Genomic DNA, 101,347 nt, shown 5'->3' on the forward strand with positions numbered 1-101,347 from the left:
CCTAGAGTGTGGCCGGCCACCAAGTGGATAAGGGGAAGGGATTTTTTGTTCCAAATTCTAAAATTGGAGATAAGGATTTGATTCTATTTTGAAGTTTGACTTCTTCTCTTTAAATATGAGAAAGATAGAAAATTGTAGAGACAATTTTTTAATAGATATTCAGCCCTAAGTTTGTTGTGGCCGAATTTCTCATAGAGTGAAAAATAGAGAGTAAAATTTTTCTCCAAAAATTCCACATCGTGCATGCGTTGGTGTTTGTGGAAATTCGAGTGTTTCAGAAACCTATTTTGTCTCACGTGTGCCCACACACACGTTTACGTGGAATCAAGGAATTGACGTGGAAGACTTTGGTATTCTAAACACAAAGCTTGGAGCAAGGACTGTTCGTGGTCAAAGAAATTCAAGTTATCATCCGAGTCGGCTTCCTGGTATTTTTCGGTTGATCCTTGAATGATGTAAATTAATGTGATTAATTTATTCGTGCATAAATTAATATAATCTATAGAGTATCTCAAAAGTTTTATGAAAATTTTTGTTATACATGATCCGCTGTTTTCCCACGCTTCCGCACCCGAATTCGATTCGGGAACCAACATTGTATACATTGGTAAATTAGCCATTGAGTTTCATAAGTTTTAAATATAGGCATATTCATACAATTTTTTTTTAATTTTAATTCCTCTCAAATCTTGGCCTATTTTTCTCAATCTCTCTTCGATAAAGTAATAAACTTGATTAAATAATAAAATCTTCTTATCCCAATTTTAGCCAATGTACTAAATTAATAATCTCGCTAAATGCATAAGATAGTACTTTTTTCGAATCCTTTAGGACCCAATGAAAATATAAATTAGTAATTAATCAAATACAAAAAAATAATAATAAATGACATACAAAACTCATCATGTTAAGGAGTTTTTTTTTTCTTTCTTATAGGCATTAATTTTTTTTAAAAAAATACATATATCTATGTATGTAATTATTAACATTTTATTTATAATATACTTAAATTAATTTTTGAGATTCTATTAACATTTATAACATACATAATAATTTTTATAATCATATATGTAAACATATTAATTTTGAGTTTAACTTCATTAACTATTTTTATTTTTATTTTTAACTCATACATAAATCTTAGTCTAAAAATAATACATGTACCAAGATGACATAAGTTATTAAAATATAAAACTCTCCTCAAATTAATAAATATTCATTTTTTGATAAATTAATAACCCCATTAAAATAATACTTTTTCTTAGTCCCGATAATAATATTTTATGGAGGTTTTACTTTTTTTTTTTGAAAGAATTTGTAACATATCGGGTTAATGTAATTTTAATTAAAATGAAAATCTAGTGATAATGCCTAAGAAGAATCACTTTACAAGTTATACATGAATACAAAAAAAATTCAAACTATTGCTTAAACAAGAATAAAACTATATAATTTCATAAATAATTAGTAATAAGAAACAACATGATCTATTTACAACCAAAAAGATAGAGAAAGTAAAGTATTAGAAGGTAGTAATTCTAAGAAAATAGGAATCTCTCAAATTTTCATGTTCAGTACAGAAATTATAACTTTTTCATTTCTAGACAAGTCTAGATTCACTTATTCCATTTCGAGATAGTCTAAAACCTACACAACATAATTATTAAAGATTTATCGCATACCAAATGCCCTTTAAATATTGTGGCCAAGTAATAATCATAATCATGGCTGATGAATAATTGCTCTAGTACTATTCCCAAGAGGATCAATCTTCTGACAACTGACAATGTTAGTCACGAACGAGTGGCAACTCGTGACGAGGTGGAAGGCGAAGAGGGAGAAGAGAATGAAGAGAAGCAAGAGGGCGATGAAGGCATCCCAGTTCCTGGAAGTCGGATGCCTCTCGCCATGATGATGATCTGCGCCGCCGTAGCCATTGACATGCTTCATTTTCTTGACTGCCTCTACTATAAAATACAACAAACAAGAAACCACGCCTAAATCAATTATCCCCTTTGTCCCATATTTGCATGTGTTTTTCATGCGCTCGTCGTAAGTCCCAGGTTTGCCTTCGTTAGTATTTATGATATTCATAATCTGATATCAAATTGTTAGGGGTAATGGTAATCAAGGCCATTACTTGAGGCAACTATGTAAGGCTCCTTATTTTTAGGAAACGCATAACTGAACCCACATAAAAATCTTAAAATGTTGGAATTGATCAATACTTTTAATTAGTCCTCAATCTGTTTCGGTAACATTTCTATGACTACATTTATTATTATTTTTAAATTTAAATGTATAATTAATAGATTTATCTTGAGAAAAATATTATATATAAAATCCAAAGTTTGTTAAAGTTTGTTTTCTAATTATATTCCAAGTTGTCACATAAATATTTTTAAATCTTGTTCAATTAATTATCCAGTTGAAAAGGAAAAAAACTAAAGAAAAAAGAATATCCCCAGATAATTATTGAACGAGTGAACATGTTACATATGCGATATTAACTTTCTAATACTTACACCTAAAAATTCCTCTTTGGCTTTTCTTAAAAAAAAAAAATCCTCTATGAACTCCAATGTTGAATGTTGATCATATTTTTTTTTTCTAAAGAGTTTTTTCTTAAGAGTCTAAAAGTAAAAGAATATTAAATTAATTTTTAATTGTTTTACATTTTCTTTTTTTTTCGTTTTTTAATTTCTTAAGTATATGCGACTAGTTATACCTTTTACCTAAACTAGTCAAAAACGCGCATAGACTCATTTAAAACAACAATTATACAAATTGCCGAGAAAAAAAGGAAGAAAAAAGAAAGGATGAAAGAAATAGGAACAAAATATTATTTTAAATAACCATAAAAAAGTATTTACAGGGATATATTTGAAAATATATAAAAATTAAAAGTTAAAAAATGTAATAGAAAAAGATAAGGGAGGTAAAAAGAAGAAATTGAAAACAAAAATAAAAGAAAAAATTTTAAAGAAAAAAAGGAAAAAAATCTAAAAAAAAGAGAGAAAAAAAGAGGAGACTGGCAACGGGGGACAATGAAATGGCCTTCTTATCAAACGGGTTCTCTCTTTTAAAAAGAAAAAAAAAATTCGTTAAAGTTCTCGCATGTACCCATAATTCTCTAGAATTGGGGGCTTAAACAACTACAATCACAAATGTCATTTTTGTAATAACTGTATTGACTTCACATCTAAGTCCGACCACTCCATATTTCATTACAATAGTGAGATTCTACAGTTCAATAATATTAGTTTAATTTGTTAGATCTTTTGGTGTGTTTGTGGTTATTAGAGTTTGAGATGAACTAGAGTTACACTTATCAAATACTAGTCAAATGGACAATAACAAATAAATTACAAAAATGGAATGAAGAAAAATTTACAAAAAAAGTGATAAGAGATATAATATGAGAATGGAAGGATCATTCTTGTATAATTATTAGATAATTTTCAAGGAGTGTTAATTTGAAAGTTGTAAAATATGAAGAATATGTTCTTAATATAAAGATCATGGAGATAACAAAAGATTGGAAAAATTAGAAGTACCACTTATGGTAAAAAATATTATTTATGTCACTCTATTAAAAAAATAAATAATTATCATTTTATTAATAAAGAAAAAATAAGAGAAATTGTAGGAAATATGCCAAGTTTTGAAAAAATAACCCATTTATCAAAGATTAGAAAATAATAGGCCATACTTAGTTTTAAGTTTTCCAATTTTACCCTTCTATGTTATAGACTATTGAGAAACAAAGGGTGTGTTTGAAATTATTTTTTAGTTCTTTTTAAAAACGTTTCTGCACATCTTTTGAGGCACAAAAATAAAAATGGTATACAAATCACGTTTGTTTAATAAAAGTTTTGAAAACGGAAACGAAAACAAAAAACAATAAGAATAATTTTTGTGAAGAAGGTAGAAAACGATTGAAAATTATTTTTCCTTTTCCGTTTTCATTTTCTAGTACTTATCAATAATATTATATTAAATAATTAATTATTAATTACTAATTATATTATACATGAATTAATAATTAGTAAATAGATTTACTTAATAACTAATGAATAAATAATAATTACGTAATTATTAATTAAATATTAATTTATTACTATTAACTTTAAAATTTTATTAATAAAATAATAAATAATATAGTAATTAATTATTTAGTTAAAGATTAATTGCCAAAAATTAATTATGTAAGATGTACAATAAAACAAGTAATAATGGGTTATTAAATAAATAATAAATAATTAATATATCAATCATATATTTTGTTAATTATAATCTATTAATTGGTAAATAAAAAATAAATAGTAATTACTCAATTAATAATTAATATTAAATTATAATTGTCAATATGTAATATACTAATCAATAATAATTAATAATTGATAATTAGTAATTAATCATAATAAAAATAATAATTATCAAAAATTGATCACTGATATATTAAATAATAGATTATTAAATAAACATTAATAATTAATTATCTAACCATATAATTATGTAACTAAAAGTTAATAATTTAAGCTGTAAATGGAATATTAATAAATTTTATATATACTAATTTTTTTTAATACACTAATTAATTACTTATAATCTAAATAATGTGAGTATATTACTAACATAATAATTATTTATAATTAATTTATAATTGCTATTTTTTTAATTATTTAACATATTAATTTATAATATATATATTTTAATTACTTATGTACTTATCTACTATTATTAATATATTAATTTTTATTTATTAAATATTTATTAATTATTAATTACTTAATATATTAATTTAAAATTATTAATTATATATACTCAAAATAAATATAAATATAATCAAATACGATTTTACTTTTTATCATACTCAAATTAATATTCTAAAAAATTACTAAATATAATTTTTGAATCAATTCTAAAATAATTTTTAAAATAATCTTATTTTTATTTTTATTTCGAAAATGAAATTATTTTAAAAATAATTTCAAATGGCCCAAAACTATTTCCTTTTTGTTTCGATCAAGCTAATAGAGTAATAAGGAAAAGAAGGAAAAAGAAAGAAGCGAAGGATGATTTACAAATTGAAACAGAACGAAGAATGGTTGATAACTTGAAACACACAAACTTAAAACAAGGATTTACAAACTCAAAAAAGCTCAAGGATTGAAACAAAAATGGATTTAAATTCTCAAATTTTCAGCAAATTTTTCTAGAGGTGGTCGAAAACGTAAGTCATCGACGGCTTGAACTCGTTGTTGCCATCGTGTTTTTGATGCCGTCGCCAGAGAAGAATGGTGAATCTCTCGGCATCGCGAGGCCAGGCGGCGACACGAGATCGCTGGTCGGGACGCGCTTAGATCTAATCGCTGGGATCGACCTCGAAACGGAGATTTACTTGCGGCCATCTCTGTCGCGAAGATCTTGAGGCGGCCGTTCACGTCGTGAGGCCTCGCAACAATTGTCGCCATCGTCGTGGCTCTGCCTCGGGCCGATGACGGTGGATCACATTCGGCTTTCTCGTCGGAGAGAGTTGAAGAGAGAAGGAAAATTAGGGGATTTGAAGACAGAGAAACAGAGAGAGGCGAAGAGTAAAAAAAAAAAAGGCGCTATCCGAATTGGACGAGGTCCTACAGTGGTTAGTGGTTGGACCCTATTCTTAATAATAAAAAAAAGAAAAAAAACAGGAAAAAATTTTCCTTAAGCTTTCTCGGATCTCTCTTTCTAGTCTCTCGCACACACAGAGTAACAGACATGACTTCAGCAGTTCATCTCCTCCAATATCTCCCGCCAATATCTTCCACCATGACTCCGAAACAGAGGCTGAAGCCTTCAAAACCAGCTCATAATACAAAACTAGAATCGCGAAGAGCTTGTTCATCTCCTTGTTTAACAGCTTCCTCTTCAACAACAAGTGGAAGAAGAAAAGGCCCAGATGACTACCACGCCACTCTCAAAGCTCTCAACTCTAAAGGCCGCTTTCCACGAAAATCTCTCGGCCAGGTTAACCCCATACTCTCATTCTGTTTGTTTCCCGAGAAAAAAAGTTACAACCTCGGTAACTGAGTTTCTTTCTGCTCGTGCGTGTTTTGTCACTCCTGTGAGAACTCAAATTCCTGAAAATTGGCCCTTGTTATTGTTCCTGGAAGTGGGTTTGTTTGAATTTGGGTTATAAATTGCTAAAGTTGGTTGGGACATTTCGTCAAGCAGTTAGTGGACGTTATCTGAAGAAGGCTCTGTTTTTTTTTTTTTTCTCTTACCGTTTTCATGGGTTGCAGCACTACATGTTGAACTCTGAGATTAACGAGCAGCTATCAAGTGCGGCTGATGTTGGAGATGGTGATGTGGTGCTAGAAATTGGGCCAGGAACTGGCTCTTTGACTAACGTTCTTTTTAGTGCTGGTGCTTATGTTATCGCAATTGAAAAGGTTAGTCATATAGCTCATGAGTCTTAAATTATGAACTGCATATGTACATTGAAGTCTTATTCTGGTTTGCCTTTGTGGCGAGGCCAACAAGTCTTTCAGTGGGCGCACTATTGGAAAAAAAAAAGAGATAATTTTTTTATTTAATGTGAATGCACTTATATATTTAATTAAATTAGTGAGTGGAGGCAAAATTATAATCTTTCTTACTAAGTGGGGTGCAGCTGAAATTTTAGGACAATTTTATTGGTAAAAATCTAAATTTTAAAATCTGAGTAGGGCACTTGACCCCACTCATTAGTATTTGGTTCCGCAGACTAATTCACCTAGTAAATCATGTTGTCACCACCTGTTTCCTAACATTTGAAATACTCCCAATTGGAGATATTTTGATTTGCATTATCTGGATGAGATTGCAGACTTATTTGACGCATTTTGTGATCTTTAGGATCCGCACATGGCTGCACTTGTGAGTGAAAGATTTGCAGACACAGACCGTTTGAAGGTAAGTCATATTTTGATAATAAAACTCAGTTTAAGGGATAAATTTAGCACCTTTTTATCTAGATTCATTTCCAGTATTAACAAATTAATCTCTCTCGTTGAAGCTGCGAATATGGTTTTTCAAAATGACATAGATCGCACTTCAAGGACTAAATTATAACCTTGCCACCTAGCACAACTAAGGAATGAGCTCCAAATATTAACAGTCCACTTGGGCTTTTTTCATGGGACCTCACCCAACCTTTCGCGATTTACAATTTGGTCCTTAAATTTTTCTTTTCGCAATTGGCTCCTTAACGTTTGAAATCTTTTGCAATTTTGATCCAATTAAAAACGGCCCTTAAATATTGTATGGATTTAATCACGTGACTTTTTTTAAGGCATTAGATGGTCATTTCAAAAGAAACAAACCCTTTTCAGGAAAAAAAATCGCTGAATTTGATCCAGAAGAACGAGAAGATTGAGACCTAGGAACACAAGATTTGATTCGACTGAATTTGGGTTCCTCCATTGAAGAAAACAAAGCATGACTTTCAATATTGAGCATGACTGAATTTTCAATTTTAGGCTTTTTCAGATTTTGGTTTTGATTGAATCTGATATCTCTAATTCATGGTTTCTTATATCTGAATTCCAATTGGACCCGAATTGCAACGGATTTCAAATGTTAAGGAGCCGATTATAAAACAAAAAAAAAAGTTTAAGGACCAAATTGTAAATCGCGAAAAGTTGAGGGAGTCCCATGCAAAAAAGCCTAACACTTTTTTGCAATGCTGGTTAGCTTTGTTGTCATTAGGGGTGGCAATTCGTGTCACGTGTCGTGTTTTGATCGTTTTTTTAAAATTTGCAGTCAACCCGAACACGACCCGTGACAAAATTTTTTAAAAACCGCAACACGAACACGTGTCCACTTTACGAGTTGACACGACACGACCCGAAAATAACCCGTGACACGAAATTGACCCGTGAATCCGAAATTGACACGAAAATTGTATACTTTTATATTGTGTTTTATATATTAGAAATAACTTAAAATTCATAACACACTAAATTACAATAACATCCATTGAAATTAAGCAAATAATAGTATAAGATTTTGAGTATAACTATCATAATATCACAAGTTCATAATAAAATTTAAAATATGTAATGAAAATATATGCATTTTTTAGTTTTTTACGAGTTTCGTGTCGTGTTCGGGTTAGGCGGGTCCAATCCGAAATTGACCCGTATTTTTCGTGTCAATTTCAGGTCGACCCAATTCTGACCCGAACTTCTTTTTTCTCAACCCTAACCTGCAAAATTCGTGTTGTTTTCGAGTCGTATCGTCGTGTCATGACCCATATTGCCGGCCCTAGTTGTCATGTATTGATATACAACAACTAACTTTCATAAATCTCACTGAAGAAAATTCACTTAATTTTTGATATTTGTATATATTTTTTCTCTTTCGTATTGCCGTTTTACTTCAGCTTATTTTCGTTAATTATGCACTTTAATTTCCAATCATGTTCATGTAAGTTCTTTAATTTTAATCGGCATCTTATATCTTTTGGAAACTCCACATAAGGAAGATCAAAAGTTTGATGGTTTCGTGAAACTTGTAGGTCCTAAATGAAGACTTTCTCAAATGTCATATTCGCTCACATGTACTATCAGTATTGGAAAGTAATAAGTCATCCGATTTGAATTCAGGATATGCAAAGGTGAGAGAACTCTGCTCCATCTGAATATGCTGCAATTATTTATTCTCTACGTAAAATTTCTTTTGTATAACTATTATCATTTTGCTTTGGGCATAGTTTTCTAAGTTGGTTTTCTTTTTCCTCTCCTTTTCTAAAGGCATCACTGAGCAGTTTAGTTTATATGCTTCAATGCTTGTTATTGTATCATTAACTTTTGGATTATTTTCATTTATGCCTCTAAATTGTACAACCGTTCCCACTTTGCCCCCAAATCTTTGAAAGGTCATGCTTGACAACTCCACACTTTGAATTATTCTCACTTAACCTGTTTTGTTAGGATTTCAGTTAAAAACAAACGGAATATACCCAATTAGAGAGGCTAAGATGAGATTTCATAGTAATCCTACCATAAAGAACCCTTAATCCCTATTTAACAAGGAAAAAACTAGAAACTTTAACCAAAAAAATGAATGCTTTGTGCCCGATGTTCTGGAGCTTTAGAGTCGGATTCTATAAGTGTTAAAATTCTTCTACTCTAAAGAGATGAATATCAAAATTTCATAACCCTCTCTATAGCCTAGGTGGTTGGGTGTGCAACATCCTTCCCCTAGGTCAGAGGTTCAAGGGTTGTAGAGAGAGAGGAAAAGAAACAAATGAACTATTTCAAAATACCTTCTTTTTAAAAAAAATGAAATATCAAAATTTTCCCTTAAAAATCTTTTATTCGTACTATTTATTTTTAACAGAAATTCTAACAGAGGGGTTAAGTAAGAGTGGGAATGATGTAAAGTTTAGGGAGCACAAGTTAGAATAAAATTTGGCTTTTAATCTTGTTAGTAAACGTGACCTGTAAGAAACTTTGGCTGCCAAGTTACCTCATTGGCTATCCAAAATGTTCTTCTAGAGCATATTTAGAATCTGAAGTCTTTGAATTTGGGACGAAAGAGGCCTTTGAATTAAATAAATGCATATAGACAAAATGAGGAGGAATTGATCCCTTTACCCGTCTTTGAAAGTCTGGAGGTGAAGAGTTTTCTCACCTTGGAATCTTATAGTGTAGGTATATAATGGCCTCCTATAAAGATGCTATACTTTTCAATAAATTTGCTGATAGAGAAAAAAAAAATAGTAACAATAACATTGTGTTCTTTTAGTACTGCTTACGTGTGTTTCCATCTTGCAGGTGGTCGCAAATATACCATTTAACATAAGCACGGACATAGTTAAACAACTTCTTCCAATGGGTGACATTATTTCAGAAGTAGTTCTCTTACTTCAGGTTGGCAATTTTCCTCTAGCGTTCATATATAGGTGTTGGAATATTTGCTTATTTTGAATTTAAGGAAAAACGTGTACAACTGTACAATTGTAGATTATGGGAGATTTTGGGTAGTTTCCAGATTGATATAGGAATGCCTGATTTGTAGGGGTTTGATTAGGCAGCTTCTAGAATATTTTATTTTTAATTTTCTGATTTTGTGTACAGGGATAAATATACCCTAACATGTAACGTTTTTATTCAATCAATAGAATTCCTCTTTTGCCTTAATGGTATTAGAGCGACGACTCTAGGAATTCTAACTTTTTCCTGCCTTCATAGCCATTGGTGTTTCAATTTTCTGGTTCACTTATCAGGCCTTAATTGCCGTTTCATCTCTCACTGATCTTTCCGCTCTTGTTTCTTGGTCTCATAATTCTTGAACCAAAATCAACATGTCTGAAGAATCCGTGCAGAAAGAATGGTTCAAAAACTTCTTATTCATCACTGAAATTTATAGGCTATAAATAGCCGAATACATGCAGAAAGAAAACAGGAAAGAAAAATAAAAAACAGGAAAGAATAAAATACATCTAACTTTCCTAATTCTAACTTTCCTAACTCACAATCTTAGACTAATCTACACAAATGAAAGAAGGAAACAAATCTGCCTATTTACATCAAACATAAATTGGAAAGTTGACTAATCTTATGAGAATATTCTGTGTATTTCAACACTCCTCCTCAAGCTGGATGGAGAATATCTTCCATATACAGCTTGCTAATTAGTCTATCAAATTGTTTCTTGTGAAATCCCTTTGTGAGAACATCAGCAACTTGATCAGCCGTGGGAATGTATGTCATGCAAATCTGTCCACTGTCAAGTTTCTCTTTTATAAAAATGTCTATCCACTTCTACATGCTTTGTTCTATCATGTAGAATTGGATTGTGTGCAATAGAAATTGCAGCTTTATTGTCGCAATATACTTTCTTAGGTGAGACCTCTGCCAGTTTCAAATCCGCCAGTAGTCTTTTAATCCATATTACTTCACCAATTCCATGCGCAAGGGACCTAAACTCGACTTCAGCACTACTTCTCGTAACAACATTCTGTTTCTTACTTCGCCAAGTAACTAGGTTCCCACCAACAAAGGTACAGTAGCCCGATGTTGATCTTCTATCAGTTGAACTTCCAGCCCAGTCAGCATCTATGTAGACCTCAATTTGCAAGTGTCCCTGCCTTTTAAATAACAATCCTTTCCCAGGAGTTCCCTTTAAGTACCTTAGGATTCGATACACGGCATCAAAGTGTTCTTTCCCAGGTGAATGCATAAACTGGCTTACCAAACTTACTGCAAATGCAATATCTGGGCATGTATGAACCAAATATATCAATCTTCCAACGAGTCTCTGATATTGCTCCCTGTTCACCATATCTTCTTCTTTGGCCCGTTGTAACTTTAAGTTTGGTTCAAGGGGTGTCTCGGCTGCTTTGCAACCTAGCATGCATGTTTCACTAAGTCAAGTATATTTGCGTTGGTTGACGAATATACCTTCCTTAGACCTAGCAAACTCCATTACAAGGAAATACTTCACCGTCCCTAAGTCTTTGATTTCAAACTCAGCTGCAAGTTTCTTCTTCAAGGTTCCCAACTCTGCATCATCATTTCCTGTTAGGATTCATAAACAATTAGAATAGCAATCTTATTGCCAGCCGAGTGTTTATAGAACATAGTATGATCCGCTTGACTCTGGGAGTAGCCATAACTCCTTACAGCTTGTCCAAAACATTCAAACCACGCTCTAGGGGATTGTTTAAGTCCATACAAAGACTTCTTCAACTTACATACTTTATTATTCCCGAATTCTTCTTCAAAACTAGGCGGTAGGCTCATGAACACCTCTTCTTCTAAGTCTCCATTTAAGAATGCATTTTTAACATCCAACTGATATAATGGCCAGTAATTATTCATAGCTAGGGACTGTAAAACCCGGATAGAGTTTATCTTTGCAGCTGGAGCAAATGTCTCCTGATAATCTATTCTATATAGGTTTGTGTAAACCCCTTCGCCACTAGTCTTGCCTTATATCTTTCTACGCTGCCATTAGCCTTACATTTTACTGTAAATACCCACTTACACCCCACAGCCTTCTTATCACTTGTCAAATCAACAATCTCCCAAGTGTCATTCTTTTTGAGCGCATTCATTTCCTCCATGACGACTAATCTCCAATTATGATCATCTAATGCTTCCTGGATATTTCTAGGAACAAACAGGTAAGAGATTTTGGAAAGAAATGCTCTATGATTATAAGAAAGTCTGTGATAGGATAAATATTTTGCAATGGGGTGATTAGTACAAGTTCAGACTCCTTTCCTAATGGCAATAGGAATACTAAGATCTGACAACTCATTTGATGGTACAGAGGAATTTGAAGGAATAGGAGATGAATTTGAAGGAAGAGGAATAGAATTACCTGAAGAATCTCTTGGACCATCACTCAGGTCTGGTTGGTCTGATGCTGGAGCAGATTGGTCTTTATTACTTAAAGAGTTTTTCTCCTAGTATAAACCACAAGCTCAGGAGGATTTTGATTCTGTAGTATTTCTCCTTCTGCATGTTCATTGTTTATGCTTAGGGATGATAGAATAGGATTTTCTTTATTTCCAAGATCCTGAACAAGTTTTTCCTGACTAGTGGTTTCAGAGGGCAAAATGATTGATTCAGAAATTATATTCGGTAATGGAGTAAAAGTATTCCAAAAATCAGTTTCTTCTCTCTCTCTCTCCCCCTGAAGATAATTTCTACTAAAGTAGGGTCGATCTTCCACAAAAGAAACGTCCATACACATTTTTCAGCCCTTGGATCAAATTTTGACTGAGTTTTGTGGGGTATGTGAACATAAACTGTACAGCCAACGACCTTTATTGGTAAATCCGAATGTATCCTACATTCTGGAAAAATACGTTTAAAGCATTCTAAAGGTGTAATATATTTTAAGACTCGGGTAGGCATTCTATTTATTAGATATGATGCGGTTAGAACCGCCTCTCCTCACAAATATTTTGGGACATGCATAGTGAACATCATGGCATGGGCAACCTCAAGTAAATGTTTATTATTTCTTTCGGCAATCCCATTTTGTTTAGGAGTATCTACACACGTAGATTGATGGTGAATCCCTTTTTCCTTTAAAAAATTTTCCACATATTCATTGTAGTATTCAGTTCCATTATCAGTTCTTAGGATGCTTATTTTGGTTTGAAATTGATTTTCAATCATATTGTAAAATTCCTTAAACAATTTTCCTACCTCAAATTTTTCATTCATCAAATATATCCAGCATAATCGTGTATGATCATCTATAAATGTCACAAACTATTTTTTTCATGATAAAGTTTTTACCTTTGAAGGTCCCCATACATCACTATGCACAAGATAAAATGGTTTAAAAGGTTGATAAGGCTTAGTAACATAAGCGGACCTATGACTTTTAGACAAATAACAACTTTCACAATAGAGAGATGAACAATTCAATTTTTTGAATAATTGAGGAAATAAATGTTTAAGATATGGAAAACTAGGATGTCCTAGTCTATAATGCCAAAGCATAATTTGTTCATAAACAGAATTTGAACTAATAGTACTAAGACCTTGAGCCTTTTTTATTACTGGAGAATTCTTTGTTAGGAACCCGAAAATCTGAGCTTCATTAACAATACTAAAAATGGAAAATTACAGGATAAATGGGTGGTTTCGAGGCCCCCCGACCTCCAAAATAGTGCACAGCACTAGACACTTTACAAATCTGATCATTCCCCCTCATTAGCCACTAGACCCTTATTTATACTACTAAAAGACTACTAAAAAACAACTACTAACTATCAGGTTCCTAACATACCCCCGCACCAAAGAATCACCTTGTCCTCCAAGTGAAAATTAAGAAATAAAATTGAAAAATAAACCTAAATTATTAAGAACAAAAGGCTTTGTTAGTTCATTGATTTGAGTCCCCAAATTGATGTTGTCCTTGTAAGTCATGTCTTCAAATTAGAGCCAATCAGTTACTTTCTTCTCCATCTTCTTTGTATCTTGGAAAGCAACCACAAAGTCCACCAATTCAGTTGGAGCCCCCTGATCAAGCTTATCAATGACCATAAAAGCTTTTGACAAATCCGTCATTAACAAATAAGTTTCTTTCTCAGCTAACTAGGTCTTCATCCGTTCAGTCTCTCTGTCACCAATTTCTTCATACCCAGCCACAGACTTACTATACCCAGTCCTAAATGTGTTGGAATTTTGAGGCTCAACCACCATTGCACCAGAATTAGGCTAATTAACACTGTAATTACGAGGCCCAACCCCAAAATTACCTCTGCCCATACCGAAAACACTAGAGCCAGCCCACTTCCGAACATAATTTCGGGATTCAGCCCCAAAATCGCCGGATTTCGTGTCGGAATTCCACGTCCTGGCCATCATCTCGCCGGAGCTAGCCCTAATGGCGTCAAAATCACAAAACCCAGCCTTAAGGGCGTCAGAATTCATGGGTCCCACTCCAATTCTGCCAGAATCTGCCTCCGTAACACCGAAACTAGCCCATTTCACACCGGAATTGCGAGGCCCGGTCCAAACCGGTCTGGAATCAACCCCAACCGCGACCGAATCATATGGCTGGGTTCCTTGTTCTGAGGGTACCCATGCCGTCCCAGCCTCGGAGCAAGCCTCTCCTCCTCTAACTCCGGCTCCCACTCCACTCCCCGTCGCCGACCAAGCTCCGCCGTCCCTCCCAGTGAACCCTGGCCACCTTCCGCCCTCATTCTGCCGTTGACTGGCTCATCTCGCCACCGACCTAGGCCTCCCGCCCTCGGATCTCGCCGGCAGTCGCGCGCCTCTAAGAGATCTAAGTCTCTCCAGTGCCCGATCTCTCACTCGCGACCTCAGCCTTCGCGCATCGGCGCTTCCCGACGAAGATCGGCCTGAATTTGTACCTCTACTCCGCCTGGGTCATCGCGATCTGGGATCTCTTCACCCCGATGAGTGCGATCTCGCCACTCGACGTCGCGTCTCAGGTCGGCAACCCTGGGCACCGGCCGCGCCTCCAGCAGCGCCTCCATCCGCCGCAGCGCCGCCTGCAAGTCACCCATCTGGGTCCGAACCTTCCCCACATGGTCCCGGAGTTCCCCCATACTCCCTCCAAAAACCTTGAAATTAGTTCTTAGAGCATCCTTAAGTTTCTCTCTCAACTCAAAGAGCTCCATGGATCGTGGATGCTCTGATACCATTGTTAGAAACCCGAAAAAAGAGCTTCATTAACAATACTACAAATGGAAAATTACAGGATAAATGGGTGGTTTCGAGGACTCCCGACCTCCAAAATAGTGCACAACACTAGACACTTTCTACAAATCTAATCATCCCCCTTCATTAGCCACTAGACCCTTATTTATACTACTAAAAGACTACTAAAAAACAACTACTAACTATCAGGTTCCTAACATTCTTCATTGAAGTAATAAAGACCATATCTCATCCTAGCACTGCCAATCATCTTCTCCGAGTTCTGGTCCTGAAATTCTCAACGAGAGTCAAAGAATACAACACGACAGTTAGAATCTTTAGATATTTTACTGAGAGACAAAAGATTGCAGGCAAGTTTAGGAACATGAAGTACAGACTTAAGGTCTATATTTCTTGAGAGTTTAATAGAGCCTTTCCCTGCAATAGATGAGAAACTATCGTCTGCAATTCGAATTTTTTCATTACCAGAACAAGGAAAATATGTAGTAAATAAGTGTGAGACACTGGTCATGTGATCGGTAGCTCCTGAATCAATGATCCAAGGAGAAGAATGGAAAGTTGTGCAATAAGAAAAAACACTAAAATCACCTACCTGTTTGGGCCAAGGAGACATTAGGAGTACTAGAGGATGAATTAGATTTTAGCAGTTTCAAGAGGAAATCAATTTGCTCTTTGCTGAATGTCTTGGTTGCCTTGGTTGAGGAGGATGCATGGCTGGTTTTTTCCCCGGGTCTGCTGCCTTTCAAATTTGCTGGTTTTCCATGAAGCTTTCAGCAAGTTTTGGGTATGACGTGGTTTATTGCAATAATCACACCATGGTTGAGATTTTTCATTGAACCGCCGCTGGTTTTGGCTGTATGATGACTTGTTCACAGCTTGATTTCCGGCTGGGGTTTTGGGTTCTTCCGTAGCGAGAGCAGTTGATTCAGTTGGGTTCACAACCCCTTTTTTTCCCAGCATGACATGACGGCTGGTCTCCTCCCTTCTGACTTCCGAGAATACTTCTCCAATGGAGGGAAGAGGCTTTCTTCCAAGGAGTCTCCCCCTTCATCAAACTCGATGTTAAGACCTGCCAAAAACTTAAAAACTCTACCATTCTCTACAGTTTTCTTGTGATGGTTACAATCCTCTGGACATTTCCATTCATAATCATTAAAGAAGTCTAAGTCCTGCCAAAGACCCTTAAGGATATTAAAATACCTGGTCACACTCCCCTCTCCTTGCCGAGCCTCTTCAATCTTCTACTGGAGTTCAAACATTTGTGAATAATTTCCAAGGTCTGAATACATTTCAACCACACTGTCCCACAGTTCTTTTGCAGTGGAATAGCACATGTAATTTGCACTGATTTCCTCGACCATGGAGTTCACCAACCAGGCCATAATCATCGAGTTTTCTGCATCCTACGTTGCATATGCCGGATTAGTATTCTTAGGAGCTTGAGTTTCACCAGTCAAGTAACCTATCTTTCCTCTTTCCCGGATGTACATTCGAACGGATTGGGACCAACGCAAGAAATTTCCCTCATTAAGACGAATGGTGGTGATTTGCACCGAATGGGAATCATGGTGCAACAGTCAGGTTTGATTGGTTTTCGGGGAAGAAGTTGAAGAAGATTCAGAGGTTGTTTCGGAGATGGTGAATAACAAGGAAAGGAAAAAAAATAGCAGTGATCACGAAAAAAAAAAATTTAGTGGAGGCTGAAACGAAGAAGGCCAAATATTGGCTTTGATACCATGCAGAAAGAATGGTTCAAAAACTTCTTATTCATCACTGAAATTTACAGGCTATAAATAGCCGAATACATGCAGAAAGAAAACAGGAAAGAAAAATAAAAAACAGGAAGGAATAAAATATAGCTAACTTTCCTAATTCTAACTTTCCTAATTCACAATCTTTGACTAATCTACGCAAATGAAAGAAGGAAACTGTTAGAGAAAAAGGATTCTATTTTCTATTATTGATAAAGAAACGTATTACATGGTGTTGTATAGCTAATTACTAAAGAGAGAATAGGAAATCAAATCATTCCTAAATCAGGAAACCAAATAATCTTGCCTAACCCGAATCCCTGAAATCAAGGGATTTCTAACTAATTCTCCCAATCTATTTACAACTCATTTACACGTCACCACTCCCCCTCAAGCTGAGGAATATATATCTTTCATTCCTAGCTTGAATACAAGATCATGGAAACTCGAACTGTTCAGTCCCTTTGTTAGAACATCAGCTAATTGTTGTCCTGAGGGAACTTAGGACATACACACTAATCCTTCCTCCAATTTCTCTTTGATAAAATGTCAATCGATTTCAATATGCTTTGTCCTATCATGTTGTATAGGATTATGAGCAATATTGATGGCAGACTTATTATCACAATAGAGCTTCATAGGACCTTCCCATTTGACTCTCAGATCATCTAGAATAATCTTTAGCCAAAGCAGTTCACACAATCCTTGAGCAATGGCCCTGAATTCTGCTTCTGCAAATGACCTTGCCACCACGTTCTGCTTCTTGCTTCGCCATGTTACCAGATTGCCTCCAAGAAGAGTACAATACCCTGTAGTTGATCTTCTATCCACCAGGGAACCTGCATAGTCACCATCAGTGTAGGCTTCTAGTGTAAGGTTATTGTTCCTCTTGAACAAAATTCCTTTCCCTGGATTGCCTTTCAAGTAATGTAGTACCCTGTAAGCAACTTGAAGATGAGGTTCTCTTGGGTCATGCATGAATTGACTGATTATGCTCACAGAGTATGCTATGTCTGGCCCAGTGTGAGCAAGGTATATGAGTCTACCAACCAACCTCTGGTACATTCTTTTAATATCGACAACTGGTTCTTCTTTAGCTTCTCCCAACTTATGGTTCGGATCCATTGGAGTAGTGACTGGCTTACACCCAATCTTTCCTGTTTCTGCTAATAGGTCAGTCACATACTTTTGCTGAGATATGAAAATCCCTTGTGTAGAATATGCCACCTCAATACCGAGGAAGTACTTCAGTTTCCCTAGCTCTTTTATCTCGAACTCTCTTACTAATCTTTGCTTCAGTTCATGCTTCTCTCTTTCATCATATCCAGTCACTATGATGTCGTCCACATAGACTAGAAGAGCAGTCACTCCCCCTGCAGCCGAGATGAAGAGAGTGTGGTCACCTTGACTTTGTTCATAACCGGACTCCTTCATTACCCTTGTAAATCTCCCAAACCATGCTCTAGGAGATTGCTTTAATCCATAAAGAGCCTTTCTCAGCTTGCACTCTTTGTTACTTGTGTCCCCCTCAAATCCCGGTGGAATATTCATGTAGATTTCTTCATCTAAGTCACCATGGAGAAATGCATTCTTGACATCATACTGTAGTAGTTGCCAATTGAAATGAGCTGCCAGTGATAGCAAAATTCTCACAGTATTCATTTTTGCGACTGGAGCAAAAGTCTCCTGATAATCCACTCCATAAGTTTGAGTGTATCCCTTGGCCACCAATCTTGCTTTATATCTCTCCAGAGATCCATCAGCCTTGTATTTCAATGTGAAAATCCACTTGCAATCAACAACATTTTTTCCCTTTGGTTTATCAACAATCTCTCATGTTCTATTCTTTTCTAATGCACTCATCTCCTCTCTCATAGCCTCCCTCCATTCCCCTTTTGTCAATGCCTCAGAAACAGTATTAGGGATAGCAATGGTGTTTAAACTCACAATGAACTTTTTGTGGGCTGATGACAGGCGCTTAAGGGAGACATAGTAAGATAGTAGATAGATTGGATGTTTAGTACACTCTCGGGGACCTTTTTTGACAGCAATAGGAAGGTCGAGGTCATCTGTTGGATCAGTGAATGTTTCAACCTGCTGTGTGTGCAAGGGTGGATTAGATCTTACCGTGATCTCATTCCCAGAGCCTGAGTTGGATTCTTGGACTTGTGGCGGTTCTGGAGCAGCCTTTCTCCTTGAATACACTTGAGAGAACCTTGAAAAATTATGAGTGACATTGGTTGGGACAGGAGATGACACGGGTTCAGAGGCAGAATGGGGTGACTCAGAAGTGGTTGGCTCAGAGGACTATGGTTCAACAACACGAATTGGAACACGAGGAAGATCAAGAGTGTTTAGGGGTTCAAATGACTCACAAGGACTATCTTCCATTGTTAGAATCTCCCCCTGAAGAGAGGACTTGGAGAAGAAAGGTTTGTTTTCTGTGAAAGTGACATCGGCAGAGATGTGAAATTTTCTGGATGAAGGGTTGTAACACTTGTACCCCTTTTGAGTGGATGAGTAACCGAGAAAGACACATTTGGTGGCTCGGGGATCTAGCTTGCCTCTATGTTGGCTGTGGACATGGACAAAGGCAATACATCCAAAGACTCGTGGTGTGAGACCATTTGAGGTTCTAAAGTGAGGATAGAAAGTATTGAGGATTTCTATGGGGCTCTTGTTTTCTAACACACGTGAGGGAAGTCTATTAATCATGTATGTGGCTGTAAGAACTGCCTCTCCCCAATAGGACTTAGGAACATTCCCTTGAAAGAGTAAGGCTCGGGTGGTGTTTAGTAAATGCCCATTTTTCCTCTCGGCTACCCCATTTTGTTGGGGTGTGTTAACACATGATGAATCATGGATAATGCCTTGTGACTGAAAGTAGGGTGATAAGATTTGATTGAAGTAGTCTCTAGCATTGTCTGTCCTAAAACTTTTTATTTTAACCCCAAACTGGTTTTGAACCATTGAGTGGAAATTTGGTATAACAATACTCACATCAGATTTTTGTTTTAGAAGAAAGAGGCATGTCACCCGCGTATAATCATCAATCAAAGATACAAACCAACAAATCCCGGAAATATTAGGTATAGTTGAGGGACCCCATATGTCACTATGAATCAAATGAAAAGGATGAGAACTTCTTTTATTGCTAATAGGAAAAGATACACGAGTATGTTTTGCCAGTTCACAAACATCACAATAAAATTCAGAAATATCTAATCCTTGGAATAAATGAGGAAACATGACTTTTAAAACTCTAAAAGATGGATGACCTAGGCGTAGGTGATAGAGCCAAATGGCATCCTTAGTTGAGGAATTGAGAAAAGACAGACATATTGCTCCTAATTTTCTGAGATGATTTAAGATGATAAAGGCCGCTCCTTTCCTTAGCAAGTCCAATCCTCCTCCTCAAGCCCTGTTCTTGAAAAACACAATAAGAAGGGAAAAAAGTAGCATAGCATTTAAGATCATTGGTAAGTTTTCTAATGGACACAAGGCTGGCCGACAGTTTTGGTACATGGAGGACATTTTTAAGGATAATGGTAGGTGTGATATGGATATCTCTGATCCCTGCAACAGTGGCTAAAGAACCATTGGCCACTATAATTTTTCTGTTACTCGGGCATGGGGTATAGGTGTGGAAAAGTTGAGATGTGGGAGTCATATGATCTGTGGCACCTGAGTCTATTATCCAAGGGTTATCATAGACTGTTTTTGAGGCATTCATGCAAAATGGAATGGAATTTTTACCTGAAAGAGCTAAGGAACAGGTTCCTGAAGGCTTATCGAGTTATCCCAACAAGCTCCTCAATCTCTCAATTTCTTCCTTGTTGAACCCCCCGGTTGTTGAACTGTCCTCAGTTTTGGATTGCTCGGCTATGTGTGCTTGAGGCCTATGCTGACCCCCGCAGTTGCCCCATTCTCGGCTTGGTGGCTTACCATTCAGCTTCCAACACGTCTCCTTTGTGTGCCTTGATTTCTTACAATAGGTGCACCACAGATTGTCCTTGTTCTCCTTCCACTGATTTTCTCTACCAGGATGTTTAGGCGGATCACCCTTTCCTTTCTCCTGGTGATCTGTTTTAGCTACTAAGGCTGACTGGTCAATGGTTGGTTGTTCAAGCATAATACTCCTTCGGCTTTCTTCCGCTCGGATCAGTGAGATTGTCTCTTCTAGAGATAGTGTGTTCCCTTGCCAATGATTTGAACTCTCACTTGATCGAATTCTGGATTTAATCCAGCTAAGAAATCGTATGTCCGATCTCTTTCAATGAAGTTCTTCAAGATGGTAGCATCCTCCGGGCTCTTCATCTCTATTACTCGGTAATGGTCCAGTTCTTGCCACAGATTTTGCAACAGGTTTGCATATTCTGTGACAAATTTGTCTCCTTGTTTAGTGGCTCCAGTTTTGATCTTAATCTCGTACACTTAAGCATCATCACGAGCCTTCGAATATTTGCGGTGAATATAATCCTAAATTTGTTTTGCATTAGTAAAAAACATACATGTGTCACTGATTGTTGGATCCATGGAGTCCCATAGCCAGGACATAATCATGGAGGCCTCGTCCCATGCTTCAAAGGCTGGATCCGTCGTTTCTGGCCCCTTTCCAAGCAGGTGATCAAGTCTCCCCTTGCCCTTTAGGTATGTGCGAACAACGTGGGTCCATTTGAGATAGTTCTTCCCATTTAGCCTATTGGAGGCTCAGATATTCTGCAAGTCTCCAGTTTTCTGAACAGAATTGACTTCTTCGGAGGGGTTGCTAGAGATGGTGGTTTCTGAGGTCGACATGATGAAGGCAGAATAATGGCAGTGATGAAGGCTAAATCGCAGCAATTAAGGCTGATTAAACAGGGATTATTGACGAGAAAAATAAGAAGGAATGACAGCGATGAAGGCTGGAATATGCAGCAACAAAATAAGAGCAATGAAGGCTGCTCAAGAAAAGAAATCCCAGAAAAGAAAAGGCCCTAGGCTCTGATACCATGTTACAGAAAAAGGATTCTATTTTCTGTTATTGATAAAGAAACGTATTACATGGTGTTATATAGCTAATTACTGGAGAGAGAATAGGAAATCAAATCATTCCTAAATCAGGAAACCAAATAATCCTGCTTAACCCGAATCCCTGAAATCAAGGGATTTATAACTGATTCTCCTAATCTATTTACAACTCATTTACACGTCAACAGAAACAAATCTGCCTATTTACATCAAACATAAACCGGAAAGTTGACTAATCTTGTGATTATATTCTGTATATTTCAACAATCCGGAACAGCTATGTCGAGGGCAACTAAACAAAGAACGGAGACTGTTGTTCACAAGGCCATTGGAGAGCTTCAAACAGTTCAGGCTACATACAAACTCAACGGGAAGAATTATCTCCACTGGTCTCAATTTGTGAGAACCTCTCTAAAAGGGCGCGGAAAATTGAGCCACCTTCTTGGAACCGGACCCGATGCAAGTGATCCGAAATTCACGGCATGGGATGAAGAAGACTCACTGATTATGTCTTGGCTTTGGGACTCAATGATCCCTGAAATCAGTGGGACTTGTATGTGTTTATCTACTGCCAAGGAGATTTGGGAGGCAGTGAGACAGACGTACTCCAAGGTACGTGATGCTGCACAAATTTATGGAATCAAGATGAAGATGACTGCCACCAAACAAGGAACTCGGACTGTCACCGAGTATGCGAACATTCTCAAAAGCCTTTGGCAGGAGATTGACCACTACCAGAACTTGAGAATGAAGTGTAGTGACGATACTACAATACTCAAAAAGTTTATTGAAAGAGAGAATCTTCAATTTTCTCGCTGGTCTCGATGTCGAATTTGATCCTGTTCGGGTTCAAGTCTTAGGAAAAGAGAAATTGCTTTCACTAAATGAGACCATCTCTATTATTATTGCTGAAGAAAACAAGAGGAGTCATGCTTGAGCCCCAATCAGTTGAAGGATCGGCTTTATTAACAAGTCGTATAATGGAGGATAAATCGAAGAACAATGGAGAGAAGACTTCGGTTGCAAGCACTGCAAATTTTGAAACCAGTAGAATTGATTCCATGCTTGCAAACAAGGACAATCTATGGTGCACATATTGCAAAAAACCCCAACACACCAAAGAAAACTGCTGGAAATTACATGGAAAATCCCACAGTTCAAACTGGAATAGAGGATCAAGAAACGGGCAGCAGCGAGGGCAAGCACATATTTCTCAATCTAATGAGAATGCAGCCAATGATGGATCAAGTTCTAGTGGCATTGGAAGGTTGGATCACTTCTCGATTCACTTGAAAAAGCTCCAAGTATCTGTTCCTTGGCACACTCAGGTAAACTTCTCCTCTCACATGCTCTAAGTGTCTCAGATTGTAACCTTTCCAGCTTTTGGGTCGTTCACTCGGGAGCGACCGACCATATGACACACCAAGCACACAAATTCCTCACATAGCCCATGTCCCAGTAGTAGGAAAATGACGATTGATGATGGATCCATGGCCACTGTGGCCGGCAAAGGAGATATCAAACTAAGCCCATCATTAACTTTGAGAAATGTCCTACATGTCCCAAAGCTCTACACCAATCTATTGTCTATTCACCAACTCACAAAGGAATTAAATTGCAGGATCTTATTTTCCTCTGATTCGTGTATATTTTTGGACCAGGGTATGAGGAGGATGATTAAACTTGCTAAGGAAAGGCATGGACTTTTCCACCTTGAGTTGCCAGGTGACAAAGGGATTCCACAACCTCTATCATTTATGTCAAATCAGTCCTCTCACAATAAAGACCAAATTTGGCTTTACAACCTTCGACTTGGTCATCCGTCTCTTACTGTTCTTAGCGTTATGTTTCCATCTTTGTTTAGGGGTGTCAATGTAAAAGATTTCCACTGTGATGTGTGTGAGTTTGCTAAACATTGACGTGTCTCCTTTCCTTTAAGCAATAAAAGAACTTCATTTCCCTTTTATTTAATCCATAGTGATATTTGGGGTCCATCCCGAGTTCCTAACATTTTAGGAGCTCGGTGGTTTCTCTTTTATTGATGATTGTAGTCGGGTGACATGGCGTTTTCTACTTGAGCAAAAATCTGATGTGAGCACAGTTTTTCCTATTTTCCATAATATGGTGAAAAATCAATTTGGCACGAGTATCAAAAGAATACGAATAGATAATGCCAGGGACTATTTTAATCAAACACTCTCTCCTTACTTTCAAAAGGAGGGAATCATTCATGAGTCCTCATGTACTGACACACCCAAACAAAATGGGATCGCCGAAAGGAAAAATGGCCACCTTTTGGCAACAACCCGTGCCCTTCTATTTCAAAGAAATGTTCCAAAAACCTTTTGGGGGGAAGCCGTGCTCACCACGGCTCACTTGATAAATCACATTCCATCCTGAGTTCTTGACTTCAAAAGTCCAATGGAAGTTTTTTTCCAAGCTCTACCCAGATTTCAACACGTCAACTAAACTGGTTCCTAAGGTCTTTGGATGTGTTTCATTTGTCCATGTACATGCTCATAGTTGGGGTAAACTGGATCCTAGGGCAGTTAAGTGTGTCTTCATAGGTTATTCATCCACCAAAAAGGGGTACATCCTATGACTCAAAAAACCTATGTCTCTGCCGATGTCACATTTGTTGAACAAGAAAGCTATTTCTCTCGTCCTTATCTTCAGGGGGAAATAACATCTATGGAAGATAAGGATTTGTTCTTGCGTGAACAACCGGTCAGTCCTCCTAAGTCTACTATACAATCTGAGTCTTCTGTGGAACCCACCATTGAGCCTATTTCTGAGCCATATGCCTTTAATTCCGAGCCAGATAACCCCGTCCAAAACAATCTTGAAGTTCCGTCTCTGACAGTGAATCCAATAAGCACAAAACCGCTGCAAGTATACTCAAGGTGGCAAGCTCCCATAGTCCATCCTGTGCAAGTCCGAGAGTCCAACGCCACACTTGGTAATGAGGTAAATTCTTCCTCTATTGGTGCTTCACCCACAATTCATGATCTTGAGCTACCAATAACTGTAAGGAAAGGAGTTAGACAATGCACACAACACCCATTATCCCACTTTGTATCCTTTGAAAAATTGTCGCCCACACACTATAACTTTCTCACACATCTAAACACCATAGCCATACCCCAAACTATATCTGAGGCACTTAGCAATGATGAGTGGAAGCAAGCCATGAGAGTGGAGATGGAAGCTCTGGGAAAAAACAGAACATGGGAATTGTTGGAATTACAACGTGGAAAGAAACCAGTGGGTTGCAAATGGGTTTTCTCAGTAAAATATAAAGCGGATGGATCCCTTGAGAGATATAAGGCAAGGTTAGTAGCTAAAGGATACACCCAAACTTATGGGGTGGATTATCAAGAGACTTTTGCACCGGTGGCGAAAATGAATACAGTGAGATTATTACTGTCAATAGCGGCTAATTTAGACTGGAGTTTGCAACAGTACGATGTGAAAAATGCTTTCTTGCATGGTGACCTTGACGAGGAGATCTACATGGAAATTCCACCAGGATTTGGAGTGAATGTTGGGACAAACAAAGTATGCAAACGGAGCAAAGCGTTGTATGGACTCAAACAATCACCTAGAGCTTGGTTTGGGAGATTTGCAAAGGTGATGTTGAAGATGAAGTATCAGCAGAGTCAAGGGGATCATACATTATTTATCAAACATTCGACTTCAGGGGGAGTTATAGTGTTGCTAATTTATGTGGATGACATAATAGTAACTAGGAATGATCATGAAGAAAAGGAAGCTCTTCGTAGGTGCTTAGCCAAGGAATTCGAGATAAAAGACCTCGGAAAATTGAAGTACTTTTTGGGAATAGAGGTGGCACGGTCCAACGAAGGGATCCTCATTTCACAGCAAAAATACATTCTAGACTTGATAAAGGAAACATGCAGACTTGGTTGTAGACCATCAGACACTCCCATAGAGCCTAACCACAAATTAGGAGAAGCTTCAAACTCAAAATCTTTGGACAGAGGCATGTTTCAAAGACTAGTTGGAAGATTAATCTATCTTTCACACACACAACCAGACAGCATATGCCGTAAGTGTGGTGAGTCAGTTTATGCACAATCTGAAGGAAGTGCACCTCCAAGTAGTGTATCGAATATTGCAATACTTGAAGGCTACTCCAGGAAAGGGAATTCTCTTTAAAAAAGGGAATAGTTTGACATTAGAAGCTTATACCGATGCAGATTATGCTGGCTAAGTCACTGACAGGAGATCGACCTCTGGATATTGCACCTTCTTTGGCGGGAACTTAGTGACTTGGAGGAGTAAGAAGCAACCAGTTATGGCTAGATCCAGTGTAGAGGCAGAGTTTTGATCGATGGCACGAGGCATCTGTGAATTGCTATGGTTCAAGATAATCTTGGAAGACTTGAGAATCAAATGGGAAACGCCTATGAAACTTTATTGTGACAATAAATCTGCTATCAACATTGCACATAATCCAGTGCAACATGATTGAACGAAACACGTGGAGGTTGATAGGCATTTCATAAAGGAGAAACTTGAAAGTGGCTTGATTTGTACTCTTTACGTATCTTCTGATGGACAGTTGGTTGATATCCTTACTAAGGGATTGGCTAATCCAGTGTTTCAGAAAATTGTGAGCAAGCTGGGAATGGAGAACATCTACACCCCAGCTTGAGTGGGAGCGTTGGAATATTTGCTTATTTTGAATTTAAGGAAAAACGTGTACACTTGTACAATTGTAGATTATGAGAGATTTTGGGTAGTTTCCTTATTGATATAGGAATGCCTGATTTGTAGGGGTTTGACTAGGAAGATTCTAGAATATTTTATTTTTAATTTTTGATTTTGTGTACAGGGATAAATATACCCTAACATGTAGTGTTTTTATTCAATCAATAGAATTCCTCTTTCGCCTTCAATAGGATTAACTATAAATGGTATCGGTTGCTTAAGTTTAGTTTCCTGTTGAAGTCTCATCTTTTTCTCATGTTAAGATCATATTCTGTGTAACTTTTTTTCCTAAGCAAGTTAGTTAAATTTTATTTTTTATGAGAAACAAAAACTTCATTGGATCAAAAACAATACAAATGAAGTTATAAGATGGATGAGAAATCCATTTATAAGATGGATGAGAAATCCATTAGAAAGAGAAAGAAAATACAAACAAAAGAAAGAAAAAGCAGAAGGCCAGAACAGTAAAAACAGTAAACTCCAAAAACTACACTTAACAACCATAACGATTACATAATTACTTAAACTAGATTTTCTTCCCAACTTAGTATTATTAAGGACATAGGAAAGTGTTTGAAAGAGGAGTCTGTCGAAGCCCACAAAGAGGTTAAAAATTTTGCCTTCTCAAACAAATCTTCAAAAGGCACTTATCCTCCACCAAAATCGAATTACTTTGATCTGGGAAGGACCATTTAAGATCAGCTGCCTCCAACACATTCCCCCATAGTCTCCAAGCCACTTCGGAGTGCATAAATAAATGGTTCACAGTTTTTGCATCAGCCTTACACATAACACACCAGACAATACTGATTGAGTGTGTTTTCTCTACACTAAGTCTCAGATGTTCAATATTTTTGACAAAATAACCAGGCAAAGACTAAGTTTAGTAGGAGCACAAGATTTCTGTATAAACTTGAAAGGTTGAAAGAAAGGAACATCCGGAATTTTGATCAAAGATTGAAATAAGGAATTTCAAGAAAACCCATTTGTATCCCAAACACAAATCCGCTTGTCAACCTGAAGAGGTCTTGGAGAAAAAAGTACCCAAGACTTGAAAAGATCCCTAAGCAAGTCTGTAATTAGAAACCAACTCATTTGTTGGTTGGCACTTGAAATCAAGCCCTATGTCACAATAAGGTCATAAGGAGAAACTAGATGAGAAATTAGTTGGCTAGTGGATTTGTATCCTTTACTTTTGTTATATGCTTAAAATATTTCCAGGAGGAGACAGCTTCGCGCTTGGTGGAATCATCTTTGTGGACACCTGAATACCGACCGATCAATATCTTTGTCAATTTCTATTCAGGTATCTCTTTAGTTCCTTTGTTTCTCTCTTGCGGTTGTATTCAAACTTATAACTTCTCATAATGTTACATTGATCAGAAAATGAAGATACTTTTAACTACTTTTGTATAACAAGCGAAAAATTGTGTTGACTATCTCAGAAATTGTTATGCCATGTGTGCTTATCTTAAGATCCCATAATGGCTACTAATATTAGTTGAAGGAGATACAAGATAACAGAAATAAGTTTTCAAGATTGGCGCTGGATGATTCACTCCTCTCTTCCAATAGAATTTCCAACACATTTTATATTGTTTTATTGACTTTAGGTTTATGTTGTGAATTCCCATAACAGATTCGGAAATCAAACTTAAGGTGTCAAGGACAAATTTCTTCCCTCAGCCTAATGTAGGTGATTTGCTTTCAATCTCTCTTCTTTTTAAACGAATATAGGATATGTGGTAGCAATTTTATTAGATACACAAGTCAAATGCGAATAAATAACTGCATTAACTAGATGCTATATAATCTATAATCAGCCCAGTGTGTTGAGAAATAATACGTTAAATAATTGTATCTATACATTATACTTCAATAGCTAACATTATACTTCGATAGCTAGATATGTGATATCTCATGTGTGTACTTGAAAGGAGACCCGTTGCTAAGTTTTTGGTAGCAGAAATTTTTATTTCAAAATCTAGACTTGAATCAACCTGATTTTAGGGCCTGTTTAGTTCACTAATTCGAGTTTTTAATTCAAGTTGAGATGTGACTTTATGTGAGAGCTTTTTACTGTAGCAAAAAAGTTAGATGTGATTGTTTCTGAAAGCCTTTTACTGTAGAAAAACTCGAATCAGCGAAATGAACGGGGCCTTAGAGTATCTCCTATCAATGCCATATTTGGCACAAAAGTGTAAAATGACAATGCATAATGTTGTTTTAAATGCCATATCTATTTTTAGTCATAAATAATCTTTAGAACTTATAAAAGGTAATTTTTAATTCATAAATTATTTGAAAATGATAATCGGTTAATACATAAACCGATAAGCAACCCAATGCCAAAATTTGAGATATGCTATATTTGGTGCTAAATTTGGCAGCAAGTATATATATGTCAAATTTGACATAAGTGTAGAAATTTAGGAAGTAATCCTCTGAATTTTATTCATTGACTAACGGATATATATATATATATATACACATAAGAAGGATTAACTATAACCCACAAAATCGGAACTAACAGATCCTATCTCAGGAAATTTAAACTAGGATTACAACAGTTGTGAATACTCCTAATTTCCTGGATATAACAAAATTCCTAACGTCTAGCTTGATTTTCTACACTCCCCCTCAAGTTGGACGGTATATACTTGACATGCCTAGCTTAGAACTCAACTCATGAAAGTTAGGACGATGAAGAGTTTTAGTCAAAATGTCAGCTGCCTGGTGCTGTGAAGGAACATGTCTTAAAGAGATCACTCTGCTTTCAATCTTCTCGCTGATGAAATGCCTGTCTATCTCAACATGTTTTGTTCTGTCATAGTGTACCGGATTCTTTGCGATGGCTATAGCTGATTGATTGTCACACAACATTTCTGTAGGTCCATCTATCCTTACTCTAAGTTCTTCCAGTAGTCGCTTTAGCCAAATGCCTTCACAGATTCCATGAGCTAAGGCTCGAAACTCAGCTTCGGCGCTGCTGCGTGCAACTACTGCATGCTTCTTGCTACGCCATGTTACCAGATTTCCCCACACATATGAACAGTAGCTTGAGGTTGATCTTCGATCTATAGGGGATCCGGCCCAGTCTGCATCTGTGTAGACTTCAAGAGTCCTAGTGGAAGTCAATCTGAACATTAATCCCTTCCCAGGATCATTCTTGAGATATCTCAGTATCCTGTACACAGCCTCCATATGCACCTCAGAGGGATTATTCAAAAACTGACTGACTTCGCTGACTGCAAAACTTATGTCAGGACGAGTATGAGCTAGGTAGATTAGTTTTCCCACCAATCGCGGGTATCTTCCTTTGTCGACTGCTACTCCATCTGCTTGAGCTCCTAACTTGGTATTCAGATCCATAGGTGTTTCAGCTGATTTACACCCGATCATGCCAGTTTCCCTTAGAAGGTCTAGAACATACTTTCGTTGTGAGACTGATATTCCTTTGCTTGACCTAGCCACTTCCATCCCGAGAAAAAACCTTAGGTGTCCGAGATCCTTAATTTCGAACTCTTTGGAGAGCAAGAGTTTGAGGTGATTCATTTCTTCTTCATCGTTTCCTGTGAGCACTATGTCATCGACGTATACAATGAGCACTATGAGTCTTCCATCAGTTGAGTGTTTCACAAATAATGTGTGATCCGCTTGGCATTAAGAGTATCCATCTAGTCTTAGAACCCTTGTAAATCTGTCAAACCAGGCTCGGGGTGATTGTTTGAGGCCATACAGTGACTTCTGGAGTTTGCAGACTTTGTTCTTTGTGGAGTTCTCAAATCCCGGAGGTATATCCATGTATACTTCTTCTACAAGATCTCCATTCAGAAATGCGTTCTTCACATCGAGTTGAAATAATGGCCAATCTCGGTTCACTGCAATAGACAAGAGAACCCGGATAGTGTTTAGCTTAGCAACCGGTGCAAATGTCTCCTGGTAATCGATTCCATAAGACTGTGTAAAACCCTTGGCCACCAAACGGGCCTTGAATCGTTCCACACTACCATCTGCCTTGTGCTTTACCGAGGAGCCATTTGCACCCTACAGTGCGTTTTCCTGGTGGAAGAATGGTGAGGATCCAGGTTCCATTTTTCTCAAGTGCTCGGATCTCTTCCAAGGTTGTTGCTTTCCATTCAGGCACTCGTAAGGCTTCATGAACGGAATTGGGAATCTGAACTTGATCCAAAGATGACACAAATGCCCTATAACCAGGGGACAGGTTTGAATATGTCATGTAGTTGTGAAGAGGATGTTGTGTGCATGAGCGGACCCCTTTTCTTTCAACAATCGGCCTATGTAGATCCGAGCTATGATCTATAAATTTCTCAGCCAAAGGAACAGGGGTAAGTTTTTATTTACCTTGCGGTTTTTCAAGGGCAATTGGAGCCGGATCCTGGTTCTGCTGAGTTTGTACAGGCTCTCCTTGACGACGCCTTCTTCTTGAGTAGACACTGCTCTCTTTATTTACTATAGTGTGACTTGGGAGATGAGTAGGACTCAATAGGTTTGACTCTGGATTTACAGGTTGAGTCTCGGTTGGTAGAGGCTTTGCCAATGTGGGAGGAGTTGGAGGTGTCTCGGCTGAGGACGGGTCTGGTGGATTGGTAGGGACTGGTAGAATGGTGAGAGTATCAGTGGTGGCATTGGTTGGTTCGGAGATTGTATCAATAATAGAGATCCATTTCTGTGATTCTTGCACGTTGCTCTCCCCCTGAATTGTAGAATTGGGGTAGAAAGGTTTGTCTTCGAAGAAAGTCACTCCATGGAGTGGAAAATTTTTTTGGTGTTGGGGTAGTAGCATTTGTATCCTTTCTTGTTGGGTGAGTAGCCCAAAAAGATACACTTTGTAGCTCTAGCATCAAGCTTTCCTCGATGTTGTGAGTGGATGTGAACAAACACTGTGCAACCAAAAATCTTAAGTGGGATTTGAGAAATGAGATGAGAATGAGGATAGGTGTCAAGGAGAGTTTGGCTTGGTGTTTTGTAGTTTAAGATTCGGGAAGGCATTCTATTAATGAGATAAGTTGCGGTGAGAACAGCTTCGCCCCAGAATCTTTTGGGAACGTTGGAAGTGAACAACAAGGAACGAGCACCCTCAAGTAAGTGGCGATTCTTACGCTCGGCCACTCCATTTTGTTGAGGTGTGTCGACGCAGGAACTTTGATGGACAATTCCATGAGACTGCAAGTAAGGGTCAAGAACAGTGTTAAAGAAATCTCGTGCATTGTCAGTTTTGAGGACCTGAATATTAGCATGGAATTGATTTTGGATCATAGTATGAAAATTTTGGAAGATTTGGCTAGTTTCATATTTATCTTTCATGAGAAATACCCAGCTTAGCTATGTATGATCATCAACCAACAATAAGAACCATCGAGCCCCTGTAATGTTTTGAATTTTTGAAGGCCCCCAGATATCACCATGAATGAGGGAAAATGGATGAGAAGGTTTTTATGGTCACAGAGAATATGTACTTCGAGTATGTTTGGATAATTGGCAGACATCACAGTGAAAAAATTTAGAAGTTTTATTAATGAATAATGATGGAAAAAGACGTTCAAGATACATAAAATTTAGATGACCTAAGCGATAGTGCCACATCATAATAACACTATCTTTATTAGAATGACTCATTGACTCATGACTGCTATCGGACTGACTCTGTGGACTGGCACTAAGTGCATTACATCTCGGGCATGTTGGAGGATTGTCAAATTTGAGAAGGTATAGGCCTGCACAAAGCTCAGCATTGCCAATCGTCTTCCCCGAATCCAAGTCCTGAAGTACACAAGATTTAGCAAAAAACTTAGTCTCACAGTTCAGATCTTTATTGAGTCTGCTAATAGATAGTAAATTGCAATCAAGATTAGGCACAAAAAGAACTAAATGGAGGGTAAGAGTTTGAGAAAGCTGGACAGTGCCAGTTCCAGCAACTGTAGAGCATGAGCCGTCTGCTATACGAACAGTGAGAGCACTCGGACATGGACAGTAGGAGGATAACAGGGACCTATCACCTGTCATGTGATTAGATGCGCTAGAATCTACAATCTAATAGGTTGAGGGTGACTTTGCGGCATGAAAAGCCAGAGTGTCATTACCTCGCTGAGCTACTCCCCCTGTGCCAATCACTGAAGAGTTGGTGGATTGATGAGCCTGACTAATCAAGTGTTGCAGCATCTCGAGTTGATTCTTGGTGAATGGGGCTTGACTTGGGCTTTTGGTTTCTTCAGTAGAGGCGACATTCCCACGACTCTCATGATCACCACATGTGTGGCTGGGCTTCCAATCTGCAGGTTTTCTGTGCAGCTTCCAACATGTTTCCTTAACATGGCCTGGTTTGCGACAGTGGTCGCACCAGGGTCTTCCTTTGCGTGGCCTATTATCACTGCGATTCTGAGGAGGTCCACGTACATCATGCGCAGAAGAGTCTTGGGCTGTGGAACTGTCCTTGTGGGTTACTAAGGCTAGCCCCTCTACATTCCCAGGCACCCCTGGTTGCCCCATCATAACTCTTTTACGGCTTTCTTCTCTGCGGACCTCAGAGAAAGCCTCTTGAATACTTGGTAAAGGCTTGGTACCTAAGATCCGGCCACGAACTTCATCGAGAGATTTATTGAGGCCCATAAGAAATTTAAAAAACATGCTTGGTTTCCACGATTTTCCTGAAGCGAGCACTGTCATCAGGGCACTTCCACTCAAATGATTCAAAAAGATCCAGTTGTTGCCAATAATGGGTGAGTCTTGTGAAGTAGGCAGCAACTGAGAACTCGCCTTGCCTGAGATCGTGCAAAATACTCTCGATATGGAAGAGTTCAGCAGTGTTTTCACTGCTGGAGAAAGTGTCACGGGCTGCATCCCAGATTTCCTTTGCAGTGGAATAAAGGAGGAAATTCTCGCCAATTTCTGTGGTCATGGAGTTGATCAGCCACGACATCACTAGGTTGTTCTCGGCTCTCCACACTCTGAATTGGGGATCATCTGGTTTTGGCTGTGCAGTGGCTCCAGTAAGGTAGTCATCACAGCCTCGGCCACAAATAAACATCATGACGGACTGAGACCATTGAAGGTAGTTATGACCAGTGAGTTTATGATTGGTCACAGGGATAAGGCTGCCTTCGGATGGGACTAGATTATTCAAGGATGGAAGAGGGGTGGATGAGGTACCACTAGTTCTGGAGGTTTGTTCAGATTCCACCATTTAGGATTAAGAAAAATTGAGGGGACGATCGCCGGAGATGGTCAACAAGCGGAGAACTGCTTAGTGACAAGAAGATGAACGGTGATAGAGTTAGGGCTCAGAGTTGCTATGATACCATGTAGAAATTTAGGAAGTAATCCTCTAAATTTTATTCATTGACTGACGGATATATATATACATAAGAAGGATTAACTATAACCCACAAAATCAGGAACTAACAAATCCTATCTCAAGAAATTTAAACTAGGATTACAACAGCTGTGAATACTCCTAATTTCCAAGATATAACAAAATTCCTAACGTCTAGCTTGATTTTCTACAATAAGTATAGCATTGGATTTGTGTATTGGTTTTCTTACCTAAAATGCCAAATTTTGGCATTCCATAGGGGATGCTCTTCATCTTAGGCATAAAGCTTATTGAAAATAAAGCTTATTTTTCCCCCATTTTCCTTAGCATTGCATTGAAAAAAAACAAAGCAAAAGCAAAAGTAAAAGCAAAAACAAAAGAACAAAAACAAGACAAATTTTTGAATGGTTCTTCTGCCAGGGACTGGATGAGTTAGTTTTGGATTTTAATTCTTTTTACTCGTATATAAAGATACTAATTAACCAACCTTCCACCTTTTCCGGTGTTCTCTTCTCTATATGATTTGAGACTGACCTGATCCTTTTCTTATGCTACAACAGGTTGATGCTGCTATTGTAAAATTTAGGCTGAAGCGAGCTGAAGACTACCCCTCAGTTTCCTCCACCAAAAGCTTCTTCTCAATGGTAGTTCAGCTTTTGAAATAATCCCAAGATTTTACTTTCACTACTGCGTCGTTGTTCAAGATATTGGATCCCTATGCTCACTCAAATGCTAGAGCTTTATTCAACATACGTGCTATGTATTTTGAATCCTAAATATTACATCAACACACATGTATGTATGCACAAGCACAACCTAAGACCACCTTAAGCACTTGTACTATCTTTTGTTGAATAAATTAAACATTTTTTCTGCTAACATGCTCTCCTTGTTTACTGATGTAGATCAACTCTGCTTTCAACGGGAAACGAAAGATGTTGCGAAGATCGCTACAACATATCTGCTCATCCTCTGAGATTGAGAATGCTCTCAGGAACATTGGCCTTCGACCGACAGTATAAATCATCTGATATTATTTATTGTGCTTGATGAATTATTTGATTATAGCCTTCAAATTCTTGTTCATTCATTTATGATTATCCTATTTATTTTGCAGTCAAGACCGGGAGAGCTGGCCTTAGATGATTTTGTGAAGCTTCATAATTTGATCATGGAAACCTAATAATTCCACTGGTTTTACCAAAGTGCGCCTCCATAGAACAATGTTGGGTCATAGAAGGCAAACATGTGGATATCTAATATCAAGGGCGTTGTAAGGCTTCATAATGTGCATCATATAACTAATGAACAGTGAGAGAAGAGCCTAACAATGAAAGCAAAGCTGGAGAAGTTTCCATTATTATTATTATTATTATTATTATTATTACTATTATGGGCAATCCAGAAAGTTCGAGACGCATCGAGGGCTTGGCAGCAAATTTTCACATTGGTTACTTAAGTTTAGGCCCCAAAGTAGATATTCACAAAACAAAAAACAAAAAAAAAAAAAAAAGAAAAAGAGAGAGGCTCAATAAGTTAGACCACTAATTGTTGTATGAGCTGTTTTTTTTATTACATGATGCTATATGGTGACACTATTCATTACAAATCAGTTTAGAAGAGATTGAAGTCAAAAATTTTTGTGCAGTGTTGAATTATTGTTATATTCTTAAGTCCGTTTATTTTTTCAATTTGAATTTAAAATTCATGTATTATTATAGTAAAAAAATTTTAAAAACAGTTACATTTTAATTAATTTTTTATTATAGTAAAAAATTTTCACCTAAAATTATATCTCAATTCCAATTAAAAACTCGAATAATCAGCCTTTAATCTCTTACAGTAAACACAAAATATTTGTAAATTTCATTCACATAACATGAACAAAATTTTCCCCAAAAAGTGAGGTTGGTTTCAGAATATGAAAAACTGAAGTTTCTGATCATGTCATGCATGTGCTACATTGTTGTGCTGTAATTTTACTTTTTCACTTGGTTATTTTAACCAAATTCTGCTTGAGCTAAATTGTTAGTTTCTCAATCATGAAACTGATAAACAAGCTCCAAAGCTCTTAACCTGGTGGCATAAGGATCAAAACCCTCACCGACAGCTCCGAACCCGTCGTCGATGAACCTCGTTCTCTCCTCCGGCGCTGACGCAGAGAGCCGCCGCTTCCGCCGCTTGTTCTTAATAAAGCAATTCCTCATTTTCTCCTCCACTCCATCCACGATCCCTCTCGAATTGACCTGCTCGACGTCGTCGTTGTCGTTGTCGTTTTCGTCCAGTGGCGGCGGCGGAGGAGAGGGCATTCTCTAGGGGAAGGGGGAATTGGGGACGAGAGAGGAAGGCGGAGAGGTGGTTGTGGGCGTGTTGGAGGGAGGGGTGGATTTGGAGGAGGTGGGAAGGGTCGGCCGTGGAAGGGAGCTGTTTGGCCGCCATGATCGCTTGCTCGAAGGAGACTATGAGCTCCGCTACTGATGATGGTGACGGTGATGCCTGTTGTTGAGGTGGTGGTGGTGCTTCCGCCATGGATTTTCCCAAACAAACAGTCGGAATCTCTCTGAATCTGTATTCTGAGTTCTCAGACGGAATTGTGATGAATTGACGGGCTTTTCAAAATGATTTTATTTTTGATATAAAAATAAAAATTAAATTATTTTGAAAATTATTTTGAAACCGGAAATTATATTTAGTAGTCTAAAGATTAGTTTAAACGTGCGTTTAATTCGCTGATTCGAGTTGAGAAGTAATTTTATATGAGAATTTTTTACTGTAATAAAAAAGTTATATGTGATTGTTTTTGAGTACTTTTACTGTATCAAAATTTGAATTGGTAAAATAAACAGAATTTAATAAAAAAATAAAATCATATTTAGTTATATTTATATTTATTTTAAATACGTATAATTAATAATTTTAAATTAATATATTAAGTAATTATTAATTATTAATTATTTAACAAATAAAAATTAATATATTAATAATATAATAATAATGGATAAATTATCATCAATGAGTACATTAGTAATTAAACTATATATATAATAAATTAATATGCTTAATAATTAAAAATAGTAATTAGTAATTAATCATAAGTAATTACTAAGTTAGTAATGGACTCATATTTATTAGATTATAAGTAATTAATTAGTGTATTAAGAAAAGTAATTAGTATATATATATAATTTATTAATATTCTGTTACTACTTAAATAATTAATTTTTAGTTATATAATTAAATAATTAGTTAATTAATTACTAGTGTTCATTTAATAATCTATTATTTGATATATCACGTGATCATTTTTTGGTAATTATTCTTTTTATAATGATTAATTACTAATTATTAATTATTAATTATTATAATTAATAATTAATTATTTAATATAACTTTATTGATATGTACTAAAAAAAAAAATAACTTTCAATCGTTTTTTATTTTTTTTTATAAAAATTATTTTTATACAAATTTTTGTTTTCATTTCTATTTTTAAAATTTTTATTAAACAAACGTAATTTATAAGTCATTTTTATTTTCGTACCTTAAAATACATATTTAAAAATAATTACAAACGCACAGTATGTTATTTTTTACTTGGTCTGTACTAAAAAAAAAAATAACTTTCAATCGTTTTTTATTTTTTTTTATAAAAATTATTTTTATACAAATTTTTGTTTTCATTTCTATTTTTAAAATTTTTATTAAACAAACGTAATTTATAAGTCATTTTTATTTTCGTACCTTAAAATACATATTTAAAAATAATTACAAACGCACAGTATGTTATTTTTTACTTGGTCGGTCGTTTATACAAGAAAAAAGGGCCCAAACCTATCGCTAACGCTATCACATATATATTGAATGTTTAAAAATTAAAAAAAAAAAAAAAAAAAAAAAGAGAAGAGAGATATGGGTTTGCATTTAAAAGATTTGCATTTATTGTGAGAACTAGAGAGCTTGCTTCAGCGCCTTCGTCCTTCTTCTTCTCCTTCTTCCCTTGTTGAATAAGACTCTCTCTTTAAGTTATATTTTCCTTGTAGATTATTCTCTTTCTTTTCTTATTTTTTTCAGTCTTTTTTGGTATTTGTTAAAATGCTTTAAAAAATGTCCATTTGTTCTAAACAAGATAGGAAGAAGAGCAGGGGTGACGTTTTGAGGGAAGCCCCTATTTTGCTCACTCCAATAAACAACTTGGTAATGCATTTTTTTCATTTCCCATTAGTTTTAATTGTCTTATTGTGTTTGCTTTGTGTAATTTGGCTGTACGTGCAATTTCTACTATGCATGTAGATGTGATTGAGGTGGTTTGAGAAGAAAGGGAAGAAAATTGAGATGGATGTGTTTGGGAAAAGAGAGATGATGGAAAAATTGGTTGGAGAAACCTCTCTGCTTTTTTTTTACTTTTAATAATATCATTCTCAATTTGACTCTACAGAGCTGTATGGTTTAGTGTCTCTCATGTTTTTGTAGATAGGGCTTCCAAACCTTCTTATTATTTGCTTAATTGGTCTTTCAATTGTAATTCTAAATTCACACCACCACTGATATTAATGGTTTAAAAAGAACCAAAAGGTCCCTATTTTCTTTTCTTTCCTTTCCTTTCTCCCTTTTTCTTGTTTTCATTACTAAGTTTTAGAAAAGGGCATATTTTTCTTTCACAATAGTTATGCATTTTAATTGCTAAAAAACATAGTTATAAAATTTCCTTTTTTGAAAGCTACATCATTATTGTGTGATAGATTGATGTTTTGAGGGAAGCCCCTATTTTGCTCACTCCAATAAACAACTTGGTAATGCATTTTTTTCATTTCCCATTAGTTTTCATTGTCTTATTGTGTTTGCTTTGTGTAATTTGGCTGTACGTGCAATTTCTACTATGCATGTAGATGTGATTGAGGTGGTTTGAGAAGAAAGGGAAGAAAATTGAGATGGATGTGTTTGGGAAAAGAGAGATGATGGAAAAATTGGTTGGAGAAACCTCTCTGCTTTTTTTTTACTTTTAATAATATCATTCTCAATTTGACTCTACAGAGCTGTATGGTTTAGTGTCTCTCATGTTTTTGTAGATAGGGCTTCCAAACCTTCTTATTATTTGCTTAATTGGTCTTTCAATTGTAATTCTAAATTCACACCACCACTGATATTAATGGTTTAAAAAGAACCAAAAGGTCCCTATTTTCTTTTCTTTCCTTTCCTTTCTCCCTTTTTCTTGTTTTCATTACTAAGTTTTAGAAAAGGGCATATTTTTCTTTCACAATAGTTATGCATTTTAATTGCTAAAAAACATAGTTATAAAATTTCCTTTTTTGAAAGCTACATCATTATTGTGTGATAGATTGATGTTTTCATTTGTTTTTACTGCAAAAAAAAAAAAAAAAAAAAAACTCTAAAACGAACCAAGTCTACAAATCTAAGCTCCTCCATAAAGCTTTTCTCTTAGGCCTGTTGAAGGCATGGCAATGCTGTTGCAAGGTTTATACAGAATGACGGTGCTTTCTTTAAGTATTGTCTGACAGGTCAATTCAAAATCTTTATTATGGTCTATGATAAATTCTCTTTAATTTCTGTCTTTTGTCACCTAGATGTACTTTTCATTTTTTCTCGTGAGATTTATAATTCTTAGTTGTCATTGTGGTGAAAAAATGTAGATGTTGCTACAGGGAACCATATCTTCAAATAATTATCTGAGGACTCATTTTCTTGGTAGGAAGAGTCTTGAGCCATCTCGGAAGAGAAGGGGCTTTTCTTTTTTCCTTTTAACATAACTTCTCAATATTCGTGAAACTGTACACGTTTATATGAGGCTTGATTATTTAAAATGTCTTTAATTCATCTTTTTGTGAATTGGTTCTTTCTTTGGGTTTTGGTTTTTCGTTGTTGTTCCGCAATGGTGAGTTGGCCTTCTACAACCGTGGCGATGTCAAAGAACTCCGGTTGCAAAATGGCGTGAGAGAGAATTAACACAGTAAGATTTCATTTGATTCGTGAAAAACTACTCATAAGCTCGTTAATTAAATTCCATGGACGTTTTGACCAATTTGCTGATTTTTTGACATAGGGTTCTTCATTATTCTCTGCAGAATACACTTGTTTTCCAAAAAAAAAAAGGAAAAAAGAAAAGTGTTAGCTGAACCCAAGGCGGCAGCAAAAGGGTCGCCATCTCTTTTTATTTGGAAAATGAAGCTGCTGACACCGGTTTTGTTAGTAAGTATCGTGGTTTTCCTTTGAGGTTTCCTTTCTAGGTTTTAGTTTTTGGCTGTTGTAGTACGAAAGTTTAAAAAAATCAGAATTTATGTAAGAAAGGGAATTAGATTAGAAAATTTAAGCATTTTGTATTTTGTGATTATTTTTTGAGGAGAGTCAACCGAGTTGAAGCACACAAACTGAAACCAGTTGCATTAAGGTTCTTCATCATTTTATCTTTTTTCTTGTATCGCTTTTTTTGGCTTAAAATCCTTTTTTGCTTATGTATATATCTTCTTTCTTTCTTTCTTTCTTTTAATAGATCACACCCATATTTTAGTTTAATTCGATACTAACTTTTGTCTAAGATATATGAACTTCTGTTTGTGGGTTTTTAGATAAATAATGGGTATTTCTAAAAGCAAACACTTATTACATATTTGGAACTTTTGAAGAATTCTACATAAAGTTTGCAATTAGCTATTCTATAGCTATCCGTCCTTGCATTTTCAGTTCTTTTAGGTTAACTGTACATAAGTTAAGCGGACTTAAAACTTTGTTACTTTTATTGTTTTGTCAACTTCTTTATCCTCACTTTTTGTGGTGAAAGGAAATTTATGCTATTTAACAAAGTGTCTACTCTGGCTAGTACTAGTTCTCAAAAGGTATTGACCATCTCACTCTTTTTTAATTCTAGGAGGTTTGTAGAAACTGTTCTTTTAACAAGCCATTTATTGTTCTTTTTTTTTTTTTTTTTTTTTTTTTTTTTTTTGGCCTGTATTTTTGTTCAACGTTAAGGGTGTTCAAAAAAGTAATGGATGAGCAAAGGAACGGTAGTTGCGTTAAGGCCTGGACAATGCTTGCGTTGCAAACTTAATCTACTTTTTGTTTTCCTTTTTTTTTTTTGGCAGTTTCTTTCATGACATCACATTCTCCTTTTTCTAGGAAAAGCATTGACTGATGTCAACAATGTTCAAAGCAATGTGGAGGAATTTACCACGTACTAGCTTAAAACCATTGTAAGCGTCATTCTCTTTTTTGACTCTCTAGTAAATACATATGCATATACATTTAGTAGTGTACAATATAGGTGTGACATGCTATGTGTTCATATTTATTATTCCATATACACGTATGCATCATGGGAGAAGCTCTCTTTTTGGAGCAAATAGGTCTTATAAATGGTTTATTGCATTGTGGGAAAAAGTAGAGTGAAATTATATATTTGTGCTACATGATACACTTTAAAATGATGTCCTTTTTTATTATATTTTTCTTTGGATTGAATTAACTTTGCTAACGAAAAGGGTCTTTAGAATCAGGTTAGTTTTTTGCTTGTTTGAGTTGATCCATCGAGGCAGAGTCTTTACACTGCTGTGAGCATTCATATCTGGTTAAGAGCTCGGGAGCTTTCTTTTTGTTGTAAATGCAAATTAGCAATTTCATGGTCATAGTTTATCCCTTTACTAATCTCTGGCTGCAAGATACCGTGTTATGTCTTGTTGTTTCTATCACTACATGCTTGTTAGCTACAGAGAAAGTAAGTTCTTGAACTAAATGAATAAGTCTCAAGAAGCAAGATGGTCTATTTAAATTCACAAGATGGAACCAATTTAATCTATTTATTTTGCCTCTGGCTCTCCTTATAAACCGATCAAATTTCAGCTATTTAGGCTTTTTGCTTTCAATTTTTCTTTTTTCTTTTATCATGAAAGAATAACATCTTTGCTGGTGGTTGCCCCTTCATTTTCTCTGTACTGTCAGTGTGTGACGAGTCTGGTCAATAAAACTATCAATGTCTTGTGAAGGAAATCGATTTAGGTATGAGCATATACTTTAACCATACATATCATTTACTCTGACATTACGTATTTACCCTTGAAGTGTTTATTTATTTATTCTTGGCTAAAGATCCTTAAGGCGTAAGTTGGTCATTACTCGAGAATAGAAATTAGTTTGGACCTCCTGCTTCAGATGTCTTATACTCATTTTAATTATTCCACCTCCAGCTTAAAAAAGATTCATAATTTTACATTCAGTTTTCAAATCAATTTCTTTGTATGACAACATTATGTTATTTGATTACTTTATCTCTAGCGAAGTTAAGTAAACTTGTTGTCGATGAGGTGTTTGTTGTAAATACTATGAGAATTAGTGTTTGTTTCTAGTTCTATTAGATTAACTGCTTTAGTATTTGTAGATTATGAATAGTATGATTATTCTTATTCTTTGTTTAGTTATTTTGAATCCAAATGTTTTCTTTTTTTTTTTTTTTTGTAATTCTTATGTTTCCTCACATTTATGATACTTTAATCTTCTATGCTTATTTATTCATTATGGTTTGATTACTATGATATTTCCTTTAAAGAATATTTGTATGTTATAATAATAGTTTACTGTAATTAGATGAATGCTTATCTTGTGTCTGGCTATCATTCAGTAATATATATATATATATATATATATATATGTATAACGTGTATATTTTTCTCCGGTTCCTCTCCTTGCCTCTACTATAACTAACTAACTATTTGACTCGGCAACTTTCTTTTTCTTAGTAATGTTGTTTTTGATGATGATGATATGCAGGGCATTTGTATAATGGTAATATTATGAATTTGTCGAGTTTTCAATTCTAGGCTTCTATAGTTAAAAGTTCTAAGAAAATGTCACATCTTACTTTTTTTGCTACAGTTAAAAGCTCTCAGAAAATGTCACATCTCAGTTTGAATCCGCAAAGCGAATGAGGCCCAAATGTCTGTTATTCAAATTGTTTCATTTTGTTGTTATGCCATAAGTTTTGTTCTGGTTCCTTTGTTATGCAATTGATAACATACATTGTAACATCAGGTGCTTGAGAAATTACATGTTTTAGGACTCCATGTATTAGGTTAAGTGTAGAGTATTTTATTTATCTTCTCTTATTTCGATGTTCTTGTATGGTTATTTCCTTAATTTTTCTTTCATTTTCTATTTTGTAACTTATCATTGTTATTTTTTTGGAAACTATCCCTTTGTTCCTTATTTATTGCTATGGAATTTCTGATGAGTTTCTTCTTTCCATTCAGTTTTAAATCTACACTTTTGTTTACGTATTAATTCCTAAAAATGTAAATTCCGAATCTATCAAAAAAGATCCATATTTAGCGCTTCCATCACAAAATCATTCAAACTAGACAAAATCAGTGACTTGGCCTTTCAATGTTTAGTTAACGAAAGGATTTCTAGACAAATCACGTTGGTGAAATAAATTAGGGTATCTAATACGTTCGTGTAGAGATTGTATTTGTTTTCTTTTTTCTTTTTTTTTTTGTTTTTTCTCTTTTTTAAAAAAAAAATTATTAAGCGAATCGTGCTTAATTTGTGAGATTCTCACGTAAAAAGTCTATGGGCTTGCAAAATATTTGGGTTGAAATAAGTAAGACTAGACTTATCTAGAGCTTTACAAATAACCATAGCAAAAAATGGAGAAATTAATGGCGCGTTTGGAACTCGTTTTAAAATGATTTTATTTTTTATATGAAAATAAAAATGAAAACATTTTCAATATCAGATAGAAATCATTTTTAAAAATGTGTTTGATAATTTTATTAAGAGATTATTTTCAGTATAAAAAACTCATTAATGCCTCCCTCTGTTCGAGAGATGAGAAAACGAAAACAAAAAATATAAAACGACTATAAATCGTTTTTCATTTCTCTCTTATTTTATACTAAACTGAAAAATCATTTTTATTTATGTTTTTTGTCTTTATTGCGTCAAACACCGTTTTAAAAATATTTTCATTTTTCTTTCTCGAAAAACGTGAAAAACAAAAAGGGGATCAATTCCGAACATGACCTTACTTTTCTTAATTTCTCTTTTTAGTTTTTTTAAACAGAGATAACTAGCCATAGACTCGCGCATTGCAGTAGAAAATAATTTTGTTTTTTAGAAGAAGTTATTAATTTGTATACAATATAAATAGATTATTTGTCTGTATTTATACATGAATATATACATAGGACATTGTTCTATGAAGTTATTTACAATAAATATATATATATATACAAAATATATATGTATAATATTTTACAATATATATATATATATATAACATATTGTCATATAAAGTTATTTACAATATATATATAACTCTTTCTTCTTCTTTGCTGTTGTGGTTCCTTTGTTTTTTTTCAACTGTAAAATATAAATTTTAAAAGATATTAGTATTAGTTATTGAAAAAATTGAAAATAGTAGGATTTAGAAGTAGTTACGTTACCTGGTTCGTGGACGTTTTCTTGGCTGTTTTATTTCTTTGCCCTTGAAACTATAATAATAAAAGGCGATTAAATTTCCGTTTTAATTAATGATTTTTTTTTTGCCCAAGTTTGATCCTTTTCATTTCCTAGCAATTTTCTCGGCAACCAATTTTTTTGGCCCAAGTTTGATCCTTTTCATCCTGATTAAACAGGTTTTGGGCTTGTCTTTTCTATTTCTGATTAAACTTAAGTTTTAATTAGCGATTTTTTTTTGCCCAATTTGATCCTCTTCATTTCCTTCTAATTTTCTCGGCAACCAATTTTTTGGCCCAAGTTTGATCCTTTTCATTCTAAATAAAGAGGTTTTTTCTTTCTCAAATTTTTACCTTGAATTACGGAATAAATGACGAAACCAGAAGACCAATTGCCCTTTTCAATGCTTTCAGTCTGTTGGGTTTCTGTTTTATTCTTCATTTTATGTAGATGAGGACCTTGTAGTGTAGAGACAGTCCACAAGTAGATTAAATAGTTGGGATTTTTTTTTCTCTGGTGAAATCTTTGCTTTCTGAACCACAAAAAATGCCATCTGAAATAATGGAACAAAGAGGCGTACCCGCCTCCTCCCACTTCTTTAAAAAAATTTGTTTTCCTTCTAAGGTACTTGTTATTTTATGAAGTTCTCTTTTTTTGAATCCATATATATATATATATATATATTATGAAGATCCTCTTCACGAAAGCCTTGGAATAAGTAAAGGTGACAACACACAAAGGAGTAAAAAATCTAGACCAAAAATAAAAGACTATCAGGTGAATTGAAAGAGAGGAGGAGAACAATACCAATAGAGCAATAAAAACTGTAATTTATGGTAAAAGTAAAGGAAGAAACAGAGCAATAAGAAAATGATGAAGAATGTTATGAGAGGACAAAAGTAAGACAACAGAATATTTGTCTTTTTTCTAATAGTTTTTTTTTCCCTTATATGAAACAGCAAAAACAGGATGGTGGAGCTAAAGCTCAGCGTAAAAAAAGAAGCTCAAGACACCTATAAAGAGGTTTTCAATAAAACAGTCAATACGGAAAAAAAATAATAATTCACCAAGCATCATGCACTAACTTAGGTTACAAAATTATATACGCATTGGGAGGAAATTGATAATCATGTGCAATTCTAGTGTGTCGTTCTATGGTGTCAGAATCTAATTCACAACATCAGTGACAGTTCACAATTATGTCATTTTATATCATAATTTCATTGTGCAAGGCTTCTCTCTCATAATTCACACACACATGGGATAAGTAAAAATAAGAATATATATACACACACATGTAAGTAAGAGATAAATAAGCAAGTCAGCATTTAAATATCATATACTGAGCAAATACAGAGAAAAACCAAGACAGTTAATAAAGCAGTAAGTGAACACGTAAATATGATATACCTAGCAAATACAGAGGAAAAAAAGGACAGGTAATAAAAGACAAACAACAGACATTAATAGCCCCACAACAAACCAGTGCATTCAATATCAACAACATAAATGAGTAAACTATGGATAGGAAGCCTCAGGAGTACCTCGAACGCTACAAATGCTGTATTGAGTCTGAAATATCAGCCAACCAAACGTCACCATGATAAAAGGATCAGAAAATAAATGGTAGAGAATGAAGTGGAGCAGTAAATGATTGAAGGTAAAATAAGGAAGCAAAAACAGGAGATGCAAGGGAAAGAAATAGGGACATGCATGATAAATCCACAGGCAGGCACATTTTTAAATACAGAAACAGAAAACTAATAAGCAGCCTATAACAAAATCCCACGTAGAAACCCAAAGTCGGTGAGAAAAAACCAGAAGTTAAAATTTCCAAATTAGATAATAAAAAGTAAAATAATAACAATATGGAAAAGGAGAAAGATACCTATTTTTTAAACATTAATATAACAATTACCAACATTTTTTGGCCAAATTCTTTAAACGTTTCAGAAAATAGAAAAAAAATCAATGATTCATTAAATACCTCTACAGCAAAGTGAGCATAAGCCATCAACGTGGCAAGACAAATCAGTACCATAGACTTTACAGATCATCACCTCAATAAATACAGGCAAACAAAATCAAGATTAATCGGAAACAACACGGAACTATGCAGATAAGAATTCTTTTGTGAACAAAAGGACCAATCAAGAACAATAATAAACAGGTGTAAAGGAATTTCTCACGGACAGTACATACCAGTCAATTAGAAATTGGTTTCAGTCTTAAGAAACACAAAACAAATCCAAACAGATGAAGCACAAAAGCAAATAACGAAGAGAATAATGTAAGTAAACATTAAAACCAGGCAAAAAGAAAAAAAAAGAAAAAAGAGACCAAGCATCCAATCACTCAAAAACAGATAAAAACCCAAACCAAAACCGTGAATGAAGTGAGCCTAGAAGCAATCCAGGAAAACGAAAGAGATCTGCACCAAAACCCAAATCAAACTTTAGTGAGCATTAAAAAAATATCAGAACAAAGGAGATACAAAAGCAAGCCACAAATAAAAATGGTAGAACAATGTCGAAAAACACAAAACAAATCCAAACAGATGAAGCACAAAAGCAAATAACGAAGAGAATAATGTAAGTAAACATTAAAACCAGGCAAAAAGAAAAAAAAAGAAAAAAGAGACCAAGCATCCAATCACTCAAAAACAGATAAAAACCCAAACCAAGACATGAGATGAATCGAGCCTAGAAGCAATCCAAGAAAACCAAAGAGCCCTACACCAAAACCCAAATCAAACTTCAGTGAGCATTAAAAAAATCAGAACAAATGAGACAAAAAAAAAAGCCACAAATAAAAATGACAGAACAATGTCGAAGAAAAAAGGGATAAAATCCCAAAATTTCCCCCAAAATCAAAGGAGAAAGACAAAGACAAAAAATGACTGAACATGCAATGCCCTAAAGTTGGACAAAAATCGAACCCAAAACCATAAATCAAGCGAGCACAGAACCAACCGAGGAAAACTCGACAGGCCTGCAACACCCACATGAATCAAAGACCGATCCAACAAAATCACACCAAAACTGCAAACAAAAATGCCCAAGCAGGATAGAGAAATCAAAATCACTAATCAAACCAGTATAGAGGCAAACAAAGAAAATGCCGTAAGCCTCCGCCAAAGTCCAAATGAATCAGAGCACCGTAGACCAAAACCACGGGGGAAAATGAAAGCAAAGCCATTGATAAAACTGCCGAAGAAGCCAAAACACAAATCGCACAAAGTAACACCATTTTTTACAAAATCAAATCCGCCAAAACGGGGCGACAAAAGCGGAGAAAATGAGGACATCGAAGAGGCAAGAAAGGCAAGGGCAAGGGAAACGAAACAAATGGCGAGGCAAAAAATTCTAAACCAAAAAACCCAGAGAAAAGAAGAGAAAAAAAGTAAAAAAAAAAAGAGAAGAAATGAAAGAGGCAGAGGAAATGAGAGAGAGGCAGAGGAAAAATTAGGGCTCTATCGAAGAACTGAAGAGGGAATCGAGGACAAAAAAAAAATTAGGCCTCCACCGGATGCAAAATCACCAAAAAACCAAAGCCCAAAAATCCAGAAAGGAGAAACAACGGGAGCAAAAGCGGAAAAGCAACCCATCACAAACGGGTTAAAAGACCAAACCACCCCTGCGCCAGACAAAGGAAGGAGCAGTAAATCGAGGGCAAAATGGTCACTTCACTGTAGAAGAAACAGTAAACTGAGGTCCCGTTCTTTTCGCTGATTCGAGTTTAGAATTCGAGTTTCGTTATAGTAAAAAGCTCTCAGAAACAGTTACATCTAACTTTTTTACTACAGTAAAAAGCTCTCACACAACATCACATCTCAACTCAAATTAAAAATTCGAATTAGCAAACCGAACGGGCCCTGAGTCTGCGTGAACATGAAACCCCAACTCTCGTTTAGTATATTTATAATTTCGTATTTGTATCTAAAAATTGAGAGAAAATAAATAAAAAAGAAACTTTTTATAAAGGAGTTATTACTTGGAACGTGTTTAATAGGAGGCCACTGAAAAAGTCCCATTATAACACCGACAGACACAATCAACAACAAGAATAAAGCCCTACGCATGTGCCTTTTCCCCAAAATCAAATTCTCATATCTCCCAAGTCTTCCTCCAACGGCTACATTTCCCCTCTCTCGCTCCTTTGTCTTCTGCTCCATTTCCGATCCACAGCCCTCTCAATCAAATCAATCTCTCACCCTCTCTCTCTCCTCTCCTTCTTATATCTTTCTCTCTCTAGATTTCGCAGTCATGAAGCACTTCATGCAGCCAAGAAACGGGATCTTGAGGGAGACGAAGATGGAGTCTCCGCTGTCGTCGAAGCCTAGCGTAGCCAAGCCCTGGCCGTCGCGGAAGCATAGGGGCTCCAAGGAGAACGCTCTGCCGTCGGATCCGAACTCTTTGCGTCCGTCCCGAAGCACTCACCGGAATCTCCGCCGCCAAGTTGAAGAGCCCGCTCCCGCCGCGACCGCCGCCGTCGAACACTCTCAATAGGAAGCTGAACGTGGAGACGGTTCCCGAGAACTTCATCATTGGAACCTGCGAATCTTGTGTCCAGGTATAGATGGGTTTGGTTTCTGGTTGTGGAGTTACTTCTTTTGTTAAGCTGCGGAAGGAAAAAGTGAAGTGCATTTTTGAATCTGGAGGGTAAAATTAGGGTTTGATTTGGATTTCGTTGAGTCTATAAGAGGGGATTTATTTTTCTATTTATTCAAATTGTACGTATAATTTGACTCTTTGAGGTTTCTAATTGTACGTGATTTATGCTTTTATCCCATTTGACATTTCTTTCTTATCCAAAAAGAAAAATGTGTTGAGTGTTGAATTTTGTGTTGCTAAGGAAAATGAGAATTCTAAACTGACTGAAGTTTCACATTTGTGACTTTTCTTTTCCTTGCTTGTTTAGTCTCAGAATCTTCATTATTACTAAAAATGTGTTGAGTGTGAATGAGTCCATTACGCAAAGACAAGAATGAAGAAGAACTGATAGTTCAGAAAATGTCCAATTTCTTTGACAATCAATGGGCAAACTCTCACATTCGATTCACTTGCAGACACAGAAGTAACACAGGAAATGTCTAAATGGGGATGTGAGTTTATCTGGATTCTTAAACGAAAAGTATTCATTAAATGACTGCGTTTGTTCAACTTTCTGTTGCAGCTTGATATTTTCCACTTTGTGGGAGTACCTCTTGTTGAAAATTGTATGGCAGGTTTTAACAGTTCCGTTTTTGCACATGGACAGGTATTTTGAGTTTGCCTTTGGTTTGCTCTGTGTTTGCGGCATAGAATATATAATCTATTATTAATGTAGATGTCTAAAAGCTTCCCCCATTTTCGATGGTCGTTTTGGTTGAAAATTTTAGACCAAAATGCAGTCGTTTTGGTTGAAAAAAGGCCCAGACTTTTTTTCTCTAATCTATAGCTAATATATAAATTTCAAAACTTGCTACTGTTTTCGACCAAAACGACAATGTTTTCGTTGAGAATTTTTGACCAACATTTTGCCGTTTTGGATGAAAAAAGGGCTTCTTTCTTCTTGGTTCCCTTCCTGCTCTCTTTCCCATCAACTTCTGTTCTCTCTCTTTATTCCCTACTCTCTTATTAGCATCCATACTCTGCCTCTCTCCTTCTTTGTAATCTCCGATATTTCTCCACAATAGTTTCTTGGCTGCATTCCATGCTTAGCCCCAGGTTTGGTTTCATTTCAGATTTATTTGATCTTTCCTGTTCTCTCCTTATCTTATGATTTCTTTTTTAATTTGGGGTTTTGTTTATTTTGGTTGAAAAAATGAATACCCTCTTCTTACCTTCCCGACCAAAGAGTCGTCCACTTTCTTGCTTGCTTCATTTTTTTATTTCGTTCTCTGATAGCCTTCTTTCTTGCTTCTCGTTTTCTCTCTGTTTCCTTTTTCCTCCCATTTCTCTATTTTGGTAATTCATTTGCAGTTCTGTCGTATGGAACTTCTTGAGTTGCCTACTAATTCACCTGAAGGGGGACATTTTGTTCTTGCACATGGGTAAATATCCTATTCGTCTTATGGATGTCTGCTTATTGTGTATTTAGTTTTGTTTAATATATCTTCTTATTATTTGATTGCGCTTATTATATATTTAGTTTTGTTTAATATATATTCTTATTTGATTGCTCAGTCCAATCTTTGCTTCTAATATTTAATTGATGTTTCGCCGTATCATACATATTGTGCTCTTTGATTGAAATGTTGTAATGTGTTTCTTTTACTGGAGTGAGAAATAGAAAATAAGAGAAATATAGAGAGCTCATACTAACATTATAATTTGACGTTACTTTAGGTCTCTGTATATCAAATTATCAATCATCAAAAAGTGTGGATACAATTACTATGTCTATTTGTAGTTAACTATTTCTTTCATTCAAGAATAATTGATCGATATATCATGGTGACTCATACATTGTGGGGCATGTGATAGATCAATCTTTAATTGTTAGTGGCCTAATCTATTAATTGTTCGTGCATAGAACTTATAGATTTGTTGTTGTCTTTAGATTTACCCCTATAATCAAGTAATTTTGTTCTTTGGAGGTCATTTTGCACTTTGCAGGTGGTTTTGCAATTTACTGTTGTTTTATTCTGTTCCATGCTTATGTATGCAACTAATATAGTTGTCATTGTTGTTGTTCTTCTTGGGTTTCCCCATGAATCGAGTTTTCTTCTTTTGAGGTCATCTTGTAGGTTGTTTTCTGCTTTAATTTGGTTTTTGGAATGAAGAAAACAAACTGGAATTGAATAACTAAGAATTCATGACACTGTTTTTTTGTTTTATTTTTAAGTGTGCTATCTTATTGGTGTTTTTTCCATAGATTTTCATGTGTCCATGTTTGAGAAAAAAGCTTCATTAGAGTGTGTATTTGGTGTCTAATTGGTCTGTTTGCATGTAATTAGACATGAGGTAGTTTCATTAGAGTGTGTATATGGTGTCTGATTGGTCCGTTTGCATATAATTAGACATGAGGTAGTTCAATTTTAGTTTTACAAGTAATTATAACTTTCTCTCACCAAAATAAAAAAAGTTATAGCTTCTAATCTTTTAAATTGTTTTCCTTAAGTTAAAAACCACAAAATAGGTAACAATTGTAGGCTTTGGTTTGCTTCCGTAAGTTCTGGGGTTCGAACCACCTCATGGGCACGTACATGACAAAATTTATAGAATCCTGCCTTCCAAAGATTGTAGGTTTTGGCGGAGGGTTCTAGTTGCGAACTCGAGTTCATAAAATGGGTTCGGGGGTATTTCTGGGTATCCAAAAGAAAAAAAAAGCTAACAACTGTTCAAAAATTGGCCTCCAAGGAGAGTCTTATGTCTAGAGGTTTACTTAGAATATGACGTTGAATCTTTGGCCCCGTTCATTTTACCGATTCGAGTTTAGAATTCGAGTTTTACTACAGTAAAAAGCTCTCAGAAACAGTCACATCTAACTTTTTTGCTACAGTAGAAAGCTCACATAAAGTCATATCTTAACTTGAATCAGCGAACTAAACGGGTCCTTTGATTTAGATAGCTAATATAGAGAGTGAATTATGCTTAAACTAGCAAGAGCAAAAGCAAGCGCAAAATCCTCCCAAGAATACCAGCTTAGCTTCAACTTTACAGATTTGGTCGACATATTAACTACTGCATAACATTTTGTCACCGCAGTTAAACTTGGGCACACAGGATTTGGTTATGTCTATAAGGTAATTTTCATGTTCTTTTTTCCTTTTTTTCCTTTTAAATTTCTTTCTTAGAGAAATCTGATGACTAATTAAAATGGAGGTTCTCTTTTAATGTTAAAGCTGCAATATAGTTTTTCTTTGTTTATTTAGGATGCCTCTGATTCCTTGCTTTGGTTGGAGAAAATTTAGTCTGATGGAGGTATTGGTTGTGAAATTAATTAAAAAAAGGAAGTGCAAAAGGAAAAAGGAACTACAGCTCTCATATTATTGGTTCCTTCTTGCTTATCTTAGCTTCAACATTTTAGATTTGGATTAGCTACTACAAAACATTTTGCCATCAAAGATAAACTTGGGCAAGGAGATTTTCGTTCTACCTATGAGATTTTATTTTGTGTGTATAGTTCACCAAATAAATATATGTGTTTTGTACAGGCCTTGCCTCAGAGGTGCATGGGCATTTAAAACGAGATGGAGATATGAAATATTATTGTGGTCACAACAGTGAAACTGCAATTGCTTTTTAAAATTTTATGGGAGAATGCATGCTTTTTTTTTTTTTTTTTTTAAAAGAAAAAACAAATAATGAAAATGATCAATGACAAGGGTAGTATGAGTATTATTTGTGGGTGACGGTGTATTGGGTATTATAAAATTTAATATTCTTCTATTAATTCTCTATTTGATTTCTCTTTTGGTTTCAAATTTAAGGAAATCATAATCTCCTATCGATTGTGGAGGTAGGCAGAATGAGGATGGAGCATTAATTCTCTATGTTTTCTCGTATTTCAGTTCCTATTGATCATATGACTGCAAAAATATGACTGGAGCAGGTTCAAGCTTTATGGAAGGTCAAATATGAGAATATTTTAAATTTATAAAGAGGGGAAGAAACGACCGTCTTGAGGGTGGGTACAGTTTATTCTTTATACGTTTTATGCTCTATATCACTCATTTGTAGCTTTGTGTAACAAATTTTATCATAATAACATTTCTCTCCTCCATATTTCTTAAGCGTATAAACTTACTTCACACTTGTTCGATCATGAAGGAAATCTCACTACTGTTTTATTTTCTCAAGATTGATCAAAATGGAACTCTGAATAAATCTTGGCCTATTACATGAGCTAGTGCTTCTGACCTTCGGTAAAATTTTCTTGTGTATGTTCTGTAGAACCTAAACAAGGAAGCAGATCTCAAGCAAACTAGGCGGTCAACCTTGCTGGTGTGTCTTTTGAACTAAATTTACCTTTAAGGCGCAACCCTTTTTTTTCTCATATATATGTGTGTATATATATATATAAAATGTTAAGCAATTATTCTAATTTGATCAATTCATTAATGTAAATTCGACGTGTGATGAAATCCTAGAGGTATATAAAACATGGTACAGTTTATTCTTTATACGTTTTATGCTCTATATCACTCGTTTGTAGCTTTGTGTAACAAATTTTATCATAATAACATTTCTCTCCTACTCCATATTTCTTAAGCGTATAAGCTTACTTCACACTTGTTCGATCATGAAGGAAATCTCACTACTGTTTTATTTTCTCAAGATTGATTAAAATGGAACTCTGAATAAAATCTTGGCCTATTGCATGAGCTAGTGCTTCTGATCTTCAGTAAAATTTTCTTGTGTATGTTCTGTAGAACCTAAACAAGGAAGCAAATCTCAAGCAAACTAGGTGGTCAACCTTGCTGGTGTGTCTTTTGGACTAAATTTGCCTTTAAGGCGCAGCCATTTTTTTCTCATATATATGTATATATATAAAAAATGTTAAGCAATTATTCTAATTTGATCAATTCATTAATGTAAATTCGACGTGCTTAAATGCTACAGATGATGAAATCCTAGAGGTATATAAAACATAATCCAGATAGAAACTTTCATTCAGTCTTGCGGAAGACGCTTTAAAGACTTGTTTACCAGTAGTATCATGTATCGAGAAGATTTGTAATGTTTTTCTTTCTCTCTATTCGCTTATTATCTTATGCTTTTTCTTTTTTATTTTTGAGCTTTATTTTATTTATTTTTTTGGGTTTTTAAATGTTTGGTATCTGAGAATAATATGCATAAAAGGTGTTAATAAATCTGCATACTTTCTCTTGTTTCACAACATTCGTTTGATGCAGATGTTCTCTATAATATAAAGTTATTTTTGCTTGTTATAAATGGACTTAAATGGATGTTTTCATTACGGGCTTTCAAATTCTAAATTTTTTGTGAATTTCTAATAAGTTAGTTTTTAATATTACAATACACCATAGCCAGTTCAAAAGTTGCTCTGTTGGGTTCTATTGATGTAGTGTCCTATTTTGCTCCTTTATAATCCTCCGTATATTAGTAGCAAGAATTGCGCTATGTGACGAAATAGTAAGGTATAGTGATAGAAACATATGTATTTGTGGTGTGTAGTCAATCATACATACAAGTAAAAGTTTTCTAATAACTATTGCATGTGAAATTAGCACTATTTTTGTTATTCCAAGAATAAAGGGTGGAAATTACTATTAGTTCATGCAGATTGTTATTGTTAACGAGTGCACTTTCTTTGTAGATTTACATACAAATTTTCTCCACACAGTCACATGTGCAAAGCACGTTATTCAACCAGTATATGTATCATAAGCGGACATGATTGTTAGACGGGAAATGGAAAGACATACGATGTGGGGTCCAACCAAGCCAACACATTGTGTTAGCACTCCAGCCCTCAAGTTTGTGTATGCGAGAAGGAGTAAGAAGGAGCAGGGGCAGGAGGGGAAATTGGCTATCACTGGATCAAGGCAAGGGTAAAGGGCGTCGTTAGAATATGGTTATGGGTTATGGGGATGTGTGCAAGGGTCAGATATGGGGAAGGGGAGTTAGTTAGAGGATTGTGAAATAAATAGCCTACGGCTAGAGAATGTAGGGTATCGAGAATTAAGAGAAGACTTGAGTTTGTGGAGGTTAGGAGGGGTCCTCGAATTCACCTGCATCTTTAATTTCCAGTATTGTATTTTGTTTTCCCTGTTCGTATTTGATTATCATTCAATCAAAGGAACCAGGCCATTCTGGTTATTTCTTCGGATTCCTATTGTTTTCCTTAGCTCAACGTATAATTTTTGTCTAGAACAGAGGGAGTCCTAACAGATTGTTGGATGAAAACATCTAGCGATCAACACGGTTTAACTCCTCGAGCTTTTGAGGGTCTCTTTGCTCAGATAAATGAGGTAACTTTGGTTTGTCTTTCTTTTGTTATACGCACTGTATCCTTTGCAGCTACATGCAAGCCCTCTATGGAACTTCTCTTTGCAGGAGCAAATCACGAATGCTGATAGACAACTCAAGTGTCAGTGTCACTGCTCTTTTCTTGAGGTAGATTGCTTGTTGCTATCTGTTTTGGTCTGATTGGCCTATTTAACTTTGTAATCTTCCATTAACTCATTAACTGACTTTTGTAGATTTATAAACTAGCAAATTACAGATTTATTGGATCCTAATCAATGAAATCTCTAGGTAAGGACTGTTTTACTTCTCCTTTTTAAGCTCTTCTTTCAGTACGACTGACATGGTCTTCTATAATTTTTTTTCCCCAAATAAGAGAAGATGTTAAATCAGGGATCTTTTGTTGCAAATCTGACAGAGGAGTGTGGACGTATGATGTCAGATGTAAAACAGCTTTTAGTGAAGGTTTGCTCTATAATACTCCATAGTTCAAATGCGTTTTTTTTGTCAAGCTTTGAAACTTTACATTGAGAGAACCCTTAAAGAAAACTCGTCTTGCGTTAACCTCCAATAGTTTACTCTCAGACTTTTTCAAACACCCTTGTTGGCTCTCTCAAGCATCCACATAGTTGATGATTGATTTTTGCCTATTTCTAATTCCATAAATATATATGTGGTTACTATTGATTATAATCTTTGCATTCAGGTGCTAAAACTGAAATTATGCATTTATTCAGTTGCATCTAAGTTTCTTCCGTTACATTGAGAACATCTTATAGGGGTACCTACATTTAACTCAAGTAATATATGAGTGCATTTTACAACAATAAACATTTTTTTTTACCTCAGTTGCATTTGAGTTTCTTCCATTACATTGGGAACAATTTTTTTTGATTTAGTGCATTTCCTTATTTATGTTTTATTAATAGCTTGGTTTATGCATCCTCTCTTTCTTGGCACAGATTTTACTAAGTTTCCTTATGCTATCAGAAATGCATTCCCTGTTGGCGATTATGAGATGAAGTTTGTGTGCTCCAATGTATTGTATTTATTTCCTTCGTTCTCTTCTTTTTTCTTTTTCCCTTTCAATGTATTGATATGTACTGATATGCATTGTTTTATTTTGTTTTCTGGTTTTTTTCCCTCAACTTGAAACTGGAAGTTTAACACTTTCATATTCTTCTTCTATTGTAGAAAATTTCCTAGTTCTTGAAGGCGCAACAAAAGCAAAGAAAAAAGGAAACAAAAATATAGAAAAGGTAGAAAAGAAAAAAAAAGAGTGGAGAGGAGGAAAAGAAATAGGGAAAGGAGAATAATCATTTGGCTTTGGTCACGCACATTGGATATTGACCGTGCTACCACGTTTGGATAATGTTTTTTGTGGATACCGGACTAAAAAATCTCTTAAAAAGGGTGTTGCTAAATTCTGCACACTGCGTTTCTTTGTTGTTTTGCACTGATTAATGCTTATAAAGGATGTGGTATATGGTTTAGGTTGAAAAATGGATTCAAAAAGTGGAACGTGAAATGTAGCAACAAGAAGGTTTGGAATCGTAAAAGAAAATTTGATTGCAGCGATGTTAAAAGGAAGGCAGAGACAGAGAGAGAAGTTGCCCGTCCAGCGTTGTACAAGGTACACTTGACAGATTTGGTGAAAATCAAACTATGTGGCTTTAGACTTGTATTTCTCTGCTACTGTATGTATATCAACTGTATGGTTTAAGTGTTATTACTTTTTTTTAGCTATCAAATTAAACTTGTTGGATTTAGTCTTCTCTCTATCTCTCACTCAAATTTTGCTTTCTCTTCTTCGTTACAGATTTTGATAAGCTTCCTTTATGCGGTGACAAATGCATGTCCTGTAGTTGGTGGTAACAAGATAGAATTTATGATGACTGTTGGTAGTGGAAAAAGTCAGCTAAACAAGGTTTGCTCTTGTTCCTTATTGCATCTCATACGAGTTTGAATCAATTGTGTATACCAAGAAAAGAAAAAAAATGGAGCAACAAGAAAAATAAGAGACAACAAAAAGAAAAGAAAAAGAAAGAGAAAAAGTAAAGGAAAAGAGAAAAAAAAAGAAAAAAGAAAAAAAAGGAACAAATAAAAACTGATAAGAATGAAAGGGGATAAAAAGAGAGATAGAGAAATACGTAAAAGAAAAATTTTAAAAATAGAAGAGAGAGAGAGAGAGAGAGAGAGAGAGAGAGAGAGGCAGGGATGGAGGGAAGAGTAAAAATGGGTAAGAAGGACAAATGTTGGTCTAGGCTCTAGCTGTAGCTTCCGAAGTTGCTAAGATCTTAGAATTAGATTGGCAGTTGTCTTCTTTGTTTTTTTTTTTTTTTTTTTTTTTTTTAAAAAGGGGGTGCGGCAAAGAAAAGAAAGCTAAGGAAAAAAAAGGAGAGAAATTGGTAGATAACTATTTTAGAAAGCACTCTTTGTTTACTTTAGCTTCTCTCGCGTTTTACTATTCAAACTCTTTGTGGAAAATCAGTGTGATTCCATGGGAATATCCGAATGATTCCCATGGATTTTGTGTCCAATTCAGTTTACTGATTTTATGTTTGTTTCCTTATTGCTTTGTAGTATTTTTGGTAGGTTTTTTAGGAGAATAAACAGTAATAAAGAATTACCATATTTGTACCTTTTCTCTCTCTATTTAAGGAGAGCCTTGTCTGTAATCTACATTAAGGAAATAAGAATTATTTTCCTCAGAAAACTTTACTCTTCATTTACTTATTTTGTCTTTCTTTCTTCTGTACCTATCTACGAACTGCGGTTCCGGTTCTAAGGATGAAAGAAACGAAAAGTTTTGCGTGTAAGTAGGAATTTGCGAAACATATCGTTGGCGTTACCCGCCTTTTCTCTCCCTCTCTATCCACCTCTCCCTCGTTGAATTTGGAGAAAAACCTTGATGTGGGTTTGTTTGTGACCAGAGGCCATTAATGAACGAAAATTGCTGTGGATGTGAGTTCTTTGGTCATCTGTGACTTTTTATTTTTCTAATTTTTAGTCAGATCATAATCTCTCTGTCGTTTTTTTTTTTTTTTCTTTTTTCTGGCTAATAGCAAGTCATAATCTCTTGTTTCACGTGTATACGGATGAGAGCTTCTAAGAGGAGGCCATTAACTTGGGAAATTGTTGCGAGTCCTTGCCTCCCATAAAAGCGCTCTTCGTCTCTTTATAGGATTTTCTATCATTTCATGCATTTTCATTTCCTCTTTGATGTAGGTAAAATAAAGAAAAAAAATTGCCCCTTTTTTGGGTTTCGATTACTTCTGGTTTTTTTTTTTTTTTTTTTGCATGTTATTAGTCGCTCTTCGTTTGGGTGAGTCTCTTTGCTGGACAATCTTTTGATAAATTGTATGTCATGTTTTCGATCTTTTTTGGGTTTCGATTACTTTCTGTTTTTTTTTTTTTTGCCTTTGATGCTTGTTATTAGTCGTTCTTCGTTTGGGTGAGTCTCTCTGCTGGACGATCTTTTGATGTTTTTGTTAAAGGTTTTTCCTTTGGAAGTTTGTACGAGGGATTCATCTTCTTGGCTAGAAGCTTATGATAATCTTACCACTTGTTCACTTTTCCAGGAAGAGGTTTTCTTTTCATCTCTTTACTCTTACAAAACCCTGCTTTTTTATTTTATATGCCTGTGAGGTTTTTCCTTTGGAAGTTTGTACGAGGGATTCATCTTCTTGGCTAGAAGCTTATGATAATCTTACCACTTGTTCACTTTTCCAGGAAGAGGTTTTCTTTTCATCTCTTTGCTCTTACAAAACCCTGCTTTTATTTTATATGCCTGTGACAAATTCTAACTTTCAAAGTAAGTTAACTTTTGTTTTTGTATTTTAATTATGTGAAATTCTGAGGTTACATCACAACTAGCTCTTGGTATTTAATTTTGCTTTGAAAAATCTTTGAGTCGCTTGTTCAACTATTATGGCAGTTGACTAGTTGAAAATGCCTGTCACATTCTTCATTTGTGATATCAAGGTAATTGGTGATCTTTTTGTGATGGAATTCCATGAGTTTTTCAAATACATTAATTCTAACAAGATTTTTATAAGAATATACATCTTGGTCAGTTATCTAATAACCCTTAATCTATATTTTCTTGAAAAAATGGCCATTACATGACAACAGATTATTTATGATGGAGTAGGTGACTTTTGAGTTGCTACAAAGTTGGCGTTAGATTATCTTAGTTTTTCAGCTAGTGGTTTCATTTACAAGTTTCTTAGCCTTTTAAAAGTTTTTTTGTTTCATCTTTCATGTGGTGGGACACAATCTATATGTATCTTGAGCTTCTTCATAACACACGTTATGGTTCAAAGACTTGATTTTTGGGTGGCTCTCTATGTTTCTCATCCCCAACGAACCTTCTTTGGCAGCCAATTTACAGAACCAACATTAAGATTGTAGTGTTGTGTGTTAATTGTCCGCTTATTGTTCAGTTAGTATTTTTCATTCTTTTTGATAAAATTTTGCTTCTGACTCTTTTTTTTATTTTTGCTCTCTCCCCACTAAGCTCTCCATTCCTCTCATTCTAGGAATAATGCTCGATCGAGGTAAATTTACTTTTCTTCTTTTCATCATCTACGAAGTTATTTCCATTTGTTGGATTTCGGGATTCCATGCTATTATTTGTATGTTTCTAAATTTTATGTAGTCATGCATTTTAGTTTCCATGATGTACTTTCCTACTTAGGGATTCTTACATTAGACGTTAAATGGCCTCTGCTTATATTATTGTTGTGTGAGAATGTATTGGTGGGTTTCTCTTTCAACAATTCTCAAATGTTTCAAACCAATGGTTGAGTTGAGACCCTTTAGTTTTGTTCTATAAGTAACTTTGTATAACAGTCCATTCATGCATGTTTTGGTGTTGTTTGATCCATTGTTAATTTCAAGATAGCACATGTACCACCAATTATTATTGATCTAATTAGAACATATGTACACCTATCAGAAATATAAAAAACTTTCTAAGAATCAATTTTGGGTATATTGATTGGTCTGCGTAAACAACAAATCAATGAAGTGAGGCTTGATCCTGAACATTCTCATTGTGATGGGAGTGTGTATGTTGTGCTTCTTTATATGCTCCTACTCGTTGTGGATTTCTCCATGTTACTTTATGGTTATGATACAGTGGTTTTATTTTCTTATTGTTATTTTTTTCCTAATTTTTCTATTTTTGGGAGACTCAATTTAGTTAAGCTTCTTATGAATGAGGATTATCACAACAATAGCCCTCATAGATATGGTTTCCCTAGTTCTCCTACTTAAGTAATTTAGAGGTGTTTGTTTCACAACTCAAGTTAAGAACTTGAATTGTGTTTATGAGAGAAAAACACTGTAGCAAAAAAGTGGAATTTAAATTTTTGTTAGAGAAAACACTGTAATAATAGAAATTGAGTTGTGAAAAGAACAAGGCCTTAATCTAAAATGTGTCTATGCCTAATCATTTTTTCCTGTAATCTCCCAAATATTTGTTTCATATGAATGATGTTGGAAACCTCAACATATTGACAGAGTACGAGACAGAGGAATGAGAATTTTATTCAAATGCAAGAAATCAATTCACTCTAACAATGGTGATATTCGAGAGATCACCGACTCTCCTCTCTAAACTCTATACAACCCAAAAGCTAACTCACCTCCCGAGCCCTTCCTCTTATTTATAGGCCCATACTAACAAACTAACTAAATTCAGTTATCACTAGAAATGCTTCCTCAACAAGATTCCTCAACCATCCATGTCAGCAACTAATCACTAACGTTTCTTGGTTCTTATCAAATGATAAATCATTTTTTTGTCTATTTACATATTTTTTCTTGAATTAACTTCTAAGAAAATAATAGATCAAAAAAAATTACACTTTAAAAGAAATTTTAGATCATATAATAAACTATCATAAAATATGATCTTACTGGTTTTTTCATTTGGAGAAAGCAAAGAGTTCTTTGTCCCAAATGAAAAAACAAAGAGTTCTTTGTCCCCTTTTCTATTACAGAACGAAAACCTAGGTAGGTTTTGTATGTACTCTAGCTGACATTTCACTCTTAGGTTCTCAGATTATACCTCAATTTCTCACTATCTCCCTCTTGCTAATTGAGGAACAAAAAAGAGCATTTGATCTCTCACTATCTCCCTCTTGGGTTTTCATTTTCTTGATTATGGATTTGTTATTCTCTTCATCTGTTATTTTTGACGGTGTCTTTGCTTCACTTCTCTTAGATTTTATTGGTAATATGTTTAAATTGTTTTTATTGTTCTTGTTACAGGTTGTATTTTGGATTTATTCTTATTAGTTTATATTCTTTAAAAGTAATTTAAGCACCTTAGAACTATTTTGGATAGTTCTTTTCGCAGGTTATATATGGATGATGAATGTGGACAACTTCAGATTTGTTATTTTCTCTCCATCTTTTATTTTTAGTGGTCTTTTTACTTCGTTCCTCTAATTAGATTTCTTGGGCAACACGTTTGAAATATTTTTATTGTTATCGATTGCGGTGTAGCTTTGTCTTTCTGATTTTTGAATGGCGAGGTATTGTAGTTAGGTTAGCAGAACACAATCTTATTTCATATTTGTTCTTATATGCTTATATTCTTTAAAAGTATTTTAAGCACCTTAAAATTATTTTGGATCGTCCTTTTCACAGCTTATGTATGGATGCTGAATATGGACAATTATTGTTTTAATTTTCTTGATTCTAGATTTGTTATTTTCTCTCCGTCTTTTATTTTTAACGGTGCCTTTACGTCATTTCTCTTGGATTTCATAGCTAAAATATTTGAATTATTTTTATGTTCTTGTTACAGGTTATATTTGGATTTAGGGTTTGATTGTAGTGTTGTTATGTTTTTTTTTTTTTAGTTTTGAATGGCAAAGTACTATAATTAGGATCATAGAACACAATCTTATTTAGGATTTGTTTTTATGTTCTTATATTTTTTAAACTTATCTTCGTCACCTTATAATTTTTCTGGATCGTCCTTTTGGTAGGCTATGTATGGATGCTAAAAGCGCACGAATATGGTTTTGATTTTCTTGATTTTGAATTTGTTATTCACTCTTCATTTTTTATTATCAGCTATTTTTTTACTCCTTTTCTCTTGAATTTCGATGGAAACACACTTGAATTATTTTTATTGTTCTTATTGCAAGTTATATTTGGATTTTGCGTTTGCTCGTAGTGTTACTTAATTTTCTGATTTTTAAATGCAATTTTGATCACTGAACACAATCTTATATCGGATTGTATCTACTTTTACTTTTGCTACTTGTGTCTAAGTGCTGTTATATACCAAGGTATTTGGATTTGTTGTGTTCTTATATTGTTTAAAAGTATATTCAGTACCCCATAATTATTATGGATCGTCTTTTTCGCAGGTTATAAATGGACGCTGAGAGCGGACAACTATAGTGTTGATTTTCTTTATTTCGAATTTGTTATTTTATCTCCATCCTTTATTTTTAACGGTGTATTTGTACTTCATTCCTCTTGGATTTTATCAGCTACAGCGCAGGTTTAATTTGAATTTAGGGCCCGATTGTAGTGTAGCTTTGTTTTTCTTATTTTTTGAATGGTAAGGTATTGTAGTTAGGTTAAGAGAACACAATCTATTTTGGATTTGTTCTTATATGCTTATATTCTTTAATAGTATTTTAAGCCCCTTAGAATTATTCTGGATCGTCCTTTTTGCGGGTTATGCATGGATGCTGAATGTGGACGCTTTTAATTTTCTTAATCTAGATTTGTTATTTTCTCTCTGACTTTTTTTTTCCTGGTATCTTTAATTCATCTCTCTTGGATTTCATTCTTAACACTTTTGAATTATTTTTATCGTTCTTTTTACTAGTTGTATTTGGATTTAAGGTATGATTGTAGTGTTATGTTTTCTAATTTTTGATTGGTGAGGTACTATAATTAGGATCACATAACACAATCTTATTTAGGATTTGTTTTTATGTGCTTATATTTTTTAAACTTATTTTTGGCACGTTATAATTTTTTTGGATCATCCTTTTGGTGGGCTATGTATGGATGCTAAAAGCGGACAAATACGGTTTTGATTTTCTTGATTTCGGATTTGTTATTCGCTCTCCATTTTTTATTATCAGCGATTTCTTTACTACTTTTCTCTTGGATTTCATGGAGAACACATTTGAATTATTTGTATTGTTCTTATTGCAGGATATATTTGGATTTTGCATCTGATTGCAGTGTTACTTTCTTTTTCTGATTTTTGAATGGTGAGGTACTACAATTTGAATCACCGAATACCATTGTTATATTCTAAGGTGTTTGGATTTGTTATATTATTATATTATTTAAAAGTGTATTTAACACCCTATATATACTTATTTGAATCACAGAACTCAACCTTAATTTTGAGTTATTCCTGTATACTTATATTATATAAAAGTATTTTAAGCACCTTAGAACTATTCTGGATTATCCTTTTCGCAAAAAATGTATAGACGTTGAATGTGGACAATTACGGTTTTTATTTTCTTGATTCTAAATTTGTTATTTTCTCTCTGTCTGTTATTTCTAGCGGTATTTTTAATTCGTTTCTCTTGGATTTCATTGCCAATAAGTTTAATTTTTTATTGTTCTTGTTACAGGTCGTATATGGATTTAAGGTCTGATTGTAGTGTTATGTTTTTCTGACTTTTGCATGGGGAGTTACTATAATTAGGATCACTGAACACAATCTTATTACGGATTTGTTCTTACGTTCTTACATTTTTTAGACTTATGTTCGACACATTATAATTATACATGATCGTCCTTTTCGCAGGTTATGTATGGATGTTAAAAGCGGACAACTGCGGTTTTGATTTTCTTGATTTCAGATTTGCTATTCTCTCTCCAGTTTTTTTTATCAGTGGTTTCTTTCCTTTTTTTCTCTTGGATTTTATCGAGAGCACATTTTTATTATTTTTATTATTCTTGTTGTTGGTTATATTTTGATTTAGGGTTTGATTGTAGTGTTGTTATGTTTTTCTGATGTTTGAATGGCGAGGTATTGTAATTCGGATCGCTGAACACAATCTTTGTTTTTATGTTCTTATATTTTTTAAACTTATCTTCGGCACCTTATAATTATATTGGATCATTATTTTCACAAGTTATGTATGGATGTTAAATGCGGACAACTACGGGGTTGTTCTTTTAGAGTATAACTTGAGTGTAGTTTTTGAGTTGAATTTGAGTTATAACTTGAGTTGAAGTTAGAACTTGAATAAAGTTGAGTAAAATTGAATAAAGTTGAAACTTAAAAGAACGTGAACTTAAATAAAGTTGAACCTTGAGTTGTCTTTTTTTGAGTTTTTTGGACAAAAGAACATACCCACGGTTTTGATTTTCTTGATTTAGAATTTGTTATACACTCTCTACTTTTTATTTTCAGCAGTTTCTTTACTTCTTTTCTCTTAAACTTCATCGACTACATGTTTGAATTATTTTTATTGTTTTTATTGCAGTTTATATTTGGATTTTGGTCTGATTGTAGTGTTACTTTGTTTTTCTAATTTTTGAATGGCAAGGTATTGTAATTTGGTTGTCTTTTTTTGAGTTTTTTGGACAAAAGAACATACCCTACGGTTTTGATTTTCTTGATTTAGAATTTGTTATACACTCTCTACTTTTTATTTTCAGCAGTTTCTTTACTTCTTTTCTCTTAAACTTCATCGACTACATGTTTGAATTATTTTTATTGTTTTTATTGCAGTTTATATTTGGATTTTGGTCTGATTGTAGTGTTACTTTGTTTTTCTAATTTTTGAATGGCAAGGTATTGTAATTTGGTTCACCGAACATAATCATAGATTAGATTATATCGACTTTTCATTTTGCAGTTAGTGTCTAAGTGCTGTTATATTCCAAGGTGTTTGGATTTGTTATGTTCTTATTTTGTTTAAAAGTATATTCAACACCCTATAATTCCGGATCTTCTTTTTCGCAGGTTATATACGGACAAATTATAATCTTGATTTTCTTTACTATCTCTCCATCTTTTATTTTTAGCGGTGTCTTTTTACTTCATTTCTCTTGGATTTCATAGGCAACACGTTTGAAGTATTTTTATCATTCTTGTTGCAGGTTTATTTTTGATTTTGGGTCTGACTGTAGTGTACCTTTGTTTTTCTGATTTTTGAATTGTGAGGTATTGTTGTTAGGATTACAGAACACAATCTTATTACCGATTTGTTCTTATATGCTTATATTCTTTAAAGGTATTTTAAGTAGTTTAGAACTACTCTGGATTGTCCTTTTCCCAAGTTATGTATGGATGCTGAATGTGGACACCTACGGTTTGATTTTCTTAATTCTGGATTTGTTATTTTCTAGCCATCTATTATTTGTACGGGTGTCTTTACTTCATTTCTCTTGGATTTCATTTTTAACACGTTTGAACTAGTTTTATTGTTCTTGTTAATGATTGTATTTGGATTTAGGGTCTGATTGTATTTTTGTTATATTTTTCTAATTATTGAATGGCGAGGTACTGTAATTAGGATCAGAGAACAAAATCCTATTTCAGATTTGTTCTCATGTTCTAATATTTTTTTAAACTTATCTTCGGTAGCTTATAATTTTTCTACAACTACGGTTTTGATTTTCTTGTTTTCTTATTTGTTATTCGCTCTCTATTTTTTATTATCAATCTTTTCTTTACTTCTTTTATCTTGAATTTTAATGAAAACACGTTTGAATTATTTTTATTGTGCTTATTACAGGTTATTTTTAGATTTTGCACCTAATTGTTGTGTTACTTTCTTTTTTTTTTATTTTTAAATGACAAGATATTGCAATTTGGATCACCAAACACAATCTTATATTAGATTATATCGACTTTTCATTTTGCCACTAGTGTCCAAGTGCTGTTATATATATTACAAGGTGTTTGGAATTGTTATGTTCTTATATTCTCTAAAAGTATATTCAGTACCCTATAATTATTCTAGATCGTCTTTTTTACCCGTTATACATGGACGCTGAAACAGACAACTATAGTGTTGATTTTCTTTATTTCAATGAATTATTTTCTCTCAATCCTTTATTTTTAGCGGTGTTTTTTTTACTTCATTCCTCTTGGATTTCATCGGCAACACCTAGCAGTATTTTTATTGTTCTTGTTGCTGGTTTATTTTGGATTTAGGGTCCGACTGTAGTGTAGCTTTATTTTTTCTGATTTTTGAATGGCAAAGTATTACACTTAGGATCACTGAACAAATTCTTATTTCATATTTGTTTTTGTATGCTTATATTTTTAAATAGTTTTTTATGCACCTTAGAATTATTTTGAATTGTCCTTTTTACAGGATATGTATGGATGCTGAATGTGGACAACTACGGTTTTGATTTTCTTGATTCTAATTTTATTATTTTCTCTTCATCTGTTATTTTTAACGGTATCTTTACTTCATTCCTCTTTAATTTCACTGCTAACACATTTGAACTATATTTTATTGTTCTTGTTATAGGTTGTATTTAGATTTAGGGTTTGATTGTAGTGTTATTATGATTTTATGACTTTGGAATGGCAACATCTGTAATTAGGATCACTGATCAACACGATTATATTTCAGATTTGTTTTTATGTTCTTATATTTTCTAAACTTATTTTCGACACCTTATAATTCAAAATTTATTGTTCTTATTGCAGGTTATATTTGGATTTTGCATATGATTGTAGTGTTACTTTGTTTTTACGATTTTTGAATGGCAAGGTACTACAATTTGAATACCCGAATCAATCTTATATTGGATTATATTGACTTTTCATTTGCAATTAGTGTTTAAATGCTATTATATTCCAAGGTGTTTGGATTTGTTATATTATTATACTTTATTAAAGTGTATTTAACATCCTATAATTATTTCGGATCATCTTTTTCGCAAGTTATATATGAAAGCGGACAACTATAGTGTTGATTTTATTTATTTCGGATTTTTTATTTTATCTCGATCTTATTAGAGGTGTCTTTTTACTTAAATCCTCTTGGATTTCATCGGCAACATGTTTAAGTATTTTTATTGTTCTTATTGCAGGTTTATTTTGGATTTAGAGTCCGACCGCAGTGTAGCTTTGTTTTTCTGATTTTTGAATGGCGATGTATTGTAGTTAGAATCACAGAACTCAACCTTATTTCTAATTTATTCCTGTATATTTATATTATATAAAAGTATTGTAAGCACCTTAGAACTATTCTAGATTATCCTTTTCGCAGGAAATGTATGGACGTTGAATGTGGACAACTACGGCTTTGATTCTGGATTTGTTATTTTCTCTACGTGTGTTAGTTCTAGCGGTATGACTTTTGCATGGCGAGGTACTGTAATTAGGATCACTTAACACAATCTTATTACAAATTTGTTCTTACGTTCTTACATTTTTTAGACTTATATTAGACACCTTATAATTATACTGGATCGTCCTTTTTGCAGAATATGTATTGATGTTAAGAGCGAACAACTGGGGTTTTTATTTTCTTGATTTCAAATTTGCTCCTCTCTTTTTAGTTTTTATTATTAGCGGTTTCTTAACTTTTTTTTCTTGGATTTTATCGAGAACACGTAAGATTTGACTAAGTCCAAACTGTTGTGGTCGATTTCCAACAGTAGAATTTGTATTAGGGGGTAATGACCAAATCGCAGAGTGGTAGATGTTTGATACATTTGCTTAGAATGATCTAGTGTATGAGCGATAAAGTAAAGTGCGAAAAATAAAGAGATTGAAGTTTATAGTGGTTCCCCTAATAATTCAGGCTACGTCCACTGTAGTGTTTGTTGTTTGCACTATGCATGTAGGGAATAGTACAATGAAGCTTGATAAAGCTTGAGACAGACAATAATGGAGGGGGGAGAAAGGTTCTAGGGTGAATTGCAGAGGTAGTGCACGAGTTTGTGTGTCTTGGAGGAGAGAGAGAGAGAGAGGTTCTAGGGTGAATTGCAGAGGTAGTGCACGAGTTTGTGTGTCTTGGAAGGGAGAGAGAGGGAGAGAGAGAGAGGTTATAGGGTGAATTGCAGAGGTAGTGCACGAGTTTGTGTGTCTTGGAGGAGAGAGAGAGAGAGAGGTCCTAGGGTGAATTGCAGAGGTAGTGCACGAGTTTGTGTCTTGGAGAGAGAGAGAGAGGGAGAGAGAGAGAGAGAGAGAAAGGTTCTAGGGTGAATTGCAGAGGTAGTGCACGAGTTTGTGTGTCTTGGAGGGGAGAGAGAGAGAGAGGTTCTTGTTGGAAAAATTCAAAATTGGGAGGATGAAAAGAATAGAGAATGCAGAAAGAGGGTTTGAGGCGTATATGAATATTTTCCTTTAAGGTTTTATTTGCCCTCACTTCTCAAAGTTTGCTAATGAGTTTTAAATGGCAAATTACCCCAAGATACAACAAACCCTTGAACACAATATCCAGCAAAAATATTAAGTTTCAGAACAATAATAATATCTGTATTTTCTGAAGTCCATCAAATAAAGACAGGGATGCATCCATCCTCTTTAAGTGTTACAACCTTTCACATAAAGATACCTTTTCAATTTCATGGTTATTTTTTATATGCTGATGCACTTATATCAATAGTTATTTCTATTGTTAATAAGTGCTCAAATATGTGAGAAAACATATCACAAATAGATGCAATAGTTCGAGACCTTTTCATATCACTAAAACGCACGAAAACACATTTTTTGTTAATAATTTGCGCTGCAGCCCCCAAGAGGCGAGCTGCAGCGCGTCCGTGCGCTGCAGCACACTCTGCTGTGCGCTGCAGCACACGGGCTTAGCAAAACAGACCTGAGAGGAGAGGTCTATTTTGCGCAGGCTACAGCGCCCAGACGCACGCTGCTGTGCGCTGCAGCGCGCGGGCCTAGCAAAACAAACCCGAGAGGTCTGTTTTGCGCAGGCTGCAGCGCCCAAGCGCACTGCAGCGCGTCCGTGCGCTGCAGCGCGCACTCCTGCGCGCTGCAGCGCGCGCTTGTGTCAGCCCACTCTTCCCGAATGTGTTTTAATCCAATTTGTGATATCAAAATTGAGAGATATATTACAATTTCTCTAACAATCCCCCACTAGATTGTAATATTTTTTCAGAGTTAACAATGATAAACACATGCATACCTGAAGGTATCTTTCGATTTCAACCTTTACTTAGTGACTATACTTCAAAGTATTCACAAGACAATAGTGTGCTTTGCATTAAACTTTGTCTCTTAAGCAAATACCGGAAATATATCACATGTGTTATCCCAGATTTAAAAACTGTTCCAATCGTTTAGCACTATTCCGGCCTTGTGCTCTATCTTGGATTCATGAACATTTACAAGACTAAAACCAAGGTCTTGTTAGGAACGACACCATTCCTTATGTTCACTTAGGCGAAGTTCGAATTATATCACTAGTTACTAAGAGACTCAAACTTCATTAAGAGTATAAACTCAACCTCAAACACGTAGCTATTTTTGCACCAATATCCTGGAAGGGTCTAATTAAAGTTCGGTGCTAACCCGTCATATAACAATAATTTGTTCTTACCCATTTAACTATGGAATAGCGGTACAACTATTACATAGTTGGGTTACCATCATTGGTGACTCTTTCAAAGAAAGGTTTCAATCCCATTCCACTAGATGTTTCTTTGACTAAGTATCTTGAAAGACCTTTCATCAAAGGATCCGCTAGGTTCTTATTTGTCCTAACATAAACAATAGTAATAACACCATCGGTTATTAATTGTTTAACATATTCATGTCTCAAGCTAATATGTCTAGATTTTCCATTATAAACCTTGTTATAAGCTCTAGACAAAGTAGCTTCACTATCACAGTACAAAGAAATAGATGGCATCGGTTGTGGCCATAACTCAATATCAAGCAATAGATTTCTTAGACATTCCGCTTCTTTGCCTGCAGTGGCAAGTGCTATAAACTCACTCTCCATCGTGGAGTGAGTTATGCATGTTTGTTTCTTTGAAGCCCAAGAGACGGCTCCTCCTGTAATTGTGAAAATCCACCCGGATGTAGATTTATTATCACTTGCACTTGTTATCCAACTTGCATCCGAGTACCCTTCAAGTACGGTCGGATAGTTATTATATGACAACCCCAAGTTGATGGTTCTTTTAAGATAACCAAGTACTCTTCCAATTGCATTTCAATGTTCGATACCCGGGTTACTCGTAAACCTTGACATTTTGCATACCGCAAATGCTATGTCGGGTCTTGTACAATGCATAGCATACATTAAGCTACCGATCGCACTAGCATATTCAAGTTGTGCCACCGCTCTGCCTGCATTATCTAGTAATTTAATACTAGAATCATATGGGGTATTTGCTTCTTTAAACTTCAAATGATTGAATTTAAGAAGCACCTTCTCAATATAATGAGATTGACAGAACGAGTAACCCCCATTATGCTTCCTCACTCTTACACCTAAGATAGTATCTACTTCACCAAGATCTTTCATCTTAAATTGTGAAGTTAGATATTTCTTGGTATTATTTACCCCTTGAATGTTTGTTCTAAAAATGAGCAAGTCATCAACATCTAAGCATATTATCACACCAAAACAATTTGTAAATTTAGAATATATGCATTTATCCGCATTATTATGCTTAAAACCATGAGATAAAATGACATTATCAAATTGCTCATGCCATTGTTTTGGTGCTTAGTTTAAACCATAAAGAGACTTGACTAACTTGCAAACCTTCTTTTCATTTCCAAGTAGTACAAAACCTTCGGGTTGTTCCATATAGATTTTCTCATCAAGATCACCATTTAGAAAAGCCGTCTTAACATCCATTTGATGCACATGCAAATTGCATATTGATGCAATTACAAATAGCACTCTTATAGATGTCAATCTAGCTACCGGAGCATATATATCAAAATAGTCTATACCACGCTTTTGTTTAAAGCCTTTAGCTACTAATCTAGCTTTGAATGTTAGTATAGACCCATCGGTATTGTACTTTCTCCTAAACACCCATTTGTTGCTTATTGGTTTTGATCCCGAAGGAAGATCGACCAAGATCCAAGTTTGATTCGAGATAATCGAATCTATTTCATCATTCACAGCCTTTCTCCAAAAGGAGGCATCCTTTGAAGTCATAGCTTCATTAAATGTCTTTAGATCTTCCTCTATATTAAGCAACACTGATATTTTATTAAGTACACCATTTCTATCTCCTTCAACCAAAAAGGTTAAAACTTGAGATGAAATAAAATCCGGTGCTAGGTTCTTTTCTTTTCTTTTACGTTGACTTCTTCTCGGTTCGAAAGATGTCATAGACTCTTTCCTTTTATTAGTGGAGGTACTGGGAATGTCAACATATGGTCGATTAAGATTAGATTCTAATTCAATGGAAGAATCAAGGCTAAACTTGTTCTCAACAAATTCAACATCTCTTGATTCTACAATAACATTAGAATCTAGATTCAATAATTTATAAGCCTTGGAATTTTCAGCATAACCTACGAAAACACTTCTAATACCTCTAGCTCCTAACTTTGATGATTTAAGGTCAATTATTTTATAAAAGGCTAGACAGCCCCACACCCTTAAATACATCAAGTTTGGTTTTCTTCATTTTCATACTTCATATGGAGAGACATGTGTTTTCATAGATGTAATCCTATTGTGAACATGACATGCTGTAAGTAAAGCTTCCCCCCATAAATTATTAGGCAATTTAGCATTAAGAAGCATAGAGTTAATCATATCGGTAAAGATTCTATTCTTTCTTTCAGTCAATCCATTTTGTTGAGGAGTAAAGGGGGCTGACTTTTGGTGAATAATACCATGCTCTTCACAGAAAGCATCAAATTCATTTGAGAAATCCCACCTCTATCACTTCGAACCATTTTGATCTTCTTATCTTTTTTGTTCTCAATTTCAGCCTTATAAATTTTAAATTTGTCAAAGGCTTCATCTTTTGTTCTAAGTAAATACACATAAGTGTATCTAGAACAATCATCAATGAAAGTGATAAAGTATCTCTTTCCTCCTCTAGTCAAAATACTATTATACTCACAAATATCGGTATGAATCATATCTAATATTTGAGTATTACGTTCGGCTCTAGGAAAAGGTTTCTTAGTCATCTTTGCTTGTATACAAATTTCACACTTATCATTTTTAATATCTTTGCAAGTAATCAAACCATGTTTAGACATGTATTTCAAAAGATCTAAAATTTAAATTGCTAAACGTGCATGCCAAACATCAAAAGAATCAACAATATAAAGAGAATTCACATCATCTTTATTATTAACACTTAGTTTGTACATGTCATCACAAGAATACCCCTTTCCCACAAAGATCTCATTCTTAGATACAATACAATTATTGCCTTCAAGTACAATCTTAAGCCCATTCTTACACATAAGACTAGCGATACAAAATTTTTCCTAATATCAGGAACATGAAGTACATTGTTCAATGTAAGCTTCTTTCCAGAGGTAAAGTTAATCTCCACCACTCCTCTCCCGGCAACCATAGCTGCATCATTGTTCCCCATGAGAACCGTTTGTCCTTCCTTTTCCACTTTGTAAGATAAGAACATAGTCTTGTCATTACAAACGTGGATTGTGGCACTAGAATCAAGCCACCAATCGGAGGATTTAAATGCAGCCATGTTAGTTTCGGTAATCATGCCAATTTGTAATTCCGAGACCATAGCACATATGTCTTCGGATTTCTCTTCAACGGCATTGGCATTGTTGGTGTTCACTTCTTCCTTTTTCTTCTTGTATCTGCAGTCATTTTGGTGATGGCCTTTCTTTCCACAAAAGAAATAATTTCTAGAAAATTACTTTTAGCCATTACCGGGCTTTTTAAACTTCTTGTCATTATTGACTTTGAAGTTCTTTGAAAACTTACTAGCTTCGGCAACATTAACTTTAGAGGAATCTACATTTTTGTTCTTGGAATCACGAGACTTGGTCTCTTTTTCGATTCTCAAGTGTTTTTGTAATTCCTCCAAAGTTATCTCATCTCTCCTATGAAGGAGTTTCTTTCTATAACCATTCCAACTTTGAGGCAATTTAGCAATAATTGCCCCCACTTGGAATGATTCAGAAATCTCAACATTCAATTCACGAAGCTTAGTAATAATGACTTGCAATTCATGTATTTGATCTAGAACGGACTTGGTATCAACCATGACAAATTCTAAAAATTTCAAGATGAGAAATTTGTTCGTACCTTCCTTCTCAGTTTTGTATTTGTATTCGAGAGCGTTCCAAATCTTCACCGGAGACTCCATCGAGTTGTAAAGATCGTAGAGCCTATCGGAGAGAGTGTTGAGAATATGACCCCGGCACATGATTTCATCATCTCCTCGCTTCTTCCTTGCGGTCTTCAATTCCTCAGAATCACCCTCCTTTGGTTCAGGAAGAGGCTCCAATTTCGGATCAAGTACGTAGGCGATCTTAAGCACGGTGAGAAGGAAGAACAACTCTCCCTTCTAGCGGGTGAAGTTGGTACCATCAAAACGATCAAGTTGAACATTTAGATTAAGGAAAGACCTCATGTTCTTTTCAACCTCCATTACAGCAAGAGTAAAACCTTAAAGATTGTTGGAAAATTTCATAATTGGGAGGATGAAAAGAATAGAGAATGCAGAAAGAGGGTTTGAGGAGTATAGGAATACTTTCCTTTAAGGTTTTATTTGCCCTCACTTTTCAAAGTTTGCTAATGAGTTTTAAATGGCAAATTACCCCCAAGATACAACAAACCCTTGACCACAATATCCAGCAAAAATATTGAGTTCCAGAACAATAATAATATCTGTATTTGCTGAAGTCCATCAAATAAAGACAGGGATGCATCCATCCTCTTTAAGTGTTACAACCTTTCACATAAAGATACCTTTTCAATTTGATGGTTATCTTTTATATGCTGATGCACTTATATCAATAGTTATTTCTATTGTTAATAAGTGCTCAGATATGTGAGAAAACATATCACAAATAGATGCAATGGTTCGAGACCTTTTCAGATCACTAAAACGCACGAAAAACACATTTTTCGTTAATAATTTGCGCTGCAGCGCCCAAGAGGCGCGCTGCAGCGCGTCCATGCGCTGCAGCGCGCGGGCTTAGCAAAACAGACCCGAGAAGTCTGTTTTGCGCAGGCTGCAGCGCCCAGGCACGCGCTGCAGTACGCCTGTGCGCTGCAGCGTGCGGGCCTAGCAAAACAGACCCGAGAGGTCTGTTTTGCGCAGGCTGCAGCACCCAAGCGTGCTGCAGCGCGCACTCCTGCGCGCTGCAGCGTGCGCTTGTGTCAGCCCACTCTTCCCGAATGTGTTTTAATCCAATTTGTGATATCAAAATTAAGAGATATATTACAATCTCTCTAACAGTTCTATGGTGAATTGCAGAGCTAGTGCACGAGTTTGTGTGTCTTGGAGAGAGAGAGGGGGGGAGAGAGAGAGAGGGAGAGAGAGAGAGGGGGGGAGAGAGAGAGAGGGAGAGAGAGGGGGAGAGAGAGAGAGGGGGAGAGAGGGAGAGAGAGAGAGAGAGAGAGAGAGAGGTTCTAAGGTGAATTGCAGAGGTAGTGCACGAGTTTGTGTGTCTTGGAATTACCTTGGACGTTGAGGGAAGACTTCCTTTTATAGCTGCAGACTCTAATTATACTGGATCGTCCTTTTTGCAGATTATGTATTGATGTTAAGAGCGAACAACCGGGGTTTTTATTTTCTTGATTTCAGATTTGCTCTTCTCTTTTTAGTTTTTATTATCAGCGGTTTCTTAACTTTTTTTTCTTGGATTTTATCGAGAACACGTAAGATTTGACTAAGTCCAAACTGTTGTGGTCGATTTCCAACAGTCGAATTTGTATTAGGGGTTAATGACCAAATCGTAGAGTGGTAGATGTTTGATCCATTTGCTTAGAATGATCTAGTGTATGAGCGATAAAGTAAAGTGCGAAAAATAAAGAGATTGAAGTTTATAGTGGTTCCCCCAATAATTCAGGCTACGTCCACTGTAGTGTTTGTTGTTTGCACTATGCATGTAGGGAATAGTACAAAGAAGCTTGATAAAGCTTGAGACAGACAATAATGGAGGGGAGAGAGAGAGGTTCTAGGGTGAATTGCAGAGGTAGTGCACGAGTTTGTGTGTCTTGGAGGAGAGAGAGAGAGAGGTTCTAGGGTGAATTGCAGAGGTAGTGCACGAGTTTGTGTGTCTTGGAGGAGAGAGAGAGAGAGGTTCTAGGGTGAATTGCAGAGGTAGCGCACGAGTTTGTGTGTCTTGGAATTACCTTGGACGTTGAGGGAAGACTTCCTTTTATAGTTGCAAACTCTAGTTACTTGTTTCCCAATTAAGGCTAGTTTTCCTTTCTCGAATAGAGTTGACTTTCCCGATTGAATTTTTGATCTTATTTTCTTATTCCCTTCATATCTTCTGTGATTTAGGCTAGCTTAGGTACGATCTGGAGCTTTCTCAAAATCCCAGAATGAAAAATTCTTCAGAAAATTCTCATCATATTCTTTGGAGCAGTCAACTCCTCTGCCTTACTAAGCAGTCGTAGTCGACTCTGGATGTTAATGTCGATTCCAGCTGATCTTGAATCTAGGTCGTCATCTAAATGTTATTACCTGCTCTGTATGCTTGGATGGTCTTCTTGGCTGTTGAACCTTTGACTTAGCCGATTCGAGTTGACACGTGTAAGGTGAAGATTGAGTGATAAAATCTGACCCCAACTTATACATATATGAACGATATATACATCGATAACCATTTATGACGTAACTAGTATAAACTCATTCATATATATTGAATATTACAGTTGTATTATTCAAATCCATAGCGCACTCTTTTCAACGGAAAAAGAAAAGAGAAAAAAGTAAGAAAGAAAAAACCACACCGCAGTCTTTCTTATTTATTAACTTCATTATGTCTTAGGAGTCTAGCTAGTTTCAGCTAACCCTGCAGAACCATTTTTCTTGCCAATTTCTTTGCGTTTGAGCAAGACAAATAGGTTAACTGCTTTCAATGATTCAAGGATGGATGACGCTTCTTCAAGATTTTTGAGGTATAAATCAAATAGCTGATCAACAATCTCTTCTCCAAAAAGCTCTTTTATGAATCTCCCCATGCCAGCTCTAATAGTGGATGCCATAACTTTGGGCGGCGCCTTTTCTTGAGGTAAGTTCTCCATTATTTCTATGGTGAAACAATCATTTCTTTTGACAGCCGACTCCACATCTTCGAGAGATGCCATATATGATGCAGACATCTTATTATCAGAAAGTACTTTTGTATTACTAATCAAACCCTGTCTCAAGGAAGAAGAAAAACGAGCAAAAATGGAGCTGTAAGTATCAGCCTTGACAAATATATTGTGCATTTTTTGTGCTTTTTTTTTTTTTTTTTTTTTTTTTTCGTATATGGCGCATGGTGGAATGCTTGTGGAATTACAATGACAAACAAAAACTTTTTATTAGCTAAAAAGCAGTTTTGTGACTCTTGAATTAATTTTGTAGCTAGAAGTACTTTCTATAGCTTCATCCGTTTTGCTGATTTGAGAGTTGAAAAGTAAATTTATGTAAGAGAAAATACTGCAGAATAAAAAGATGAATTTAAATTTTTATGAGAGAAAAAATTATAATAAAATATATGTTGTGATTCGAATTAATGAAACAAACGAGACCTATTTCTCTTTTTTTTTGTTTTTGTTTTTTTTTCCTTTTTTGTACCTCGGGTAGTAGCACTATGGCCACACATGTTTCCATCATGTGAGGCTAATATATCGGCCCGTAAATATAGGTATTTACCCACTACATTGTTTCCAAGAGGAACGTACATATGACTTATATATAAATAGAATAAATAATTTGAGTTCTAACATATATATAATGGGCTATAATACTCCTAACTGTTAGATCCTAGATTATATGAGCATTAGCTTTTAATTATACACTTCTCAAAAGAAAATTAAATAACAAAAGAATTATCCTTCAAAAAATTAAAATTTACTTTGCTTAAAGAATGGTCTATATAATAATCCTAATTACCTTCTTGGCCATGTCAATGATGCAAGACTCTACAAGTTGAAGTATTTTGTTGGAATAAACTTGAGAATGAGGAGTTCCATTGGGACGACCAGGAAAAACAAGAGCCATAAGTCCGCCATCCACGATTTCTTCTGCTCTAGCTCTAAGAAAGTTGTCCATGTCATCTGCGAATTGCGCTTCATAAGACTTCACAACTTCGTCCCTAGAATTCGAGTAGTAGATCCTCCCTTCGATGTTCGGTGCTTTGGAAAGGCAATGGAGGGCGTATGAAGAGTGAACAAAATGCAGGGAGGCGCTGGGAAATAATCGACTATGGAAAGAACCCGGCACACCCGCCACAAAATATTTCTTGTCCCCAGTAAGGGACGTGAAGAGCTGGTTGAAATCATTTACAACCACGTCGTTGAAGAAGACTTGGTACTCTGGAGAAGTAGTTTTACTAGTTTCCTGGTTTTTACATTTGTTATCAACAGCATTAATTATGTTTTCCACTGCTAGGAATGTGTTAGGCCCGGTGGCACAGCCTAAATCAGCAACTCTAAAGGTGTTTGAAGAAGAGGAAATCTTCACTTCAAGTTTCTCGGCAATTGCATTATTGATCAGTTCTTTGACAGCAACTATAGCTTTTCTCTACAAAACAAAAACAAAAAAATCGGTTCTTTTTCTTGAATCTTCCTAAATGCTATCGCTAATGCGTATTTCTAAAGTTAAATCGGATCAAAATCACGTTAAATAAATTTAAAAAAAAAAAAAAAAAAAAAAAAAAATTGCAAGCATGAGAGAACCTGTTAAGATTTGAGTACCAAATTAAATATCCTAAAAACAATTCACATATGCGACTCAAACAATATTGAAACGTGCAGCGCCACTAGGTAATTTTGTTGATGATTAGTGTTTGACTGAAGCATGGAAACATCTATTTCTATAACTGACTAGTGTTTGACCACATGAGCATTGCGACCCTCTTAAGAAATTAGGCAGTTAAGAACTCAACGTTATTTGTGTTGTTATGTTGTGAAGCCTAATTAATTGCCCTGATCAGTTGTTGTCTTACGCAGAGGATTATGCAAATCGATTTTTTGAAATGGGCATTTCACACTTCTAACATTTTGTTGCCCTAGTTTTCATTATAAAAAGGGGACGCTTTCTTGGGGTTAAATAGAGAAGTAGAGAAAAAAACAAAGAGTTAGAGAGTTATGCTATTTTCTCTTGTTACTTCTTCTCTATAGTAAAAATACAGCAGTTATAAGAGGATGTAGTTTCAAATTGAGGTGAGCCTCTATTTTACTCGGCTTATTTTTCTGTACGAGCAAATTATTTTTAGCCAACTGAAAATAGAAAGACATAAAAATAAATGATCTATGTTATAGGAAAAGAAAAATCAAACTCAACCTGATATTTCGTGAGAGAACCCCGTTCAACCCCATCTTACTCGTGAGAAAAAAAAAAATATATATATATATAGAGAAAAGAAAATAACCAAACAACTAAACGAGGCTTAAGAGCGCGTTTGGTTGGTGGATTCGTGCTTTAATTCAAATCATAGTTCGTGATTAGTTACAGTATTTTTTTTCACAAAAAATACACGTAAATTGAGAATGATTCTGAATCATGATTCTAAATTCATGAACCAAACGTGACTTAATAAATGTACTTTTTTTTTTTCTTCCTAGCTACCAAACAACTATAAATATTAAAATCCTTTTACCGTTACTCTGCTCCCTCTGAAGTTTTGCTCTTACAATACAAATTCGAAAGTGCTGGTACTTTCACGTGAGAATAACTGAAAGTGGTAGTACTAGATGGGGAGAGTTACCTGAAAGACTGAGTTTTGGCTATAGCTATACTCGCCGTTTCCACCGTTCATTGGAGATGCTATCCCTTCTTCTATTCTCTCCCAGTTTTTCTTTCTTCGCTTTCACCACTCGTTGATCCTTTTTTTCTATATTTATTGACGATTATGTGTCACGCGTTTAGCAAAAAAATAAAAAATAAAAGTGTCACGCATTTCATATAAAATATCCTTTTTTATGTAGACTTACCAGAGGCGCAAAGCTAACGTCCATTCCCATCCGCTGTCTTACGCTGATTTTAGTGGGAGATGACTAAAGGGCTGACAGCAGCAGAGCTGAATGAGTCATTCCCTAATCAATTTCTATTTTGTTTACAATTTTCATTTGAAAATAGTAAAGTGTTACTTCAAAAAAAAAAAAAAATTATAGTATTGTTTTTGCTAATAAAAAATTATAGTATTGTTAAAGTATTGTTTTGTTTTTTCCCTTCCGCGTTGATGCATGATAACTTGTCCCTTCAAATTGTCGCTTGCTATATGATTGGATTAAAGATTGTAAAAATTTCACGCTGTCGCTTCCATCTACTTATTTTATTCACGGTGTATGATTTTGGTTGTTGATTCACCAAATCCGCCAACTTATTTTATTCAGGTTTTGCTTTAAAGGAATTAATTAAGTGTTTCTAGATGAGGCTTGGATCTGATCTGATCTGACCGAGTACGAGATCTTTTAGGATGATTTTTACACTCCATTTGGCAAGAATGAAAGAAAAATTATAAAGGATGCAAAATTAAAAGGAAAGAAACAATTATTCCCTACATTCACTAGTACAAATTGCAGATTTAACAACTGTTAAAAACCGTTGTTAAAAGATTAGACGACAGTTTTATAAATCGTCGTATAATCATTGGTCGTTACATGTGTCTGTAATTTAATGACAGTTTTTAACTGTCATTATATATAAATTTTTTAGGACGGTTTTTAGAAAAACCTTCGTCTAAAATGGTCCGGGAATGTTAATATATGCGTTTATGGACTACGTTAGACGACAATTTTGGTGGAAATTGTCGTCAAAGATTTACATATAACTACGATTTTCTTGAAAACTGTCGTTAAATATGCAAAAAAAAATGGTGTTGTTTTATAGTTTTTCCCATGAGTTGGTCTATTAATCCCGTGTGTTATCAGTATTTCGGCCACAATTAACTCAAGTAATAACAAACATAAACAAATATTAAATTTTTAATTCAAAATATATACAATAAATTATGTATATTCTTTTACAAAATGTGTCCATTCATGTATGACTTTTACCGAATGGGCATTAGTATATCTTTCTATGTTTTCTAGTTCTTTAACACCGACTTCTATTATATCATGCATATACCGTAAGATGAAGAATCATTATTCTTTGATCCCCTCTTGTGTCAGAAATTTTTAAAAATTAATAAAATATTTTAATATTTCATTTAGGTATTCCTTAAGTTTGAGTAATTTAGGTAACAAAATTATGAATACTTACCTTTAGACAGAGAAATTTTTTGTTAACCCACCCTTATGTCGTTCAAACTCACAACTTGTGTTGGCCTTCCAACCATGTAATGCACTAATAAATGATGAAACTATATTAATTAAAAGAAAGAAATAATTTAAATTAGTTGTTCCTAATGTCGTAAAGAATGCTAAACTTACAGAGCAATCATTTTTCTGAAGTCCTGGTGTACTTTAGCCCTTAGCTAATCCAATCACACAACCTTATCTTGTTGGGGAGAAATCAAGGATAATATCTAATGTCCGCCTCCGTTATATGGCACGAAAAAATTACGTTGGGGTTCTGATGTTGACAAAAATGTACAAATAGCGCTTGCTCGTTCCTATATTGCAATCTTTGCTTGGCCTAAAACGTAGGACGTGAGCATCGAGGACATGAAACCCTAATGTCCTAGGACATCCATCTAATTGCACAAATGCCACAAGTAACTACATGATAAATGACAAAGTTAGTTATACATTAATAATAAATAATAATTGATTGCGAAAAAGTAATTAGGATAGTTACATTACCACATGTAATCCATAATACACCCAATACTAAGTTCTTGATAGGTGGCCATCCATTCGATATCCTCGGTGGTAATGAAGATTTGTGTATTCTACATATGAGTCATATCAAATGGCAGGAGAATCTGAATTGTTCCACCAGTGCCCATATTTCGGTGCGCATGAATCATTAAGTCTTGCATTTTAGTGGGTAACCCTTGCAACTATTCAGAAGCAATTGTGTTACTTGCCCAAGCCCAATGGTTGCTTGTGTCTTTTTCAACTTCTTTTGTTTCCCAGGTTTTTTCCTCGCCGGCTCGAATCCACAGGTTCTTTTTGTTGGGAATACTGTCCTAGAAGCATGAGATGTAATAAGATATTTATTATTTAATTAATAAAAGAGTTTATTCATCATTTTTTGTGCATATATTTATGAATATTTTATGAATATCAAATGAAAATTCCGTGATTGTTTATGTAACCTTAAACATAGTATATAAGTGTTATATATGAGAGGATAGTGTTTAAGGATAATAATAAAAAACATTGTTCATGGTGAATTTAATTAAAGTTCAGAATCTTTAATTAAAACATTATTAATACATGTCATTCCCATTTAGAATGGAACGGTGTTATCCGCACTGTTAATATGGCGAGATATTGAATGAGTGTATTTCGTATAATAAGATTATGTGGAACAAGGACAGAGACACAATATGAATTTCTAATAATTTTCGTTAAGCATAGAAATTCTAATTGAGTCTACCTATGGTCATATATAGGATGATCTTAATCCTGAGTTCTTAACAAACTCCTATTTATGGATTTATGTCTTTTGATTTACTCGATACGGATTCTGAGACCCTGAATCCTATTCCTTGTATTTTGGAGACATAATGAAATAGGTAGCTGGGAATGTTATTATACGAGATGGAATCCATTCCTTTTTGAGAAAGAAGTAGATAAATAATTCTCTTGAGTGTCGATTCGGTACTTGAATTAGTTAGAGCGCTGTGGTTCATGAATGTGTTTTATGAATCACTATCCATTAGAGAATCAATGGTACTCAAGCATGCAAATATAATTAGAGAGGTTAACGGATTCTACCTGACTCTAATTATGAATTATTTATGGAGGATTGATCTATATGTAATGACTATATCAAATGGACACTTCGCAGTTTAGAAGTAATTAATATCTATAATTTCGAGAGTTCAATTCCAAGTTTATAGTGGAGTAACTATTGGAATTAATAAAATTAATTAATTAATTAAAGTGTTTAATTAATTATTAATTGTATTGGAGCTCGGGATTATAGGTCCATTAGTCCCCGCGTCGTCCTTATAATTCTACCAGACACAAAGGGCAAAATGGGAATTTTAGAATTACGAAATTCTAAAATTAAATACTCGAAAAATAATTAATTGAGAATTAATTATTATTTAAATAATGTGATTATTTAAATTTGAATTTGAATTGTGAACATAATTTAAATTTATCATTTTGAACTTATTTGATAAGTTGTTCAATTTAGAATTCAAATTAATTTGTTTGACTTAAATTCGAATTTGAATTTGAATTAAAATTGGACTACAGGATAAAGAATGATTTCTTTGCCTTCCCTATCTGTGTTTGGCACCACACACAGGGTGAAACCCTAACAGTGTGGCCGGCCACGTTATGGATAAGGGGAAGGGATTTTTTGTTCAAAATTCAAATTGGAGATAGGGATTTGATTCTATTTTGAAGTTTGACTTCTACTCTTTAAATATGAGAATGATAGAAAATTGTGGACACAATTTTTGAAACATTTTTCAGCCCTAAAATTAGTGGTGGCCGAATTTACTCATAGGAAAAAAGAGAGCAAAATATTTTCTCCAAAAAATTCCACATCGTGCATGCGTTGGTGTTTGTGGAAATTCGAGTGTTTAAGAAATCTGTTTTATCTCACGTGTGCCCACACACACGTCTACGTGGAATTAAGGAATTGACGTGGAAGACTTTGGTATTCTAAACACAAAACTTGGAGCAAGGACTGTTCGTGGTCAAAGAACTCAAGTTATCATCCGAGTCGGCTTCCAGGTATTTTTCCGGATTGAGTTGTTGATATATAAATTGATGAGATTAATTTATTCGTGCATAAATTAATATAATCTATAGAGTATCTCAAAAGTTTTTCTGAAATTTTTATTATACACGATCCGCTTCTCCCCACGCTTCCGCAGCCGAATTCGATTCGGCAACCAACACTTTTCTGGGCGGAGCTCTACTAACTTTACTAAACGACCTGAGTTCAACCAAAGACCTAGGCCATGCAACAAATCCTTCGATCGTGTTACCCACAGTCATGCTATCTAGGATAGGCAGAGGCGCGTCCTCACATAAGGTACTTGAATAGAGACGCGTATATTTTCATCCTCAAGTGCGACACCATAGACAACATCGATTGAGTGACTATCCATCCACACCCTCCTCGTCGCAACAATTAAGAAATTGTTAAGGCCCTCTATTAGTGATAGAAGCATATAATTAGTATCATCACCAAGGCCTAATGAGGGGCTCTGCCGATGGCATAATATTATTGTTGTTGAAGGTCAAAATTTGTCTCAAAATATATACGATCACCTCACCATTGATTAACTCACACGCTTTGTTAGTGAATAATGAAAAAGAAAATAAAAGAAGAATAGAGAATACATATAATTATAGCGATTCAACTTAATCGGAGTCTAAGTCCACTTTAAGTTTTCTCGAGTGGAGAAAAGATTTCACTATGGAAAAGAATAGTTACAAGAGAACTTTAAGAGCTAATGCGAATAGAATGGACTTGGAATTTCCATTAGGTCAGCCCTCTATTTATAGTTTCATAAACAACTAAGCCTACCTTGTCTCTACTTAAATCACTTCTAACAAAGAGTAGACTAGACGACGCCTAATTAACGACATTTTGTAGAAAATTATCGTCTAATATGTTTAAAAAACGTAAAACGGAGATTTACATAAATATAACAGTTTTTTAAAAATAATCGTCAATGTGGCACATTAGGCGACGAGTTTTTAAAAACCATCGTCTAATGTCAAAAATTTTCAACAAAAAAGAAAAGGCAGATCTTTTCCGATCATTCTTTTTCCAAATTTTTTTAAAGTTTTATTATCTATGAATAACTTCGAGCACCCTGTTCAATCTTCCTCTCTCTAATATACAAACACTAAGTCTTTTCTCTCAAGTTCCCTCTCTCTCTCTCTTCCTCACACCATAACTCTCTCTTTATCTTTCGAATTCTCCCTGCCACCTACTCTTCTCTTCTCACTCCTCACTCCCTCAAAGTTATACTTCTCTTCTCTTATCTTTTCTTCCACACTCCTTACTCCCTCTAATATATTTCCTTCACGCCCTCAACCCGCCACCTCCATGATCATTGCAACTGCCACCATATACATCGTCGGTTGTTGTTACCTTGCAAGCATGTCTGAAACCACGTCTTGAACAATGAAATTAGAGTACTTCTCTTTGAAATTATTATTTTTTTTTTTTTTGAATTTAGGTTTTTTTGTTGCTCTATTTTGTTGAAAATCTTTGCCTATGTATGTATGAGAAGGAGAATTTGTAACATCTTGCTTTAAAAAATGTTCAGTGTGTTTAATGAAATATTGTTCTAGTTTTTATAATTTGTGCATAATATTTGAAGAAATTGTTGTTTGAACAAAGAACTATATTTTTTGCTAATTTTGTTTAATTTTTTTGAAGACTTTCAACCACGATTTTGGAGGAAAATCGTTGTTAAAACTGACACATTAGACGACAATTTTTTAAAAAAACCGTCGTCTAATATGCCTTTTCTAAAACTCTCACTGTTTCACGCGCGTATTAGACAACGGTTAAAAACTGTCGATGTATCTATTGGCTATTAAATGAATCTTAATACGACGAAAATTTTTGAATCGTCGTTGTATCTTTTTGACGATAGTTTTTAATCACCGTCTTTGTCTCCCTTTTGTTCTAGTGAATCGTAACCTTAGGTAATTATATCTAGGGCCCGTTTAGTTCGCTGATTTGAGTTTTTAATTCGATTTAAGATGTGACTTTATGTGAGAGCTTTTTACTGTAGCAAAAAAGTTAGATGTGATTATTTATGAGAGCTTTTTACTATAAAAAAACTCAAATTCTAAACTCGAATCAGCAAAATGAACGGGCCATAATCTCTAACTTCCTCTAGAAGGCTATCACATCAAAGGATAAGAGAGATTGGATCTCGACACTATTTTGACTTTTTAATTTATCTTGGGCCTCATCGCCTTGCTTGGCCCATGTGCGTCAACTTATGTAGTCTGACCTGATTATAACCAAGCATGTGTCTCACTCATGTTTCAGCAAAAATATTCTACCCAATTATAACAAAAATATGGTGAGACTGATTCTCTAATATTCTACCCAATTTTCCTTTACATCCAAAGTTCTTTCTTACCAAACATCTAATTAGTTACTAATTTCCATCACAAAATCTCTCCAATATTTTCCTTCCTTCCACTTAAAAACTGAGGCTAAAGTTCTTCTTCAGTTGGTTAAGATCTAAAGCCAATATTGTATATTAATTTTATGTGTTTTAACTTTTGTCCTTCAAAATCTCTCCCTTAATGTAGCGAATAAATATGATGGACCCACTTTTAATATTTTCACTCTTATTACTCTTCTTTTTTCTTTTTCTTTCTTACCAAACAATAAACTCTTCCATTTTCTCTCCCAAAATATGGTTATCTTCCCACTACAACAAAAAGCACTTTCAGAGGCGAAATTTTGTCTCTGAAAATGTCTACATTTGTCTCTAAAAGTTTCAGAGACAAAATTTATTTCGTCATAAATCGTCTATAAAAGGCGGACTCTGAAAGCATTTGAGACGAATTTGAAATTCGTGTCAAAATGTCTACTTTTAGAGGCTAAAATATTTGTCTCTATAGTCATGAATTTTCGCCTCAAAAAGAGATATTTTAGCCGAGAATTTAGTCATTTAGAGACTTAATTAGACCAAAGTATCATGCTTCAGAGACAAAAGATTTTGTCTCTAAAGTATATACATTCAGAGACAAAATCTATTTGTATCTAAAAAGTGTTTTTAGGGACAAAAAAAAATGTCATAAAATAAGTACTTTTTTTGTCCCTAATTTGTTGTTTCAGAGACAAATTATTTCGTCTCTGCACATAATATTAGAAATAATATAAAATTATTTAATTGTAGAGACAACTTTTTTGTCTCTAAAATATTTTTCAATTTAGTTTTTAAAATTTTTATAGTTTATTTTAGAGATGAATATTTTGTCTCAAAATGAACTTTTTATATGATATTATTCATTTAATTTATTTATTAAGATTATTAGTATATTGTTAATTTATCTACCTTTTGTAAAATTAATAGAAAGAATCGAAATATCACATAAAAATATAATTTTAACATTACCATTAAGTTAAACATAAAATGCAATATCCCATAAAAAATACTACCATGTCAGCCAACAAATTAAAAAGAAGACAACCTAAAGACAACAGCACAACTTGCTGTTAAGTTCAACTAGCAAACGTCAAAAGCATAAAAACAACATAACTTGGCATAAAATAATATTGTCTTCAATATTAATACTAAATTACTCATAAAATACGCTAATCAAATGGAGGTGGCTGACTTTGCTGGGTGTATTCAGCAGCAATCTATTCTATCATCTCTCTTTGTTTGGCCTTAATTCAAGCTAGAGCTTTTGATGTTCATTGCTGCCATTTGTTGTTTTGTCTCCGCTAAAAGTTACCGCTGGGCTTCTACCACCTATTTAAGTTTCTCAATTTCTGGATCGGCCTGAATAGTTGATGTTAAAAGTATTAAATTATTGTTAGCTCACCTCTTAATAGTTTAAACTTTTAAGATGGATTTAATAAATTAACATGTTATCAGAGATTGAGGTCCTGAGTTCAAATTCTTATAATTACACTCTTTATCCCCATTTAAATTATCATCACGTGTTGAGTCTTTAATATATCTCGGACTTAAATATTCACGTGTTGGGCTTTCTAATTAAACGATTGCCCATTGTCCAGCCCACATATGAGAGAGAGTATTAAAAGTATTAAACTATTGTTAACCCACCTCCTAATAGCTTAAGCTTTTGGGGGTCCACCAAGCTTAATAGACCCAATTTTTTCACCAAGAACAAGCGCACATATTTTAGCCTCATCTACATGGATTGAAGATGGGTCTACTCCTTCCTCCAATTGTTGTTGTTCATGTTGTTGTTTCATCTCAAACATCTTTTTCTTAAAAAAGTAATATAAGTAAAACACCATTATCAACATAATCAATTTAGCATACAACATAAAGACAAGACTTGATTTAGAAGACATGAAAATTCGGAAGGAGTTGCACCTGCAACATCATGGTGGTTGTGTTTTGAAACCTTCACCGTGCTTCAACCTTTCACGAAATGAAAGAATTAAGTTTTGTAAATTTTTAAAATCTGTGGAGTTTTAAGATGGTTATGCTGCAAATATCTCAAAAAATGTCAATGTGAATGAAGGAAAGATATCAGGTCTCAAAAGTCATGATTTTGATATTTTACAACAACGCCTCTTGCCAGCTGATATCGCGTTGTATTTGAAGAAAGATATGGTCAGAATTATTACTAGATTATCTAATTTCTTCCAACAAATACGTGCGAAAAAATTGCTCATTAAAGTCTTGGATGCATTGGAAGAAGAAATCGTTGGCATACTGTGTAAGTTAAAAACAACTTTTTCCCCAGTCTTTTTGAGGTAAAAATGGCAGGTTCAGCCCACACAAGATGGATGTATCCTTTTAAAACGTAATTATTTAATCTACTTCTTAAGCATTGAACTTTATAATATAATTATAGTTAACTCTATTCTTTTAATGTTTTCTTTTAGGGTTTTACCAACATACAAAAAGTACATGAAAAATAAATCACGACCAGAAGGTTCCATTGCAGAGGCGTACGTCGTAAATGAGGCTTTGACTTATTGTTCAATGTATCTCCGTGATATTGACACAAAATTCAACCAACCAAATCGCAACCGTGACCGAGATCATGGTAAAAAGAATGCTCTTTCAGTGTTCAATAATACCATCAGGCCATTTGGTGCAAGAAAGATGACATTAATAGAAGTATGAGCAATTACGTAAAATTCATTGGTATGTCCTTAACAATTGCAGTGAGTTGCAGCCATATATAGAGTAAGTCATACTAACTCAATTATTTTTCTTACAGGTAAAATTTTATTATGATGTAATTAATTTTTGTACCTTTTATATAGAGAGCATAGTGACATTTTAAGGCGTTCTGGTATCAATAATGTACCGTAAAAGCAGAAGCTTGAATTTCTTCTTGGTTTAATGAATAAGTAAAATTTAATTTGCTATTATACTTTGTATTTAATTTTCATGTTATTGACATATTATTTGAACATACAGATTTGGGGCTATGCGTGAACTAGGGACTCTTGAAGTAACCAATGAATTATTTGAAATTTCTCCTGACTATCGTGTTTCATCATATTTTGGTTGTATTGCAAAGGGAGTTCGATATCTTTTAAAATCTCTTGGAAGATGTTTGTTTCATGTATTCGTCATTGATTCTAAATCATGATTCATGATTTTCTACAGTGTTTTTTTCTCATAAAAAAATATACGTAAAACGAGAATAATTGAGAATGGTTCTGATTCATAATTCTGAATACATGAATCTCTCAAAATTTTGGTATATAGATTGAGGGTGAGCACATCGGTAAGTCATGTGACGTTTATGGGGAAATTATTGACATACTTGAGGTTGACTTCCTTCTAAAATATAAAGTTATTTTATTTAAGTGTAAATGGTTTGATACAAGTCCAAGAAATCAGAAAATAAACAAAGTTTTGAACATGACGAGCATCAACATTAGTTCGGAGTGTATATTATCTAAAAGATAAACAAGTATATTATCTAAAAGATAATACTTCAAGGAATAATTGGCGCTTTGTTCAAAAGATACATCATCGTCACTTGTGGGATATCCGAAGAATTCAGAAAATGACATAGAAGATGCGTTCAATTTGCTGACGATGCTTACCAAGAGAATAACTCCTAAAACGTTTGTGCTATTTTTGAAGAGATTGATGTGAAAATGGAACAGTCTTATACAAAAATTCAATCAGATGAAATCAATTCTGACATTGTTGATAGAAAACTTGCTGATACGGATATTATTGATGATATTGAATATTGATGAAGGAATATATGCCCTTTCTAGTGACAGTTCTGAATCTGAATCAGAACTTGGTAATAGTGATGGTGATAGCGATGATGAGCACCCTTAAGTGTAAATTAATGCACTAATTATCTTGTCATTTTTATTTATTTAAAATTTTATTTTGTTTTTCAATCACAATATATATATCAATAGTATGATCATTTAAACACTTATTTGAATTATATTTCATTGAATTAAGGTGGACTTCTATAATGAATCTTTATTTTTGTGTTTTTTTTTTTTTCCTGTCTTTTTTGGGAAATTTTTCCTCCAAATCTATTAGAGACTAAATTACTATTTTGTCTCTAAATTAAGTTTAACTACTTTAAGAGACCAATATTGTTTTGTCTCCAAATAAAAAAAAAATAAATAACACATTGACAAAAGATGACTTTGTCTCTGAAAATGTCTTTTAGAGACGATAATGTTTTGTCTCTAAATAATTATAAGCTTCCTGCCAAATTATTTTCTGCGGGAACTTTCCCTCCAAGTCCAACAGAGACTAGATTAATATATTGTCTCTGAATCTCATATTTAGAGACAGAATGTTACGATCTTCTAAAAAAAATGAACAAAAAAAAATTCAAAAGAGACAAAACGTTTAGAGACAAGCCTTATTTAGTCACTAAAGCATGTTTTTAGAGACGGAATTAGATTTGTCTCTAAACATGTCATCTTTAAAAGTGCTTTTATTTGTAGTGTCTTTCTTCGTGCCAAACATACTAGTGTCATTCCAAAGCCTTATCTATCATAAATGGACAATGAGAAGTTGTCTGGGCTCCTAATTGGTCACATTTTTTAATATCATCATTGATTTGCCATGATAAGTAAAAATGGGCATTCTCTTGCCATGGAAATGGAGAAAATATTCTCATTCATGTAGTAGCCTTACAAAGGGTATAAATTTTGTATTTGTTTGGTAGGGGCTCCAACTTCATGTTATATTGTACTATTTTGCAACTTCTCACCTACATTTATACCACTGATATTGACTACCCATTTTAAGGTCTCTCAAGAAGTGATTCCCAGGCTCATTTTGTTTTGATTTAGCATGACCTTACCATGCACTATCGGTTTATGAGGTCTAGTCCTTGTTTTTTTTTTTTTTTTGGACTAATAAACAATAGAACTGCCAATTTGAGGTTATGAAGTCAAATGAACACAAGACAACATCTATTAGAATATTCTTAAGTGGATTTCCAAGATCATAATAATTCATTCTAATTTGAATTAGAGCATTTTATGAATAATTATGTTAACATAAATATATTTATACATGTATATCAAATATTAATTTATAATGAGATAGACATACGATTTATTAACTAATTTTAAGTCTATAGACTCATCTCGTAGTACTTTGGTCTTAAGACAAAAAAAAAAAAAAAAAAAAAAAAACCTCTCTAACACAATTTATTAATAGGCCCACTAAATTTGAGCCCACATGGTTTAAAGGGCGAATCATGTCTATGACTATATATAAGTGTGGGTGCTAAGGGCCATTAGTGTGCGTGTGGTGTGTGTTAGATGTGCGGAGAAAGGCTATTGAAGTGGAGTTTATCACTCTCAAGCTCTACCATTTCGGTAGCTTGATGGCCTCATAATGCCTCCAACAAGTAACCTATGAATTCTTGATTTATGTGATATATCTTAGACACTAAATAGGTATGGTTTAATTTTAAAAATTGATATTTGATCCTCCTATATTAGTCCTAAGATTGTCGATTTTGGTGTTATTCATGGGTTTCATGTATTCCTTTTGAATCTTTCGATTTTATTTTATATTAAACTCATACTGGGATGTTCAAAACAAGTTACTGGTGTTTATTTGATGAGCTATTATCATGATGTGGCTCATATTTTGCTCTGTTTTATTTGATTTTTTTTATTAAAAAAAAAAAAGAAGGTTCTTCATGGGTTTATAATCCCAAATTTGCAAAAACTGATTTACTCTTAAGTTGAAATGGTGTAACATTAAGCCTGTATCTCTAAAATATGTGCTGCGGGTGAATATTGTCTTGAGCTTTGAGCGTCGATTTGGGTTATACTTTGGCTGTTTTGAAGCTTTGTAAAATGGCTAAATATGAGTTTGATTTTCGTGAATTTTTTGAGATTTTCTTAGCCATTTGATGTGATAGATCAAAAAAGTATGAAATTTGAAGAAAAACGGCTTTTAAATCGTTGAAAATGGAGTTCCAGAGGCACCGGATCACGTGTTGGAGGAAAGGTCAGGGATAATAAAAACAACAAGTCGTTTCTCTTATTATTGTTGATAAAAATGACATGCCATTTCATTCAGAAGAGCAGCGATCATTTTTGTAAAAAAAAACGCGTCATTTTCTCCTTTACGAAAAAAAAAAAACTTACATGTTGTTTTTCAAGGCTGAAATTGCAACCAAAAAAAAAAAAAAAAAAACATTTTGACCAAAATTTTGACAAGCCCGTACGAGCGCATCCGAATTCTGTTTATTCGCCGTTTCGCTATTATGCTCCATTTTTCATCTTCTACCCATTAAAATAATTTATTTTGAGTTTAGACCACCATAAAATTTTATTATATATTTTTTCATATTATTAATTATATATTTTATGAGTGACCAATTCTCATAATTATTTAAACAAATTTTTTTCTGCGCATTTTTATGCATACTTTGTTTAATGGATGATTATTGAGTGCCATAAAATTTGAATATGTTGTTTGATTTTATATGGCATATTTTTTTTAAACACTTATATGGCAAATTTTTTTGTGATCGAATTTAACAATATGTACTCACATGTCGTGAGTCTAAACATGTCAAATAGTTTGGGTTATTGCTATGGAGCTCTCGCATAAATTTTTATATTATCTTTAGAGAAAGGCTTTTGGATGCATATGTTGTTGGTTTCCGAAACGATTTCATATGCGAAAACGTGTATTTAGTTGATCGTGTATAACAAAACTTTTCGTAAGACTTTGAGATACTCTATAAATTACATTAATTTATGTATGAATAAATTAATCAAATTAATTTATTTACTTAGCGAATGATTAGGTCGATAACTTGAGTTATTTGATCACGAACATTCCTTGCTCCAAGCTAGTTTAGAACACCCGAATCTTTCTCGTCAATTCCTTAAATCTACGAAAACGTGTGTGTTGACACATTTGAAACAAAACGGAATTAGTAAATAAACACTCAAGTTCTGCACGAAGTTGACATGCACGACGTGGAATTTGAGAGAAAATTTTTCCTTTCCTCACTCTATAATATTCGGCCACATATGCTAGGGAAGCAAAAATTGTGTTCTCTAATTTTCTGTAATCTCATATTTATAGAGTAATAGTTAGATTTTCAAAAGAAGACTAATCTTTATCTTTAATATAAAACTTAACAATTATCTCTCATATTTAATTTAATTTTAAAATAAAATCCATTCTCTTTTATCCACATGGATAAACGTGAGCAATCTGAAAATTTTTTATTTGATTATTGGTTTAATTTAATGTTTTATTCATGTATTTTCTTGATAACTTAGAGCATCTCCAAAGAAACTCTCTAAATTTTAGTTACATTTTAATTAAAATAGCTAAAAAGTTATTTTAGTTAACAATTTTTAGGTAATTCACTTTAATTATGTTTTCTATTTTAAGTAAATATAGATTATTTTAATATTTATTGAATTTAAATATTTTAGCAATTTTCGAGCTTGAATCATGCGAACTTTTATTATTGGAGTCCGAATCTTTCAATTGGAGATGGGTTTTTGAGTGGACGTCGCTGAGTAAAGGCGGTGAGAATGTCAATGAACAGATAAGGACTAGCTAGTGGCGGATTGCAGAGGGATGGTGGCGGACGAACAAACAAACGGCGAGCAAAAAGCAGGTAGAAAAACAACGGTGGCGAACTTCAAACGGAGTGATAATTACATTTCATGGCAAAAATTTATACCTTAAATCAAATTTAGAAAATTTTTTAGAATATTACTAAATTGACAAAAATAACATAATAGTTACCATAATGATGTAATCATTTCGTTTTATATATAATCGTTATTTTAGAAAAAATTTTGAACTTTAAGTTTGTGCTAAACTCGATTCAAGTTTTTCATTTAACACGAGTTCATAAATTTAAATTCAAGTTAATCAATAATATTTTTTTATTCTTAAAAATGACATAATTTTTTCGTTTTAATTCTGATTGAGATGATTTTTTTTTCTATGCATTCACAACGAAAAGACGAATAAAACTTCACTCATATACCCTATTAAAATTTTTCATCACTATTGAGTTTTTATTAAAATACTATCTAAATATAAATTTAAGTTTTGATTCACTCAAACACAAATTCAAAAAGATTTTTAATTCAAATCATAACTCAAATATGCACATCTAAATACAAACTCAAATTAAAACTTCAATTCAAATTATAATTCAAACTCAACTCAAAATTATTATTCAAATAATTATATCTCAAAAAATATAAAAGAACAACCCAGCACGTGGTTTCGCGTTGTCTGACGGACGTCTGACAAATAAGACACGATTCACGTTTCTGAACCTAACGTGTCTATCAAACAAACTTTTTGAATATAATAATTTTTTTTAATATAATAAATTTGATTTTTTTAAAGTATCCAAATTCTTTTCTTTAAAGTTTTAGAAGGTTGTCCGGTAATCCGTCTGTCTCACAGGTAGTTTTAATTTTTAATTATTAAATTTAATTAAAATTATATTAAATTAAAAATATATATATATATAATAAACAAATTTTAATATATATTTAACGACTCAAAAATAAAAAATCACTCATAATTTATTTTTATAATAAGAATTATCCGGGAAAGTTTTTAAGATTATGTTTGCAATTGATCATATTTTTATTTTTTACATTTTTTAAAAAAAAAATAAAAATATTTTTAAAACAGTATTTAGCTTAATAAATACAAAAAACAGAAATAAAAATGATTTTTTAATTTAATGTAAAATGATAAAAAAATGAAAAACGATTTTTAGTTGTTTTTTATTTTTTATTTTCGTTTTCTTCTCTTTCGAGTAAAGAGAGATATTAATATGTTTTTTTACACTGAAAATAATCTCTTAATAAAACTATCAACGCATTTTCAAAAATAATTTCTGTCTGAGATTGAAAACGTTTTCATTTTTATTTTCATACAAAAAATAAAATGATTTTAGAACGAGTTTTAAATGCGCACTCATTTTTTATTTCTCTCATATTTTACACTAAATTAAAAACTCATTTTTATTTTTAATTGTGTCAAACGTCGTTTCTCTAATTTTTATTTTTTCTTGCTCGAAAAATATGAAAAATAAAAACAAAACTAACTTCAAACATGGCCAAGTTTTAGCCACCGGAGAAAATAACTTGCTGCCGTAATAACTCCCCTCTTCCTTTTTGATGTTTCAAAATCTTCATTTTTACAGGCCGATGAGTTCAACTTTGAACTTACCGTCAAAATCTGTACGATAGCCAAAGCTTCAGACTACCAAAATTCGTCTCTTCTTGTCTGATGGCGGGATTATTGAGAATCCCGATGGATTAGTTACTTTAGATCTGGAATTTCTGCAATCTGCAAAAGCAAAGATTGGTATATTTCTTCTTTCTTTCTATTCTTTTTTATTTTTTAATTTAATTTATAAGAATCCGTTTGATTTATAGATTAAAATTATTTTTGATTTATGTGTGTTTTTATGAGAAAAAATACTGTAGCGAATCATGAATCATAATTTGAATCAAAGAACAAATCCTCTAACCAAACAGACTCTTATACTTCTATATTGAAATAAAAAATATAAAAATGATATATATGAAGGGCCCACTTAGCCACGTCTCAATGTAATAATATTTAAAAAAGAATTAGTGAACTCACCTTAATGCATTATTTTAAGGGCTTATTCTTTTAAGTGAAAAATTCAAAAAAATGCAACTCAAGTTACAACTTTATTTGAGTTCATGTTCTTTTAAGTTTAAACTCGAGTTTAAACTCGAGTTCAAACTCAAGTTTATAACTAAAACTCGAGTTCAAGTTTTCTCTTCAACTCGAGTTCAGAAACTGGAACATAAATTAATTAACAATATTTTTTCTATTCTTAAAAATGTTATAACTTTTTCGTTTTAATTATGATTGAGATGATTTTTTTTTCTATGCGTTGACAGCGAAAAGACGAATAAAACTCGACCCATATACCCTATTAAAATTTTTCATCAGCATTGAATTTTTATTAAAATATTATACAAATACAAATTCAAGTTTTGACTCACTCAAACACAAACTCAAAAAGATTCTTATCTCAAACCATAACTCAAATGTACACAACCAAACACAAATTCAAGTTACAAGCTCAACTCAAGTTATAACTCAAATTCAACTTAAGAATTATACTCAAGTTAAACTCCAAAAGAACAAGCCCTAATATTTTACGTTTAATCTTAATTAATATCTCTTTAATAATTATAATTTTTTGACTAAAAAATATTAGTTAAAGGTAATAAGTAAAAATTTAAGATCAATTCATTCTAAGAGTATTTGTCTATTATTTTGATAATTTATGACGTATTCGCTTGCATTTTTGAGTTATTGTGACTTAAGTGTAGATTTTGAGTTGAATTTGAGTTAAAATTGTAACTTGAGTTTGTGTTTAGATGTACACATTTGAATTATGATTTGAATTGAGAATTTATTTGAGTTTGTGTTTGAGTGGGTCAAAACTTAAATTTGTATTTAGATAGTATTTTAATAAAAACTCAATGGTGATGAAAAATTTTAATGAGGTATATAGGTGTAGTTTTATTCGTCTATTCGTTGTGAATGCATAGAAAAAAATCATCTCAATCAGAATTAAAACAAAAAAGTTATAACGTTTTTAAGAATAGAAAAAAAAAATTTTCATTAACTTGAGTTTGAGTTTAAGAACCGTTCACTTCGTAGATCACACTCGAGTAAGCCCAACTCAGTGTGAAATTGAGCCGAGTTATGCGTTCACTAAACGCAACTTGAATTTCAAACTCGAGTAATAACTCGAGTTGGTGAGTTTCACTCACTCCTTGTTTTCTCATTACTCAAGTTTGGTTCTACAGTGTGAATTGCCTCTGTAAAAAATGACACTTCTTTGTAATTGGTGTTTGACTTTAGTATAAGTGAACACAAGACTCAAGTTTTAAATATCAAATTAATCTCTTCCTAAACACTTAACTCAAAGTCCAAACTAAACTCAAATTTTTTTTTAACTTAAATCCATGTTTTTTAACTCGAATCAACAAATTTGAGTTAGTGAAGTGAACGCGCCCTAAATTAAAAGAATCCCCAATTTCTTGCTATGAAGATTGGGTTAGAGAATATGCATTTGGGGATAATAGAGTTGAGAGAGAGCACATGAGTGAGACTACAAATGTTAGGGAAAGAAGTTTCTTTTTTTTTCTAAAAATTAGGGAAATTAGAAGTTCAGAGGCGTGCGTTCAAATTCGCAAACCCGCACATATTTTCTCATTTTTTTAGAGGTTTTTAAGGACGGACAAAAATTAGTGAGACTTCATATATCATTTTTGAAATTGTACTTTAAAATCCGTCTTTAAATAATAGATACAACATTTTTTATTTTTTTCTTTCAAGAGTTTATGAAGATGGATAATGGTGATGCAACTTTAAATATTTTTTATGCTATCGTATAATTAAAACCGTCTTTGAAATGTACAAATATCTTTTTTTTTAAAAAAATTTCAAGCATTTTTAAAGATAGATAATAAAAAGTGCGACCTTAGATATCCTTTTTAACATCATACAGTCGACTCCATAATACTTTTAATTTTTTTCTAACGATTTTTAAAGACGAATAACAAATAGTGCGACTTCATATTTTATATTTTATATCGTAGAGTACTAACCATCCTTAAAAATAATAAACTAATATCGGTTAGGAAAATAACCATTGTTATAAATAAGAAATTAAAGATGGTTCTTTACAAACCAATTTCAAATATACTGAAATCCGAAACACACACACCCTTCCATGTTTCTCCGCGCTTTTCAGCATTTTTAACAACGGATTTCTAAAAGACTGTTGTTAGAAAAAATCACCTAGTGTGTTCTATTTACATAGATTGGTTCATAAATTTGTTTCATAAATATACTATTCATTAGAGAATCATGGTATTTAAGGATAAAGATGTAACTAGAGAGATTAGCAGATTTTATTTAGCTCTAATTATGAATTATTTATAAATGATCGATCTATATGAAGAGTTATATCAAATATATGTTTCACAAATGTAAATAAGTATCTATAATATCAATAGTGCAATTCTAAATTTATAGTGAAGTAACTCTGAAATTAATAGAATTAATTAATTAATTAAAGAGTTTGATTAATTAATAATGTTATCAGAGCTTGATATTATAGGTTTATGAGTGTTCGTGTCATTCTTATAATTAAGAATATAATGAAAAAATTAGAATTATGGAATCCTAAATTAAATAACTTAAAATAATTAATTATGAATTGATTAAATATTAAAGTATGATAATTTAACAAGTAATTTTATAACACACATGTGGTGGGATAACGATGATGTACAGACCCAGCAACAGGAGAAATTCCTCTGGGATTCAGTTGCTTACTCTTCAAGTTATCAAATATACTTGTTGGACAAGTTATCCAATTGGAATTCAAATAAGTTTGAAGTTTAACTTTGAATTGTTATTTGAATTTGAGTCAAAATTGGTCAACGAGATTGAATTTCACAAGTGCGGGAGAGAGAAAATTATTTAATAGGTAATGTTGGAACACACGTGGTAGGATCACATGGTGTACACGTCCAGCTTAGGAGAATCCTTCAGGGTTCGTTTGGTAGATAGATCCAAAATCATGATTCTGAATCCTGATTCAGAATCAGTATTTATTTACAGTGATTCTGAATTATGATTCTGATTCAGAATCAGTGTTTGGTTTGGATGATTTTGAATCATGATTCATAATCTGATGTGATTTTTTAATTCAGAATCAGTATTTATTTACAGTGATTCTGAATTATGATTCTGATTCAGAATCAGTGTTTGGTTTGGATGATTTTGAATCATGATTCATAATCTGATGTGATTTTTTAAACCAGAATCACTCATGATTCTAAAACCACCTCCTTCTTGATTCAAGGTGATTCAAACCCCTTATTCTAAATCATGGTTTTAGAATCATGATTTGAACCCAAAATCATGAATCATAATTTTAATTCTAGAATTAGGATTAGAATCACTCTAGTTTGAATCCTCATACCAAACGAACTCTCAAAGATTCAGTTGTTTACTCTTCAAGTTATCTAGTTTACTTGTTAGATAAGTTAACCAATTGGAATTCAAATTAGTTTGAAGTTTGACTTTAAATAGAAGTTTGTTGGATAAAAGGATAAAGGGGAAATTTTATCTCCTTTTGGACTGCATGATGGCACCAACCACAGGAGATTTATCCCTATGGTGGCCAAATTCTCGTACTGGTAGGAGAGAGAAAATTGTTACGAAATTAAATGGGAAATTTTCTTGATTTTAAATGCAATTTAAAATAAAGATTTATCACCAATTTTCTGACGCCTTATCTTAGAGATAAATTACGCCCTGTGGGACTCTAACTGGTAGTTTATAAATAGGTGGTAGTAGAAAATTAGAGAATACAATTTTGCTCTAGAATACCTATAGTGGTTAGTTTTATAGAGAGAAAAAGGCAGAAGAGTTCTTCCAAATTCGCAGTCCTGCTATGTACATGTGTTGATGGTAGTGGGTAAATAGTGAGTTGAGTGCTAATTCTATTTTATTTTCAGGTTGTGCCCACACACACAATCTTTGTAGAACTAGGGAGTAGATGAGGAAGATTCTTAGTGATATGAGAATTAGAGCACTTGGATTGTTTATTGTCAAAAACTCAAGTTATCATTCTAATCGGCTGCTAGGTATATTCATAAATTAATTAGATTAAACTTTTCGTATATAAATTAATATAATCTATAGCGTTTATCAAAAATTTTATGAAAATTTTTATTTGTACTCAATCCGCATTATCACATTTCCACATCCAAAATCATTTCGGAAACCAACACCCACCTACGAGCAGCTTATTGAATTCTTCAGTATTTGAAAACTATAGTTAGGCTGGCCATTTTCTTCTCAACCTCATCATCAATTCAGTTAAAAGGATTCTCTGATTTTGACTGGGTATCATGTACTGACTCTAGAAGATCCATCACCATATTTTGTATGTTCATTGGATACTCTTTGATTTCTTGAAAATCAAAATAGCAACACACTGTTTCAAGATCTTATTTGGCTGTTATCTTTAGTCAATGATTTACACATTGCATATTCAGGTTGAATGCAGGTCCATGGCATTAGTTTGATGAACTTTCGCGTGCTTCCTAAGAAAACGAAGGATGTTAAAATTCTAAAGGAAATACCCTCTTGCACGTGACATGACTTGCACTTTATCCAAAATTTTTAGTTTCTACCTCCAAAAAGTGGATGCAAATTTCGCCAAAATTTCAGATTTTATGAGGTGTTAAAATATTTCTTCACTACAAAATCAGTTTTGGCAAAATATCAACGAAATATTAGAAATATTAGTAAATATCAATATAAATATCTATTTCAGTAAATATATACAGTGTAATTTGTGCAAAGTTTCGGGGATATATATTTCGGATTAAATATCGATATAAATATTTTTTTTAATTTCCGTTATTATAACCTATATGATTGAGTCTTTGTCCTCTGGTAACCGGTTATAATAAATTTTGTAAAAGATGTCAAGAATGCTAACATCCAATGAAGATAATTTTTGCTTGAGTTTACGATCAATGAATTTAAGATCTAAGTATAGCAGCTCTTAATGAGGCTCCTCATATTTATTATCCATATAATTATATATTTTGGAACATATAATTATATATTTTGGAACATATCATTATAAAACTTTCAATTATTCTCATCCGAGTATACCACCACCATCTCAAGCAAAAAATTGGGAGAATTCGGAGCTTACAATACATGGAAACACAATGGAAAGAGATCAACAAACTTATATGTAGCACGTGTTGGGAATGGTGTCCTAGAAGCATGAGATGTAATAGGATATTTATTATTTATTTAATAAAAGAGTTTATTCATTATTTTATGTGCATATATTTATGAATATTTTATGAATATTAATGAAAATTCCATGGTTATTTATGTAACCTTAAACATTGTATATAAGTGTTATATACGAGAGGATAATGTTTAAGGATAATAATCAAAAAGCAATGTTCATAATGAATTTAATTAAAGTTCGGAATCTTTAATTAAAACATTATTAATACATGTCATTCCCATTAAGAATGGAACGGTGTTATCCGCACTGTTAATATGGTGAGATATTGAATGAGTGTTTTTCGCATAATGAGATTATGTGGAACAAGGACACAGACACAATATGAATTTCTAATAATTTCGTTAAGTATAGAAATTCTAATTGAGTCTACCGATGGTCATATATAGGATGATCTTAATCCTGAGTTCTTAACAGACTCCTATTTATAGATTTGTGTCTTTTGATTTACTCGGTACGGATTCTGAGATCCTGAATCCTATTCCTTGTATTTTGGAGACATGATGAAGTAGGTAGCCGGGAATGTTATTACACGAGATGAAATCCATTCCTTCTTAAGAAAGAAGTAGATAAATAATTCTCTTGAGGGTTGATTCGGTACTTGGACCAGTAGGAGCTCCGATTCATGAATGTGTTTTATGAATCACTGTCCATTAGAGAACCAATGGTACTCAAGGATAAAGAAGTAATTAGA

The 101,347-nt window shown here is 34.1% G+C and overlaps 2 protein-coding genes, 1 long non-coding RNA gene and 1 pseudogene across 6 annotated transcripts; 2 read left to right on the forward strand and 2 right to left on the reverse strand.

The window, feature by feature from the left end:
• The first annotated feature begins 5,150 nt into the window (after positions 1-5,150).
• Positions 5,151-35,506, forward strand: LOC21402262 (ribosomal RNA small subunit methyltransferase, chloroplastic). Of its 2 annotated transcripts, XM_024162579.1 has the most exons (10): positions 5,151-6,009; positions 6,285-6,434; positions 6,880-6,936; positions 8,543-8,641; positions 9,804-9,899; positions 27,899-27,983; positions 28,317-28,369; positions 34,571-34,654; positions 34,916-35,026; positions 35,128-35,506. In XM_024162579.1, exons 1-10 carry the CDS (start codon positions 5,761-5,763, stop codon positions 35,191-35,193), a joined length of 1,050 nt encoding a protein of 349 aa, XP_024018347.1. In that variant the 5' UTR covers positions 5,151-5,760; the 3' UTR covers positions 35,194-35,506. The 2 variants fall into 2 exon arrangements, with proteins under 2 accessions (XP_024018347.1, XP_024018348.1); XM_024162580.1 differs by lacking the exons at positions 27,899-27,983; positions 28,317-28,369.
• Positions 35,507-36,046: 540 nt separating this feature from the next.
• On the reverse strand, positions 36,047-36,539 carry LOC21402264 (annotated as a pseudogene).
• Positions 36,540-39,305: 2,766 nt separating this feature from the next.
• LOC112090678 lies at positions 39,306-43,088 on the forward strand. Of its 3 annotated transcripts, XR_002901760.1 has the most exons (5): positions 39,306-39,526; positions 39,659-39,975; positions 40,069-40,214; positions 41,139-41,212; positions 42,888-43,088. It is a non-coding gene; the product is annotated as an uncharacterized LOC112090678 (long non-coding RNA). The 3 variants fall into 3 exon arrangements; XR_002901758.1 differs by having other exon boundaries at positions 39,306-39,975; XR_002901759.1 differs by having other exon boundaries at positions 39,306-39,975; positions 40,091-40,214.
• A 33,052-nt stretch (positions 43,089-76,140) lies between these two features.
• Positions 76,141-79,310, reverse strand: LOC21402265 (probable S-adenosylmethionine-dependent methyltransferase At5g37970). Its single transcript, XM_010093430.2, has 3 exons — positions 79,224-79,310; positions 77,408-78,037; positions 76,141-76,668 (listed from the first exon to the last, which is right to left on the reverse strand). The coding sequence occupies exons 1-3, from the start codon at positions 79,272-79,274 to the stop codon at positions 76,300-76,302; spliced, it is 1,050 nt and encodes a 349-aa protein (XP_010091732.1). The 5' UTR covers positions 79,275-79,310; the 3' UTR covers positions 76,141-76,299.
• Between the last annotated feature and the right edge of the window lie 22,037 nt (positions 79,311-101,347).

The sequence above is a fragment of the Morus notabilis genome, unplaced genomic scaffold, assembly GCF_000414095.1.
Source record: "Morus notabilis unplaced genomic scaffold, ASM41409v2 Scaffold274, whole genome shotgun sequence".
In the NCBI taxonomy this organism is placed as follows: domain Eukaryota; kingdom Viridiplantae; phylum Streptophyta; class Magnoliopsida; order Rosales; family Moraceae; genus Morus; species Morus notabilis.

Bases quoted from the DNA above. Each gene is read 5' to 3' on its own strand.
- LOC21402262 (XM_024162579.1), top strand. From the start codon at position 5,761: ATGACTTCAGCAGTTCATCTCCTCCAATATCTCCCGCCAATATCTTCC. The intron at 6,010-6,284 runs GTTAACCCCATA...CATGGGTTGCAG, and splicing joins CACGAAAATCTCTCGGCCAG to CACTACATGTTGAACTCTGA. The intron at 34,655-34,915 runs GTAGTTCAGCTT...TTACTGATGTAG, and splicing joins CCAAAAGCTTCTTCTCAATG to ATCAACTCTGCTTTCAACGG.
- LOC21402265 (XM_010093430.2), bottom strand. From the start codon at position 79,274: ATGAACGGTGGAAACGGCGAGTATAGCTATAGCCAAAACTCAGTCTTT. The intron at 78,038-79,223 runs GTAACTCTCCCC...TTTGTTTTGTAG, and splicing joins GCCAAAACTCAGTCTTTCAG to AGAAAAGCTATAGTTGCTGT. The intron at 76,669-77,407 runs GTAATTAGGATT...TCCTTGAGACAG, and splicing joins TCATTGACATGGCCAAGAAG to GGTTTGATTAGTAATACAAA.